The following is a 123,359-nucleotide window of genomic DNA, read 5'->3' on the forward strand; positions in this document are numbered from 1 at the left end:
GCAGAGAAAAATGGGAGAAACTCCCCAAATACAGGTGTGCCAAGCTTGAAGCGTCATATCCAAGAAGACTCGAGGCTGTAATTGCTGCCAAAGGTGCTTCAACAAAGTACTGAAAAAAGGGTCTGATACTTATGTAAATGTGATATTTCAGTGTTTTATTTTTAATACATTTGCTAAAATTCCTAAAAAGTTGATTTTGCTTTGTCATTATGGAGTATTGTGTGTAGATTGATGAGAGAAAAAAATGGTTTAATACATTTTAGAATAAGGCTGTAACGTAATAAAATGTGTGAAAATCAAGGAGTCTGAATACTTTCCGAATGCACTGTACTTCCATGGCATAAGGGAATGATGAGCGGATAAGAGGTGTGTAGCCCTTTTGAAATGTACAGCGAAAGAATTCAGAACATGGGCCGTTCTTACAGTATTCTCCATCTACACCAAGTCAGAACCGTAGGATAAATAAAAGAGTCATGTAAGCAGACAATAAAAGCTCTCAATGATTACATTTCTCTGAAACAGGCTATAGACTACATGTGCACCACCAAGTCAGAACAGTAGGCTAAGGTAAGAGGGGAAAGGGAACAAATGATTAGCACATGGGCTACTAACAGCTTACTACACAACATACACTTAGTATTACTTTCTTAGCTAATGTATACATATCTCCCTGGCATATTACATAATTTACGTAGCAGAATACAATATATTTTTGGACTCACCTTGTTGTGCTGTGCTCACTTGAATAGGAAGGTTGTGCGGCAGTCCTTTGTGCACAAACTTTGTCTTCAAAGTCTGACATTCTCAAGATTTATGGTGCTTTCAAGACAACTGGGAACTATGAAAAAACAAGGTCAAATCATGACGTCAGTGGTCTCCAAGTTTACGACTTGGAATTCTAAGCTGGATGACCGTTCAAAACGTATTTTCCCAGTTGTCTTGAGCAAACTGAAGTCAGAGATTTCGCAGTTCCGAATTTTCAGTTGTTTTGAACGCTGCAGAAGTCATCCTGGCTTGACAGCATGCCCAATGTATTAAACCTTTTCTGACCCAAGGCGTTGCATGGGAATGTTAATCCTTTTAAGCTTGGAAACTCAGTATTGGACCACACACCCACTCCACTGAATAGCAGGCTAGTGATTGCTTTGCCCCGCTTGCAGTTAGCCACTGATTCCTTCCAAACCACTCATTGCTGAATTTGCGATTTCCAACTTGTTGTGTAATGTTTATGTCCAACGGCCGATGAGCACTGATACATTTGATCTGTAATTTATGTAACATATGACAAGGATTGAAAAGGATTTGACAGTAGATTGTCAATTTGATTCATGTTAATGACTGCTTGTCTTGCTGGCTAGCTAAGAGTTTGAAAGTATGATGTTGACATGATCAGTCCAATCAAAGCTACGGTAGATGTAACATCATTTTATCTGTGGCCAATGACCTTGAGCCATCTTGTATGGGAATTTCTCATGTAAATCTATGGCAGCACCCAAGGAAGGTGAATTTTTGCCCTATCCCCATAAATGCAGTGTCCCCATGAGTGACAGAACACTGGCCTAATCACGGCACAACTAGAAAACATTACCAACCCTTACGCTCCGTATTTTCCACAGACTGCCCCACCACCACAGAAAGCACTGAGCTAGGCTGAAACACCTGCATTTCGGAGCTGCTTTACTCAAGAAAGCAAAAAAGAGACCATGTTTGTATTCAGCATTATTAACTACTTTTTTAAACATTGTTTGCAAACTGATATGTGAAATGTATGAATGCCAAAATAACATGCAAAACAGGCAACAACAACAACAACAACAAAAAACAGGCCCTGTCCTGAATGATGGGTTGCCACTGCTTGTATTTAATAAAAAGCAGATACACCGTATATAATGTATAAAAGATGGCTATTGGCTTATGTGTTATAAAAGTATATCTAACAACTTTTTACGCTATTGCAAATTAGTGTCTGTCATATGTGTTCTCCCAAATCCCCCGTTCCCTAATTAGGTCTACGTGTTAATTAGTATACTATTTCATACAATATACAGCAAAAATATCAACTGGCAGCAGTAGGCTTAATCTGTGTCAGTGTGTGTCTTTCTGTTTTTTTCCCTACCTCAACTGCACGGTCTTTTGCAGCAGCCGCTGATCTGTCACTGCTAAACCTAACATAATTTCTCAGCACAGAGACAGTCACAGCACTTGGACCAGCAGAATCTTTTGATACGGTAGACCATTCCATTCTTGTGGGCCGGCTAATGAGTATTGGTGTCTCTGAGGGGTCTTTGGCCTGAATTGCTAACAACCTCTCTCAAAGAGTGCAGTGTATAAAGTCAGAACATCTACTGTCTCAGCCACTGCCTGCACCAAGGAAGTACCCGAAGACTTGATCCTAGGCACCACACTCTTCTCAATTTACATCAACAACACAGCTCAGGCAATAGGAAGCTCTCTAATCCATTTATATGCAGTTGATACAGTCTTATACTCAGCTGGCCCCTCCCCAGATTTTGTGTTTAACGCTCTACAGCAAATCTTTCTTTGTGTCCAACAAGCTTTCTCTGCCCTTAACCTTGTTCTGAACACCTCCAAAACAAAGATCATATGGTTTGGTAAGAAGAATCCCCCTCTCCCCACAAGTGTGATTACTACCTCTGAGGGTTTAGAGCTTGAGGTAGTCACCTCATACAAGTACTTGGGAATGTGGCTAGATTCTCTCAGCATATATCAAAGCTGCAGGCTAAAGGTTAAATCTAGACTTGGTTTCCTCTATCTTAATCGCTCCTCTTTCACCCCAGCTGCCAAACTAACCCTGATTCAGATGACCATCCTACCCATATTAGATTACGGAGATGTAATTTATAGATCGGCAGGTAAAGATGCTCTCGAGGGCTAAATATTCTTTACCATTCTGCCATCAGATTTGCCACCAATGCTCCTTTTAGGACACATCACTGCACTCTACTCCTCTGCAAACTAGTCATACGTGGTCTTACGCCTCTCTTTATGTAGTGTTGTGGTGTCTCTCTTATCGTCATGTGTGTTTTGTCCTATTTTTATTTATTTATTTATCCCCCGTCCCCGCAGGGGGCCTTTTGGTAGGACATCATTGTAAATAAGAATTTGTTAACTGACTTGCCTAGTTAAATAATGATTAAATAAAAAAATATAAGAACTTTTAGAAAATAAAAAATGTCACATATTTAGCAGTGTCGGCCTCAAGAAAATGCACCACATTTCCGTGTTTCATGATCCATTATCTGAGCTGATGCGCGTTTGACTATGAATGTGAATTATTTGTGCATCCTCAGCTCAGCCAATCGGAAAACCGAGCCGGCACCATCTGATCAGGCAAATGTTCAATATATATATATTGTGACAGAGAAAACCAAGCAAATATAATTTTAAAAAATACCTTTTTGTTTTTTGTCAATCCGCCCATGCAGTAGCCTATATCCCCAGTATAGCCCCCATCTCCCCTAATCTAAATCAGATGCACTCATATATGCCCTGATTTTTACAGTCTATGGCTGCTACTCACAGAATGTTTCAGTGCAGGCAGAGGCAAGAGTGACTTTGAAATTGAACCCGAGGACTTCAGGAAAAACCTTAAAAACCGGTCACTAGGGGCAACTGTGAGCTCTATTACCATCAAGTAGGCTTGACTCTAGATCTGAAGGTTGTGTGTTTGATCCCACAGGCTGACACTTTATTTGTTTTACCCTATCCAAAACCTTAACCCATAACCTTTTAAATTTGATGGTTGGAGCAACTAAAAAAAAATGTTTGGAGAAATGGAATGATACTGAGCAGTAGTCAACCCACGGTGTCAAAAATACGTTGAAATTTCACATTTGGAGCAACCTCGAAATTTGACATACAAACTATTTTTCTTTTCATCGAGGCCCCAATAATCAACCAAATAATGATACATCTGCACAAAAACACATATTTGGACATTCCCACTTGGCTAAAGATGGACCAGCCCATCAGGCATTTGCCCAAAATTCCTGTTTCTGAGATCATACAAAAAAATAAGGAAAAACATAACACATAAAACTGTAGTTTCTGCTTTTAATGACAGTTGAAATGAAGACTCGCAGCAAATGTCTGCTGAAGACAAAGCACTGCCTTGTACTGCAACATCCTTGTTTTGATTCTGGCTGGTGGCTTCCAGTCATGCATATAATTGAATTGACAAAAGGCTAGCGGGACACTTAAGACATCTGCATACTAGGTTCGGTTTGCTCCTAGCCAAACTCAGCTAGGCGAAGTGAACGTCTGTGCCTCGCATACTCCCTTAAAAGACCTTCGCTTGAAAAATGAATGAGAAAGTAGCGGCAATATGGGCGCGTGGCATGTGGGCACGTTCTTATATGACGTTGAGTCGCAAACTAGCGCGAGTACGCGCTCTTTGAAAGGGGGGAGTAGTATAACGTAATGAAATAGGCAGGGAGCAGGTCTCGAGCCCTCTACCTTCTAGCCCGAAGTCCAGCGCGCTATCGACTGTGCGGCAAAAGCATGCTCAAGCGGCAGAGTCGATATCCGCTCTTGTAAACCCAGGGTCGTTACTACTCTTTGTCCCTCTTGAGGCGCCGTAGCCAGTGTACACATCCTCAAAATAATCGGAATGAATCTAAAATAAGGTGTTAGTGGCGCAATTTTATATCTAAGATGTTTGTTGTAGTATTTCTCAAGTGATTTTTGCATGAAAACGAGTTGTCTCACGCGGACTGACAACAAACACTTGATTGAAGAATCCCTACTGTTGACCAATGATGAAGACGCATAGACTTCAGTTACCGAATTTCAATTTACCTCAAGAAACTACAATTGTGTGCACGAACAGCCAAAAAACAACAACATTAAAGAAGACCAAAACGTCACAACATGTCGTCATAATATATACACAAACTATTTTGAACTGTTTCGGATGGGAAGCATGCAGACAACTTTACATTTCATAAGACATCCATCTTTTTACACATCATAACCTGTTTTATTGAAACATCCAAATCACAAAATAAATCCTTCAAGACAGGCCTTAGAATCATATTTCTAAAAAATTCCATATAATAAAATACTTAGCAAAGGATTGATATACAAAAACAAACCCCTAATCATGGTAGCTACTAGTGTGCATGGCTATATGTCATAGCAGATACACTTGGTCTATAAAGAGTCATTCATAAGTATGTGTCTCTCTGAAAATGGAAAACGTGGTATTCCAGCGCTTATTTCATATGGACTTAATAAAATCTTATGTAAAAGTAATACTGTTGAGAGTTTCCAAACAAAGATGTCCTTCTCTTAGAAAGACAACAATCTCTTTAAATGCCTAAAATTAGAATATAATAAAAAACTACAATCTAATTACAGTTTGATGTTTTCTCTTAATTTGTGGAAAATGCTTACAGTAATAGGTCTACTTCAAAACAAACAAACCTGCTCTGAAATAATGACACCTAAAATGTGGCCAACCATAACGTAATTGCAGCTGTCCTGCATTTCGTTGTTTTGTTCATTTTTAGTTTAAAACAGTGTGAGAGATGAATCACTTAAAAAAAACTAAATTATAATCAATAAAAACACCCTCCATCTATAACCCAAACTCAAAGGCTGGAAAAATGTATTATCAAATTTTATTCACTTTAAACCATTCTTCTATAAAAAATGTCCCTGATGCATCCACTTATTTCATCATTCTGAATAACATTACTTGTAATGTGATTTGTGCACCATTATTCATATACATTTTTGCTGTACTTTTGTTTTGCTTTTTGATATGTATTCTGGTCTTGTTTGGGCAAAAGGCACTGTAGCTTGTGTGAGGCAGGTCTGCAGTCTAGAATGAATGGACCAAGTATGGCACCGCTGTGGGGGTTATAGTAGTTGCAAACAAGATACATCACATACACTCAAACTCGTCTATACGCTGCTTGGTGTTGCCCGACCGAATCTGCCGGAGGGTCTTGTACTTGTCCCGTCCAGCTTTCACATTATCCGCATGGATGATGTCATTTGCGGTTTTCTTGGTCTCATCTCGAGCGATGGCCAACTCCGAGCTCAAAGCCTGGTAGAGGAAAGATAACATTACTGCCAAGTGTCACTACGGCTCACACAACAACACAGGCATACCAGGACATGTTTATAGGCCCCATTCTTGTAATCTCTACAATATCATAAAGAGTGATGCAACCCCTATAAACAGCTGTGTCTCTAGTCCTGGAGGTGTTTGATGTGGACAGCAGCCACAGTCGGTCACTCACCAGCAGGTGTTGCTGCACGCGCTCGTTCTTCTCGGCTTCGGTCATACGCTCCTCCTCGCTGCGGTCTTTGTAGGAGATGCCGCCCGTGAACTCGGCACTGGCCTGGTCGCTGGTCTCATCGTTCTCGTCATGCTCGTTCTCGGCCTGCATAGGCTCCTGTATGTGTGATGCCATGATTTTGCTGTTCAGCTCCTCTTTGGTCTTCTCCAGGTCCTCCTGCACCATGCACGCCTAAGGGGGGCAGCCACTAATGTTAATGACTCATGGTATGAACTGATTCAGGAGAAGGAATATCAATCAATAGGTTATGTGATAAAAACAAACATAGGGGTGAACTTCAGGTGAACTACAGTGTTAGCTAATGGTTTAGCCAAGTCCAGTATAATCTAATATATCAATAAAGGATTTTGTGTCACTACAGCACAGTATTAGCCAATCTTTCACCTGTCTGAATCTGTTCAAATAAAATCAAATGTTATTTGTCAAATACACTTGGTTTGCAGATGTGATTGCGAGTGTAGCGAAATGCTTGTGCTTCTATTCCGACAGTGCAGTAATATCTAACAGTATTATAACAATTCCACAACAACTGCCTAATACACACAATCTAAGTAAAGGGATGGAATAAGAATATATACATATAAATATAAGGATGAGCGATGACCGAACGGCATAGACAAGATGCAATAGATGGTATAAAATAGATATGTAAACATTATTAAAGTGACTAGTGATCCATTTATTAAAGTCACCAATGATTTCCAGTCTGTATGTAGGCAGCAGCCTCTCTGTGTTAGTGATGGCTGTTTAACAGTCTGATGGCCTTGAGATAGAAGCTGTTTTTCAGTCTCTCAGTACCAGCTTTGATGCACCTGTACTGACCTCACCTTCTGGATGGTAGTGGGGTGAACAGGCAGTGGCTCGGGTGGTTGTTGTTGTTGATTATCTTTTTAGCCTTCCTGTGACATCGGGTGCTGTGGGTGTTCTGGAGGGCAGGTAGTTTGCCCCCGGTGATGCGTTGCGTAGACCGCACCACCCTCTGGAGAGCCTTGCGTTTGTGGGTGGTGCAGTTGCCGTACCAGGCGGTGATACAGCCCGACAGGATGCTCTCAATTGTGCATCTGTAAAAGTTTGTGAGGGTTTTAGCTGACAAGCCAAATATCTCCTGAGGTTGAAGAGACGCTGTTGTGCCGCCTTCACCATACTGCCTGTGTGGGTGGACCATTTCAGTTTGTCCGTGATGTATATGCCGAGGAACTTAAAACTTTCCTCCTTCTCCACTGCTGTTCTGTCATTGTGGATAGTGGGGTGCTCCCTCTGCTGTTTCCTGAAGTCCACGATCATCTCCTTTGTTTTGTTGACGTTGAGTGAGAGGTTGTTTTCCTGACACCACACTCCAAGTGTGTGTCTCGTCGTTCTTGGTAATCAAGCTCACTACTGATGTGTTGTCAAACTTGATGATTGAGTTGGAGGCGTGTATGGCCACGCAGTCATGGGTGAACAGGGAGTACAGGAGGGGGCTGAGCACGCACCCTTGTGGGGCCCCAGTGTTGAGGATCAGCAAAGTGGAGATGTTGCCTACTACCTTCACCACCTGGGGGTGGCCCGTCAGGAAGTCCAGGACCCAATTGCACACGGCGAGGTTGAGACCCAGGGCCTCAAGCTTAATGATAAGCTTGGAGGGTACTATGGTGTTGAATAGAGGTCTACCGATTAATGGGAATGGTCGGTTAATTAGGGCAGATTTAAAGTTTTCATAACAATCAGAAATCGGTATTTTTGGGCGCCGATTTTATTTATTTATTATTATTTTCTACCTTTATTTAACTAGGCAAGTCGGTTAAGAACACGTTATTATTTTCAATGACGGCCTAGGAACGGTGGGTTAACTGCCTCGTTCAGGGGCTGAACGACAGATTTTCACCTTGTCGGCTCGGGGGAACCAATCTTGCAACCTTACAGTTAACTCGTCCAGCGCAATAACGACCTGCCTCTCTCTTGTTGCACTCCACAAGAAGACTGACTGCCTGTTACGCGAATGCAGTAAGCCAAGGTAAGTTGCTAGCTACCATTAAACTTATCTTATAAAGAACAATCAATCATAATCACTAGTTAACTACACATGGTTAATGATATTACTAGATATTATCTAGTGTGTCCTGCGTTGCATATAATCTAACTGAGCATACAATTATCTAAGTATCTGACTAAGCGGTGGTAGGCAGAAGCAGGCGCATATACATTCATTCAAACAGAACTTTCGTTGGTTTTGCCAGCAGCTCTTCGTTGTGCGTCAAGCATTGTGCTGTTTATGACTTCAAGCCTATTAACTCCCGAGATGAGGCTGGTGTAACCGAAGTGAAATGGCTAGCTAGTTAGCGCACGCTAATAGCTTTTCCAACTGGGGTGGTTGTTTCCCTTGTACTGCATGGGTAATGCTGATTCAATGGTGGCTGTTGTCGTTGTGTTGCTGGTTCGAGCCCAGGGAGGAGCGAGGAGAGGGACGGAAGCTATACTGTTAACCACTTGCTCCTACCTGACATGCAGGCGTCCCATCTAGACATCTGGAAATGCAAATGCGCTACGCTAAATGCTAATAGTTCTGGTTAAAACTCAAACGTTCATTAAAATACACATGCAGGGTATTGAATTAAAGCTACACTCGTTGTGAATCCAGGCAACAAGTCAGATTTTTAAAATGCTTTTCGGCGAAAGCATGGGAAGCTATTATCTGATAGCATGTAACACCCCAAAAGACCCGCAGGGGACGTAAACAAAATAATTAGCATAGTCGTCGCTACACAAACCGCACAAATAAAATATAAAACATTCATTACCTTTGACCATCTTCTTTGTTGGCACTCCTAGATGTCCCATAATCACTATTGAGTCTTTTTTTCGACTAAATCCATCCATATATAGCCTAGATATCGATCTATGAAGACTGTGTGATAAACAAAAAAAAATTGCGCCTTATAACGTAACGTCATTTTTTTAAATTAAAAAAGTCGACGATAAACTTTCACAAAACACTTCGAAATACTTTTGTAATGCAACTTTAGGTATTAGTGCACGTTAATAAGTGACCAAATTGATCACGAGGCTATGTATATTCTTTAGCTGTCCGTCTGGAAATAATGTCCGGGTAAATCTCAACCAAAATATCCGGTCGGAGACTTGAACAAATGGCTTGTCTCTTCTTCGTTTGACCAAGAAACAAAGCCTAGGCAAATGACAAGACTGTTGACATCGTGTGTAAGCTGTAGGTATTGCAACCTCGGCCCCATTTATTGTGGTTCGCCTTTATCAATGGGTTGAAGTGGCGGATGGATATATATTTCCATTTTCAGTGATCAGATTTTCCTGCACTTTTCGATGAAACGCACGTTCTGTTACAGTCACAGCCATGATTTAACTAGTTTTATAAACGTCTGAGTGTTTTCTATCCACACATACTAATCATATGCATATACTATATTCCTGGCATGAGCAGCAGGGCGCTGAAATGTTGCGCGATTTTTAACAGAATGTTCTAAAAAGTAGGGGGTAGGAGTAACATGTTAAACTGGCAATACTAAAGTGCCTATAAGAACATCCAATAGTCAAAGGTTAATGAAATACAAATGGTATAGAGAGAAATAGTCCTATAATTCCTATAATAACTACAACCTAAAACTTCTTACCTAGGAATATTGAAGACTCATGTTAAAAGGAACCACCAGCTTTCATATGTCCTCATGTTCTGAGCAAGGAACTGAAACGGTAGCTTTCTTACATAGCACATATTGCACTTTTACTTTCTTCTCTAACACTTTGTTTTTGCATTATTTAAACCAAATTGAACATGTTTCATTATTTACTTGAGGCTAAATTGATTTTATTGATGTATTATATTAAGTTAAAAATAAGTGTTTATTCAGTATTGTTGTAATTCTCATTATTACAAATATATATATTTTAATCGGACGATTTAAATCGGTATCGGCAATTTTGGTCCTCCAATAATCGGCATCGGCGCTGAAAAATCATAATCGGTCGACCTCTAGTGTTGAATGCTGAGCTGTAGTCAATGAACAACATTCTTACATAGGTATTCCTCTTGTTCAGATTGGATAGGGCAGCGTTATGTGATGATGGCGATTTCATCTCATGTGGACATATTGGGGCGGTATGCAAATTTTAGTGGGTCTGGGGTGGCAGGTAAGGTGGAGGTGATATGATCCTTGACTAGTCTCTCAAAGCACTTCATGATGACAGAAGTGAGTGCTACAGCGCGATAGTCATTTAGTTCAGTTACCTTTGCCTTCTTTGGTACAGAAACAATGGTGGTCATCTTGAAGCATATGGGGACAGCAGATTGGGATAGGGAGAGATTGAATATGTCCGTAAACACACCAGCCAGCTGGTCTGCACATGCTCTGAGGACACGGATAGGGATGCTGTCTGGGCCGGCAGTCTTGCTAGGTTTAGCACTTCTAAATGTCTTACTCACGTCGCCCATGGAGAAGGTGAACCCACAGTCCTTGGTAGTGGGCCGCATTGGTGGCACTGTATTATCCTCAAAGCTGGCAAAGGTGTTTAGTTTGTCTAGAAGCAAGACGTCAGTGTCCGTGACGTGGATGGTTTTCTTTTCGTAGTCCGTGACTGCCTGTAGACCCTGCCACATACGTCTCGTGTCTGAGCCGTTGAATTGCAACTCCACTTTGTCCCTATACTGACATTTCACTTGTTTGATTGCCTTTTGGAGGGAATAACTGCACTGTTTGCATTCAGCCATATTCCCGGTCATCTTTCCATGATTAAATGCGTTGGTTCGCGCTTTCAGATTTGCGAGAATGGTAGATTTTAATAGTCACTGTGGGTACAACATCTACAATGCTTTACCTTATAAACTCACTCACCGAATCAGTGTATAAATCAATATTATTCTCTGAGGCTGCCCGGCACATTTCCCAGTCTGTGTGGTCAAAACAATCTTGTAGCGTGGATCCCGATTGGTCAGGCCAGCATTGTCACGGGTACATCCTGTTTGAGTTTCTGCTTATAGGACAGGAGGAGCAAAATGGAGTTGGGGTCAGATTTGTCAAAGGGATGGCGGGGGAGGGCCTTGTATGCGCCGCGGAAGTTAAAGTAGCAGTGATCCAGTGTATTTCCCGCATGAGTGCGAGAATCAATATGCAGGTAGAATTTAGGTAGCCTTGTTCTTAAATTTGCTTTGTTAAAATCCCCAGATACAATAAATGCAGCCTCAGGATGATGGTTTAGAGTCCAGTGAAGTTCCTTGAGGGCCGTCGTGGTATCGGCTTGAGGGGGGATATACACAGCTGTGACAATAACCAACGATAACCATCTCTTGGGAGATAATATGGTCGGCATTTGATTGTGAGGAATTCTAGGTTAGGTGAACAAAAGGACTTGAGTTCATGTATGTTGTTATGATTACACCATGAGTCGTTAATCATGAAGCATACACCCCCGCCATTCTTCCCAGAGAGATATATCGAGAGAGAGACAACATATCGAGAGAGAGACATGTTTCCATGAAACAGAGTATGTTACAATATCTGATGTCTCTCTGGAAAGCAACCCTTGCCCTAATTTTGTCCATCTTGTTATCTAGAGACTGGACATTGGCGAGTAATATACTCGGAAGCGGTGGGTGGAGTGCACACCTCCGAAGTCTGACCAGGAGGCCACTCTGTTTACCTCTTCTGTGGCAATGTTGTTTTGGGTCAGCCTCTGGGATCACATCAAATGCCCTGGGTGGTGGTGCGAACAAAGGATCCGCTTCGGGATAGTCATATTCCTGGTCGTAATGTTGGTAAGTTGACGTCGCTTTGATATCAAATTGTTCTTCGCGGCTGTATGTAATAAAACTTAACATTTTCTGGGCTAACGATGTAAGAAATAATACATTAAAAAACAAAATACTGCTTAGTTTTGTAAGGACTAGAAGCGAGGCGACCCTCTCTGTTGGTGCCATCTTGCTGTTGCCCCCTGGCAGAAGAAATATGACGTCTACAAGATTCTACAGTCCTAATGGACCCAAAATATACATTTATTCCCTGGGTGACAGGTGCACCAATCAGTGACAGTCTAAGCTCATAAATCCATCGTATGAAAATGGGTTTGTTCTAGACAGTACAATCACAGGACATTTGGGACCTGCCATTTAGATTTGCTTTCTTTCAAATGATAAAATAGGGAAAAAAGCACAATGGGGTGAAAGATATCCTCCCAGGCAAACAGGATTTCCCTAACGTAAAGACAGAGAACCCTCCCCTTACAGCCAGGCCCACACCACAGCATGAGTCACCATGCCCACAGGGAGGAGAGGAGGGGCCCTTCCTATGGAGCAATGCCCTGCACCAGAGGGAGTCTAAGTATGGTATCTTAAAACAAACAGTGCCCAACTGCTATAACTTCAGAACAGGAAATCAGGGCTAAGCTTGAATGCTAGGCTATGGTTCATCCTAATTTTTTACTTTTTTCTAATGGATAAATTACTGTAACATTGACTATAGTTTAATGACACATGGGACTAAACCATTTGAGAAGGTGGGGGAGGTCAGAGTAAATGAAGAGAGCAGTAGCTGAGACCACACCTTTTGTTGCCACTGCGTTGCCTCATCCTCCTTTTTCTGCTTGGCGTCCTCCAGTAGGGAGATCTTTGAGGTCAGCTCAGCCAGTTCCGTGGCCTGTGGAAACAATTTTTCCATGAATTTGGATTTGAAAGTTTCAACAGATGTTTGCTTATTTTCCTTTCCAAACCATGTGAAGACTACCACAGTTAGAAAACTAGAAGTTAAACAATGATTTTCATACATTTCACAATTTCTAGAATAATAATATAAACTATCATGATAATACATGTTCCTATACAATTCAAATAATAATTGATGTGTTATATTCCAATGAATGAACTACAGTAATTCATAATCATCCCTTTACTCGGCTCATCACTCTGTAGCACAATGCTACGTGCTGACACTGCGTGTGTTGTTCATTAATGTGTGTGTAACTCACCAAGTGTTCCTGGTTCTTCATCTGGTTCTCAGACTGCTGGAGCAGGGCGGTCTTGGCCTCCTCAGCCATCCTGCGTTCCTTCTCCAGACGCTCCGCCTCCTCTTGAGCACGCTTCCTCTCCTGCTCCAACTCCAGGGCCCTCCGTGTCTGCTCCTCCAACTCTGCACAATGATGATAATAGACATAATTAATTATGTGTACTGTAGCTTGGGCTTCATTAATCTCTCATGCTAAATATGTTTTACCTCAACAAGACTAACTTGCATAAATAAAGGATAAATTAGGCCTTACAGTGCTTTACATTGTATGGAGTGAACATACAACTTGTGTATTTAGACAACAATCAATAAAAAGCTATGAACAACCACACCTATAAGACTCCCAGCTTTAAGAGTAAAGAAAATAGTTTGTTTATACTACAGAAATAGGGTGTTTCCAACCTTGCTGAGCTTTTTTTGTCTGTTCCTCAATCTGTTTCAGTCTCTCCATAAGCTCCTCCTTCTCCTTTTCAATCTTTTCCTTTTCTTTTTCAGCAAGTTCTCTCTTCTTCTTTTCGTTCTCCAGCAGTGCCCTGGTGGAGAGGCCATAGAGTAAACAGGGATATAGAAGGGAGGGAACATGGATAACTTCCTAACATTGTCACGCCTTCTTTATCAGACAATAGGCCAACGTAAACATTAGCTAAATAGATCTGTCATTGTTCTGATGGGTACTGAAGTTAGAGGGAATTTCTTAAGAAAAATCCACTCATAACAAAGACCCTCATGTGTGGCCAGTGGCCACCAGTTGACACCCACAACAGTGGGTGTCAGCTGGAAACTATCAATTGATGCACAAATGCCCTTCATGTTCAGCTTTATTTTTGAGCATTGCTGTTGGGCTTGTACAAGGATGACACAGAGGCAGGAGTAACCAAAGGTCTGATGTCTTGAAATAGACTCATGTTAGCAGTAGCTTGAGTGTGTGGTGATGGTGACACTGACCTCTCCATCTTCTTGTGGTTCTTCTCCTCTCTGGCCTGGGCCTTCATCTGCTGTACCTCGATGGTGTCTGGTTTGCGGCGACGCATATACAGCTCATGGTTGCCCATGCAAAGTGCCAGGATGCGCTTGTTGATACGCAGTCGTGGAGCATAGAATACAAAGTCCTAGAAGAGAAAGCATGTTTGACTATCCAACGTGGTCTCAGAGCATTTCGTATTATTTTCTACATAAATCTCAGACACTCCATTTAGTTTGAATTGTTACGTTTCGTATAGTATGTATTAAATTGTGGATGTCCATCATCCATTTTGTATAATATGTAATGAATTGCAATTCGTACAATATGTTACAAATTTCCAAAATGTACAATATGTTACAAATTTGCAAAATGTATATGTTAAGAATTCCAATTTGTTGTGACCAATGTTAGCTAGGTGGCTAACGCTAACATTAGCTAGCTCTAGGGATAGGAGTTAGGTTAAGGTTAGGGTAAGGGTTAGCTAAAAGGGTTAAGATTAGGGGAATGGTTAGCTAACATGCTAAGTAGCTAAAAGGTAGTAGCTAAGTAGCTAAAGTTGTCTTTGATGAGATTCAAACATGCAACCTTTGGGTTGCTAGACATTTGTTTTTGTCTCAAGTAACTTACGTAACCATACCAAATGTAACATACTAATTACAGTGTCCGAGATGTATATTTACTATGTTATGTCTGTGAGACAAGTCCATACCAGTAATCTTTCTAAAAATAATTATGGCAACAATAATGATTTTTTTGTACCTAGGAGATACTGTATAATACTGTATAACCTTATAAACTATGGATGAGTATAGAGAGGGTGGTTACATACGGGTGCTTTCTTGTCAATGGGTTTGATGACAAACTTCTTGTCGTTGAAGGAAATATTCCTGATTTCACTCCATGGGAATCCAATTTTAGGTGTCATCCTGTTGAGGCAAAAATAACATATAAACAGTGATATTTGCACTATTTTGCACGTAGTCATAATCAGAAAACAACCATTGTACCTAAGTTTGTACAGCATATGTTTAACATATTTCAGTCCCATACTTGTGAGTACCCCTGTGGTGTATATTTCGACATGAGTCACTCACTTATCATTTTGTTCGTAAATGTTGAGTCCCAGGGCGTCTACTCCTAACCACAACTCTGATCCTTTCTTGTTCTTGATGCTGAAGTAGTTGACACCGTACATCTCCAGGTCCTGGGCGATCTTCAGGTACTCCATCATTGAATCCTCTCTGTGGAAGTATTACAAATTACATTAAATCTATTTTTTTTTCAATGACTGGTACAATGTTCACAAGTATGTGGTACATTTTCACAACTGTAAGCACAAAAATCAAAACAGATGTTTCAAAAACTAAGTACATTTTCAATTGAAAAAACAAAGTCAAAGTAATTTGTTCACTGCACCAAATCACTCTTTCAATTTGCATACATATTCAACCTAGGCATCTGCTTTTCAAAATGTAATATTCACATTACTTTTGATATAATTTGCTTGTCATTTGTTAACAATACCTTTAACTATCACTTAATCAAACTGCTCAAAACTGATAACTACTGAACCAAAATTATGTAGTGCCTAGTTTACGTACATGTATATAGTTTAATAACTGCTGAACACTGTAAAAGAAATGTATCAATTTGACATCAATTTATGTTGGAAGGTAAAACCAAATCATATCTGTATGTGGCTGTAAATACTACATCATAATTCTCCATCAGCCAGTGTGTTTCAATAGGACAAAGTGGAATGAGTCACTGTATGTGCTACCATTTAGAATTATAGTGTAGTGTACAATGCTCTGCTGAAATAAATGCTTGTATATAGCAATATATTCCACTCATCTGAATTTCATTGATAAATCAATTAGACAGAAAGGCGATACTATATCAGTTGTCAAGTCATGTAGAGAAGGCAATCTTGTATAATGTTGCATGGGGCAGAAATGGCATTCAACACCATTCTACACCAACATACATCTTTAAAATCACTTATTTAAGTTTTTACAATCATAATAGGCTAGTTCATATATATAAAATTGAGCTTTCACATCAATACATGCGTTCATAATTACATTACATGGTTTACAGATTTAATAGTGTCCATGGAAGTTTCTGTAGGCCAGCTTCTTTTTAGTTTACATTTACATCATTTAGCAGATGCTCTTATCCAGAGCAACTTACAGGAGCAATTAGGGTTAAGTTCCTTGCTCAACGGGACATCGACAGATGTCGGCTCAGGGATTCAAACCAGCAACTTTACGGTTACTGGCCCAACGCTCTTGACCGCTAGGCTACCTGCCGCCCTAGTTCTGTTATGATTTGTTTAAAAATAGAGTTTGAGGGGACAAAAATTAGTTTTATAGTCAATGCATCTTGTCTTCCAAATCTTATTGTTCACAATGCATATTATTGTCCACCATCATTCTTTAGTATTGTCCTCTATATGAGTATCGAAGACACCTACATCAAAATCAAAACTTCATCAGATCCCATATTTCTTTAGTTCTGTAGCAGTTGCATAAAAAGTGTTCTAAACTCTCTTCATCAAGACAATTAGGCATAAGACAAAATGTACTTTTAGCAAAACAGCTCCACTTTACTACAGCACGCACTGGTAGACGTCGTACAGAAATCAACCATGCAGTATCTCTGTCAATTGTGTACTGAGTAGATTTTGAATGCACTCTTCACTTTCTGCGGGGATCAGGGTTTCGGTATGCAGCTTCACCATCATACATTTAATCAGATATCACTTTTAAAATAGTTTTGTTCGAGTCACTGTTCCAGAATCCTTAAGAGTCTATTGACGCACCCGTGTCACGGGACTTGTCTGAAGGTAAACGGTACCAGTTTTTACAAATGTATGGACGTACTGTGCCTTTGGAAAGTATTCAGACCCCTTGACTTTTTCAAAATGTTGTTACATTACAGTCTATTCTACAAAAAAAGTGTTTATCCTCATTAATCTACACACAATACTCCATAATGACAAAGCGAAAACAGGTTTTTAGAAATGTTTGCACATTTATATAAAAAACAAAACAGAAATACCTTATTTATATACAGTGAGAAGAAAAATAATGTGAACCCTTTGGAATGACCCGAATTTCTCCATAAATTGGTCATCAAATTTGATCTGAAGTTCATTTATTTTTAATTGAACCTTTATTTAACTAGGCAAGCCAGTTAAGAACAAATTCTTATTTACAAACCCGGACGATGCTGGGCCAATTGTGTGCCGCCCTATGGGACTCCCAATCACGACTGGATGTGATGCAGCCTGGATTCAGCACTGTTGCTACTCTCCCTAGGAGTGGCCGTTCTGCAAAGATGACTTCAAGAGCACAGCGCAGAATGCTCAAAGAGGTTAAGAAGAATCCTAGAGTGTTAGCTAAAGACTTACAGAAATCTCTGGAACATGCTAACATCTCTGTTGACGAGTCTACGATATGTAAAACACTAAACAAGAATGGTGTTCATGGGAGGACACCACGGAAAAGCCACTGCTGTCCCCAAAAAATATTGTTGCACGTCTGAAGTTTGCAGAAGTGCACCTGGATGTTCCACAGCGCTACTGGCAAAACATTCTGTGGACAGACGATACTACAGTTCAGTTATTTGGAAGAAACACACAACACTATGCGTGGATAAAAAATGTCACAACACACCAAAATCAAAACCTTATCCCAACTGTAAAGTATGGTGGAGGGAGCGGCATGGTGTGGGGCTGCGTTGCTGCCTCAAGGCCTGGACAACTTGCTATCATCGACGGAAAAATGAATTCAATAAAGACACGAACACATAATTGTTTGTGTGTTGTTAGTTTAAGCAGACTGTGTGTCTATTGTTGTGACCTAGATGAAGATCAGATCAAATCTTATTTACGCAGAAATCCAGGTATTTCCAAAGGTATTCAGACCCTTTGCTATAAGACTTGAAATTGAGCTCAGGTGCATCCTGTTTTCATTGATCATCCTTGAAATGTTTTTACAACTTGAATAGAGTCCAACTATGGTAAATTCAATTGATTGGAAATTATTTGGATAGGCACACACCTGTCTATATGAGGTATCACAGTTGACAGTGCATGTCAGAACAAAAACCAAGCCATGAGGTCAAAGGAATTATCCGTAGAGCTCTGAGACAGGATTGGGTCTAGGAACAGACCTGGGGAAGAACACAGTGGCATAGGTTTGGAACAACCAAGACTCTTCCTAAAGCTGGCCACCTGGCCAAACTGAGAAATCGGGGGAGAAGGGCCTTGGTCAGGGAGTTGACCAAGAACCCGATGGTCACTCTGACAGAGCTCAAGAGTTCCTCTGTGGAGATGGGAGAACCTTCCAGAAGGACAACCATCTCTGCAGCACTCCACCAATCAGGCCTTGATAGAAGAATGGCCAGACAGAAGCAACTCCTCAGTAAAAGGCACATGACAGCCCGCTTGGAGTTTGCCAAAAGACACCTGAAGGATTCTCAGACCATGAGAAACAAGATTATCTGGTCTGATGAAACCAATAATAAACTCTTTGGCCTGAATGCCAAGCGTCGCATCTGGAGGAAACCTGGCACCATCGCTACGGTGAAGCATGGTGGAGTCAGCATCATGCTGTGGGTATGTTTTTTCAGGGGCAGGGACTGGGAGACTGGGACTGGGACTAGGAGGCTTTGGGACACGATTCTGAATATAGTTGAGTGGCCCAGCCAGAGCCTGGACTTAAACCAGATCAATCATCTCTGGAGAGATGTGAAAATAGCTGTGCAACAACGCTCCCCATCCAACCTTAGAGCTTGAGAGGATCTGCCGTGAAGAATGTGAGAAACACCTAAATACAGGTGTGCCAAGCTTGTATCGTCATACCCAAAAAGACTCAAGGCTGTAATCATTGACAGAGTAAAGGGTCTGAATAGTTATGTAAATGTAATATTTCCGCAAAAAAAATGAAGAAAAAAAAAAATCACTAAAACAGTTTTTATTTTGTCATTATGGGGTATTGTGTGTAGATTGAGGGGGAAAAATACATTTTCATCAATTTTACAATCAGGCTGTAACCTAACAAAATGTGGAAAAAGTCAAGGGGTCTGAATAATTTCCGAGGGCATTGTATATAGATCCCTAGTAATTTCATTTCATATTTAATTTCTATATGGATGGGAGGTTTAGAAAGCTCATCAGCCATCCAAACTCCTGTTTTTACCATAGCCAACTACTTAACAATACCCCTAGTAGGATAATGAGACTGTATTTCTCATCATGCTCACAACATGCCATTGGATTAAAATGATAAAAATTCTGGTTTGCAAACAAATAAATGTGCATGTCAAGTTATGGTAAAATGCTCTCACGGTATTTCACAAAAGATTTACGAAAAACCTAGATTTTGCATGAATGACTCAGGGGTGAAAGATGTGCACAACTCCAATGAATACACAATCAAATGTTCTGAACATAGGGAGCATTACAAGTTTTATCAGTTTAGAGTAGTGATTGGACGATTGATACCAGAGTTCCGACGCTCCGATGCAGTTTTCAAAGCACTACTGATTGGACACAATGTAACGATGCTTGTATCAAAGTAACAATACCATGTGATGATGACGTTTGAAGCTTCGACCGTCACACTACTGATTTATTACTCGTTTTGAAGCATATAGCAATGACAGATAGTTTCAAAGTAACATTACCACACGATCCATGGTGTCTGAAGCTTCGGTTGATCACATGCTTTTTCAAAATGGGTGTTGCAAAATGCGAGATCCCACTGATTTCACCGGGGTGCTTTCTTTGATACAAAGTTGCTTTCAAACACCAACCTCTGCTGGACACCTTATTTACCAATTTACTTCATGTTTTTCAGTTTATAGCACCTAAACGGTAGCTCAGCAGGTAGGGATGAAGATTTGGAATAAGACACCAGCGTAGGCACAAGATTGAATCTTGGCTATAGTTTAATATTTTTTTTTTACTGTGAACCCATCTTCCCACTGGTGTTCAAATAATTTGTTTTATTTAGTGTAGCCTATGATCATCTTTTGTCTTCAGCATCCTAAATAATACCACGGATGCACAGTTTTAGAAAACATAGCGAACCTGGAGGCAAAAGGGTAAGTAGAATGTGGGATGCAAACCCCATATTCTAACTAAATTTAGTTTACCAACACTCACACCTATCCATTGCACCACAAAGTTCTGATCGATGCAATGGGAAAACAAGTCTAAATAAACATTTTGAAAAACGATAATTTATTCCTGTTCAGCAGATAATGATGTATGATGATGTATTAACACAATAATGTGTTAAAAGACCAGTGTAATAAAATGTAAAAATGGCACCACAATTTGGTGAAAGCCCCAAAAGGGTTTAGAAAGCCTTGGTTTCCCATCACTAGATTAGAGTTTTTAAAAGGTCCAATGCAGACATTTTTATCTCAATATCAAATGATTTCCGGGTAACAATTAAGTGCCTTACTGTGATTAATTTCAATTAAAATGGTAGAAAATAATTTACAAAATCTGGGAGTGGTCTAAGTGGGGAGGGAAAAACTGAAATCTAGCTGTTATTGGCAAAGAGATTTGAAACACTCTTTCTTCTTTCTGTTGGTCTATTAACTAATTTACCACCTGGTGATGACACCAGGCAGGAAAACAATTCCATCCCACCAAAACAGGCTGAAATTTCAGCCGGTCTTTTCAAACAGCTCTTACACTAAAAGGGCATTATCACAACCTCATAGTGTGGAAATATCCTGTACATATAACACAGGAATATTGCGTTATTGACTGCACTGGGCCTTCAAGAGTTTTTAAAATACGCCACTTACATCTAAAAAAATGCATCAAAGTAAGCACCGAAGGAACACAAGCAGTTAAGTAATTTGAAGACTAACAGCTAGGTAGCTGCCATAGTTGTTAATAGGAGTTGATGGTCAAGATGCTTCAAAACATCACAGCACATGCTTTCCCATAATCAAGCTCTCAGAATGCAAATCTATTCACTCTATGAGAGAAGCTTAAGCAATTTTCACCATGATGTGGTATGTCCTACTGTGCAGAGATACTCAACTTTTAATTGAAACCAATAGAGATGTTTCTCAGGCCAGGGACAACAGAGCTAGGAGGGGTGAGTAAGTAATGTGTGTGTGTGATTCAGTACCTGAGCATGCCCTTGTGTTCCTCATGCCACACCTGGATTCTCTCCTCCCACTGCTCCTTGTTGAGCTTGTGCTGGTCCAGGACCCTAAAAACACAAAGACAAAATTATATGACACCATATAAACATGAGAGTACGAAGGTGCAATCAAAAGGTGTTATGTAGACTCCAAAGATGGTGGAGGCCTCACCTCTGAGGCAGCAGTTTTTCACTGGACAGGTATCCTGGCAAGTGAATCTCCTTGTTGTAATCGGCGTACTTGGCCTGCACGGCGTAGGAGGCCAGCAGCACAGCCGTCTCCGGGGGGCAGTAGATGTCATCGTTGAGGATCCCTTCCTTTACCTGCAGGAAGAACAGCCTCTGGGTGGCCTCCTGGATCAGCTCCTCTGACACATCCTCAGGGAAGAACTTGGCCCGGAACTTGAACAGCAGTGGGCTCTCCTTCCTTACATCCTGGGCTGTCACCTAGTGTCAGGGGTCATAAAGATGAGTGGAGGCGCCAGGAGAAGTTTCTCTTTTACTTAAGGTGGCATGGAAGCCTTGTTCACTATATCCTTGTTTAAATGGAGGCGCTCACCTTCTTATTGAGCTTGAGCCAGGTCGAGAAACCTTTTGTATCCTGGTACTGCAGACCAAAGAACCACACCTCCCGCAGTCCGATTGTCTTCACAACCTTAGGGCAGACAATATTTTTTTAAATGTAACCCAACTCTTAACAGGGGTTAACTGTGTTAAATTGTTTGTAAAAAACAGTGTTACATGACATTCTTGTTTCAGGTCAGGTAATGGTGCATGATGGTTGAGTCATTCATTTAAAAGAATCTGAAGATTTAATCCTCTCAAGTCTTTCTATACAGTTATATGAAATTATACTGAGGAAATGAATACAGAAACATCTTAGCTTAGTCCTTAGACATTCAACTTATCTTTAAAATGAATACCGTTTTTTTTCAGATAAAATAACCCAGAATCAAATACCCATTTCAAAGCTAAACCTATTGACAATGCTAAAATAGTAAGCTAACTACTTTAATTTTTAAACACACTCATTCACAAAATTGGATATAAATGAATAAATGCTGGCCTGAGGGATAATGCAGTTGCCAGCCATTTCCTAAGAGTAATTGCTTGGACCTACGTGGTGAACAGCAGTTTAAGCTCAACATAACTCCTCATGTTCTACCCTAGACATTGGTCATCTTTTTTTGTTATATTAGTAGATAATCTCTCTCTCACACAAACACAAACAAAACAGGAGATTTGAATCCATTAGGCTAACTAGTGAAAGGCATCCATTGTATGTACTATCAAAACTAGATTGAAATAAGAATTGAGTCACACGTTAAACTTTGTGCTACAGCATTTCTGCCCCTTACAGCTCGCTGACTGATAGACCGAGTAAAAATACAGTGGAAACTCTTATCTAATGGCTGTGGAGGGAGTCATCTAGTCCTCTGCCCAGATTGTCCACTACACCAACTGCCACTTGCAGGGAGGGGTCTGTGGGCCGTCCTGACACAGATATGCCAGGACAGCAAAGTCCACACTTCATTTAAAAATCTATAATAATAAATATAATAGAAACAAAAACATCTATGTGATTATAATCATGAAGTGAAATAGGGATGACACAACAGCCATAATAACATTGGTGATGGATGCCTTGGGAGTGATTCAAGAGTCTGGCCTTTCTGCTAAAACAATACAGACATTATCTGAGGCCAGGCTGGCCTGCCATACAGCCATGACATATTTCTGTCTGAGAGAGCCACTGTAAAACTAGTGGGACCAAAACCTCTCCTCTCCTCACACAAACAGGCATGGCAGAAAAGTTTGAGACGGTTAGGGACTGATAACCACTCATGCATTAAATTCCTTGGAGAAAGGAAAGGGAAAGGGGGATACCTAGTCAGTTGTACAACTGAATGCCTTCAAGAAACATCTGCTGTGTTTACATTTGCTGTGTCAACAGCCTGGTAGGGGTGTTTCCCATTAAGAAGACAATGTTTATACACACCACCACTGCCTGCACATCACACCATCACTAAACCTCAGTCAAGGCAGTTTAGAATCATGATGTACAATATATATACTAAAGTATATGGACACCACTTCAAATTATTGGATTTGGCAATTTCAGCCACATCCGTTGCTGGAAGGTTTATAAAATTGAGCACAAAGCCATGCAATCTCCATAGACAACCATTGGCAGAAGAATGGCCTTACTGAAAAGCTTGGTGACTTTCAACGTGGCACCGTCATAGGATGCCACCTTTCCAACAGGTCACCAAGCAAAGTGAGAAGAATAAGAGCACCACACTGAAGCTGCCCAGCAATATATGTTGGGGTGGTGTTGTCATCATGTTTGACATTCTCCTGGAGGGGAAGGAGTCTCTCCAAGAAATGGCCGATATAGACAGCCCCATCAAGAGGATCTTCCTGGATTATGTATTTTGGGATAGAGTGGTAAGCAGCCTGAAACTCCTGAAACATATAGCAGTAGCCATTGCATGGATTGAGGGAGACAATGCCATCCTGTCTGATGTTCAGAATCTGCTTGCAGATGTAAGAGAAGAAATCCGTAGTGCCCTGCCCACTGTTGCTCCAAGCAGAGGAAACTGCAGTTCTGAAATACATCGAAAAGCGTGAAGACTTCTGCCTGAAGCCCATACACGCCACAGCGTACATGTTGGACCCCAAGTATGCTGGCAAGAGCATCCTGTCTGGTGCAGAAATCAACAAAGCCTATGGTGTCATCACTACGGTGTCTCGCCACCTTGACCTGGATGTCTGGAGAAGTACACTTCCAAGCAATGGCTTTGTGATGAAGATGCTTTTTTCCATCAACGTAACATTGCAAAAATCAGAAACTTTCTGTCCAAAAATGATGCAGAAAAATTAATCCATGCTTTTGTCACTTCTAGGTTAGACTACTGCAATGCTCTATTTTCCGGCTACCCGGATAAAGCACTAAATAAACTTCAGTTAGTGCTAAATACGGCTGCTAGAATCCTGACTAGAACCAAAAAATTTGATCATATTACTCCAGTGCTAGCCTCTCTACACTGGCTTCCTGTCAAAGCAAGGGCTGATTTCAAGGTTTTACTGCTAACCTACAAAGCATTACATGGGCTTGCTCCTACCTACCTCTCTGATTTGGTCCTGCCGTACATACCTACACGTACGCTACGGTCACAAGACGCAGGCCTCCTAATTGTCCCTAGAATTTCTAAGCAAACAGCTGGAGGCAGGGCTTTCTCCTATAGAGCTCCATTTTTATGGAACGGTCTGCCTACCCATGTCAGAGACGCAAACTCGGTCTCAACCTTTAAGTCTTTACTGAAGACTCATCTCTTCAGTGGGTCATATGATTGAGTGTAGTCTGGCCCAGGAGTGGGAAGGTGAACGGAAAGGCTCTGGAGCAACGAACCGCCCTTGCTGTCTCTGCCTGGCCGGTTCCCCTCTTTCCACTGGGATTCTCTGCCTCTAACCCTGTTACGGGGCTGAGTCACTGGCTTGCTGGGGCTCTCTCGTGCCGTCCCTGGGGGGGGGTGCGTCACCTGGGTGGGTTGATTCACTGTTGTGGTCGGCCTGTCTGGGTTCCCCCTTTGGGTTGTACCGTGTCGGAGATCTTTGTGGGCTATACTCGGCCTTGTCTCAGGATGGTAAGTTGGTGGTTGAAGATTTCCCTCTAGTGGTGTGGGGGCTGTGCTTTGGCAAAGTGGGTGGGGTTATATCCTTCCTGTTTGGCCCTGTCCGGGGTGTCCTCGGATGGGGCAACAGTGTCTCCTGACCCCTCCTGTCTCAGCCTCCAGTATTTATGCTGCAGTAGTTTATGTGTCGGGGCTAGGGTCAGTTTGTTTATCTGGAGTACTTCTCCTGTCCTATTCGGTGTCCTGTGTGAATCTAAGTGTGCGTTCTCTAATTCTCTCCTTCTCTCTTTCTTTCTCTCTCTCGGAGGACCTGAGCCCTAGGACCATGCCCCAGGACTACCTGACATGATGACTCCTTGCTGTCCCCAGTCCACCTGGCCATGCTGCTGCTCCAGTTTCAACTGGCCTGGGCCCTAGGACCATGTCCCAGGACTACCTGACATGAGGACTCCTTGCTGTCCCCAGTCCACCTGGCCATGCTCCTGCTCCAGTTTCAACTGTTCTGCCTTACTATTATTCAACCATGCTGGTCATTTATGAACATTTGAACATCTTGGCCACGTTCTGTTATAATCTCCACCCGGCACAGCCAGAAGAGGACTGGCCACCCCACATATGCTCTCTCTAATTCTCTCTTTCTTTCTCTCTCTCGGAGGACCTGAGCCCTAGGACCGTGCCCCAGGACTACCTGACATGATGGCTCCTTGCTGTCCCCAGTCCACCTGACTGTGCTGCTGCTCCAGTTTCAACTGTTCTGCCTTATTATTATTTGACCATGCTGGTCATTTATGAACATTTGAACATCTTGGTCATGTTCTGTTATAATCTCTACCCGGCACAGCCAGAAGAGGACTGGCCACCCCACATAGCCCGGTTCCTCTCTAGGTTTCTTCCTAGGTTTTGGCCTTTCTAGGGAGTTTTTCCTAGCCACCGTGCTTTTACACCTGCATTGTTTGCTGTGTGGGGTTTTAGGCTGGCTTTCTGTACAGCACTTTGAGATATCAGCTGATGTACGAAGGGCTATATAAATAAATTTGATTTGATTTTGATTTGATGATATGGCAGTCGTGCCAACATATCTCATCTGCCACCTGGTGGAGGCGTTTTTGTGGATCTGAGGCTCTTTCCCCTGTTGCCTCCATTCATCCTCCAAATCCCACCAACATCAGCTGCCTCAGAGCGCAACTGGTCCTTGTTTGGGAACAAAGCAGACAACAGGCTGACCAATACAAGGGCTGAAAAATTGAGGGCCATCCAGGCAAATTTGAGGCTTTTTGAGCCTGACAACGAGCCATCCTTAGCAAGGTTGGAAAGTGACATTGAACATGGGGCCTCAGAGTCTGGTGTTCAAGAGCTGGACATTGAAGAGGTCCACCTCTTGGGAGAAGACATGAGAGGAAGACAACTAAAGCTTTAGTTTCTAGACTATCATTTAACAGATTTTTTACAACGTTTTTGGGAGATACAATGGATCATTGGGGATCATTCAATATTCTCTTTCTTTTGTTGTTCAGTGAAATCATCCCACGTGAAGAGTCAACTCACTTTCAAGTTGAATTCTTTAGTTTTTTTTTATTTCTATTGGAAGGATTTCATAATTTGCCATTATGTCTACTTATGATAAGGTAAAAGGTTTATGTTTCTGTCTCCATATGATATGGTAAATATATCCAATGCAAAAAACATCTAAATTTAAATAGTATTGATATTCATTTGCATATATTCCCATATATTCCCGTTACTTCCCATATATTCCCATTAATTCCCACGGAAAGTTCCCACCTCTGAATATTCCCCAAAATGTGCAACCCTAGGCGTGACACTAATTCTCGTGGCTGAATGGAAGCAAGTCCCTGCAGCAATGTTCCAACATCTAGTGGAAAGCCTTCCCAAAAGAGTGGAGGCTGTTACAGCTGCAAAGGGTGTACTGTAATGTAAAATAAGAATTTGTTCTTAACTGACTTGCCAAGTTAAAGGTTAAATAAAAAATACAAATAAATAAAATAGGGGACCATATTAATGCCCATGATTTTGGAATGAGATGTTGGACGAGCAGGTGTCCACATACTTCTGGTCATGCAGTGTATTTCTAATGGTGTAATTTCAATGAGCGAGCACATGTTCACCAGGGGAAATTACTCCGCCCACTTGGAAAGCAAGTGCAAATGAAAAGTTAACAGGACAAAGCGTGCCTTTATTGTCTTGGAAATGGAGGTCCTTTGTGCTGCCAGTGGATTCTATGACTAACATTCTGTCTGCAGCTGAAGAGAGACAAGAGCCTACGCCATAGAGCACAGCTTGACTCAGTAAAAGGAACAGTGAGAGATCCTCTTAAAATAGACCCTCCACTCCAGTCCCACAACTGGGCTTCCATTCCCCTGCTTGCAATTTACACTGATTGGCAATGAATGAAAGCACAGCAAGAACATGTAATTTGCCTTGTTTCAGTAGAGCAAGCTATTTTCTTACCTGGTCAAAGAGTTGCTTTCCCGTTGTGTTGGCCTGGATGGCAAACTCCAACTCTGCATCCATTGTGGTAACTCGCACACTAATCTGTTGAGGAAACCAAAATAATTGAGTTAGTACGCTATGACTGACAACCAATTAATTCCGTCAAAATAAATGTTTTTTATTTATTATTTTTTTTACATGTGATGGTATAACTGATTTACAACAAATTTGCTTATAAATGTGATGCCTCCGATTGAGAATTTGAGATTGATGAGAATCAATCTACATTATAGAGACTGTTATAGAGTTCCTTACAGTAATTTATGCAAATACAAAAGTAATTTTTTGATTGATCAATGGGGAATGGGCCTTATAGGCATTAGCATGAACCATCATCTGCCTATGACCCCAGGCATTAGGCTTTTCACAGCAGGTCAGGAGTGGACCTACATGACAATACAGGGCCAGGAAAATAAGCACACTAACTTCACAAAAACTATTTTTGATTAAACATTTTGACAGAGTAACTTATAACATCTCTTGAAGATTTACAGTTATAGCAGGGTGGATACACATCGTTTCAGAATAAATGGTGTCCAAAATATCACAGTGGAACAGATTAATGAGCAGGCAGCTAATGCATCATAGTACATCAGTTAGGTTCCAAATACTACTTTGACGGCGGTAACCAAAAGCCATAATACAACCATAATACATAATACAGATATCCCTCTAGTGGTGTGGGGGCTGTGCTTTGGCAAAGTGGGTGGGGTTATATCCTGCCTGTTTTGCCCTGTCCGGGTGTATCGTCGGATGGGGCCACAGTGGCCCTGTTGGTCATCTATGAACATTTGAACATTTTGGCCATGTTCTGTTATAATCTCCACCCGGCACAGCCAGAAGAGGACTGGCCACCCCTCATAGCCTGGTTCCTCTCTAGGTTTCTTCCTAGGTTCTGGCCTTTCTAGGGAATTTTTTCTAGCCACCGTGCTTCTACACCTGCATTGCTTGCTGTTTGGGGTTTTAGGCTGGGTTTCTGTACAGCACTTTGAGATATCAGCTGATGTAAGAAGGGCTTTATAAATTGATTTGATTTGATACAACGATTTAGGCTGATATTCAACCACAACTTTTATCAAAGCCGTGTGAAACATTTTTGTCTTTAATTTGAGATACTTTTTGCATGTTCATACTATTCCATTAAATACTATTTGCATGTTAATTTACACTCCCTTACTCACTAGAGAGGCAATAACTAGACAATAACAATGTTTCAAAGGCATGGGAGAGAGGCGATTGCACTTGGGGACTAAAATTATTGATCAGCCTCAAACCCCCCCAAAATGTTATAATAATAATGTCAGGAAACCTACTGAGGGTGGTATTATCAGCATATATTAGAAAAAAAGAGGCACACTGACTCCACAGAAACCAAAGGGAAAATATGTCAGTCTTCTCTTAATGATGCATTAAAACTTGTCCACTAACAGAAATTTGATAACAGAACACTGAACATAATTTATTGGGAGAAGATTTTACACAGAAGATAAAACAATCTCTATATAGCTTCTATACTGGCACTGTGTCAAATGAAAGTTTAGCCACTGAGTATACCTCTCTGAATGAGTAGCTGCAGCAGAAAAACGTTCTTGGTTTTAGCGTACTAAGGGGACATGTTTTCCCCCAGCTCTCTTTCTCTACTAAGCTGCTCCACTACAGGAAGTAACCACATCCTCTGGTAGCTGTGCCTCGCAAGGCGAGGGAGAGCCACCCAACATGCAGCTCACTGAGACTGCATCCTGTAATTCATCACATTTCTGCTTGCCTGCCTGCCTCTCAGAGATCACTTGTGCTCAGTGATCACACCAGCACAATTTCTCTTTTAGATTTTTTAACACCCACACACACGTACATGCATGCAAAGAGGATAACTCTCTAGCTCACGGTTCTGCCCTCTTTCGACATTTACTGTAGGCTAATATGTGATTATGATATAACGTTGCTCTAATACCTGTGCAGTAACACAGTAATAATATGACATTTTTTGTAACAGCAAGCTCTACCATTTTTGTAATTACACAAGTGTTATAAGGAATAGTAGCCTATTTAAAGACTTGGTTTTTACCTCTCGAATGTTGAAACACATGATGAAAGACTATCTACAGATTCATATAAATGAGCAAAGTAACTGCTCATGTACAGAAAAACACTTGCATATACTAGCTTTGGGTTATTCAACACATATACTAGTATTGGGTTATCTTAATCATGATACCAAAACTGGAATTTTAAAAATGAACAAATTGATTGAAGAATGATTCATATAAAAGCAGGTATACAAAACCTGATGAGTTAGCCATCAAAGATACCTCAGTCCAGACAATTACAAATTAATTAATTACATTGGTTAAACACTTGTGTTGGTTAATAAATGATTCCATTTGTGTTATTTCATAGTTTTGATGTCTTCAATATTATTATATTGTAGAAAATAGTATGAATGAAGAAAAACCCTTGAATGAGTAGGTGTGTCCAAACTTTTGACTGGTACTGTAAGTATTTAGACCCTTTACTCAGTACTTTGTAGCACCTTTGACAGCGATTACAGCCTCGAGTCTTCTTGGGTATGACACTACAAACTTGGCACACATATATTTTTGGAGTTCCTCCCATTATTCTCTGCAGATCCTCTCAAGCTCTGTCAGGTTGGATGGGGAGTGTCGCAGCACAGCTATTTTCAGGTCTCTCCAGAGATTTTCGATCGGGTTCAAGTCCAGGCTTTGGATGGGCCACTCAAGTACATTCAGAGACTTGTCCCGAAGCCACTCCTGTCTTGCCACTCCTGTTGTCTTGGATGTGTGTTTAGGGTCATTGTCCTGTTGGAAGGTGAACCTTTGCCACAGTCGGAGGTCCTGAGCGCTCTGGAACAAGTTTTCATCAAGGATCTCTCTGTACTTTGCCCCGTTGATCTTCCCTTGATTCTGACTAGTCTCCCAGTCACTGCCACTGAAAAACATCCCCACAGCATGATGCTGCCACCACCATGCTTCACCGTAGGGATGGTGCCAGGTTCTCTCTAGATGTGACGCTTGGCATTCAGGCCAAAGAGTTCATTCTTGGTTTCATCAGACCAGAGAATATTGTTTCTCATGGTCTGAGAATCCTTTAGGTGCCTTTTGGCAAACTCAATTGAATTTACCACAGGTGGACTCCAATCAAGTTGTAGAAACATCTCAATGATGATCAATGGAAACAGGATGCACCGGATCTCAAATTCGAGTCTCATAGCATAAGACATTTTTTTATTTGTAATACATTATCAAAAATGTCTAAAAACCTGTTTTTGCTTTGACATTATGGGGTACTGTGTGTAAATGTACGATGAGTTTTTGGAATCCACTTTGGAATAAGGCTGTAACGTAACAAAAGGTGGAAAAAGTAAATGGGTCTGAATACTTTCCGAATGCACTGTACATCATGGCACAACACTCACAGCAGACTTATAGCCAGTATGCCCATAAAAGGAATGCAAAAAAAGTGTGTAAGCTGCCTGTCTTATGTCTCTTTTATGGTATACAAGCTTTCTCCTGCTGTGTACCCTAAGCGTATTTCCTATGCTGTGAGAGTGATTAATACAGCTATATTGACAAGGCTTCATGTTCTCTTTCCTCTCAAAAATGTAAATGCACAATCAGCCAGCCTGTATTTCAGTGTGTGTGTGTGGGGGGGGGGGACAGTATGCCTGAGCTGAGCCACAACAACATGCCTTATTTTCCAGTTGTGTGGCTGATTAGGGCTGCGTTCTTTCCCCTCTGTGTCAGCAGGCCCCGATTTGCTGGTCAGGCCACTTGTCACCCTGCCACTTCCTGTCATCACCGGCGGGCCGGTGGGATAGAGCAGGGAGCTGGAGAGGGTAAAGCTTTGGCTGGAATGAGGCCTGGCGGCGTCACACAGACAAGAGGGCTGTATAGTAGAGCTGTGACTAGGCCAAGGTCTGTAGGAGCAGGAATTAACTAGGACCCAGACACATTCAGCCATCTACAAGTGAATAGTACAAACCCTTGACATGGTTGGTTTTCAAACAAATACAACTCTACTTCAACAGTGCATATTTGAATTCCTTGTTTTCTTAAAATGTATGATTTAACAATATCTGGGACACATTTCTCATAAAGGTTTCACCTAACTTTGTAGGGGGAGAGATGAATAAAACAACTGTATTTCTGACAAAGTCAGAGCCCAGTTTTCTATGGAGTGGTTAGCCTGATGATGTTTCATAATTTCCTCTATCCATGTCTTGGCAACATGAACATAACATTTGCCAGTGAAATTAATTTTTAAGTGCATTTGCAGAGCACTGGGAAATATTTCACCATGATTAAGATACAAGGCTATTCCATGAGTGATAATTTATATTTGTAAACAAGTTAGGACCTAAAACTATCTATTACCAAAGCCATTTCTTTTACGGTATAAACTATGAACTGAGTCACACCACAAATGTGAGTTGAATCTAACTTCAGTGATTCTTTGAACTGTGTTAATTGCCCAACAACATCCAGTAAAACATTGATGAAAGTAGATTGCATTTAAGGCCTACATTGTGTCTCTGTCACTATGTTAAAAATGGATTTTGTATTAATGATATGATGAATCACCTAAATCATACACTATACTGTCTATTTTCCCAGCCAACTAGACAGACTGCTTAACATGACATAGCCTACTGATTAGACATCATTTCATTGTGTAGTTCAGGCCAACAGGTTCTTGGCTGCCAGTCATTGTTAAGAAGTGACTTTTCTGGGTAAAAATAGTTCATCTCTCACATGAAAAAGGAACTAAGAATGTGCAGTTCTGCCCGGTAAGGGTGGGTCTCGCATGGCCAGAGTTCAGAAAACTTCTCACACACTATTATTAGAACAGCAGCAAAACATCACTCATCGTAACAGGACCAAGGATACATGTTAATGTTTCCTTTTTGCCCTTCGGAACATTCAATGCCTTTTCTGTCTTGTAAAGGGAGTTTGATCATACTGAGCAGAAAACAAAGCTATAACAAACCTTAGCTATAGACTGTATTTCAGTAAAGTATGCACACTTTATGACAGCAAATTATTATAAACTGGGACACCAATCACCAGAAGAAAAAACTATATATATTTCCAACATTTCGGAATGCCTCCTCCTTTAACTGTCTCCTCGAGACATCTGTCTTTTTCAATTCGGCAAAGCCAAAAAGCCAAATATTTAATTGATATGATGATTGAAATACAAACAAATTAACTTCAAAGAAGATTTTAAAAATCCTAAATATGTGGAAATCAGGAACTGATGGATAATCCCTATACAATACTATGTGGTTAGATTCTTGGTAACATATACTTTTATCTGTTTGGGGGTGCATTTTAACCATTCACAAAGTAGCAGCTAACTCTAATTCCACGAAATTCTGAGATTTAGGTTAGCCTCAAACTATTACCTCTCTTCTCCATAGAGCAAACATGTTCTAAACTACCACTAAAGTCAATTTTACAGAATCAATACATGTTCCATTATGTAGATATTTTTCAGGTTGAATGTGTGAGTCTATTAGATTCAAGTTAGTTAAACTCACTGTACTATGACTTATCCTTTTTTCAAAACAGGTTCATGAATCACAGATAATGCCATCTCCTGTGTATTCAAACAACTTAAAAGCAACTACTCCAGCACATATTGATAAGGTCATTATCAGAATCATTATTGTTCACTTACTAAGAAATACTGGAGTGCTTTATGCTAACCGAGGGTGAGATCCTATGTAAAACATGAGGTTTGTTAGAAACAAAACTATATCTAAATCAACAAAAAAACACAAAACAAACAACAAAAGACAACTCACTGGTTGGATTTCTGCAGCCAGGGAGAGACGTTTCAGACCTGCCACACAGTTACTCTCCATTTACGGGCTAAAGCCCCCAAAGGTTTGCATAATTTCTGCCTTTCACACTCTACCGCCTGTGGCTTAGTTTATTACAAATTGTTAATCTCAACTCTGCTATGTGCATTTACAGAGCTGCTTAATCCCTTTCTTACATAGCACTGGTCTTTCCACTTCATTTGTTTCTGTTGTTTGTTGTTTATGAAAAACTAACACTTTTCAGCTAACACAATTATACTCAAGTCAATATAGTAGTTCACTTCATGGACAGTAAGAAGTAGAAATGGCTGTTGATTAGAATATCATATTTCTGAAGGAAAGCAAACTCATAGAATACCAACACATTTCTTAGTGATGTGTAGAGTTATAGAGTCTAAAGGTACATCAAAAGGAAAGTTAACCAGAGTGCAAGTAACTTTTTATTGATGAAAGGGTCTTGTGAATGTAATAAGATGTTTTATTTGATGTAAAATAGCATATTATAACATATGTACTATAACATTATCTGGGTAATCTGTTAACAAGACAGGAATCAATTTGGTTTCTGACATGGGGTGACCTGTAGAAGTGCTTAAAAACATCAAGGGTCATTCCACATCAAAAAGCACAAGAAAGAGGATTGACACCAACCATTTCAGATTGTGCTGAAATCGTTTCTGTAGTTAGAGACAAATAAGATTAGCATTTTATTAAAATATAATTTGATCTCTGAGAAATTAAGATAATTGATTTGAACCTAGGGATGCACGGTATATCAGTGAACATATCGGAATCGGCCGGTATTAGCTAAAAATGCCAACATCGGTATCGGCTGATGTCTAGTTTAACACCCCGATGTGCAAAACAGATGTCATGACGTGCTTACCTATATAACTTAGGTACATGACGTAATGACGCCACGTAAAATGTTGAGCTATACGTGCAACACAGCATTCCTAAACTAGCCCACAATGTCTGCTCTGTGGATCAAGCAGTCATTTGAAAGAGTAACAAAATTTCAGCGAGACAACTCAAAGGAGAAACCCATTAAAGCCAAGATATTGCCCTTGACAATCAACCTTTCTCTGTCGTGGGCGATGTTGGCTTTTGCCGACTGGTCGAGCACCGGTACACACTACCAAGTGCGCTATTTTTCAGATGTTGCCCTACCAGAGATACACAGTAATGGCATCACTGCTATTAGCTTCACGACATACACACTACGGAATGCCGTTTGGGTCTTTGTGTGTCAAAAAAGATACTGTAGCACTGTCAAAGCTGTACAAAAAAAAGTCAATAAACAAGCAAATACAGGCCACGATGTGTTTACAATACCCTGTTGGTAATAAAGAATAGTTTGTTCAACCGCAACTAGCTTGGTACCTAGCTAACACCAATACAAACAGCCTGAAAACAATGACCAGTGGAACCTGCAGTCATTTTCATTATTTTTAGCAACTATTTAGGAATCCTTCCTTGAGTAAGTATTAGCTAGGTTCCCACTTTTTGTTAGCCTATTGAAATTGAACTTCAGTTCATGAAAATAAATAGCTAGTCAGCAACTTAAGTCTGTTTCCCAAAGCTAACGTTATAAGCAGCCAGTTAGCTTCATCTGGCTAGTGAGGCTCGACTGCACCAGGTTATGTGTTGTGAAGCTAGCCACAATTAGGATTAGGCACAACAGTGGAATTTGCGGTTTGCCTTCCAAGTAAAAGTGTCATTGACAGTAATGCAAATTAATACAAATAGTAGAATTATGCCATACTTTTATTTTGAAGTCCACTATTGTGTCTAATCCTTATTGTGGCTAGCTTCACAGATGGGTCCCGACCACCATTAATCAAATAAGAACTGTCTTATAAACTAGGGTTATTTTAGATGATTTCACCTAGCTAAATAGTTAGCTAGATAACTATAGCCACTGTAACAGATGTTGCATTATTTGACATGTCAAATTGTGTTATTTTACGTGTATCTTTTTTGACATGCAATGACCCAAATGGCATTCCATAGAAATCCTGGTTGAGAATGAAACAACTGAACAAATGAACAATGAAACAGCACAGCAAGTAAGTGAAAGAAATAGGTTTTGATTATGTTTTACTGGTAATGGGGACAAACGGAAATGCCAACAAAATAACTTTTTGGTCAGTGTGGTGGGTGTGTGTAAACTTGATTTAACTAGGCAAGTCAGTTAAGAAGAAATTCTTACTTACAATGACGGCCCGGACAACGCTGGGCCAATTGTGCGCCGCACTATGGGACTCCCAATCACGGCCGGATGTGATACAACCTGGATTCAAACCAGGGACTATAGTGACGCGTCTTGCACTGAGATGCAGTGCCTTAGGCTGCTGTGTCCATGTGTGTGTGTTAACTTAAATGTAAATGTAAATGTAACTATTTAACTGTACTAGAATGCTTAAAAGGCTGCTAAAATTGTAAATATCGGTTATCGGCATCATTTTTTTGTCAAGGAAAATATTGGATATCGGCCAAAATTTAAACATCAGTGCACCTCTATTTGCACTCAAATTGTCCTTTTAATTTATAGGATTCTTAAGTAATCTTAAATAAATATAGTACCTAACATCTGATTCTCAACTATGAATAAGACTTGAAGAAGCCAATAAAATTACCAAAAACCCACAAAACACATGCCAAACCCACCACAACAACCAGTATACAGTATCAGTTCGCTATGTCTAACAAATAGTATACAGCTGCGGCTTGAAGGATTGGTCTTCATCTTATGTAATGTATTCCCTGTGAATCTGGTGATGGTTTCATGGAGGAACTAAAATGTTTTCATGGAGAACTGGCTTGACTTGTGAGGATGACTACACAATTTATTTGTATAATTAGCAAAAGCTATTTGTTTTCTACCCAAAGTCGCAAAGAAAATGTTGTGTTCCATTTAATAAACACAAAAGAGCAGCAACATTGATAAAATGATGTAGCGGTAGCAGGAACAGCGGCACCTAGTGGGCAAAAAACTGGTACTTTCACACTACTGCGAATACAATGGCTAATCTCTCTTAACAGGAGAGAGAAAGAAATCAAACAGATTCAAAGGAAATACATCACATAGGATGAAGTAGCAATACTCCAAGCTGCAGCTCCATACTACTTGTCAGACATAGAGACCTACTATACTGTATACTGGTTGTTGGGATAGGAGTGGGTGTGGGTGGTCCACTGGTGGACATTTTATTGTTTTCCTCGTGTTACTCAATAGCAGGAAGAAGTTTGATCCAAATCGGATGTTGGGTACTATAATTCTTAAATATTATGGGAATCCTATAAATTAACCCAATGAATCCCACGGTTGTGCGGGTGTGATTTAAGACGTTTAACCACTTTTAAACATTGTGTGTTTGAGCTACAGACTTATTGGTTGTACAATTGGATTTGTCTTTTTCTTCTGTATCCATTGGGGGCTGAGATAGAGAGGTGTTTGTGAGACAAGGGCTGATCCCGAAGGGGCCCGGGGCGGGGTCTTTTTTTACAAAAATGTCTGTTGAGTCTGAGCTAAAAACTATTACGCTATCTATGAAAAGCTGAGACTCTCACGAACACGCACGTGTAACATGTTTGCTCTATGACGCACACAAGCTACACAATAATTATTACAAGGTAAGAGGTTCTTCTACATAGAACACCATAGGAAATCTCAGGACAGTGTCATATTACTGTAATAAGCTCACATAGTTGCTGTCAAACTCCACACAGTTGTCACTGACTAGTTGGATATTCATTTCCCACTGAGCAAACAAGTTCTGTACTTACAGCATTCATATTAATGTCTTTTTATCAGGTTTTTGCTTTGGCAGACCATGACCCCAACTGCTCTATTATTATTATTATTATTATTATTATTATTATCTAATGTCAAATTGCTTTGCGTTCTACTAGTAACCCAATCTTATCTCAATCTCTTAATTCAAAGACTCAATCATGGACACTCTTACTGACAGTTGTGGCTGCTTTGCGTGATGTATTGTTGTCTCTACCTTCTTGCACTTTGTGCTGTTGTCTGTGCCTAACAATGTTTGTTCCCTGTTTTGTGCTGCTACCATGTTGTGCTGCTGCCATGTTGTGTTGTCATCTTAGGTCTCTCTTTATGTAGTGTTGTGTTGTCGCTTGTCATTATGTGTGTTTTGTCCCATATTTTAATTTTTATTTATTTGTATCTTTAATCCCAGCCCCCTTCCCTGCAGGAGGCCTTTCGCCTTTTGGTAGGCTGTCATTCTAAATAAAGAATTTGTTCTTAACTGACTTGCCTAGTTAAATAATGGTTAAATAAAATATACAAATATAAAAAACCTGGCTGTCCTAGAAAGAAAATGGTAAAACACTTAATTGTGAGGCTAAATATAAGGGCTGCAGATAAATGAAAAGCCTGGGTTTTGCTGGGGTATCGGGACTGATATGGTTAAAAGGGCCAATTCGGGGACCATAAACTACCTTAAAGTTATGGTAAATAATGCAATAAATAATGTTGCAGGAATGCCAATCTTATCTGTTTCTAACTACAGAAGCACTTTCAGAACAATCTGAGATGGTGGACGTCATGGTTTGCTGAAATTACATGGAACGACTCTCAAGTGCTGAGGATGATGGCTGAGGAACCATGCAGTTGCAGTTGTGCAGGGCGGAGAAGGGGGAGTCTGTGCTGTGAAACACCAAATAAGGCTTTCAGTGGCAGTCAAGAGACTGCAGGCCAGGAAATAGCTAAAAAGGAACTGACGTAATCTCAGAAACCTTGAGTCACTAGATTACAGTTCCTTGGGAAACTGTAACAATGCCAAAAGGAGCAAAGCCTACACTAATGGTAGGGGGACACATGAATGACTGGTGTGAAAAGACATGTTAATACAAATACAAAGATAAACAATTTATAAAACTATAATCTTCTCATGAGTTAAAAGTCTTAAAAGGTAAATGTCACAACACTGCACTTTATTTTACTGTCATTACCTGAGGCGCATTTGATCGCAGTGATTTTAAAAAAAAATCCTGATGTCTTACTTTTCTGTCTTGTGAATCATGTAGTAGGCCTATGCTATGATGCTACACAGAATGGCATATTCAATGTTCCTAATTTGATGTAAATAATTGGTTAAAGATAATGTATAAATTATATAAATTACAGATGCAGTGCAATATAACATCAATAGAACTGAGTCAGTGGATTCTACATTGAACTACATTTCCCTGGGCTGGGCTGTGTAGGAAAAACCTAATACACAGGCCTGGTAAACTTAACAAAGGTTTGCCATAGATCAAACTTTAAGTACTTTTAGATTATGTATAGACTACATTTTGATAGAGCAGATTGCATGTGACCTGACCTGCATCATTCAATAGCAATCCTATAGGACAGACTACCATAGGAGTTCACTGTTGAAGAGTGCATCTGTCAGGCTAGATGTTGTACTACTGGGTACCACAAAGAAAAACATCGTCAACGAATGGGAACCTCCGGTAAACCCACAGCAAACAAAACCCAAACTAATTGGCCACGTTGATATGAATAATAACGTACAAAATGTCTAACATAATTGTTTACGAACAGGGATAGAGTTGATATGAATACAACGAAGCGCCATTCAACTTCTTTTAAAGTTCATTCGGAAGCCAATCACGTTCCAGGAAGGGGGGGAAGTCGATAGCGCATAGTTTGACACAAAATAACGGTTAATAGAATTGACACAAACATAGGTCAACAAAAAATAACTTTGGGCAACATTATAAGCTATCAATTCATTGAAATCGTTAATTTAAAAAGTTTCGGAGAATCTGCAGGAAAAATATAGGTAACAGCGATATAGACAATAAACGTTTCATTCATTTGATGCGCGCGAAACCTTTTCGGACCTATAGCCCTAGGCTACTTTAGGATACAAAGTCAGACAAATTCAGTATCCTCATTTAGTTTATTGCGTCGAATAGATGCTTATGAAAGCATATAGTGTAGTCAATCCAAACATTTGACCTTGTATCATGGGCTAAATTATCTTTCTCGATTTAACAAGACCGGAATACATTTTGACCAGAGTGGCGTTTTAAATAACGTCTATGTATATGTGAACGTTGGAAATAAACTGTTCACAAACACAAAAAAAAAAATACTCACAGTCTTTGGCATTTTTGCAGTTCTCGTTCTTTAGTCACTGATGTCAGGAATTGGATGATGGCAACAATGGAGTCAACTAAAACGTGTGTCCATTAGATAAGGTGCTGAAATATCTGAAATAGCGTCAGTCACGTTCAGTTTATCTTTGATTTCAAACTTTTCCCACAACCTAAAGAAGGCTACTCGTATTTGACTATTTCTTTGTTTCGCCTCAAAGTCGTGGTCCAGAGCTTGATTTCCTGCTAATAGCACTGTGACTGAAAAACCACACCCAACGCAATGAAGACATACTAAAAGTAGTTTTCAGCAGACTCCGCCTGTATTCTCATGACCCGTTATGCCTTTGTAAAACTCCAGTTAAACGTAAAGTTTAACTATACTGAACAAAAATATAAGCGCAACTTGCAACAATTTCAACGATTTTACTGAGTTACAGTTCATATAAGGAAATCGGTCAATTGAAATAAATAAAGTATGGATTACGGATTAAATAAAGGTTCAATAAAATAACAAATACATAATAATATATGGATTTCACATAACTGGCAGTGGTGTAAAGTACTTACGTACTTATTTTTTACAACTTTTACTTTGCTACATTCCTAAATAAAATAATGTACTTTTTACTCCATACATTTCCCCTGACACATAAAAGTACTTGTTTCATTTGGAATGCTTAGCATTGCAGGAAAATGGTCTAATTCACACACTTCTCAAGAGAACATCCCTGGTCATCTACTGCCTCTGATCTGGCGGACTCACTAAACACACATGCTTTGTAAATTATGTCTGAGTGTTAGCTTGTGCCCCTGGCTATTCGTCAATGCAAAAAAGAAAATGGTGCCATCTGGTTTGCTTCATATCAAATCAAATCAACGTTTATTTGTCACATGCGCCGAATACAACAGGTGTAGTAGACCGTACAATGAAATGCTTACTTACAGGCTCTAACCAATGGTGCAAAAAAAAGGTATGTGTGTATGTGTGTGTGAGTGTGTAGGTTGGTAGGTAAAGAAATAAAACAACAGTAAAAGGACATTTGAAGAAAGAGTAGCAAGGCTATATACAGACACCTGTTAGTCAGGCTTATTGAGGTAGTATGTACATGTAGGTATCATTAAAGTGACTATGCATATATGATGAACAGAGAGTAGCAGCAGCGTAAAAGAGGGGTTGGGGGGGGGTCACACAATGCAAATAGTCCAGGTAGCCTGTTCAGGAGTCTTATGGCTTGTGGCTTTGTCCTAGACCTGGCACTCCGGAACCGCTTGCCATGCGGTAGTAGAGAGAACAGTCTACCACTGGGGTGGCTGGGGTCTTTGACAATTTTTAGGGCCTTCCTCTGACACGCCTGGTGTAGAGGTCCTGGATGGCAGGCAGCTTTGCCCCAATGATGTACTGGGCCGTACGCACTACCTTCTGAAGTGCCTTGCTGTCGGAGGCCAATCAATTGCCGTAACAGGCAGTGATGCAACCGATCAGGATGCTCTCGATGTTGCAGCTGTAGAACCTTTTGAGGACCTCAGGACCCATGCCAAATCTTTTTAGTTTCCTGAGGGGGAATAAGCTTTGTCGTGCCCTCTTCACAACTGTCTTGTTGTGTTTGTTGTTGATGTGTACACCAAGGAATTTGAAGCTCTCAACTTGTTCCACGACAGCCCCGTCGATGAGCATGGGGACGTGCGCGGTGCCCCTTTTCCTGTAGTCCACAATCATCTCCTTAATATTGGTTACGTTGAGGGATAGGTTGTTTTTCTGGCAGCACCCGGCCAGGTCTCTGACATCCTCCCTATAGGCTGTCTCGTCGATGGCGGTGAGCAGGCCTATAACTGTTGTGTCGTCAGCAAACTTAATGATGGTGTTGGAGTCATGCCTGGCCATGCATTGTGGGTGAACAGGGAGTACAGGAGGGGACTGAGCACGCACCCCTGGGGAGCTCCAGTGTTGAGGATCAGCGTGGCAGATGTGTTGCTACCTACCCTCACCACCTGGGGGCGGCCTGTCAGGAAGTCCAGGATCCAGTTGCAGAGGGAGGTGTTTAGTCCCAGGATCCTTAGCTTGGTGATGAGCTTTGAGGGTACTATGGTGTTGAATGCTGAGCTGTAGTCAATGAACAGCATTCTCACATAGGTGTTCCTTTTGTCCATGTGGGAAAGGGCAGTGTGGAGTGCAATAGAGATTGCATCATCTGTGGATCTGTTTGGGCGGTATGCAAATTGGAGTGGGTCTAGGGTTTTGAAATTATTTATACTTTTACTTTTGATACTTAAGTACATTTTATCAATTACATTTACTTTTGAAACTTAAGTATATCTAAAACCAAATACTTTTAGACTTACTCGAGTAGTATTTTACAGGGTGACTTTCACTTTTACTTGAGTCATTTTATAATAACATATGTTAACTTATACTAAAGTATGACAATTGGGTCCTTTTCCCCCCACTGATAACTAGGCAGGAGCACAGAAATACTCCTCAGCTGTCCGGGTAGCTGGTCTCAGATGATCGTGAAGGTGAAGAAGCCGGATGTGGAGGTCCTGGGCTGGCGTGGTTACACATGGTCGGTTGTGCGACCGATTGGACATACTGCCAAATTCTCTAAAACGATGTTTGAGGTGGCATATGGTAGAGAACTTGCGAAAGTATTTCTTTTAAATGGTGTTTAGTAGGCATTCCCTAATGGAAATATGTAAACGTAAATATATCTGGCCCGCCAGATAGCTAGTTCCTGCCGTCCGGCCGGCCAGACAACTAGTTCTGACCAGATAGCTAGGTCCGGCCGGCCGGCTGGCCAGGTAGCTAGGTCCTGCCGGCCGGAATGCCGGAAAGCTAGGTCCGGCTGGCCGGCTAGATAGCTAGGTCTGGCTAGGCAAGGGATACACATATTTGATCTTCAGATAATGTTATCCTGTTGCAAAATGACTATATTTTTAGATTCTAAGTGAATTGCTCTGTTAACTTGTTTCAATATTCAAATGTTACATTATGTCACATGACAGGTTGGCAGCTGTATTGTTTGCAATCATTGTTACAAATAATACTCACAACAATTTAGGGTGATTGCAGGGCCGGAGGCAGAATGAATCAGCTGAATGGGCATTTGATTTACATAGGGGGAATGTTTTTTTCACGGGGCCTCTTATTTGTACACTGCACAATAAAAAATAAAAATAAACTAAAACCGCCCCTTCAAGCTAATTCTAATAGTGTAATTAATACATGTGATATTTGCTAAAGCAAAAGTAACAATTTGGTTGTGTTTATGAAGGTCTTAGGTAACAGTAGAATACGATTATTTACGCAAATAACACAAAATCATTTTTATTAGTTTACGTTACTGTAAGATATGTAAAAATAAAAACACAAATTCAAGTGTTCAATACATTTTAGTGCCTTTGTTACAACTATCAAACAGAAAGCATGTGTTGAAACACCAACCACCAAGACGTATGGTCAGCAAGATGCTTGGTCAAATGTTGAAAACATCAGTAGCCTAAACATCATTACAGTATAAGCGCCAAGTGTGCTTGATTAACAGTGAAAATCATCACAAATGTAATAATGGCATTAGAATGAATATAAGTGTCAATATGACAAGACAGAAGTTATTGTCAGATTGTGTCTTCACGCAATGGTATCAGTTGGAGCATGTGCATGTTACAAACAACAAAATCTGGTGAGTGCATTGCTGATGTTGCATTTTTGCTTTATATGTAGGGCCTGCTCTCTCTTTTGAATAAAAGTGCGTGCTAAATGGCGTATATTATCCAGTGATGACATTTTGTGTTTATAATCCTGATAATCCAAACGTTGTCACAGTTTAATTTGTTGGTGTCACAGGCAGTGCGCCTCGGAGGTGTATTGTTTTTAATATAAAAAAAAAATGTAACCTTTATTTAACTAGGCAAGTCAATTAAGAAAAAGTATTATTTACAATGATGGCCTACCCCGGCCAAATCACGTCCGGATGTGATACAGCCTGGATAGGTTCAGGCTGAGGCTCAGAATCAGAAATATAATCATCAGAAATGATTATTAAGTATTCAGACCCCTTCCGTTTTCCACATTTTGTTACGTTACAGCCTTATTCGAAAATTGATTTTTTTTTTAAATGTATCATCAATCTACACACAATACCCCATAATGACAAAGCAAAAACAGATTTTCTGAATTTTTGCGAATATATTTAAAATCAAAAAACATACCTTATTTACATACTGTAAGTATTGAGACTTGACGGAAACCTGTTCCAGAGCGCTCAGGACCTCAGACTGGGGCAGAGGTTCACCTTCCAACAGGACAATGACCCTAAGTACACATCCAAGACAACGCAGGAGTGGCTTCGGGACAAGTCTCTGAATGTACTTGAGTGGCCCATCCAAAGCTGGACTTGAACCCGATCGAAAATCTCTGGAGAGACCTGAAAATAGCTGTGCTGCGACACTCCCCATCCAACCTGACAGAGCTTGAGAGGATCTGCAGAGAAAAATGGGAGAAACTCCACAAATACATGTGTTCCAAGCTTATAGCGTCATACCAAAGAAGACTCGAGGCTGTAATCGCTGCCAAAGGTATTCAGCAAAGTATTGAGTAAAGAGATTGAATACTTAAGTAGATATGATTTTTTTAAACCGGTTTTTCCTTTGTCGTTATGGGGTATTGTGTGTATATTTACGAGGGGGAAAAACTATTTAATCCATTTTAGAAGAAGGCTGTAATGCACTGTGCCTTCAGAAAGTATTCACACCATTTTAATTTTTCCACATTTTGTTGTGTTACAGCCTGTTTTTAAAATGTTGATTTTGTGTCACTGATCTACACACAATTCCCCATAATGTCAAAGTGGAATTTTTTAAATTAACAAACAATTCAAAGCTGAAATGGCTTCAGTCAATAAGTATTCAAATCCTTTGTTATGGCAAGCCTAAATAAATTCAGGAGTAAATATGTGCTTAACAAAGTTGCATGGACTCATTCCATGTTCAATAATAGTGGTTAACATGATTTTTGAATGACTACCCCATATCTGTACCCCACACATACACATATCTGTAAGGTCCCTCAATTGAATAGTGTATTTTAAGCACAGATTCAACCACAATGACAAGGAAGGTTTTTGATAGGACATTTCAAAAATAAATGCTGAATATCCCTTTGAGCATGGTGAAGTTATTAATTAGTCTTGGTATGGTGTATCAATACACCCAGTCACTAAAAAGGTACAGGCATCCTTCCTAACTCAGTTGTCGGAAAGAAAGGAAACTGCTAAGGGATTTCACCATGAGGTCAATGGGGATTTTAAAACAGTTACAGAGTTTAATAGTTGCGATATGATAACTGAGGATGAATCAACAACATTGTTGTTACTCCACAATACTAACCTAAATGACAGAGGGGAAAGGAAGCCTTTACAGAATGAAAATATTCCAAAACATGCATCCTGTTTGCAACAAGGCACTTGATTAATACTGCAAAAAAATGTGGCAAAGAAATGAACTTTTTGTTGTGAATACAAAGCGTTATGTTTGTGGCAAATCCAACACAACACATCACTGAGTACCACTTCATATTTTCAAGCATAGTGGTGGCTACATCATGTTATGGGTAGGCTTGTCATCAGTAAGGACTAGGGAGTTTTTTAGGATAAAAATCAACGGAATACAGCTATAAGCACAGGCAAAATCCTAGAGGAAAACCTGTTTGTCTGCTTTTCAACAGACACAAATTCACCTTTCAGCGGGATAATAACCTAAAACACAAGACCAAATCTACACTGCAGTTGCTTACCAAGAAGACATTGAATGTTCTAGTTACAGTTGACTTAAATCAGCTAGAAAATCTATGACAATTCAGGTGTGCAAAGCTCTTAGAGACTTATCCAAGAAGACACTGATATAATCACCATCAAAGGTGCTTCTACAGAGTATTGCTTCAATGGTGTGAATACTTTTGCAAATTAGATATTTAATTTTCAATACATTTGCTAACATTTTTGTATTTCTTTATTCCTTTCTTTTTATTTTGGGGATTTGTATTTTTTTAAATATATTTTTTTATTTAACTAGGCAAGTCAGTTAAGAACAAATTCTTATTTACAATGACGGACTACCCCAGCTAAACCCGGACGACGCTGGGCCAATTGTGCACCGCCCTATGGGACTCCCAATCACAGCCGGATGTGATTCAGCCTGGTATTACTGTACCGTAGGAGCTAAGAACTTAAGCATTTCACTACCCATGATAACATCTGCAAAATATGTGTACGTGACCAATATAATTTCATTCAATTATAACCACATCATAACACTTTTCCTATGATTTGTGAGACCTGTGCACTCAACTCAATATACAATATTAATAGAGGGTCAAGACGTTCTGTCTGTTCTCTAGTCGTCACATCATCTCCTCTACCCCATCTATACACAAGGGCCTCTCAAGAGAGACATTTTGTTATTACTGTGGAGTAATTTTATAGCATATGGTTGTTTACTCATCCCAGCCTTTCACTGTGATGCCATTAAGTTGTGTTGAGGGGTAGGGTGAGTGCAATAAACAGGTGGCATGTGTGTTTTTCGGTTGTGACGCAATAGGGCTCAAAGCAATCATAGACTATACTTCTCTTTTCAATTCTATGATCTATACATTCGGTCCCAGAACATGAATTGTGAGTTTGGTCATCATTGCTATGTTCTTTTGTTGTGTAGACGTTTGAAGGATTTCGAGAGGAAGACAAACCAAAGAGCGTATGGCCAGCACCCTCTGCAGACATGAGCTGGATCCTTGCCCAGATCAAGCACTTTGCTTGAGTCTGGGTCAGTTAACACATCCATTGGTATTGTAATGGTTATGTCAACTCGACAAACTGCATCAGAATGTATTTAACAAATAGTAATTGTATTGAAATGGAAAGCTCCAGGCCCTCATTGATCTTTTTCCCACATAGTGAAATACTAATATATGCATTGATGGAGGATGGAGTCATGGTTCCAACCATTGTACAGCTGGAGTCACTTGGTGTTGACCCCTCAGGTAAGACTGGGATTAGGTTGTTTTCCACCAATAAAGTTCTTAAAATAAATCTGTGTAAATTCTATGATTAATTTATTGATGAATGGATGTTGTAGTAATACTGGGGTCATGTCAAAAATAGTGTAAGCCATAAACACTTACCTTACTAAGAGAAGAATGCCTTAGTTTTTTAAGAAAATGCCTACCCCACTGCTCCCGGCCTTCCTCGAGTCGTCCTGCATTTCTGGATGCCCAGCTCTTTTATTCACCTCCTCCTGGAGAAACTGTTTGTGGAGCTGCAGCAGCTCTCTGAAAAAGTCCAGAAACACAGACCCTTCTATATTGCTGGGTGGATCTCTGAGGTCATCCTCTGCAACGCCAACTGTACAATCATGTTCTACCCCAATAATAAACTCCATTTAAAGATAAAACAGTACCAGATTTACCTGATAAAATTATGAATCAAAAAGCCAAAGGAATGCCAGACTGGAGGACAAGATCTTCATGAATCGTATCCAGCTGAGGTGGCAGCAACTCCTTGCAGCATGTCTGAACGCTCCGTGTGGCAATGCCTCACCTGCTCCAGCAGCAACTGACTTAATTATGTACACACATCACTTATTGTATTCTCTATTGCTCTGTACCAGCTTATGAAAAACATTTTCTGCCATTATGTTTTAAATTGACTTACTGTTTGAACTTTTGGTATCCTGGTGGACATGGAGCACCGGGTCTGACCCATGCAAGGCCCAGCCAGAAGATGGAGGACTTCCAAGAGTACCTGAGCCCATTTGTCCGGGCCGAGAGGGCCGAAGAACTCAGGGGTTCTCCCTGGCAACGTTGCACAGGTCAGTTCAGTTGTCATGCCAATTTGCAGAACATGAATGTGATCGGATATTCTGATTCCATGTTATTTCATTATATCTAAACAGGATTGTATTGATAAGCAATAATCGACTTACAATGCATTTTGTGTTCTCGCCTCTTTAGACAAAGTCCAGTGAAAGAACACTTGGGAAAGTCCCAGGCCAGTCGGAGGACTCTTCCTGCCTGATGGTGAATAACCTCTCTACTATGACAGTGTTTGACCATCAGGTGGAGATGGAGATTACCAGTCAGCACGATGCACATGCAGGCTAAGAAACAACAAAACAATATCAGTTATACTCTAAATCATTTGGCTTCCATAGAAATATAACTAGAAATATAGACAGGTTGGTTGTTTAACATCAAAAACCTTGCGTGCTCAACCATGGGGCAAAACAGATTATGTTGGCTCGCTTACATTGTTGACAACATGTTAGCTTTATTTCGTCTCCACTGTTTATTGAAAACATATACATTTGCACAATGACCACTTGTCTCTCAAATACATCGTTACGGTTGTTGGTTCGCTAGCTGGCAAATGTTAACATTGACATGAAGTCCCTCAAAACAAGACATGGTAATAATAAGATGAAACGAGTCACTTACGATTGCACACATTGCAGTTTTTTTTTAATCAATCTGGCCAGTCAAATCACAACCAGCCTACCTCTGCCCCATGGAAGCACGCACATTGTTTGTGACGTTTTCAGCCAACCCATCTATGAGTAAGCAATAGATCAACGCAAACATAAGGTTCCCCTCATCGCTTTTATGCCACTAATATGTATCAGAATGACAAATTCTTATGAATTATATTCAGTCAGAATACTTTTTTTTTAAATCCAGTGGCATATAAATCAAAGTTAATTTGTCATAAGCACAGGATACAGAGTAGTGTACACAGTACACTACTTTGCAGACATGAGCTGGATACTTGCAAGCTCTCCTCAGTGAATATACAATGGTGAGTATTTTCAGCAGCCATCCTGCACCCCTCTGCTGGCCCTTGGATGGGGGAGTGCTGTAGAATATCAAAATGCTGTTAAAAAAATGTGACATCTGAAATGCTTGACAAGATGAAATGCTTGATAGGGCCAACAAAATAACACCGTATAAACATAGTTTTGCTTTATTTGAGGAAACAAACACACTTGGTCATAGAGACTTACATTTTGTTTGAGCCAACAGACCCAAAGAGTTCAGTGTTTTTGTCTTTTTGTAATTGTTTTCTTACTTAAAACAATTTAAAAGCAATGCGTTTCATTCAACATAGAATAGAACAAACTACTGCAGCTCATAACACATGACCTAGTTGTCAACTCACTCTTATAACCCTTTTACATTGCAAAACCACAATACAAGACAGTTCAATTTAGCTTTAGGACACGAGACCTGAACTAATTCACAAATCTGACTTTGTAAGCGCATTTATCATTTATAGTAATAGCACACATCAATAATATTGTTTCTGAAGTAATTTGTAGTAAATCTCATAGTACCTGAGAATTGCTATTGTGGTGTATAAGATAATTTACAATGTCAGGTGAGCTGGTCTATTTAGAACATTGATTCAAGGTTAATCTACACATTGACAATTATTTGTAGCATTTCAACCCTCTATCTGCTGTGTTCAATTCAAACAATAAAATCAACCGCAAGCCTAGTTGCTGAGACCACCAATATGAAGATAAAGAGTGAAATCAGTCAAACATAGGCCTATGTTTTAAATTCAAATGTAATTACAAATGCTCAGGGCTAAAATAACATTTCTCATTTTAAACATATTACTAAAACCAATATAATCTCACATGCTTTAAAATACTTAAGGCTAGATCAAATGCCATTTGTGAGTGACAAATTTACCAAAGTAAACTATAAATCAATAAAGATATAATCTTGTTACCAAATAAAAGAGGGTTATTCATCAAATCCCTTTCCACACATTTTACCCTTGTCCAATCAGAGGTAATACAGATTACTTGTCTCAAATACTCACTTAATCATACTGACACACAGTCGCTTGACTTTATTGTGTCATTAGACTAAGAGTTGGATATATTATTATCTGGGTAAAATCCTTTTCTTTATAGAATTTAACAAATAACCCCCGAAGTTTCGTAACCCAAGCAATTGACTGGCATTTCAATCTATTCAGTTTTCTGTGAAGCTAATAAAATGTTTTTCATGTCTACAATGTCAATACATTTAAATACAGATGGTATCAATGCAGGAAAAGAGCAGAAAATATTTATTTTTTTATCAAGCTGCTTGGGTTACAACACAGCAAAAAACTTTAATGCAACAAGTTTAAAAGCACATTAAAACAGTACATTGAGTGGTAATTGTCATATACACAGAGAGAGAGAGAGAGAGAGAGAGAACACTATGCTTACAGCTACACACAGGGTATCTGTGCACTTCTATGTAGCACGTAAGTGTCCCTGTAAATAAACTACTATGCCCAGTAAGAAATAATACATACCAATGGGCTACTCCCAGTGACACATAGTGTCACAAACATTATGGCATTGTATTTTTTTCTTCTTAAATAAAACAGTTTTTTATAATATACATTTCATAAATATATTTTACAATCAAGAAATAGATACAATTTGTATCAACAAACAAATGTCATTTCTAGACATTTTAGGCTTTGTCGTTTGCGGCACTTCAAAAGGCGAGGGTGTGGGGGGGGCTTTCTGCTATCATCAAAAGTATGAAACATGCACATGCCATGTCAAAATAAACTAAATACTAATGTGCATTGGATATGGCCCAAGACCTTGATTTCAGATCATGATATTTTACTCACTGAGAAAAGAAACATGATTCCGTGACAGATTACATTATAACCAACAAACTTCACATTTCAGTAGTCTATTCCCACTTTTATGTCACTTAGTGTAAGTGTGGGGGGGGGGGGTCTTTATTACTTTACCATTATGAAGCCTTTCAAACTTGAGGGGAAATAGTGAGGGGAAAGGTAGGCACGCAAACTGTAAGCCAAATGCCAGAAACAACCCTGACGGCAGCCTCGCTTTCTGAGTGTTTCACAGGAAGAAACATTTAGGCAGTGTGTCACACCTTCTCATGAAGAGACAAGAGGCCCAACATGGCCTGCTCTTAGTTCATGAAAAAACAAACTCAACAAAGCCCAAAAAAATATTTTGGGCAAATAACATTCAGAGATGTTTTCATTTTCTTTACATGTGTTCATTTACATGGCTTGTCTCTCAGCATAAATAAGGAAATGGATGCTTTTCTTTAAAGCATTTTGCAGATGAGACTTCACCAGTTCCTTAGTAATTACAAATATAAGTCACGTTAAACACTGGATGTGCCATCAAGTCACATGCCAGGTCCCAAGGTGCAAGACAAGGATATATACATGCCCCAAAATGTTCCCAATCATTTCCATGTAACAGTTACATTAAGGTAACTAATCAACACAGCCAGCCATACAATACATCAACGGTTAAGTCTTACAACACTGATGTGATGTTACACTACTACCCAATCAATTGTCTGCATCAAAACTACGATCGCTTTATAATGACAAGGTTCATTCTCAAAATTTTTGGCATTATTTCAGCAGCTTTGAAATGTCTTTTAAATGGCTTTCATGTGTTTTATATGTGCACATATGTTTTAAGTATAATCTTTCCCAGTTGTAGTTTAGCTTGCTTATGTACGTGCATTCGCAAGCTCTACCAAAATAGTAGCTTTGTAAAGTGAGATTGAGAAAATATATATAATTCTAAATACTTAGTGCTTAACATTTAAAACGCAAAGGAGACTGAACTCAATTACATTAGGATATTAATTGAAACCCGTTAAACAATGACTGGAGCAGTGAGGTCATTCAGATATAAGGCCATTAAACGTGAAAGTTCATGCTCTGAGGTATGCTTGCACTCACTTCCCTCTGTCTTTTACCCCAAAATAATAATTGCACAATAAACAAAAAAGTCACGTAGTATTTACAGCAATGTCAGATATGCACAATATGATCTACGTATAGTGAAATAATTCTGCTCTGTATTAAAATGGACGACTTCGTTCAAATTCAATATCTTACCATCAGTCAAAGTTGGATGACAATCAAATAACTTACTTCAAATGTAGAGTACTAATACTATTCAGACAATTGTAGATCCAAAAATAAAATAAAAATACTCAATGGCAAGACCTCAGCTTCGTGACAATGACGGCAGCGAGTTGTTGTGGGTCCGTCAGATGAGGGTTTTTCTCCATGACAGAGTGCACCACGAAAGATGGGAAGATGTTGCAGAGGTTGCGGTATGTTTGGTACAGGTGCTCTGGGATGACATGGCGCTCCTGGTGCTCGACTTGAGGCGGGTTCTCCCACGGAGACCTCCAAATCTGCTCCATCTTGTCAGGCATGCTGCGGACCATCACCCGCTCACAACACGGCTGCATCAGGCTGTTACTCAGGGGGTACGAATGGTATCCATAGGACTCACTGCCGCAGGGCAGCGGGTCCCAGCTGGCATGCTGCTCGCGGCACAGTGGGGGTCTGCGCTGCCTCATGGGGTTACTCTCGTACAGCCTGGAGTCTGAGATGCTGTCCATACGTGTCATGCCCAGGGAGCGTCCCGGCTGCGAGGACTGTGACGGGAGGACATTCTGAGGTAAGGGGTAGTCCCCTGGGCAGCTGGACCGGGCCCCAACAACAGGGTGCTGGACATGCGGTGCCAGGTGGGATATGGACTGCTTTCTGCATGGACCTTGCTTGGGCTCCTCATGGCCATAGCTCTGCACCCGGGTCAGGGCCTCGTGGTGGAACCCCCCATGGGAGGAGGCCTGGAGTCTGCTCTGTGCTGGAGACTGCTGTCCCTTCATGCTCTCATCCAGGCTACTGTCCACTGAGCTCATGTATAATTCCCCATAAGAGGAAAAGGAGTCACTGTTAGAGTGGCTGAGGCAGGGCTCAGGGCAATGCTGGCTGGGATTTCTCAGATAAACCCCGTGCTCATGCTCCATGCTACAGAAGCTGTCCACGTTGTGCATGCTGCTCATGCTCATGTTAGAAAAATCACTAAGCATAGAGTAGTATCCGTGGTCCGTGCTCACAGAATCGTACTTAGGAAACTGTTCACTGTAAGTGACAGAAGCGCCATGGCTGTTGGTGACTAGGATGGGTGGATGTGGGTACTGTACACTAGACATGTGCTCCAGAGAGCTGTGGGTGAACTGGAGGGAGCCGGGTACTGGGCTGCTGGCTGATCGTGTGTTCAAGGCACCAGCCGCATGGCTCTTTGCAGGCTGCATGGTGGGCACGCTGAGGGCAGACACAAGGGAAGGCACAGAATTTGCCTCAGGCTTACGGACAGCGGACAGTCTCTCCTCTGGCTCGCAGGCAACTGAGCGGATGCTGGGGTCGGACTGGCGCTTCGGTGTCACTCGTTTAGCCTCAGAGCCACTCTCCCCCTTAGCTGTGGCGAGTCCAGTGCCACACTTGGCCAGGGCCCCCTCGCTCATTGTCTTCACAGCAGACAACTTGGCAAATGCCCTCAGTTCATCAGCCACTGACCGTTGGGGCTGGTTTGCACGCTCTGGATGGTAGTACTTGCACTTATGTCCATAAGTGCATTTTTTCCCTGTTTAAGGTGATATAAAAGAGAGCACAAATTAAACAATATATACATCAGCAGTTAAACCACAAAAATAGAATATAATTTATTTGTTGAGACAACCTACCATATGGACAGGGTTGCTTTTTGTGCTCTGGAACAACAGGACGCTTGCGGAGAAAATTCTCTAAACTTGGACCGTGTCTTCCCAAAGGGTCATCAGGTGGCATGAATCTAAAGCATAAAATGGGAATATACTTAGTTATTGTGTAGTTACAGTGCCTTGCGAAAGTATTCGGCCCCCTTGAACTTTTCAGGCTTCAAACAAAGTTTTAAAACTGTATTTTTTTGTGAAGAATCAACAACAAGTGGGACACAATCATGAAGTGGAACGACATTTATTGGATATTTCAAACTTTTTTAACAAATCAAAAACTGAAGAATTGGGTGTGCAAAATTATTCAGCCCCTTTACTTTCAGTGCAGCAAACTCTCTCCAGAAGTTCAGTGAGGATCTCTGAATGATCCAATGTTGACTAATGATGATAAATACAATCCACCTGTGTGTAATCAAGTCTCCGTATAAATGCACCTGCACTGTGATAGTCTCAGAGGTCCGTTAAAAGCACAGAGAGCATCATGAAGAACAAGGAACACACCAGGCAGGTCCGAGATACTGTTGTGAAGAAGTTTAAAGCTGGATTTGGATACAAAAAGATTTCCCAAGCTTTAAACATCCCAAGGAGCACTGTGCAAGCGATAATATTGAAATCGAAGGAGTATCAGACCACTGCAAATCTACCAAGACCTGGCCGTCCCTCTAAACTTTCAGCTCATACAAGGAGAAGACTGATCAGAGATGCAGCCAAGAGGCCCATGATCACTCTGGATGAACTGCAGAGATCTACAGCTGAGGTGGGAGACTCTGTCCATAGGACAACAATCAGTCGTATATTGCACAAATCTGGCCTTTATGGAAGCGTGGCAAGAAGAAAGCCATTTCTTAAAGATATCCATTTAAAGTTTTCCACAAGCCACCTGGGAGACACACCAAACATGTGGAAGAAGGTGCTCTAGTCAGATGAAAACAAAATTGAACTTTTTGGCAACAATGCAACACGTTATGTTTGGCGTAAAAGCAACACAGCTCATCACCCTGAACACAACATCCCCACTGTCAAACGTGGTGGTGGCAGCATCATGGTTTGGGCCTGCTTTTCTTCAGCAGGGACAGGGAAGATGGTTAAAATTGATGGGAAGATGGATGGAGCCAAATACAGGACCATTCTGGAAGAAAACCTGATGGAGTCTGCAAAAGACCTGAGACTGGGACGGAGATTGGTCTTCCAACAAGAGAATGATCCAAAACATAAAGCAAAATCTACAATGGAATGGTTCAAAATAAACATATCCAGGTGTTAGAATGGCCAAGTCAAAGTCCAGACCTGAATCCAATCGAGAATCTGTGGAAAGAACTGAAAACTGCTGTTCACAAATGCTCTCCATCCAACCTCACTGAGCTCAAGCTGTTTTGCAAGGAGGAATGGGAGAAAAATTCAGTCTCTCGATGTGCAAAACTGATAGAGACATACCCCAAGCGACTTACAGCTGTAATCGCAGCAAAAGGTGGCGCTACAAAGTATTAACTTAAGGGGGCTGAATAATTTTGCACGCCCAATTTTTCAGTTTTTGATTTGTTAAAAAAGTTTGAAATATCCAATAAATGTCATTCCACTTCATGATTGTGTCCCACTTGTTGTGGATTCTTCACAAAAAAATACAGTTTTATATCTTTATGTTTGAAGCCTGAAATGTGGCAAAAGGTCGCAAAGTTCAAAGGGGCCCGAATACTTTCGCAAGGCACTGTAATTACACTCATTGCCCAAGTAACTAAGGCCTTTGATGACTTACTTATCATTGACAAACGAGTACATCAGCAACCGCTCCTCTATGAACTTCTTCCACTCCGGCTTCTCATTCTGTAAGTCCCTGTAGTTGTCATTTGACACAATTATGCCATCAGAGTCACAGGCCAGTTTCACTATAAAGCGATCATCATAGCACACCACTCTCCTCCCTTGGACTCTTCTAGATGGGGTGAACACTAGGATCTTTTCTTTCTCCAGCTTCCGCAAAATGTCTTGGTCTGTGAAATGAAAGTTAAAACATCAGTCAAGAACAGCAGTGTACAAATTGTTATGCAGAACTCTGTAGGCCTATGTACCTGTGGTTTGCGTGATTACACATTGAGATTTTCATATACATTACATTTGTAAACAGACAAATTAATTGCAGTCCAACATAATCCAAACTCAAATAATTGTTAGATCATCTTAAATTATTTTAAATGGTAACAATAATTTCTCACTGTAGGTGCTTTTTTTGCACTGGAAAATTGAGCTCAATGTTCACACACGTCGATAAAACACACACACACACCCTCCCCCCCAAAACATAGACAACCTTTTTATAAAATATCTCGGGCATGTACGTCTAAATGTGGCTAATTGAAGTAGAGTTTTAGTACCTGTAATGGGGGCGTCAGGTCTCGACTGCTCTTTCCTCCAGGCAGGAACAAACACTGTGATGTCTTTGTGCCCTTTCTCCACAAACCAATCAACAGCCAATTGGATACCAAGGCAAGAGAAAACCTCTTTGTTTCCATGGCTACAAAACAAAACAACCACATAGTAAAAAAATCTGCTTGTAAAGGTAATTCAAGTACAGTCTTTCAAAAACAGATGGTTCAGAACACATTTTGCACAAGGTAAGGTACAAAATGAGACTTACCTCATTGCCACATTCGATCCATCAATGACAATAGGCCTGAGATTATCATAAGGATCCACGGAATCATCTTCAAGTGACACCTCCGGACTGACAGCCTCTTTGACACAGGGGCCTCCACGGGAGACCAACGTGCCTGTGTTACTGCTAGCTTGAACTTCCAGTTCACCTTTATTACCAAGCCTCACAAGCTCAGCCAGAATATCATTGATGAGAGCAGCAGCCCCTAACTTGTTCAGCACTGTCTCCACCTGTTCACCTGAGTATCCCAGCTTCAAGGCAAACTCCATCTTGGTTTGGTACACCTTGTCACTGGCCTGTTTGAGGACTGCGGTGGCCTTGGTGTCGTCAGGGCGGAGCTCTGGTAGAGTACTGCTCTGGGAGAAGCTAGGCCGGTCCAGGCATGGAGAGCGACAGAGCTGACGGTGAGGCTTGGTGGCACTGAAGAGCTCCGTCCTCTTACAGCTGCCGCTGTTCACTTGCAGCTGATGCTCTGACTCACTCTCGGAGCTGTTCCCCTCCTCCGACTCCCCACTGGGCTGCTGGGCCTCAGTCAGCTCAGAGGCCTCTTCCCTGCAAGGGTGTTTCTCCATTTTGATCTTCTCCACCATCGACCATGCCGTCATCACGTTCCTCTCGCCACCGGAGATGTCCACCACATGCTCCCTCACCTCCACCACAGCCTGAGAGTCATACTCGATGACTGGCTTCAGCACAACCAGCTGTTTGTGTTGAGCCAACGTTAGATGTTCTCTCTTTCGGTGAGCTGGCGAAGTTAAGGAAACGATGTAATCCTGGAAAAAAAACAAAGGGTGATTGTCGATAAAAACGCCAAACTGGCCAAATGTCATCGCTGCCAACAAGTAAAAAAAAATGCATGTCTAATAGGGCTGGGAATTGCCAGGGACCTCATAATATGATATTATCACTATACTTAGGTGCCGATGCGATACGTATTGCGATTCTATATGCATTGCGATTCCGTCCTGTGATTTGAATTTCAAAACATATTGCTCACTATATGTCTGCTGCAGAGATAAGAGAGAGCATTATAGTTTATCAGTCATGGAAATACGTGTTGAAAACATGATGGCTCACCATTTAAAAAGAAGGTCGAGACAAGATATAGAATGACAAATACAATAGTTTTGTCCCAGGTACAGCTGACTAGCGCTAGCTAACATTACCTAGCCAAAATGTGGAGTCAAAGTATCGAAACAATATTTACATTTACATTTAAGTCATTTAGCAGACGCTCTTATCCAGAGCGACTTACAAATTAATATTGTGATATGTAATCGCATTGATTTTTCCCCCATCACTAATGTCTAATGCATGTGTAAATGTTAAGAAAGAGCTGGGATGATAAAACGAAAAATTGACATCGCATTCCTCTTTACCAAAGCATATATTGCGCAGGTAGGTCATTTCCGGTGATTAGGCTACACAACGTTCCTGCAGATTTTGGGGTTCTAAAACCCTTATCTGGTGAACAGTAATGTCTATTATCCGGATTCTTGCAATGAAAGTATCTGCAAAGTAGGGCTACCTGTATTACTGCCAGCACTCACTCCCTCTCTCCACTGTGAGTTTAGGACTGAACAGAGACACAGGAGAAGTTGTAGAACTGTATACATGTATTAATGAGCATCATTACATGTCCTCCTTTTTGTAAAGACAGATTTAAATCAAGACACTATTTAGGAACTCGAGATAAAAATGTTTTTACAGGGCAGATACATTGGGCTCCCGAGTGGCACAGCGTTCTAAGGCATTGCATCTCAGTGCTAGAGGCATCACTACAGACACAGCCTGGATTTTGAACCAGGGTATCACAACCGGCCATGGTTGGGAGTACCATAGGACGGGGCACAATTGGCCCAGAGTCGTCCGGGTTTGGCCGGTGTAGGCCATCATTGTAAATAAGAATGTGTTCTTAACCGACTTGCCTAGTTGAATAAAAGGTTCAATTAAAAAATAAAAAAGGTGCAATATGCAGAAATCGCTCCACCATTTCTTGGTTGCTAAAATTCTAATATTTTGACTAATTTCATTTTGTGACAAAACAAGCAAGTACCACTGTGAAATATATTTTCAATAACCAAAAATATTGTATTTTCAACTGTTGGAAGCTGGTGTACAAAACCCAAAGTAAAAGATGCAAAAACTAAACTTAATGGAAGCATAGAAATAGCGCACATAAAACAGATCTACCACTTCTCAAACTCACTTTCAATGAGAATGACATGTGAGTTATAGATATATTGCTATGTGAATTTGGTCAGGTCGCCCCAAAAAGTTACATATATTGCAGCTTTAACCAATTTATTTTTCCAGGAGCGCTTTTCTTTTCAGAAGCCAGGGTAGACTACCTGAAACTCTGTGGTAGGGGGTTATTCTGGCCCTCGTGTCTCTATAAATTAATCCTCAAAGGAGGTCTGATGATGCAACCACAACTTGTGGTCGTCTGGTAGGACGCTCTGTGGGATAACATGTAGCTGAGACCTGTTTCTTCTCAGGCTGCCTGTTGGCATCGCGATGTTGTAGGATTTTAGAGTCTGCCGAGCTACTGACCATGCCAATGCTGGGGACGTTCTTGATACAGACTGGTTGGAACAAGGTTTGGTGGTTCATGCGCTCTCCGTCATCAGTTGAACCAGGCGGCTTGTTGTCCTTCATGTCCCTACCCTTCCTCTCAAAAGGACTTGAGGTCTGGCCACTCAGGTTTGAGTTGAGATGGGACTGGCAAAAGAGTTCTGATGTTGCGCCACATCAGCAGCTGAGCAGGGGATGCACCATGAGCCAGAGGGGTGGCATGGTACGCCATGATCTGACAGCTCATGACCCATTATGCCTACTACCAGTCTGCCTCTGATCATCGCCTCTTGTAGTATCCCCCCATACTGGCAGTGCTCTGCTAGTTTATGAACTGCAGTGATAAATGTCTCAGCTGACACACCTGGCTCGACGCCATGTGTTGAATCTAGCCCTCTCATAGATTGTGTTTGCACACAAAATTATTCTCAAAAGCATCTCTGACTTTCATGAAGATCTTTTTGTGTTCACTAGATAAGGCTAACGTTGAGAGAACCTTTTTTCAAGTGAACTTTTTCAGTTGCTAGCTTAGCTGTTATTGTCAGCTGCTCCCAGGGGAGAATGACTGCCCCCTCTCATTGACGCCATTGAAGTTCAAGGCTGGCCGTGTTACTGAAGGCATTTTTTGTAGAAAACAGTATCCCAGTTACAGTGAATAGAAAAATTGCATTATTTGTGGTCAATCTTCATGTCAAAACACATTTTTGAAGACAATCCTGGTACCAATAATTGCTTTAAATACACCAGATGTAGGTCCTTGAAACAATTATATTAAAAGTACACAGGGAAAACATTAAGGATAATTTAGTTGCAAATGGCAGTAACCCGGTCAGCCTTCAACTTGAGTTACTCAATGCGAGGGGGCAGCACTGAGCCAGCCTGCAACGTTACTTCCTGGAGTAGCTCAAACTGCGCACGTTAGGTCACCATGAGACGCCATCTTAACCAACTTAATTTGCACTATTGAGTCTTTCGCATATTTATATATGAATGGTACCACATGATCGATGGCTTTGTTAATTCATTCATACATACACACAGTACCAGTCAAACGTTTGGACACCTACTCATTCAAGGATTTATCTAGATTTTAAAAACCCTATTTTCTACATTGTAGAATAATAATGGAGACATCAAAACTATGAAACAACACATATGTAACCATGTACTAACCCCAATAAACTGTTAAGCAAGTAGCCACCCTTTGCCTTGATGACTGCTTTGCACACTCTTGGCATTCTCTCAACCAGCTTCATCTGGAATGCTTTTCCAACGGTCTTGAAGGAGTTCCCACATACGCTGAGCACTGTTGGCTGCTTTTCCTTCACTCTGTAGTCCAACTCATCCCAAAAATCTCAAATTCAGACTGAAGGACAGACGTCCACCAGTCTAATGGCCATTGCTTGTGTTTCTTGGCCCAAGCAAGTCTTCTTATTGGTGTCATTACATTACATTTAAGTCATTTAACAGACGCACGCTCTTATCCAGAGCGACTTACAAATTGGTGCATTCACCTTATGACATCCAGTAGAGCAGTCACTTTACAATAGTGCATGTAAATCTTAAAGGGGGGGGGTGAGAAGGATTACTTATCCTATCCTAGGTATTCCTTAAAGAGGTGGGGTTTCAGGTGTCTCCGGAAGGTGGTGATTGACTCCGCTGTCCTGGCGTCGTGAGGGAGTTTGTTCCACCATTGGGGGGCCAGAGCAGCGAACAGTTTTGACTGGGCTGAGCGGGAAGTGTACTTCCTCAGTGGTAGGAAGGCGAGCAGGCCAGAGGTGGATGAACGCAGTGCCCTTGTTTGGGTGTAGGGCCTGATCAGAGCCTGGAGGTACTGAGGTGCCGTTCCCCTCACAGCTCCGTAGTAGTGGTTTCTTTGCAGCAATTCAACCATGAAGGCCTGATTCACACAGTCTCCTCTGAACAGTTCCTGTTGAGATGTGTTTGTTAATTGAACTCTGAAGCATTTATTTGGGCTGCAATTTCTGAGACTGGTAACTCTAATGAATTTATCCTCTGTAGCAGAGGTAACCCTGTGGTGGTCCTCATGAGAGCCAGTTTAATCATAGCACATGATGGTTTTTGCAACGTACTTGAAGAAACTTGAAATGTTCTTAAAAATGTTTTGCATTGCCTGGCCAGGTCTCAAAGTAATGGACTGTCATTTCTCTTTGTTTGAGCGGTTCTTGACATAAAATTGACTTTTACCAAATAGGGCTATCTTCTGCATACCACAACTGATTGGCTCAAATGCATTAAGGAAAGAAATATCACAAATTAACTTTTAACAAGGCACACCTGTTAATTGAATCAAATCAAAAACTGTATTTGTCATATGTGCCAAATACAACAGATAGACCTTACAGTGAAATGCTTACTTACATCCCTTAACCAACAATGCAGTTTTAAGAAAAATATGTGTCAAGTAAAAAACAGACAAGTAAAAATGTTTAATTAACAAATAGTTAGAGAGCAGAAGTAAAATAACAGTAGCGAGGCTATATACTATATGCTTTTACACCTGCATTGTTTGCTGTTTGGGGTTTTAGGCTGGGTTTCTGTTCAGCACTTTGAGATATCAGCTGATGTACGAAGGGCTATATAAATCAATTTGATTTGATTTGATATACAGGGGGTACCGATACAGAGTCAATGTGCAGGGGCATAAGTTAGACGAGGTAATATGTACATGTACGTAGAATAAAGTGACTATGCATAGATAATAACCAGAGAATAGCAATGCAAACAGTCCATTTAATTAGCCGTTCAAGCTTGGAGGTAGAAACTGTTAAGAAGTTTTTTGGACCTAAACTTGGCGCTCCGGTACCGCTTGCTGTGCGGTAGCAGAAAGAACAGTCTATGACTAGGGTGGCTGGAGTCTTTGACAATTTTTAGGGCCTTCCTCTGACACTGCCTGGTATAGAGGTCCTTGATGGCAGGAAGCTTGGCCCCAGTGATGTACTGGGCCGTACGCCCTACCCTCTGTAGTGCCTTGCGGTCGGAGGCCGAGCAGTTGCCATACCAGGTAATAAATGCATTCCAGGTGACTACCTCATGAAGCTGGTTGAGAGAATGCCAAGAGTGTGCAAGGCAAAGGATGGTCACTTTGAAGAATCTCAAATATAATAACATATTGATTTGTTTAACACTTATGGTTATTACATGATTACATGTGTTATTTCATAGTTTATGTCTTCAATAGTATTCTACAATGTAGAAACTATTAAAAATAAAGAAAAACCTGAAAAAACCTGAATGACTAGATGTGTCCAAACTTTTGACTGGTACTGTACGTACATTGATGACGACTTCAAAATGCACATCAGAATGACAAGGGGCACCTTCCAAACCCTCTGCAAGGAAACAGCTACCTAAATAACCAACCAGGCAGTCTGTTTGCCATTCAATCTAGCAGACAAGCAGCTCATGATCGTGCTGTGGTTACTAGGAAATCAGGACTCATTCAGGTGAATATTGTTGTGCCATTTTAAAATAATCATGAATGTGGCAGAGGCTCCCGAGTGGCTCAGCTGTCTAAGGCACTGCATCTCAGTGCTAAAAGTGTCACTACAGACCCTGGTTCAATCCCAGGCTGTATCACAAGGCGCACAATTGGCCCAGTGTCGTCCAGGTTAGGGGAGGGTTTGGCCAGGGTAGGCAGTCATAAAATAAGAAAATAAAAGGTTCAATATAAAAAGGTACAGAACTTGACAAAGTTGTCAATCTACAGTACCACACCATTGATAAGTAACATCATAACTAGCTAATTCCATTCCAGCTAATCACTGTAGTCCATACACATGCACAGACCAACAACATACAATTAGACCGACAGTTGAAGTCAGAAGTTTACATACACCTTAGCCAAATATATTTAAACTCAGTTTTTCACAATTCCTGACATTTAATCCTAGTAAAAATTCTCTGTCATAGGTCAGTTAGGATCACCACTTTATTTTAAGAATGTTAAATGTCAGAATAATAATAGAGAGTATAATTTATTTCAGGCCTTGAAATACATCCACAGGTACACCTCCAATTGACTCAAATTATGTCAATTAGCCTATCAGAAGCTTCTAAAGCCATGACATCATTTTCTGGAATTTTCCAAGCTGTTTAAAGGCACAAACAACTTAGTGTATGTAACCTTCTGACCCACTGGAATTGTGATACAGTGAATTTTTAGTGAACTAATCTGTCTGTAAAAAAATTGTTGGAAAAATGACTTGTGTCATGCACAAAGTATATGTCCTAACTGACTTGCCAAAACTATAGTTTGTTAACAAGAAATGTGTGGAGTGGTTGAAAAACGAGTTTTAATGACTCCTAAGTGAATGTAAACTTCCGACTTCAACTGTAGATACTTCAAACACTTTAATAAAGTTGTCATAATGCTCAGACAACAGGTTAACAGGGCCAGACTGTCACTCAATCAAGCGATCTGCAATAAAACTCACCAGACATTCATCCTGCTAAATGGTCGATTGGTCTTGTTTACATTATATTGACATGACCTTTCAACTGTCATTAAAAGGCACATGGTAGCTCTGACGCCTTGTGGTGGTAATGATAAACTGCATGTTACTTCAGCATCATTTGGATTTGATCTCAAATCATGACTGATAGGCCTAGTTGGCAAGGATTGAATTGTTTCAGCGTTATGTTATTATAACAAGTTACATCATAATGTATATAATATCATAATATACATTATATTCCTTTGTGCAGGGGAATCGGCATCAGGTTTGATGTCTCTAAATCTACGGTCGAAGCCTGCTTCCAAAGGGTGATCGTTGCTGTATCTCATCTCTCAAGGGCCAGAGCACGAGAAGTCATCAGTGGCATCAAAGGCAGCTAAGTTCCCTGGAGTGATCTGAGCCATTGCGGAACACACATTGCCATCAAGGCCACCCTAGAATACAGAGACAAACTGCATGTCAACTGAAAGTCGTTCCATTCTATGCACCTCCAGGCTGTATGCGACGACAAAATGCTTTTCACCAGTGTATTTAGTGCCTACCCCAGCACAGTGCATGATGCAAGGGTCTACCGGAACTCAGAACTGCACCAGATGATTACCACCAACCCTCAGTCTGTTGCCCAATGCAACTCTAGATGAAATCTAAAGCCCCTGAACTCACCCTGAAAAGTATAAACTGAAATATAAATACTCAAATAAAATTGTCACATGCGCCAAATAAACAGTCAAATAGTTACTTACAAGCCCTTCACCAACAATGCAGTTAAGAAAAATAACTTTTAAAAAATGAAATAAAAGTAACAAAAAAATGCAATATCAGCAGTAAAATAACAATAGCGAGGCTATATAACGGGGGCACCGGTTAGTTGAGGTAATATGTACATGTAAGTAGAGTTATTAAAGTGACTTATGCATAGATAATAACAGAGAGTAGCAGCAGCGTAAAAGAGGGGGGGCAATGCAAATAGTCTGGGTGCGTCTTTCTTTTTCCCAACGCAGTTAAGCCAAAACCACGCCCCGTTATTCAGAGGTGCGTTCTACTACGCTCCAATTGGCTAGCTAGTGTTGTCTCACTCACAGGCGATCAGCACAGAGACAGTGACCTAACAAGGTAAGGATGGAAAGTGTAATTTAACAATTAGCTGCCTATCGTAATGCATCCCTATTATTATCATGTTTGGTAACATTTGAGTTTCAATGAGTTGTAAAAATGTCTCAGAACTCTTCTGGATCAGTGCAAGCTAATGCATGATGGTGCCTATGTTGTAATTGTATAAAATAAAAGATTGAAATATATATATATATATATTTTTTTTTTTTTAAGTAGGCAAGTCAGTTAAGAACAAATTCTTATTTACAATGACGGCCTAGGAACAGTGGGAACAGTGGGTTAACTGCCTTGTTTGTTCAGGGGCAGAACAACAGATTTTTACCTTGTCAGCTCGGGAATTCGATCTTGCAACCTTTCGGTTACTAGTCCAACACTCTAACCACTAAGCTACCTGCCTCACCATATAAAAATACGGCCTAAACTGGCCAAACCCTAACCAGGACAACGCTGGGCCAATTGTGTGCCGCCCTTTGGGACTCCCTATTACAGCCCGGGATCAAACCAGGGCCTGTTGTGACGCCTCTAGCACTGTGATGCAGTGCCTTAGACTGCTGCGCCACTCGAAAGCCCCTAAATAAAATAATGAATAGCTCAATCGTATCCATTGTAAATCGACAGAATGTAAAAGCTGAAATGCATTTGAGACTACATATGCATTTAAATACCTTCATTAAGTTGTATCCAAATATGCATACAGATCCAAGTGCTTTACATTTTTAAAAATGGACACAAAATGCATGTGCTACTGAAAGCAGTACTTCCCCAGGTCTTGCAGATAGTAGATAGCTACTTCCATTCCTGCTTCAAGAGGCTCAGCCCATGACATGGGTTGCCTAGCAACACAGCCCTGTCATCAGCTAACTGCTTTTTAGCAGTCACGACTAACAAAACAGAGCCCATCTTTCTCTAGGCAGCCTGGCAAACACGATTAACGTAGCGTGCCTAAAAATATGAGAATTACAATGTTAAACAGGGGTAATAAGTTGCACAAGAAACAAACAATTCAGTTCATAGCTACATCATTCCCCCAGTTTTGTACAGATTGCATCATCCTATTTTCAGATTTAACCTCCACATTGTGAATAGGCATTTGATAACCACTTAACAGGAAATTTCCATCTCTAGTAGTCTTTCTACTACGATTTAGTAATATAATGAGCCTTATGCAGCTAATGTCCTAATGAACATGTGCACAACAGCTTAAAGCCTTGGATAGCCTAAATAATACTTATTTAGATAGCCTACTTATTTCCCCACCTCTTATTATAGAAAGTGAGTCAGGACACTACACAAAACCTACGATAATGGAGTAGATCTGGCTTGAGAAAATTGAATGAATGAAACTACTGTACTTCATCCTGAGGACAAAGTAGTTTATTTCCATAAGAATAACTAGGCTATATATATTATATAAAAAGACAACATATTGGGAACATATTATATTACAAAAGTGGCAGATATTGTATAGGTGTCCTCACAAAGTCAACACAGACATTTATGTATTTGCAGGAAACCCGATAGCTACCTCACAACAATACTGATGTGTTGGAATTTCCTGGAACAAAATGACATAACTGTCGAGGAGCAGAGTAGCATGAAACAACAAAGAAGCCCCATCTTTTTTTTCTCCACCTCCACATCACAGGCTGAGACACAGCAAGGCCACTCAAGCACTGCACATGCACAGGCTTGTGCAGCCCTGTATCATAGCAACAAGTGGAGCATGTGCATTCAGAAGGACTAAGATGCTTGGCCAAGCTGAGGCCCCACAGCGAGGATGCAAAGTACAGATATGCTGCAGTAATGGAGGTACACACCTGAATATTGTTCTGAAGCACAAAACATTAACGGTTCAACACCATGAGTAGCTGGAAGTCCTGGAAGTCAAACCCCATAAAAGGTCAAATAAGGAGTATTTTGAAGTAGGTATTAGGTGTACAGAATTTGTTAAAGTGTTCATAGTGCAGATTACATTGACACCAACTATTAATAATATAATTAGATAGCTAGATAGTTAGCTACGGTAGTTAACGTTAGATTCGAATAGTTTATTTTGCATAAGCTATGTTTCAGCAACATTTCTGCAAAAGGTAGCTAGGCTAACGTTAACTCACAATCATAGTTTACCATACAACACAAATCTACCTAGTTAAACAGTACAAACGTTAATTCTTCCTTCTGGTTACATTGGCTAGTAGCTGAGACATGTAAAGACTAGCTCAGCCAGAAACATTATTTCAGTTATGTAAAAAAAATGTTTTATATACATTTAAAAACATACTCAAACACGTTAACTTAGCTAGCACTTGTTAGACCACAAAACAGTTAATATTGCGCCTCATGAAAATGACGTTAGCTAAGAATGTTGTTGGCAGTAACGTCAGTTAAATTACTAGCTAGTTACCTACTAGAAAACAATAACTAACGTTAACGTACATGTAAACATGAAGCTCTAGTCATACATTACCAAATCCACCACAAGCGAGATAAACGTTAGTTTAATATTAGCCTAGCGAAAATAGTAGGGAGCTAGCTAGTTAAGAGCAAACACTAGCCTGCAGTGAAAGCTAACTACACGAGTCCAGAGTAGATCAACTAACGTTAGCTAGCAGATTTATCTAGCTAACTAGTTGACCGCTTCTATGCGGCTAACGCGTTACCGGTAGCTAGCTAAAAAACACGAAGCAAACATTAACAGTAGCGTTACAGCAAAGTGATCTTACTTTTGCCTTGGTGCAGTCATCGTCCTTGCCCTCCGCGACACGAACTATTATGATATTGCTGGTGCTGACATTTGCGCTGTCGCAGCTTGACTCCGCGGATCCGTAGCTGACCCTCACCCGGAAAATACGCTCAATGTGCGGGATGGAGCGGTGAAGCAAAGGGCCTGCATTTGCGGGCACTGCCAGCTCCAAAACCATTTATTTATGGTAAATCAACGACCCACAAATATAATGCACTCAGCCGTCAAACGAATTTATTAACCTTAGCTATGATGTCTTGTTCAGAAAGTTCAAAATTGAGCTTGCTATTAAAGTCTATCTACGAACATTACAGCAAATAATAAACACAGCTAGCAAGCTACTATAGCTAAATATCATTCATCATCCCCTCCCTTCATCATTTTTTGTCTGCCTCCCACAGACTGTATCTTAGCAACAAGTCCTACACCAGGGCAGGCCAGTGAAACGGAAAAGAAAGAATGTGGTGCCGTTCCAGGTCGTCTTTTTACTATCCCGCTGTGCAGACGATCAGATTGAACAATGCCTCGAGAATGAATTGGTCATCACTACCGCCTCATATAGCCAGGTTACTTTGATCAACAGAGACAATTTCAACTGCATATTCAAGTTGGTTATTTATGTATTTATTTATTTTCAGCTAAATATTTATTTTTTATTTTTAAGTAAGCTATGAGTTGGCTGACTCATGTGTGGCATCAAAGTATATTGCAATAACTGAGTTTGGTGGGCATTGTATCTAAAGACTGCTCTCAGTTGAGATGTGCATGCTAAACTGAAATGTTTTTCCATGTCTCACATAACAGAAATAATGTGAACACTAAATACTACCCCCACCCATTATATAGGCTATAAGCCTACTGTATCACAACTACAGTCCTATGTAAAAAGTTTTTTAGTCTCAACAACACTAATGACTGTGCATCGTCTTAGTCCCCAGCTCTTATGCTATTTACTTATCCCTCACTTCCCCAAACTAATTTTCAAGAGACAAGGCCTACCAATATATTAGTAGGCTAAGAGACTTGCCTAGATAAATAAAGGTTACATTTTTAAAAATTAAAAATGTTTTCAAAATCCTCTGTGTGAAGAGATTGTCCTTCCCTCCCACTGTTTTTCCCCCACACACCAGCAAGGACACTATATTTAAAAAAACTTATAGGATAGTATACATCACAAAATCCTTCAACTCCAAATCTCCTGGCTATCCTGAAGATATAGCTTGTTTGCAGCCCAAAACATTGGAAGGCTATTGTTCTAGCATTCTACTATGGCATTCATTTTACAATGCCATGAGTCATTTTGTCAATATAGGCCTATGGGATGATTGTCACACTATGTATTAGTCACCTTTATTACGGTGGGATTTTAGACAGTTTGGAATCATTATTATAGGATCAGTTAGGACAAAATTGCTGAAAATAATTTTATTCACACATAAATATGCACTGAAATCAGTGGATAATAAACATGTTACCAAAATGTACTGTATGTACTCTCTCCATAGATAACTCTTAGTTCAACAAGTGGGTACTCACAAATGTTTGTTTGTTTTCCAAATACCATTTTAGTCCTGCTCGTTTCTGTGTCATGTGGCAAAAAAAAGTATCTATAGAGGTGTAATAGCATCATATCGTAACACCTGTGTACAACTGTTCTGTGTGCATTGGAGACTGAGGGATGGAATGGACCAGTTGGTGTCTGTACATGTAGCGGTTATCTAAGACTGTTGGACCATTAGCATTGTGTGCTCTGGAGGCATCAAATAGTTCACATATGGCTGATAGAATGGACCAGGTGGCTGCGTGAGGCACATAATGGTTAGATTGTGTACATTTTTTATTATTGAATTTAGGCAAATTAGCTGGCTAACTCGTTGAACCTGCTTTGTAGAATACCCCTCTCCATTCAGTGCAAACAAAAATTGTGAGGAGGAGTTTAGGGAGGATGTGTTTAATGCTACAATGTAGACTTTCTTTCTTTCAATCTGCGATTGTTACATCCATTTTGTTACTTTTAAATTAGTTATACGTACCCATTGATTCTTGAAGAATACAACTTATTAATGCTTCACGAGCTGAGTTCAACTGTCTTACATCATCAAAACACAAAATATAACCTTGTTTTACTCTGTTCTTGCATCCAGAGATGCAAGAGTGGTTACATTACATTTCTGAGAGTGGTTACATTTCTCCAGCTCCATCCCTCAACTGTTTGTCACGCCTTGGTCATTGTATTTTGTGTTTTTGTTATATGTTTGGGTAGGCCAGGGTGTGACATGGGTTTATATGTTGTGTTTCGTATTGGGGTTTGTATTATTTGGGATCGCGGCTGATTAGGGGTGTGGTAGAGGCTTGGCTGCCTGAGGCGATTCTCAATTAGAGTCAGGTGCTTATCGTTGTCTCTGATTGGGAACCGTATTTAGGCAGCCTGACTTTCGCTTTGTATTTCGTGGGTGTTTGTACCTGTCTCTGTGTTGTAGTCACCAGATAGGCTGTAATTAGTTTCACATTCCGTTCTGTTGTTTTTGTATTTAGTATTTCAGTTATTTCATGTACCGCGATTCAGTTCATTAAAGTCATGAGTAACCAACACGCTGCATTTCGGTCCGACTCTCTTCTTTCAACAGACGAACGCCGTTACACTGTTTACTAAAAATACTATATTATTCACTGTAGTGTTTTTGCAGAATTCACTTTAGTATTCACTGTAGTGTTTTTAAGGGCTAAAGTCAGCAAAAACACTACAATGAATAGGGTAATATTTACTGTAGTACTGTAATTCATTTTGTGTTTTTTGCGGATTGCAATATGCTTTGGTATTTACGGTAGTGCTGTTGGACTGTAGTATACTGTAGTGTTTTGTGGACTGTAGTATACTGTTGTATTTATGCAGAAAATACTATTTACCATAGTGTTTTAGTTGTATTATCTTTTACATACAAGTGGAGGCTTTCTACTTGAGGAAACCTACTGGGTAAATACTAAAATATCAAATTTTCATAGCCTATAGGTTGGTAGGACTGGGGTCTAAATGGATGGTTCAGAGCTTTTGCTCTTTTCTATAACCTGTAGGGAACAAAGTATATGGTCTATACTTGGCATTTAGGTTTCTCACTTATGGGTGGCACAAATTGGCATACAGGGAGGGGAATGGGCAGATAAAAACAATTTAGTGTTTTTGCGGACATTACTGTAGTATTTACTACATTGTTTTTCGCAGATAATACTGTAGTATTAGTATTTTACAGTATACTACAACATTTTATAGTAAGTACTACACATGATCAAGTGATACTACAGTGTGTAGTATAGTATACTACAGTTTACTACAGAATGCTATATTAAGTACTTGTCACGCCTTGGTCTTAGTATTTTGTGTTTTCTTTAATTATTTGTTCAGGCCAGGGTGTGACATGGGTTTATTGTGTTGTCGTATTGTTTTTTTTTGTAGGCATTGGGATTGTGGCTGATTAGGAGTGTGTCTAGCATAGGCTTGGCTGCCTGAGGCGGTTCTCAATCAGAGTCAGGTGATTCTCGTTGTCTCTGATTGGGAACCATATTTAGGTAGCCCGGGTTTCACTGTGTATTTTGTGGGTGATTGTTCCTGTCTCTGTGTAGTTGTTCACCAGACAAGCTGTATAGGTTTTCTCGTTCCCTTTGTTGTTTTTGTGTATTCTAAGTTATTTCATGTCTCGTTCACTTTTATTAAAGAACATGAGTAACCACCACGCTGCATTTTGGTCTGACTCTCTTTCGACAGACGAACGCCGTTACAGTACTGTAGTATATTTTCATGTGGGATGAGCTGAAGGAAAGTGACATTGTTTTGTGTATGCTTTCTATATCACCTAACTAACCTAATCAAATGTTGTTGCTGTATTGTAATAATAGTGTTTCAGAGAAATTTCTTCTTAATAGCAGTCAAGATACAATATATTTTCTATGCCCTTATAGGACCACTACTATGGAAATAAGAATGATTAGATGATGGGCTTGGAACCTCTAACCCTGGTAATTTGACAGTGATGTAATAATTTCTATGGTACTGTAGAAAGTTAATTCAAATTATGCTAACTGATTTGGCTCATGCAATGGAATGTATTTTTTAAAATGTAATTTGAGTTGATTCAACAAATCATAGCACAGATTGATGGTTACACTTCCTGCTTTTACTTCCTGCTTTGCTCTAATGGATACACTCGCAATGACCGCCAGTCCACCCATTATGCCATCATTCACTTAAATGGGGACACCTGTTATATTCATTCTTATTTCTATGATCACTACCCTCTATAAATAGATGTATCATACAGCAGGGAAAAATCATTCATATTCTATATGCCCCATCTGAGAAATCCATTGCAATGTTAAGGGACAAGTCAGCCTCAGTAAAAACAAGCTTGCAAATTAGCATCCAAAATCCTCAACTGGCTAGCAGTGTCAGTTGAATACTAATGTTTTGCAATTTAATCTCTTTGTGCTATACCAAATCTCTGCTACTAACATGATGACCAATGTTCCCTGTCATTTATTTTAGCACTGAGCAAATTCAGGTCCGCTGAGCGCAAGCTTGAACGTTGTGAGAATTCTGTGCAACTGCCAGCATGTGTTTACTGTGAACACTGAGGCTGTACCAGCTTTAAGTTACAGTTTTAACAGTGGCCATGTGGTCTACTGTGGCTATTTCATGATAATGTAGGCCTACCAGTGGCCTACCATCAAAAACAATGGAGAAAATGCATCCCATAACATTTTACCATGGAAATAGCTATTCTATCATTCAGCCTACAGTAGCAGCCAATGTGTAGTGTTCAACTTAGGCCTACATTCCATGAGACTTTTGAAACAAACGTGGAGGGCTTGACATTAACCTTTTTATCCACTTGTCCTTTAGACAAGGAGGTGACTGAAAATGTTATTGTATTGATGCAAGAAAACACTTTACAAAATAAAATACATTATTATTTCAATACCATTATTACATATAATCAGACATATTATGCTACCCTCTGCCTATTGGCTACTTAGCTTATTCAAGCCTGTCTCAAAATACAACACTGCCCAGTTAAGATTTTTAAAAAGCTCTTTACCTGACTTACTTTTCAAAGAAGCCTAGAAATGTACACATTTTGTGCTCTTGTAGGAAGCAATCATTCCCCTATTGCTGAATACAAATGATCTATAACTGGGCTAATAAATCACTAGCAGTCACTCCCCTGTTGCTGACTACAAATGATCTATAACTGGGCTAATAACTCAATAACTAGGATATGATCAAAATGTGCACACGTGGCTACATGCAGCTCTCGCTTTGATTTCAAAACAAGCATCTACTCATGACCGCTCATGCTGTAAACACAGTTCAGTTCAACGTAAATGGCACAGATCCATATATGGCAATGGTCTATTTGCATATAGGCCTACTTCAGCTTTGATTGTTTATGCCGCACTGGTCTCTGTAGAGTAGTGTGTGTCAATGCAATAGAATCCTAATCCGATGCATTCGTCCTACAACAAAATCTCTTGCATAGTTTGTTTTGTTTCAGTATATTGCATTGAAAATATTGTGTTGCTAATATATAATATTGTGTTGATTCGATCACAATTGCCACAGTAAAGGGAAACGTTGATAGTATTAACAGGAAACACTTTAGAACAAAATGCAAGCCGAGATCTACTGCTCAGATTTTTTAAAACATTACTTTAAAAAAACACAAGCCATGGCAAAATTAACCAATTAAAAACAGTACTGTAGCAATGAGGTTTGTGCAGTAAGCCATAGGCCCAATACACTATCACAGTATATTGGCTTTGCTTGAATTGACCTGCCAATGCATTGTTGTTCGGGCCATTTTTAAAAATTACATTTCAAAATTTGAGGTAGGCTATATGATCACACCGGTAATAGATCTGTTGTTGTATTACTTGTGAGGCACAGCTGAGTCAGCATACATTTAAATAATTTGCTTTTTATTGTTATTTTACTGGGCTGATGGTGCCTGCATCTCAGTGGTGTAAAGTACTTAAGTAAAAATACTTTAAAGTACTACTTATCAGGTTTCAGGTAAAACGCAAGCACAGACTGTGTTGTAGTAACAATGTTTATTGCAACAGGGGCAGGCCAATGAGAAGGTCAAGGCAGGCAGGGGTCGTTAATCCAGAGTAGTGGGGCCAAGTTACAGGACGGCAGGCAGGCCCAGGGTCAGGTCAGGCAGAGGTCGGTAATCCTGAGTAGGGGCAAAGTACGGCAGGCAGACGACGCAGGGTAAGGGCAGGCAGGTGGGCTCAGAGTCAGGACAGGCAAGGGTCAAAACCAAGAGGCTGCAAAAAAAGAGAGACAGTGGAAAAGCAGACGCTGAAACAAACCCATGGTTGATTTGAATAAACCAGATGAACTGGCAACAGACAAACAGTGACCACAGGTATAAGTACCCAGGGGATAATGGGGAAGATGGGTGACACCTGGAGGGGGGTGGAGACAAGCACAAGGACAGGTGAAAACAGATCAGGGCGTGACATACTAAGTAGTTTTTTGGGGTATCTGTACTTTACATTACTATTTATATTTTTGGCTACTTTTACTTCATAACTTTCCAAAATAAAATAATGTACTTTACTCCATACATTTTCCCTGACACCCAAAAGTACTTGTTACATTTTAACAGGAAAATGGTCCAATTCACACACTAATCAAGAGAACATCCCTCGTCATCCCTATTGCCTCTGATCTGGTGGACTCACTAAACACAAATGCTTAGTTTTTAAATTATGTCTGAGTGTTGGTGTAAGTCGCTCTGGATAAGAGCGTCTGCTAAATGACTTAAATGTAAATGGTGTGTCCCTGGCTATCCATCAATAAAAAAAACAAGAACATTTTGCCTTCTGGTTTGCTTAATATAAGGAAATTGAAATTATTTATACTTTTCCATTAAGTACATTTTAACAATTCCATTTACTTTTGATACTCAAGTATATTTAAAACCAAATACTTTTAGACTTTTACTTACTCAATTAGTATTTTACTGGGTGACTCACTTTTACTTGAGTCATTTTCTGTTAAGGTTTCTTTACTTTTAGGGAGAGAGCAGCAGACTGAGAGTCCGCCTCTCAACATCCCTCCACTCTCCCTTTCCTCCACTGACACTGACCAAAAAGGGACACAGTCTTCTAGCTGAAGGGGCGACTCGAGTCTCATCTAGTCTCGCAGCATTATTTTTGCCTCGTGCACAAATTCATGTTGTTATTCATATGGAAAGAGAAAGTGAAATATTCCTTGATATTAAAAAAGACCCAAGCCGCTAATACTAAGAACAGCTCAAGCCTACAGATACACTCTCCTACTCAATCAGTACTGCTGCACTGCTTGTTGTAAGCACTGAGTGGAAATAGGACGAATGCACATTTTATGTTTTATAAAAGTGTTGAATATATGCACATTTTATGGCTTATAAAAGTGTTGAATACAAAGTGTTGACAGTGCTGAGTAAGAATATAAACATGAACTCACTCATAAAAACAGCAACTATTTGCTGTATTCGTTGACAGTCTCTCTAGTCGTGGTTTTAAACGTTTTGAAAAATCACAGTATCAATTTTGCTGTAGCTGTATTCGTTGACAGTCTCTCTAGTCATGGTTTTAAACGTTTTTAAATATCACAGTATCAATTTTGCTGTAGCTTTCTCTTACGCCTGCTACATTACTGCAGACACGGTAATCTGAGCAATTCGATTGGCCAGCGGTAGACCTGTAGTGCACTTCATTTGCTCTCTGGGCCCGCCGGGAAGGCAGAGTTTATACCTTCGGACACAAGAAATGGTTCAAAATGACAACAGTTTGCCTTCCTGGAACACAGGGCAGTTGAATCAGGCACATCTACCCCCAACAGCCCAAAACGAATAAACCAAATAGGAACACAAGGCTTCATCGTTGGGTTTTTTACAGAAATGATTGGCGATCGACTAGCAATGCATTGGAGAACAACCGGTTGGTGACCACTGCTCTAGAAAGTTGAGTGAAGTTCAATCTCGTGTTTCTCTCTGTGGGCTGATATTTCTGCGTGGCAGTCCCAGTCATCGACTGGCACCAGATTGCTATAATATATGATGTGGTTAGCTGATACAGTAGCCTATCTAAAATACTATATCCAGGCGCTGTAAAATCTGGCATGCATCAGCAACGCCTGGACAGAGGAACATGCCCATTATAAATATCCATCTTGACATTCCAGAGCAATAGTAATGGTGTCTTTTTTTAGGGACTAATGGCGGCTAACTCCGCCATGGCTCGTTGGCCAAAGCCGATGGGGTAATTATTGGACTTTTTGTACTGTTTTGGATAAACGCCGAGAATAAGGTCGGTGGTAAACACAGGTTTAGGAGATATTATACATTTTGTTCTATGAGAGTATCTTAATCTGCAACATCACTAAACTTTGTGAATGTTTAAGCATTTAATCAAAACAAGCACACAAAGGCTTAATAATTCATTAAAGTACATTTAACTGACTGATATTATCTCATTATCTTTTATAAGCCAATCCCCTTTAGGATTGGCCAACTAACCATTTTATATATATAATATGAAAATGGTGGATCAATTTACTTCTACCAGATGCCTTTTCATTACGTTGTTGCGCTGAAGACCAATGCTCTATGTTTTTGCTCCTTGAAACCATTCAAAAAGTATACAAAACTACAAGCTACTTGATCCATCACTTGCAAAACATATTTTGCATCGTTTATTTGCTTACAGAAAACAAGGAGTTCTCATAGACCACCAGGGTAAAAAAAAAAAACATTTACATGTTGCTTATGAGTGAATTTCACAATACTTTTAGATTATAATTAGATTTTATGATTTGTATGAATGTCCTAATTAATATACTGTTTGTGTCATCATCGCAAATCAACTGTGTTTTACATTTTATTTTATTTTAAATAAACAAGTATAATGGCTCTTTGGCTAGCTTTGCTTCCAGCCTATGTCAATGAGCGTTAGCATTCAAACTACAACTGCTGCATCCAAAATAGGTATTTTGCAAAGATCACAACCAAATATAATCTGAGCAATTTTTCAAGCGATAATCAAAATAACATTGCAAGCGTATTACAACCCCAAAACGTGTTTGTTGTTCATAAATAATAACTACGTAAATATAGGCTATACATAACGGGTACAGATGGTGATGGCTTTCTTTCTGCATCCTAAAGTCCCGTGCTTCTGTGCGTGACGTAGTATGTGTCATGTACTGAAAAGGGGCTTATACAGTGAGTGATATTCTTTGAAAGCATTCATAACCTTTTCTAAACATAATGAATATATATTTTTAAACATCATCGAGATTGCAACAAAAGCATAAACAAGAGTAGTATGTTCTTATGATTTAATCAAGGGTTGTATTTCATATAATTGAAAGTACCAATTTTGCAGCTGTACAATAATATCTCACATCAGCACAACTTTGGTATTTTACCCTTGCTAACATCAGAGCTAACGGACAAAAATGGAACAGTGACGAGGGTGTGTTTGAAAAAGCCAATAAGCTGTCTCAGCAAATGCATGTAATTGATGTCCAGAAATGTTGTAAACATACACATGCTGTACAAAGGCACACTACTAAGTCATGCATGTGTCTGGTAGGCATTTCTGTCCTGTGCAAATGTTCCTACTGTAGCACAAATGACACATGGCAACATGAATTTGAAAACTGCTACACTGTCAAATTTGACTAGCTTTGTAACATTTCGCTTGAAACATGAAACTGCTAAAAGTTCCAAATATAGAGGAAGTTCCTTACAAATTAGGCGACCTTGAACGCACCAACATTTTATTGCTAGGCTGGCTTGCGCTAGGTAGGAAGGCAAAATTACAGAATGTGCAAAGTTTCTTCAGGAAATAGCAACCGAAAATGTAAAAAAAGTAGTTTTTAAAAAATGAATCTTGTTTAGACCAGCACCCATTTCTTGGCATTGGACGATGGAGCACATTTTAACGCCAAAGGTAGGTGGCCACTAGCTAACGTTAGCCAGTGATGCTAACTGGCAATAACTAACGTTAGTTAGCTAGCAACTACGCTAACATTACCTGACTTCGTTATCTAGCCTCTTACGTTTCATAGGATAGTTTTAAAACTGAATAATCTGCCAGCTCTCTGATTTAGCTACATAACACTGTTAAATTAGTCATGTTTGATTGTTAGCTAGCTAGCAACTATAGTTGTCATGAGACTGACCGTCACAACAAGCAACAGCAAATACGCTAGCTAGCTAACTAAAGTTACATTCCTGCATGTCAGCACACCTGTGTTGGAACCTCTAGGTCTCCAGGATTTCCTGGTGTTGGTTTTAGTAAGAGTGCTTGGAAATGATTTCTCAGCCATTCATTCACCTGTTGATATTTATTATTCAGAGAATGGCATGTGGTGACTCAATCTGTCCTAATGTCGTTTTTATGTGAAATACAGGTGGAAGAAGTGAAATTGTTGGATCGATACACTGCAAAGAAGCCAGCCATTGGCACTCTCTATCTAACAGCAACCCATCTAATCTTTGTGGAGACCTCCTGTAACACTCGCAAGGAAACCTGGGTATGACACTTGCTCAGAGAGCATGACAAGGGTTGAGCGCCAAAGGGGTGTAAATTGCCTGGTATGAAAGCAACCCATGGCCCTTTCCCATACTATGTACACCTTCACTGTTCACATATATGAAGGCACTGGATAGGATGTAGACTAAGTTGGTGTGTAAGCAACTACAGTGGGGCAAAAAAAAGTATTTGGTCAGCCACCAATTGTGCAAGTTCTCCCACTTAAAAAGATGAGAGGCCTGTAATTTTCATCATAGGTACACTTCAACTATGACAGACAAAATGAGAAGAAAAAGAAATTATGGTGGAAAATAAATATTTGGTCAATAACAAAAGTTTCTCAATACTTTGTTATATACCCTTTGTTGGCAATGACAGAGGTCAAACATTTTCTGTAAGTCTTCACAAGGTTTTCACACACTGTTGCTGGTATTTTGCCCCACTCCTCCATGTAGATCTCCTCTAGAGCAGTGATGCAGAGCAGGGACTGTTGCTGGGCAACACAGACTTTCAACTCCCTCCAAAGATTTTCTATGGGGTTGAGAACTGGAGACTGGCTAGGCCACGCCAGGACCTTCAAATGCTTCTTACGAAGCCACTCCTTCGTTGCCCGGGCGGTGTGTTTGGGATCATTGTCATGCTGAAAGACCCAGCCACGTTTCATCTTCAATGCCCTTGCTGATGGTAGGCTTTGTTACTTTGGTCCCAGCTTTCTGCAGGTCATTCACTAGGTCCCCCCCGTGTGGTTCTGGGATTTTTGCTCACCGTTCTTGTGAACCATTTTGACCCCACTGGGTGAGACCTTGCGTGGAGCCCCAGATCAAGGGAGATTATCCGTGGTCTTGTATGTCTTCCATTTCCTAATAATTGCTCCCACAGTTGATTTCTTCAAACCAAGCTGCTTACCTATTGCATATTTAGTCTTCCCAGCCTGGTGCAGGTCTACAATTTTGTTTCTGGTGTCCTTTGACAGCTCTTTGGTCTTGGCCATAGTGGAGTTTGGAGTGTGACTGTTTGAGGTTGTGGACAGGTGTCTTTTATACTGATAACAAGTTCAAACAGGTGCCATTAATACAGGTAACGAGTGGAGGACAGAGGAGCCTCTTAAAGAAGGTCTGTGAGAGCCAGAAATCTTGCTTGTTTGTAGGTGATCAAATACTTATTTTCCACCATAATTTGCAAATAAATTCATTCAAAATCCTACAATGTGATTTTCTGGATTTTTTTCTTTTCTCATTTTGTCTGTCATAGTTGAAGTGTACCTATGATGAAAATTACAGGACTCTCATCTTTTTAAGTGGGAGAACTTGCACAATTGGTGGCTGACTAAATACTTTTTTGCCCCACTGTATATGCCCCTTGTTAGCAGGGGTGGTGCCACAAATATTAGGCCTACACCTATCTGGGTTTCTGCCAATATTGAAGTGGTAGGGAACTTAAAAGCCAGGACTCAAGATTAATAGTTTTTGGTTTCACTCTCATCTTCACCAGATGTTACACCATCTCATAGCCACAGTAGAGAAACTCCCTCTTACAGCCATGGGATGCCCACTTCACATTTCCTGCAAGAATTTCCATGTGGCTCACTTTGTCATTTCCAGTGAGAGGGACTGCCAAAATGTTCATCAGTCCCTGGTCAGACTCTCCCAACCAGGTACTTACAGTAGCATTCCTTATCAACCCTCCTCCCTTTCGGGTAAAAACAAAATTATGATCCACTGTGAATATTTATACAATTCGTCCATACAGTAACATTGGACATTTTTTTATAGGGAAAGTGGAAGAGTTGTATGCTTTTCTTTACAACCCAAAACAAGATGAAGACGAGAGAAGAAATGGTTGGGGCTTTATTGACTCAGCCATGGATTTCAAAAGAATGGGATTGCCCAATGAGTTTTGGGAAATGACAGACCTCAACAAGAACTATGAGGTAAATTAAGCAATCATATGCCTTTCAGACTTTTTATTGAATTTGCTTTTTTGTCAAACAAATGCTGTCTCCCCCATGTAATTCTTTAGTTTTGCATTAGCTTCTCATCAAGCAAAGGCATTTGCAACTAATGCATGCACACGTTGTTCTGTTCCCTCTGGATTGCTTAGCTTTGCAGCACATATCACTCAGAACTGGGCATTCCTAAAACCGCAAGCAAGGGCACAGTCTTTGGGAGTGCCAAATTCAGGAGCAGGGGGCGCATTCCTACTCTCTCCTACTACCACAAGGAAAGTAATGTAAGTTCAGACTCTCCCTTATTTAATGCAAGGTTCAGTCTCATCTCTGCGCATGCTATACTTACTGTATCTGTTAACCCTCCTGTTGTGTTCGTTTAATGTTAATTAATTCTGTGTTCCCGGTCCAAAATGACCTTCCCATTATAGCTGATTATAAATCAATAATAATACATATATTATCACCTAATGTTGTTAAATCTTTTTATCAACTTAAGTTCTTGTGAACATTACACGTTTTGAACTTCTATTTGCTATTTATGGCCTGTAGGCCTCATTGACCTGAGCTCATACAACTAGTTTTTGAGTAAAAAAAAAAAAAGAAAAGCATAATGTACGGATTATTTTGACTACAAATACTCAGATGAAACATATTGTGCACTGGTGAGGACTCTCCTCACCAGTGTCATGATAAAATATATGGTCAAGAGCCTCACATACAGTATATCATTTGGTCATTGTGCTGCCACAGAATGAATCGTAAGCAAGGTCTCAAAAAAGCTTTATGTACCAGAGCTGCGAGAAAAGTTGTATATATTATTGCGACAATGTTGCAATTGTTTGTGAGAATGCCAACAGGTGTGGTTCTCGTTTGGGGGAAGATCATATTGGAGAAAGGTTCCCGTGGGGGTTGCCATGGAAGCCAAGAAGGGGAGTGAGGTGTTTGTATGTGTGTGCTCAAACACACATGCATGTGGGGGTCTGGGAGAGGAAGTGTGTCCATTTGATGAATGGGCATGTGCCTGAACTCAATTTTATACATTAATTGTAGTCTCACCCATTCATTTCTAAAGACTGGTCATTTTTGATCGGGAATACCACAGGTGTACAAAAGTTAAATAAAACACACAAAATGTCATGAAATTATCAAAATGTATTTTGTGTGTTCAAATGCCCTGTGTGGACAAAGTCATGGCACTTTATGACAATCAGCTTAAATTAACTACATTTTTCAGAGAGAACTTGTAAATCGGTCCAATTCAACCGGAACACAGCAGGAGGGTTAATGATTACAATGGCATTCCAAATGCACTTCATGGTGAAGCTGTTTTGGTTTCCCCCTCATCTACCAGGCTGCCATTTGCCGCTGTAGCCAGCCCCTGTCCGGGTTAAGTGCTCGGTGTGTAGAAGATGAGGAGATGCTACAGGCAATCAGCCGGGCTAATCCCAAAAGCACCTTCATGTATGTGGTGGATACCAGGCCTAAGGTAATAAATACACTTTCAGATAATTATATTGCTAATTTCCCCTGTATGTTTCAATTGCCCCATCCTAATCCAAACCATCCTGCTTTTTTCCACAGTTGAATGCAATGGCCAATAGAGCAGCAGGGAAGGGATACGAGAATGAGGACAACTACTCAAACATCTGCTTTCAGTTTGTGGGCATTGAGAATATCCATGTCATGAGGAACAGTCTGCAGAAGCTTCTGGAAGGTTACTGTCATTGCTCTCACATTAAAACGAGGAACCATAATCATTGGATGTAATGGGTTATACTTATTAATCATTTACTAAAGTGAAAAGTCATTTTGCAGCAAGGACTAAAGACCAGGCAAAGTTCATGCTCGACAAAGTCAAGTTTATAAGGTGCTTAGTTGTCATCTTCTGTTTTCAGTGTGTGCTATGAAGTCTCCAACAATGAGTGACTACTTGACGGGACTGGAGAATTCTGGTTGGCTGCGTCACATCAAGGCTGTGATGGATGCTGGAGTATTTCTGGCTAAGGTAATAGACATCCTGCCATGTAGCGATCTTCTTAGTTTAATATAAACATGGCAACACATTCTTATTTAGTACCTATAACCTTAGAAATGTATGAAAACAAATTCTTTTTTTTTGCTTTGTATCCATCTAGTTTTGTAAACTAGCGTGTATGATGTGGTTCTGAGCTATCCTTTGTCTCTGCTAAGGCTGTGGCTGAGGATAAGGCTAGTGTGCTTGTACACTGCTCAGATGGCTGGGATCGCACAGCTCAGGTGTGTTCTTTGGCAAGCATCCTCTTGGACCCCTTCTATCGTACCATCAAGGGACTCATGGTGAGAACAGAGTGGTTTGCTTGCATTATCTTGACACTGAGTATTTGTGTGATGGACAACACAGTCATTGTCGATAAAATATAATGATTTTAACACTATTTATTTAAACTCCCATTCTGTTTATTTCTTATTTTAGGTTTTGATAGAAAAAGAATGGATATCTATGGGGCATAAATTCACACAAAGGTATTAACATCTAATATATTTGGAACAAGGCCAATCATCTAACCATGTTGGTGTCTGCTAAATTACACAACTTTGTGACGAAAATAACTGAACTATCGGACAAGCTAAAACCCAGATAAGTCTTAACATAAGATTTTCATGGTGTACATAGGACATAAGAAGATAACAGATATAATATTGAGTTGCAGGTGTGGGCATGTGGATGGGGATCCCAAGGAGGTGTCCCCTGTATTCACCCAGTTCATTGAATGTCTTTGGAATCTCATGGAGCAGTACCCCTGTGGCTTTGAGTACAACGAGAAGTACCTTTTGGAAATCCACAACCATGTTTACTCCTGCCAGTTTGGAAATTTCATTGGCAACTGCCAAAGAGAGCGAGAGGAGATGCGGTGAGGAGTCCCTGAAATAAACTGCAGTGCCTATGCAGACATCTGATTTCCTTTTCTGTAGTAGTCATTTCCGATTTGGAGGTTTTAATCTGTTCGTGAACAATTTATCCTTTCGATCTTCAGACTTTATGAGAGGACCTTCTCAGTTTGGCCATTTCTCTGGGAGAACCGCCATCAGTACAGAAATCCTCTGCACAAATGTTCATTAGGGAGGGAGGTTCTGAGGCCAAGCACATTGCCGTTGAATTTCAAGTAAGTTCTCATTGGTTTCCTGAGATTTTCACTATGAGCAAATAAATATATTGTCAATGTACATGAGCAATATCTGTACAGAGTATTTTTTTCAAACATTTGAATTTGTGTTTAATTTGATAGAATACCAATTGCATTATTTATTTGACAGGTTTTGGTGTGGCATGTATAATCATTTTGACAAGGGCATGCAGCCAAAGCAGTCCATTCTGGATCACCTGTTAACCATAACACAGAAAAAGGCAGAGGGTGAGAAGAAAATGACAGATCTCCAGATAGTAAGTGGATATAGATTTTTCTAATGGCACATGTAAAAGCTTTCTTGGGTGGCTTGAATACATTTCTCCAATATTTTCATTCCTTTGTAGCAGTTGGCAGTCATGGATGGTGTTCTGGCAGATCAGGGCAGTCCAACAGGCACGCCACCTGAACAAACCTCTTTGTCTCCTGTATCGGTTAGCCACACAGCCGAAAATGCTAAACCACTCATGAATGGCGCTGCAGTGGAGGAGGCTGAAATAGAGTTGGTACCTACTGCAGGGAGCGAGAAGATGGAACCAGTAGCTATAGAAAATTGAGTTACTGCCACAAAGGGCACAGTTGTTTCCATGGAGATCAAAGATGTCAGAGGAGGGACAAAGTTCCTCTGAAATAACCACTGAAGCAGTTAAGCTTGTGGCCTGATTATCCAATCTGTTAGTTGACTGAGCAAATTACAGCCTTATTGATGAAACAAATTCTGATCCAATTCTTTAGCAGCAATAGAAGTTGAACATTTATTTAACAATTTATTTTACAACCTTTTTTGGGGGATAAATACAGTGGCTTGACTTATTCCACAGCTTGTTACGTTACAGCCTTATTAACAATTTTTACAAATGTATTACTATGTTATGTTATGTTTACTCAGTACTTTGAAATCGCTGCCAAAGGTGCTTCAACAGCCTTGAGCTACACGCTTGGTACACCTGTATTTGGGGAGTTTCTCCCATTATTCTCTGCAGATCATCTCAAGCTCTGTCAGGTTGGATGGGGAGCGTCGCTGCACAACTATTTTCAGGGCTCTCTAGAGATGTTCAATCAGGTTCAAGTCCGGGCTCTAGCAGGGCCACTCAAGGACATTCAGAGACTTGTCCCGAAGCCACTCCTGCATTGTCTTGGCTCTGCTTGGTTTCATCAGACCAGAGTATCTTGTTTCTCATGTTCTGAGATTCCTTTAGGTGCATTTTGGCAAACTCCAAGCGGCCTGTCATGTGCCTTTTACTGAGGAGTGGCTTCCGTCTGGCCACTCTACTGTAAAGGCCTAATTGGTTTGGCCGGGCGGCGAGCTCTAGGAAGATTCTTGGTTGTTCCAAACTTCTTCCGTTTAAGAATGATGGAGGACCTTCAATGCAGCAGATTTTTATTTTGTACCTTCCCCCAGATCTGTGCCTCGACACAATTCTGTCTCGGAGGTCTGCGGACAAATCTTTCAACCTCATGGCTTGGTCTTTGCTCTGAAATGCCCCGTCAACTATGGGACCTTTTTATATAGACAGGTGTGTTCCTTTGCAAATCATTTTCAGTCAATTGAATTTACCACAGGTGGTCTCCAAGTTGTAGAAACATCTCAAGGATGATCAATGAAAACAGGATGCACCTGAGCTCAATTTCGAGTCTCATAGCTGAATACTTATGTAAATAAGGTATTCATCTTTATTTTTTATTCATTTGCAAAAATATCTAGAATTCTGTTTTTTTTCTCGCTTTGTCATATTTAGTGTAGATTAGGGGGAATAAAAAAATAATTTTAGAATAAGACTGTAATGTAACAAAATGTGGAGAAAGTCAAGGGGTCTGAATACTTTTGGAATGCCATATATATATATATATATATAAGTACCAGTCAAAAGTTTGGACACACCTACTCATTCAAGGGTTTTTCTTATTTTTTTTATTTTCTACTTTGTAGAATAATAGTGAAGACAAACTAATAACACATATGGAATCAGATAGTAACCAATAGTGTTAAATAAATCAAAGTATATTTTTTATATGGGTGGGCAGGTAGCCTAGTGGTTAGAGCATTGGACTAGTAACCGAAAGGTTGCAAAATCAAATCCCCGAGCTGACAAAGTACAAATCTGTCGTTCTGCCCCTGAACAAGGCAGTTAATCCTCTGTTCCTGGGACGTCATTGAAAATAAGAATTTGTTCTTAACTGACTTGTCTAGTTAAATAAAGGTAAAATAAATATTTGAGATTCTTCAAAGTAGCTACCCTTTGCCTTGACAGCTTTGCATGGTCTTGGCATTCTCTCAACCAGCTTCATGAGCTTCACTTGGAATGCATTTCAATTAACAGGTGTGCCTTGTTAAAAGTTAATTTGTGGAATTTCTTTCCTTAATGCGTTTGAGCCGATCAGTTGTGTTCTGAGAAGCTAGGGTTGGTATACAGAAGATAGCCCTATTTGGTAAAATACCAAGTCCATATTATGCCAAGAACAGCTCAAACAAACAAAGAGAAATTAGTCCACAATTTTAAGGCATGAAGGTCAGTCAGTGCAGTTTCTTCAAGTGCAGTTGCAAAAACCAAGTGCTATGATGTAACTGGCTCTCATGAGTAGGACCGCCACAGGAAAGGAAGACCCAGAGTTAACTTCATTAGATTTAACTGCACCTCAGATTGCAGCCCAAATAAATGCTTCACAGAGTTCACTTAACAGACACATCTCAACATCAACTGTTCAGAGGAGACTGCTTGAATCAAGCCTTCATGGTCAAATTGCTGCAAAGAAACCACTACTAAAGGACACCAATAATAAGAAGAGACTTGCTTGGGCCAAGAAACACGAGCAATGGATATTAGACCGATGGAAATCTGTCCTTTGGTCTGATGAGTCCAAATTTGAGATCTTTTGTTCCAACCGCCGTGTCTTTGTGAGACGAAGAGTAGGTGAACGGATGATCTCTGCATGTGTGGTTCCCACCGTGAAGCATGGAGGAGGAGAAGTGGGGGTGCTTTTCTGGTGACACTGAATTATTTTAGAATTCAAGGCACATCACAGCATTCTGCAGCGATACACCATCCCATCTTGTTTGCCCTTAGTCCCACTCATTTGTTTTTCAACAGGACAATTACCCAACACACCTCCAGGTTATGTAAGGGCTATTTGACAAAGAAGCAGAGTGATGGAGTGCTGAATCAGATGACCTGGCCTCCACAATCACCTGACCTTAACCAAATTGAGATGTTTTGTGATGAGTTGGACCGCAGAGTAAAGGAATAGCAGCCAACAATACTCAGCATATGTGGGAACTCCTTCAAGACTGTTGGAAAAGCATTCCAGGTGAAGCTGGTTGAGAGAATGCCAAGAGTGTGCAAAGCTTTCATCAAGGCAAAGGGATCTCAAATATAAAATATATTTTGATTTGTTTAACACTTTTAGGTTACTACATGATTCCTACATGATGTGTTATTTCATAGTTTTGATGTCTTCACCATTGTTCTACAATGTAGAAAATAGTACAAATAAAGAAAAACCTTTGAATGACTAGGTATCCTCCTTGCTTGCACACGCTTTTTCAGTTCTGCCCACAAATGTTCAATATGATTGAGGTCAGGGCTTTGTGATGACCACTCCAATACCTTGACTATGTCCTTAAGCCATTTTGCCATAACTTTGAAAATATGTTAGGGGTCATTGTCCATTTGGAAGACCCATTTGCGACCAAGCTTTAACTTCCTGACTGATGTCTTGAGATGTTGCTTCAATATATCTCCATTTTCCTTCCTCATGATGCCATCTATTTTGTGAAGTGCACCAGTTCCTCCTGCAGCAAAGCACCCCCACAACATGATGCTGCCACTCCCATGCTTCACGGTTGGGATGGTGTTCTTTGGCTTGCAAGCCTACCCCTTTTTCTTCCAAACATAACGATGATCATTATGGTCAAACAGTTCTATTTTTGTTTCATCGGACCAGAGGACATTTCTCCAAAAAGTATGATCTTTGTTCCCATGTGCAGTTGCAATCCGTAGTTTGGCTTTTTAATGGCGGTTTTGGAGCAATGGCTTCTTCCTTGCTGAGCGCCCCTTCAGGTTATGCCGATTATAGGACTTGTTTTACTATGGATATAGATACTTTTGTACCTGTTTCCTCCAGCATCTTCACAAGTTCCTTTGCTGTTGTTCTGGGTATGATTTGCACTTTTTGTACCAAAGTACATTAATCTCTAGGAGACAGAACGCGTCTTCTTCCTTCCTTTTTCTGAGGTCTTGGTTGATTTCTTTTGATTCTCCCATGATGTCAAGCAATGAGGCACTGAGTTTGAAGGTAGGCCTTGAAATACATCCAATTGACTCAAATTAGATCAATTAGCCTATCAGAAGCTTCTAAAGCCATGACATCATTTGTTTGAAGTTTCCAAGCTGTTTAAAGGCACAGTCAACTTAGTGCATGTAAACTTCTGACCCACTGGAATTGTGATACAGTGAATTATAAGTGAAATTATCAGTCTGTAAACAATTGTTGGAAAAATTACTTGTGTCATGCACAAAGTAGATGTCCTACCTGACTTGCCAAAACTATAGTTTGTTAGCAAGAAAATTGTGGAGTGGTTAAAAACTAGTTTTAACCTAAGTGAATGTAAACTTCCGACTTCAACTGTATTTAGTATCCCATAGAAACCCACTCTATGGCATAATAAATGTTGAGGCTCTGTATGAATCAAGGATACTGAAATACTCCCCAACAAAGGGAATATGCTGTAAAAGTATAGACCTAAGTTTGGTTTAATTTTGCGATGTAATGATTGTTAACGGTGCAATATGCTAAAATTCAAATAGTTGTACCTTATATCAGTTTCACAAAATGATCAGTCATTGTGTAGAGAATCATTTCACCATCTATCCCGCTAGAAAAATATGTTTTCCATAACCAATTATATTGTATTTTCAGCTGTTTGAATCTAGTCTACCAAAACTAAAGTGAAAGACTCAAACAAAACTTAAGAACGGGGAGCATAGAAGTAGTGCACAGAACAGATATACCACTTCTTATACTTGCTTTTAATGAGAATGACAGATCTGTAACTCACTTTTCTATGTCACTTTGGTTGGGTTGCCCAAAAAGTTACATATTGCAGTTTAAATGAGAGAGATTCACTGAAAATAGTTGTTTTCTATGCATTTTATAATGCCCTTTTATTGTACTGCAAACATGCTGAATATGCTCTACATATGTCTTTGTTATTTGCAACAACATTTTAATGAATTGATATCTGCCTTTTCTTGTCACTTTCTTGAAATGCCATTTTGTAGAAAAGGACCAAATAAATGCAAAACTGTTTATGTAGAAAGAATAGCACAGCCTGAACAAATTGCAATGCATGGATCTTTTTCAAACATGTCAGAGTACAAAAGAGGCTGTACCAGAGATGAGGCATGTGTGAATTTAAAAGTAATGATCAAATGTGTTCTTTATATTTCTTTGCAGGTTTTTCTAGAATATTGAGGCCAGTAATATAAAGTGTTCTTTCTCATCTGTGATTTCAAGGTTGTGATAATGCATAGTTTGCGATCAACTCTTAACAAATTTATTTCCAACAAAATGATTGCACTTTTATTTGTTTGAGTTGCCAAACCACATTTTTAAGGCAATATAGTTTATCTGAATGGACTGTGTGTCATTGTAGCATGGAGCAAATTACATTGTTTACATTCTCCATAATCAAGTGCAACCTGTGAGATGAGGTGAGAAAGAAATACACCAGCCAGAGGGTCATTTCCATTATTTCAGGGGGCTTTGAATGTGAGAAGATCATTCTAGTGTATAAAGGGAATTTGCAAGCAGTTAATTTGATGTAATGGAAATGTGTAGGATGTCAAATGTAAAGGGAATTTAATATACTGCAATGTCACTGTGCAGGAAGAGCAATCAATTTTCAATCAAAAGTTGAGCAATGAACACCACGCTGATGGGAACAATATTTGTACAATTTAAGTTTCTGAATATTCTTAAATGTATACCCAAAATATGTGTGTGTGTGTGATGGTATTTGTTTTGAGCTAGAGAATCATGTGTTTGACTCCTAATTGAATTCCTTTGCTTAATGATGGGCATTTTGTCTTTTCTGTTGACCCTTTTGGAAGTGATCAGAATATAGTGACTTGCAAAAGTATTCATCCCCCTTGGTGTTTTTCCTATTTTGTTGGATTTACAACCTGTTATTTTTATTTGGATTTAATGTAATGGTGTTACACAAATTAGTCCAAATTGGTGAAATGAAATGAAAAAAATAACTTGTTTAAAAAAAAAATGAAAAAGTGGTGTGTGCATATGTATTCACCCCTTTGCTATGAAGCCCCTTAATAAGATTTGGTGCAACCAATTACTGTCAGAAGTCACATCATTTGTTAAAGTCCACCTGTGTGTTGTAGAGCATGAACCTTTGATGTTAGTTGAGAACGACAATGGTTCTTAGCGCTCTGGGAGGAGGACACAATGGAGTTTAATGTTTAATTTAATGTAATGGTGTTACACAAATTAGTCCAAATTGGTGAAATGAAATGAAAAAAATAACTTGTTTAAAAAAAAAATGAAAAAGTGGTGTGTGCATATGTATTCACCCCCTTTGCTATGAAGCCCCTTAATAAGATTTAGTGCAACCAATTACTGTCAGAAGTCACATCATTTGTTAAAGTCCACCTGTGTGCAATTAAGTGTCACATGGTCTGTCACGTGATCTCAGTGTATATATATATATACACCTGTTCTGAAAGGCCCCAGAGTCTGCAACACCTCTAAGCAAGCGGCACCACCAAGCAAGCGGCACCACCAAGCAAGCGGCACCACCAAGCAAGCGGCACCATGAAGACCAAGGAGCTCGCCAAACAGGTCAGGGACAAAGTTGTGGAGAAGTACAGATCAGGGTTGGCTTATAAAAGAAAATGACCCGACCCGACATGTTGAACATCCCATGGAGCACCATTAAATCCATTATTAAAAAATGGAAAGAATATGGCACCACAACAAACCTGCAGCACAAAGGGCAGCCCACCAAAATTCACGGACCAGGCAAGGAGGGCATTAATCAGAGAGGCAACAAAGAGACCAAACTTACCCCAATCTTCGCTGTGGAGCTTTGCAGCTCTTTCAGGGTTATCTGTTCATAGGACCACTTTAAGCCGTACACTCCACAGAGTTGGTCTTCACGGAAGAGTGGCCAGAAAAAAAGCCATTGCTTAAAGAAAAAAATAAGCAAACACGTTTGTTGTTCTCCAAAAGGCACGTGAGAGACTTCCCACACATATGGAAGAAAGCACTGATCAGATGAGACTTTAATTGAGCTTTTTGGCCATCAGGAACCACCTTTTATTACCCCAAGAATACCATCCCCACAGTGAAGCATGGTGGTGGCAGCATGTTATGGGGATGTTTTTCATTGGCAGGGACTGGGAAACTAGTCAAAATTGAGGGAATAATGGATGGTGCTAAATACAGGGAAATTCTTGAGGGGAAACTTGTTTGTCTTCCAGAGATTTGCGACTGGGATGGAGGTTCTCCTTCCAGCAGGACAATGACCCTAAGCATACTGCTAAAGCAACACTTGAGTGGTTTGAAATGTCTTGGAATGGCCTAGTCAAAGCCTAGACCTCAATCCAATTGAGAATCTGTGGTATGACTTAAAGATTGCTGTACACCAGCGGAACCCATCCAACTTGAAGGAGCTGGAGCAGTTTTGCCTTGAACAGGCAAAAATCCCAGTGGCTAGATGTACCAAGCTTATAGAGACATACCCCAAGGGACTTGCAGCTGTAATTGCTGCAAAAGGTGGCTCTACAAAGTATTGACTTTGGGAGGGTGAGTAGTTATGCATGCTCAAGTTTTCTGTATTTTTTTGTCTTGTTTGTTTCACAATTAAAAATATTTTGAATCTTCAAAGTGGTAGGCATGTTGTGTAAATCAAATGATACAAACCCCGCAAAATCCATTTTAATTCCAGGTTGTAAGGCAACAAAATAGGATAAATGCCAAGGGGGGTGAATACTTTTGCAAGCCACTGTAAATGTTTGATTCCTACAACTAAAATGGTTTGTAGTTGAGATACCAGTTTTAAATGGAATTGTACGTTTCCTGCCGAGTACGCAATATTGTCCAGGGATAATCAATATGCTATGGAGCTTTTGCCATGTTGATAATGTGTAGCCAGTTTAAGTATCCCATATCCCCTCAGTTTACACCATTTACAAATAGGCCTATTGAAAACAAAGTGTGGTGAAAATTAGTACAGTAGCCATCTTATATACTAGACAGGAGTAGAAGTAAATAGTCCATGAGCCAGCTGTGTTGGTCGGGCTCACCTGGGGTGACAACTTCTCTGTGATGTTCTTAAAGTCTTATGTCCCTAGAGTTGGAAAATGTGTGATAGCAGTGCAGCAATGGGTGATCTCTGTGTTTCTTTTGTCCCTCCATCCATTTAAAGGAATTCTCCTGTACTTTTTTTACACATTTAGCCAGTAGTTCTGAAAGTAAATCTCACAAGCCAAAAGTGGTCCCTGAAAATAGCTTACTACTTCTAGGGGTGTAACGGTTCACCCTACCTATGGTTCGGTACGTTTTGCGGTTTTGGGATCATGTTTCGGAACAGTGGAAAATTAAATGCCAACATTTATGGTAGTTAATTTTTGTGTATTTAAGAAAATACGAAGTGTTAGTATTCCTGATTCCATATATGATCATGAGTCATAATGCCTGATAAGAGCACAATCAGAAATACCAACACAGTATTTTCTTAAATGAAAACACAGTTACTCATCAACAACACTAAAATAAAGTGCAATATGTGTGTGAAATCAACATGTAAACATGGCTCACACATTGTTTATTTAACCGATATGAAACGGCTAGCTAGTTAGCGGTGGTGCGCGCTAATAGCGTTTCAATCGGTGACATCACTTGCTCTGGGACTTTGAAGTAGTTGTTCCCCTTGCTCCGCGGCTTTTGTGGAGTAATGGGTAACGATGCTTTGTGGGTGTCAGTTGTCTATGTGTGCAGAGGGTCCCTGGTTCGAGCCTGTGTCGGGGCGAGGGGATGGACAAAAGCTATACTGTTACATATAGGCCTATGCCAGAATGTTTTCTTGCAGAGAAAAATAAACTGAGTGTACAAAACATTTGTATTTATTAAGGATCCCCATGGCAGCAGCTATTCTTCCTGGGGTCCAGCAACATTAAGGCAGTTATATACAATAAAAAATATGACATGACATTACATTTCATAACACTTTTCACAACACGTTAGGTGTTCCCCCAGGCCACTACTCTACTACCACATATCTACAATACAAAATCCGTGTGTGTGTGTGTGTCTCTTCAGTCACCGCTGTTCCATAAAGGTGTATTTAAAAAAAAAAAAAATCTGATTCTATTGCTTCAGTTACCTGATGTGGAATAGAGTTCCATTATAATGCACTGCCTGATGTCGCAAGTATCTGTACACAATTTCCGGAATCTGAGCATTTCCCAGTTCTTCCATGGCCTGCATACTCACCAGAATTGTCACCCATTGAGCATGTTTGGGGTGCTCTGGACCGACACACCAATGTACAGCAACTTTGCACAGCCATTGAAAAGGCCACAATCAACAGCCTGATCAACTCCATACGAAATAAATGTGTTGCACTGCATGAGGCAAATGATGGTCACATCAGATACTGACTGGTTTTCTGATCCACTCCACTACTTTTTTGTTTTGTTAAGGTATCTATGACCAACAGACGCATATCTGTATTCCCAGTCATGTGAAATCCATAGATTAGGGCCTAATGAATTTATTTAGATTGACTGATTTCCTTATATGAACTGTAACTCAGTAAAATCTTTGAAATTGTTGCATTTTAATATTTTTATTCTGTATAAATCAACTGAGGTGAATAAAGCCATAGCAACCAATGTACTCTTCTCCAAATAGCTTTTTAGAGTTTTTAAATTGTATAGAAGCGCAGTAGATGAGCTTCAACGTTCTTAACATTTCCAAGAGGATAGCCCAAGGGTGTGTGATTCAACTGAGTGAGTATGCCTGAATAGAGACATCCAGAGAGGATGGGTAAGATAGCTAGAAACACAAGAAATCCTATGGTTATTAATTGTACTGCACTGATGGAACATAAATCCCAGAAAATAGATGCGGTAGTGGCAGCAGCAGATACATTTTTGGGTGTAGAAGATTTTAGTGCAGATGATCTACAGGGGCGTTAAGAGAATTGGTTCCATCCTCCCAGGCTGTTGGCCTGGACTAGGATCTGGTAGGGATAGTTTTTGTTTGGTATAGTGTTGATATGTGTAGGGTTAGATGGTGGTAGAGGTCTTCACGGGTCCACCAGACCCAAATTTCTGAGATCTGACCTGGGATCCGAGCAGGTCCAGGTCCTAAATTCTGACTTTTGTCTTGGATTTGGGTCGGATATAATTGCCACGGGTCTCAGGTATGTTCAATTAAAACTGATTTACCGACTGGACCAGTCCTTTTGTTCATTTAATGTATGAGGACTCATGAGAACTGTGTAAGCTTGTTATGTGTCACGCAATTGCAACTCAACAAAACATATAGCTTATGAACGAGTATAGTGAAAAGAAGCCGACGAGGAGAATGTCCTCCGGACAGGTTTTAATATTGTAGTGGACAAAGATGAGAAGAGTAGCGAGGCCAAATGGACTATGTGCAACTCTTTTCAGGTTTGTTCAATTTTCTGACTTAAAATAATGTATTTATGTATATTTATTAGGGGGGTTAGAATACATTTTTGCTGTATCGGTCTGCTAATAGAAGACAAATGCCCAGTGCACAATTTTTTTTTGAAGGGGGGGGTTATTCTTTTATGTTTTTATTCCTAATTTTTCAGGCGGTGCTGCATCACCCTCAGCACCCCTACTTCCTGCCGCTCTGCTGCCCAGGACACTGCCCTGAACTTTAGTTACTGTTGCTAGCTGACCACTCTGTACTCAATCATGCACTCTATATCATCTACTGCATCTTTATGTAATACATGTATCACTAGCCACTTTAAACTATGCCACTTTGTTTACATACTCATCTCATATGTATATACTGCCGCTCTGTACCATCACTCACTCATATATCTTTATGTACATATTCTTTATCCCTTTACACTTGTGTGTATAAGGTAGTAGTTTTGGAATTTTTAGCTAGATTACTCGTTGGTTATTACTGCATTGTCGGAACTAGAAGCACAAGCATTTCGCTACACTCGCATTAACATCTGCTAACCATGTTTATGTGACCAATAATTGATTTGATTTAGAAACTGTTGCCCTGTGTATATTACATAGTCATTGAACACTGGTCACTTTAATAATGTTTACATACTGTTTAACCCATTTCATATGCATATACTGTATTCTTGTCAAGGCCTATCCTTTATAACTACGGCGGTACGCATCTTTTTTTATACATATACTGCCCATAATGTCTATACACACCATCATATAGATAAATATATATATATATATTCCGGACTCTGACATTGTTCGTTCTTATATTTCTTAATTCCATTATTCTTTTTAAAGAGATTTGCATGTATTGTCAGGTATTACTGCACTGTTGGAGCTTGGAACATAAACATTTAGGTCCACCCGAAATAAAAATTTACTAAATATGTGTACGCGACGCGTCCAATAAAATTTGCTTTGATTTGAATGCGCGCGCTCACTGCTGTTTCCGCAACACGGCCCAGAAGTACATCGACTGTTGTTCATCTGTCAAGGTAACAAATGTTTGCCCGTTAGATAGTCATGTTACTGTTTGAAAATTGTCTCGTTTTGCAAGCATTGACAAAGACTATGAGTTTATCTGTGTTGTTGATTTGTCTCTAGCTAGCTAGATAACACAGCCGCATCGATTAGCATAGGCATGTATTAGTTAGCTAGCTAACTTAGCCAATTTAGCTAGCAAAGCTTGGTGATGAACGGTCTCTTCTTAAAATGTTATTTAAAATCTAATCTTATGCCTAACCTTAAATTAATTTTTAAAAAACATTTTTTGTTGTTTTTCATGAATTTTAACCGATGTAGACCATTTCGACTTTTTGGCTGTGGTAACTAGTGGACACAGTTCTGACTAGGTAGAAGACGGCTACAACCGGAAGTTACTTTTTCGTAGTAGGTTAGAAGAATTTACGCAGCAGGTTAGGATAATTAACGTAGCAGGAGGTTAGGAAAAGGGTTTGTGTTTGGCTTAAAATGATCTGTGCTCACAGAAATAATCGGATATGGATTGTTAGTCAGGAAGTCAACTAACTAACGTTAGCTTCTTCACCAGTTCGTGTTTATAGTTATTTGCTAGCAAACATACTAATCCTTAGTTATTGTCAAAGATGATTCCATATATTGTACATAACGTTAACTAGCTAGATTCCCTTTCGTGCAAATGTTTGCCAAATCATTCGTCCTAGAAAAATAGCTAGCTAGATAATGTTAGCTAACTATCAACAGCCTTTTAACAACAACAAAAATGGTACCAGTAGAACTAGTTGATGCTCATCATTTTGTATAATCAACCATGTGTGTATTATGGATATTATTGTTTTTATGATGGTATTTTTCTTCCTTATTTTAAAACAGATTTCTATGATCCAGTTTAAAGAAGTTCTAGAAGAAAAAGACAACGGTGAAGGTCAACTGCTCCATCAGGCAGTGTCCAACAATGATGACAGACTCCTTGATGAACTGCTCTCTCAAGAAAAGTACAGAAAGTTCATCAACTGTAGGAGCGGCTGGGGTATCCCAAGAACACCTTTACGAATGGCTGCATCTAAAGGTCATCTCAGGTGTCTGCAGGTTCTGCTGGCCCATGGAGCAGAGGTGGACTGTATAGATGTGAAGGCTCAGACCCCACTTTTCACAGCTGTCTGTGGGAAATACTTCAACTGTGTTTTAGCCCTCCTCAGGGCAGGGGCTAACCCCAATGGCAGCTTGTATAACAACTGCTCTCCGGTCCTGACTGCAGCCAGGGAAGGGGATGTTGAGATTTTGAAGCAACTTCTTAAACATGGTGCTGAGGTTAACTCCAGATCTAAAGTCTTGCTGTTTACTTCAAGTGCCAGTGTTTCTAGTGGTCCCCTCTATCTGTCTGCTGTGTATGGACACTTAGACTGCTTTAAAGTATTGCTTCTCTATGGGGCTGATCCAAATTACAACTGCACCGATGCAAAACTACTGAGTAAAATCAAGCAGCCTAAGACCGTGCTTGAAATGTGCCTCAGACATGGCTGTGGGGTGGAGTACATCCAACTTTTGATTGACTTTGGTGCAAATGTCTACCTCCCCACTCTCATCATAGAAAAGTCCACAAAGCAGAATGAGGCAGTGGAGCTGCTGCTGCAAGAAAGAGGTAATGCAGGAGTTATGCTGTTGATGACTTTGGTATTCTCCTATTGATTTCTGGTAATGTTTTTATTGACATTAAACAAGCATCTGTTTCTTAATTTATGTTTTAAATAAAATGGAATTGCTACTTGTCAATACAGTACTGAACTGCTTTGCTGACAGAGCAGCATTTGACTATTTGAATAGGCTATTGAATCTATGTATGTGTAATAACCAGTAAAAAAAAAAAACTCTTAACTCAAATTCAATTGTTATTTTTGCTAGGTTTTCCCAAGTCCCTTGTATCACAGTGCCGACTTGCCATCCGAGGATACCTCAGGACGATCAACAGAATCCAGTCCATTGACCATTTGGAAATGCCATCAAGCATGATAAACTTCTTGCAATACAAATCAGTCCCAACAATTGCTATGCATCTCTGAGAAAGCATATATTGTCCCTATGCTTTTGCTACATGAAACATAATGCTTACTTTTTTCAAAACATTTCATAGTGATGTTGAAATGGTACACATTTGTTGTCCTGCATTTGAGAATATTTGTGTAATGTTTATTCTCAATGTTTTCAATCAATTATGCAATCATGTTTTCATTTTCTTGTTTTATCCCTCTTCCGTAATATATGTGGGATTTCTTTTGTAATAGTGCAATGTCAGCGTAAAATAGAATGTACAGTAGAAATGACAACCATTAAAATGTCTTAAACTAATTTTGCATCAGAAAATATGTATTTTATTTTTAAACATTATGTGTGTACAGTATGTATGATAAAGTATTATATAATTATGTGCAAGGTGCTTTACACTTATATATAAATATCTGTGTACAAACTGTTCGGAACACCTTCCTAATATTGAGTTGCACCCCCTTTTGCCCTCAGAACAGCCTCAATTTGTTAGGGCATGGACTATACAAGGTGTCAAGCTTCCACAGGGATGTTGACTCCAATGCTTCCCACAGTTGGGTCAAGTTGACGGTGTCCTTTGGGTGGTGGACCATTCTTGATATACACAGGAAACTGTTGTTTGACAACCCTAGCAGCGCTGCAGTTCTTCACACTCAAACCAGTGCTCCTGGCATCTACTACCATACTCTGTTCAAAGGCACTTACACCTTTTGTCTTGACCCTTCACACTCTGAATGGCAGACATACACAATTGTATACATTTGGCAGACTCTTTTCTCCAGTGCGACTTACAGGAGCAATTAGGGATAAGTGCCTTGCTCAAGGGTACATCGACAGATTTTTCACCTAGTTAGCTTGGGGTTTCAAAACCGACTTTTCGGTTACTGGCCCAATGTGCTTAACCACTAGGCTACCTGCAGCCCTTAGGAACAATCCATGTCTCAATTGTCTCAGGCTAAAAATCCTTTAACCAGTCTCCTCCCCTTCATCTACACTGATTTGAAGTGAATTTAACAGGTGCCATCGGTAAGGGATCATAGCTGTAAAGATGGTGGAAGCGGATGATGAAGTGGATTCTGAATCTAATGGCCTAGAATCAAGGGGAATTGGAATATTGTCCAAAAGAAAGGAAAATGGAGCAAAGTAGAGTATAGTGAGAATGTCACTTCATATATTGTAGTAGTACTGTTTGTAAATGAGGAGCAGCTGATCGAATTACCAAGCTTGAATCCATTTAAGATATCCAAACTGGTGGAGAGAGTGGGTAGAGTTAAGGCTGTGAGGATCAAGAGGCTGGTTTTGATTTGTTTGTGTTTCTGAGGATCAGAAGAAACGTGTGTTGCGTCTCACCCAATTTGATAAGTTTGAAGTGTTGTGTGTGTCTCTTAGGAACAGGGCACCCCTCAAGGGGATTATGTCCGGTGTCTTGTGGGAAGTATATTTTGAACAGAAATATTCCTGGTGTGATTGATGTACGTCGGATGAATTGTGTGGTGAATAAAGAAAAAGTTAAACCTATATTTTCTTTTGTTTTTTGATATGGAGTCTCTCCCTACTCAAGTGCAGTTAGGGTATATTAACTACAGAGTTCAAGCATTTATCCCAAGACCAATGCAGTGTGATCATTTTAAAGTTTTTGGTCATGTGTCAAGTGTTTGCAGAAGGGAGAAGCCGAGATGTCCAAGTTGTGTAAAAGATCATATGTGTTATAAAAGTGATGAAAATGTGACATGGAATATTGTCACAAGCCGTACTCTAGAACCTGAGAAGGGAGATATGGGGAATGGATATAAGGATGAAATGGGAGTTTTGTCAATGTACATTTTATTTGGTTGGATTAAGTTAGTTTCCATTTCGGTTTTATTTTTTACCTTGTTTTGATTTCAACCCGTCCAGTTGGTGGCAGCAATACATGTTTTTGGTTTGTAGTCTGTCATAAAACCCACAGAAGAAGAAGGGATCATAGTGTTCACCTGGTCAGTCTGTAATGGAAAAAGCAGGTGTTCCTAATGTTTTGTGCACTCGGTGTGTGGGTGTATGTATGTATGCATGTATTATTGACTGAGGGTGTAACTGAAGCTATATAGAGCATGACATATTCCAGTACTAACAATTCAATTGAGCTATATTAGCCATGTAGTCTGACAATGTCAAAGGAAAGACATTGTCAGTCAGGAAACTATTTACTAAATGTTTTGTTGGCAAAATTATTCTAGATTGAGCATCCTCTTTGAATGAATTTGGGGGGTATAAATGGTCTTTAGCAATCTAGAACTACCGGTAAAAGATCAATCAGAGAGGAAGAGGCAAAGCCGCTCAATATGTACTCTAGAACCTCTTTGGACCCCAGGACACACCCACTCTCACTACAACTACCAGAATTCAATGCGTACATTAACAAGAGGCTCAAGACTGTTTGTGTTGCACGACTGAATAAAGTGATTCGGATTTATTCTTTGTTATTCTGGCGTGTAGAAGCCCAACAAGGTCGGTTCATTTATATATCCCCCCACCCCATAAACCCTTATTGGAAATATAGCAATTTTTCCCTTCAATGTAATGCTTGTAGACAATGCTTGTCTCATAGGCTAGTCAACGTGTATTTTCCAGCCATGCATTGCCATTGTTGCTAGCGAGCTAAGGGTGTAAAATTTTATTTAATTGAAGAAGCTAGCTAGCTAGCAAGCAAACTAGGTTAACACAACCAACTCCGTTTTCTAAATATTGCTAGCTAGGTCGATAACTTGCTTGCAGCTAGCCTAGGCAGCCGATAGTGCTACATCCTTTTAGATTTGCGGGCCAGGCACAAGGTAACGTTAGTTAGCTGCCACTGCTAGCGACACATTGCTTTGTGGTCCCAACCTGACGACTTCTTGGTAAACGTCACGCATCTCTGTTTTATCGTGTAGTGTATTGCATAAACAATTATTCTACATAATGATGTTGCTTCAAAAACAGGTGATTCATTGAAAGCTATCTCAAGCGAAAACAATTTAGAATATGTCCTGCTGTCCGTTTATTTCGCTGTTCCTGTTGCACGTATATCAATGGACAGCTTTACACTTTCTATGCAGATAGCATAACACTTGTTCTGAACGCTTTGCCAGGTAGATAATTACCTATACGTGTGTTATTTCATCTAATGTTAAGAAAACCACCATAAATAAGCCCAAAGTGAATAATGTAGGCCCATCACTGTATAGCACAGAATCTAATCCTTCAATGCCTAATCCTTTGTCCTACATTTCAGAAAAATGGAAGCAAATGGTTTTGGAAGATTGATTGCCAGCAGTCTTTGCACCTGATGGTGATACCATCATGCTCATATCTGTTCACTTCACCTTCCTGTAGATTGTTGCCATGGAGCACTGTGACGGAAATGAGCCAGCAAGTGATACAAAGCATTTGTCTGCTGGCTGTGAGCAGACGGCCATGGGTGACCAGGATTCACAGACTGAGGTGAAGCCTCCATCTGACATTTCTGATGCTGTACCCCTTGAGCATCAGCCATCAGGGAAACTGAGGAGGACTGCTTTAAGATTCTTTGGAGGACGCAAAAGCATCTGTGTTTTGCCAAACTTCTTTGGGGGAAGGAACAAAAATCTAAACAAGTGGTCCTCTAAGAAGGGAATCAGCAAGAGTAAAACTCATGATGGACTTAGCAAGGCAGACTGGGAGGACAGTCTGGAAATTGGATATGTCCCAGCAGGATATTTTGAGTACCACAGCCAGAAAGATACTGCTGGAAAGGCTTGTGGGGAATTTGGTCACCCTACTGGTGATCAGAAGTCATTCTCTCTTCCCCGGCAGAAAAAGGGTTTGCGAGAACTTTTTAACAGCATCAGGCGTCGTAGAAAGAATAGAAATTGTGATTTTGAAAAAAATGAAATGGTTATGAATTCTCATGTCTGCAACAAAGAGGTGCCTATTGCCCAGACTATCATTGACCAAAATGACATGGAGTGCCTGGGCAGTTTGTCTGAATCCAATGTACCTGTTTTGGCAAACGTTGACGATTGTTTGACAATTGCTCCTGAATGTATTAATGTTGATGTCATAGTGTCTGAGAAAGACCTGGTGAAACAAGGGAGTCTTGATTCTCTGATAGGGGAACTGAAGAAAGGTGAGGATATGGTAGAGACACCCCACATAAACACAGAACCAGATTATTTCCCGAAGACTAACCTAGAGTCTACTGTGAACGTCCAGCTGCCTACTGGCTCATCTCAGATGAGCTTGATGTTTGGTGATGTGGCCTCTCTAAAGAGTTTTGACTCGCTCACTGGCTGTGGTGACATAATAGCTGATCAAGACGATGACAGTATTGCAGATTCTCAGGGCACAGTCTCAGCGGAAAGGAGTCGAAATGCAGGAAAACGGAGTTCCTGTTATGTTACGTACCAGGGTGGAGGAGAAGAAATGGCCACCCCTGTTAAGGTGGACAGGAATTATCTCCACGACCTCTGGGAAAATGAGGTTGCAGAGGACGCTTGTTATACCCACAGCCACGAAGAAGACTTTCTAGAGCACAGTGAAAGTCCTAGGATGACACCTGAAGAGCCATCTAGCTCCTATACCATGGACATCAGCAGCAACAGCAATGGTGCTCTTGGAGTTACAGAGACCACCCTTACATCTTCGGATGTCATGACCCCACAGAGCGAAAATCAAGTGTCAGTTCCTAACAGCGATGAGGGTTACTATGACTCTACCACCCCAGGACAAGATGAAGACGGACGTGACAAAGTTGACAGGATCAGGACCGATAGACTACCAAGGGACAGTTATAGTGGCGATGCATTGTATGAGCTTTTTGAGCCTGATGACAGTCTTATCAGTCCACCTTTTGAAAAAACTAAGCTGCCCGTCTCTGATCCACTTGAGTGTTTAGATATGTCAGCTCGGTGTGGTGGTGAAGATGTAAATGCTGTGTTCGCTCCTGAAACGGGTCTAATTGAAGAGGACAGGCTAACTGGGAATAGGGAGAAAATGCTTGGCAACCCTAAATTGTCAGATGCTGTTTTTGGCACCTTTACCTCAACATGTCAATCACAAGAAATGGACTCTGAGCATAACAAGCCACAGTCCCCACGGTTAAGAGGAAAGCATGATCTATCTAAAACAAAGAATGACTTGGAGGATGACCAGACAGTTTGCTTCTCCCAAGCCCTAGTGGACTTCACAAAACAATCACATGTTTATAGTAATTCAACTGAAAGCATGGGAGGCTCTGAGTCAAACTCTCCCTTTGCCCATAACATGCAATCCCTCCCAGCCATTGTCACATTTGACGTTGTGGACATGGATAACGAGGGGGAATATGACCAGCAGATGGATATGGTAATGGAGGAGGAATACATCACGTCGCCTTATGAAGTGTTTGAAGAAAGCTACCTGCAAAAGGATGCGTTTGCTGAATGTGACTTACGTATGTTTGACCTCCTTGAACAGAGTCTCAGTAATACTTGGGGAATCGCCAGCCTGCCACGTCACCTTAGCCTTACACAAGTTAATCGGTCGAGTCCACTGGCTCCTCTGCTGAGTCCTTTGGCCTTAAATAGGAGGAGTAGATCCCTGGACACGGAGAGCTTGGAGTTAGAGATGACTGACATGTATTTAGGGAGTGGGGCAGCACTAGCGTCTTGCCCTAGAACTGAAAGGGACTCGAAGAGAGTGTCCTCGCTTCACCGCAAAAATAATGGATACATTTCCACTTCAGAAAACCGGGATAATAGACAGATCAATGGCAGATCATGGCAGCCAGAGACTGAGGGGACCGTAACGCACCCACGAGCAGATGGGAAAAGAACAGAGCAGACGTACAGTCTCTATCAAACTCAAAACAGACGAATGATATCATTCAGTCAGCCTGTCAGTCGAGTCACAAACTGTAAATCTCAACAGATGTCAGCTAGCAAAATGACTGACAGAGTATCCTGTAATTATATCTCTCAGATTACAGGACCGTTACATAGGCCATCTCATCTTCCTGTGCAATCAGAATCCTGTCGGCCCCATGCCCCCTATGGGAGATCAGTTAAGGCATTAGATGGTGGTGGTGAGACCCTTTTTTACACATCGACCGTTAGCTCTCATCCTTAAAATCAACATAATAACATGCCTCAACCTTGGTTGTGAGTCTGGCAGTTCTGTAAGCAGGGCTCTAAACTGTAAGCAGGGCTCTAAATTAACTTTTAAAATGTAGGAACACCAGAAATGTGATTTTTAAAATTGGTTAAGATACAGTATAGCCTAGCTACTTCTAAAGCACATGTTGTGCCCTAGAAACGAATATGAAACCCTGTAAACACTTTTTTTTTATTATAAAAAGCAAAAATGTTGACAAAATACCTCATTAAAATTAAGTCATTTATGGAATATTAGGTCTCTACATAATGTAAATTCACTAACATGTAATGTTGTACACCGTCTCTTTAAGAGCATCAAGTTTGTGATGACATGCAAGTGGTCATTCATTCATTGTTATGATCATGGATCTCCTGAAGAAGCTATCCCTTTTCCTTTCTGTGCCCCCAAATGTTTGGATACTGTTTTCGGGTTGTTAGCTAGCTAATGAGGTGTCAACCATGACTGAACAAGGTGTAAAACAAATGCAGTCCGCAAGTAATTTTAGAACGTCCCGCGACATGGTTTATGAATGTAAAATGCGGCCTCCCAACCTGTAACAAAAAACAACAACAAACGTTGCACTGATAATATGGGTTAGCTCTTTTGAACTGTTTGGGCTAGAATCAAGCAGTTTTTGCTGTATTAATGGTGCAAGCATGACGCTAACGAATCTGGACTCTGGGAAACGAGAAGCCTTATTACAAAAATTATACAAATAAAATGAAGTTATTTATTTTGTTGCACTGGTGCTCCCAAATTAAAACTCAAGGTTGAGGTCGCACAGCAAAATATTTAGTCGCAAATGTGCACTTTAAAGCCCTGCCTGTAAGGCCAGTGGACTATGAGCAGCAGGCAGACTTCACCATTAAAGGAAGAAAAACTGGATATGGTACACCCTGTTGAATGTAACAAACACACGGTGCCTTCAGAAAGTAATCAGACTCCTTGACTTTTTCCACATTTTAATACGCTACAGCCTTATTCTAAAATTGATTGAATCGTTTTTTTCCCCATTATCAATCTACACACAATACCCCATAATGACAAAGCAAAAACTTTTTTTAGACATTTTTACAAATTTATGAAAATAAATGGAAATATCACATTTATAAAAGTATTCAGACCCTTTACTCAGTACTTTGTTGAAGCACCTTTGGCAGCGATTATAGCCTCTAGTCTTGGGTATAAGGCTACAAGCTTGGCACACCTGTATCTGGGGAGTTTCTCCCATTCTGCTCTGCAGATGCTCTCAAGCTTTGTCAGGTTGGATGGGGAGCGTCGCTGCACAGCTCTTTTCATGTGTCTTCAGGGATGTTTGATCGGGTTCAAGTCCAGGCTATGGCTGGGCCACTCAAGGACATTCAGACGTGTCCCAAAGCCACTCCTGTGGTGTTTTGGCTGTGTACTTAGTCGTTGTCCTGTTGGAAGGTGTATGTTCGCCCCAGCCTGAGGTCCTGAGAATTCTGGATCAGGTTTTCATCAAGAATCTCTGTACTTTGCTCCTTTCATCTTTTCCTCGATCCTGACTAGTCTCCCAGTCCCTGTTCCTGAAGACATCCCCACAGCATGATGCTGCCACCACCATGCTTCACCGTTGAGTTGGTGTCCGGTTTCCTCCAGACGTGACGCTTGGCATTCACGCCAAAGAGTTCCATCTTAGTTTCATCAGACCAGAGAATCTTGTTTCTCATGGTCTGAGAGTCTTTAGGTGCTTTTTGGCAAACTCCAAGCGGGCTGTCATGTACCTTTTACTGAGGAGTGGTTTCTGTCTGGCCACTCTACCATAAAGGCCTGATTGGTGGAGTGCTGCAGAGATGGTTGTCCTTCTGGAAGGTTTTCCCATCCAAAGAGGAGCTCTGTCAGAGTGACCATCGGATTCTTGGTCACCTCTATGATCAAGGCCCTTCTCCCCCTATTGCTCAGTTTTGCCGGGAGGCCAGTTCTAGGAAGAGTTTTGGTGGTTTCAAACATCTTCCATTTAAGAATAATGAAGGCCACTGTGTTCTTGGGTACCTTCAATACTGCAGACATTTTTTTGCTACCTTTCCCCAGATCTGTGCCCGACACAATCCTGTCTTGGAGCTCTACGGACAATTCCTTCAACCTGGTTTTTGCTCTGACATACACTGTCAACTGGGACCTTTTAATATAGACAGGTGTGAATTTCAAAATCACATACAATCAATTGAATTTAGCAAAGGTGGACTACAATCGAGTTGTAGAAACATCTCAAGGATGATCAATGGAACAGGATGCACCTGAGCTTTATTTAGTCTCATTTACATGATTACTAATGTAAATAAGGTATTTAAAATAAAATAAACTGTTTTCGTTTTGTCATTATAGGATATTGTTTGTAGATTGAGTAAAACATTGAATTTAATCAATTGTAGAATAAGGCTGTAACGGAACAACGTGGAAAAATCAAGGGGTCTGAATACTTTCCTAAGCAAATTCCCAGAAATGTAATGAAACCTCTTCTACACTTAGTATTGAAATGTGGTATACATGTTATGTACCACCAAAGACACCATCTAGTATGTTTGCATAACTGAAAATAGAATGATTGTCTGTTACTGCAAGTATTTCATTCAGTAGAATAATCCTTATTTGTGTTGCTGTTCTATCATACTGTGTTGTCTTGTGAACAGTCATAATAGAGGCTCTCCCATGCAGTCTTTCATTAAAATGTTCAGGCCTGAGTATGCCTTGCATTTGTACAGCCCAGAGTTAGGCCACACACAACACGTATTACACATATTGGTAGGTACTGTGAATTGGTAATTACTGTAAACTACGTGGTCATTTTAAAATCAAATTACATTTGTCACATGCACAGAATACCTCTTGTGTATACTTTACTGTGAAAGGCTTCCTTAAGAGCCCTTCCCAACGATGCAGAGTTTAAAAATAAAATGTCACTGACTAAAGTTGTATCTAGCCCTTAAAGTATTTTTTATGACTTTCTTTACAGAAAGTTGTTGACTACAGTTTAGGACGGTGCTTGTAAACTCTTAGGATGGAATTATATTGTAATTTCGATGTAATTATAAGATGCCGCCTCGACATGCAGATTTGGATCGCAGGTCAATTAACCTTTTGAGATACCAAATGTATAGAGAACAGCATTGATAATGTCTTACATTTTTGTAAAGACAAATGGTCATCTACTAACTATTACAATATACTGTATGTGTTTTAGGCTACATTTTAGAATGTATTTCATCATGCATCAGTTAACCATTGTATTTTTTGTGGTTAGGGCATTTGTTAGCTGTTTTTCTTTTTGGGGGGGTTGACAGAAGTTGATGTGAAAGTAATTATTTGTTCAATAGGTTTGTATTCTGTAGTACCTCTGCAAGTATTGAAAAAAGTGAGGTTGAATTTGTATTCACAACCAATCCATCTGCTGAGAACAGATATACAGCAACAGTCAAAAGTTTGGACACCTACTTATTCAATGGTTTTTCTTTATTTTTACTATTTTCTACATTGTAGAATGATAGTGAAGACATCAAAACTACAAAATAACACATATGGAATCATGTGTAACCAAAAAAAGTGTTAATCAAATCAAAATATATTTTACATTATTCAAAGTAGCCACCCTTTGCCTTGATGACAGCTTCGCACACTCTTTGCATTCTCTCAACCAGCTTCACCTGGAATGCTTTTCCGACGGTCTTGAAGAAGTTCCCACATATGCTGAGCACTGCTTTTCCTTCCCTCTGCTGTCCAACTCATCCCAAACTGTTTCAATAGAGTTGAGGTCAGTTGATTGTGGAGGCCATGTCATCTGATGCAGCACTCCATCACTCTCCATCTTGGTCAAATAGCCCTTACACAACCTAGAGGTGTGTAAGGTCATTGTCCTGTTGAAAAACAAATGATAGTCCCACTAAGCGCAAACCAGATGGGATGGCGTATCGCTACAGAATTCTGTTGTAGCCATGCTGGGCCTTGAATTCTAAATAAATCACAGTGTCACCAGCAAAGCACCATCACACCACCTCCATGCTTTACAGTGGGAACTATACATGCGGAGATCATCTGTTCACCTACTCTGCGTCTCACAGACACGGAGGTTGGAACCAAAAATTGCACATTTGGACTCATCAGACCAAAGGACAGATTTCCACCGGTCTAATGTCCATTGCGTGTGTTTCTTCTTATTGGTGTCCTTTAGTAGTGGTTTCTTTGCAGAAATTTCGAACATGCATTGATATTGAGATGTGTCTGTTACTTGAACTCTGTGAAGCATTTATTTTGGCTGCAATTTTTGAGGCTGTTAACTAATGAAATTATCTTCTGCAGCAGAGGTAACTCTGGGTCTTCCTTTCCTGTGGCGGTCCTCATGAGAGCCAGTTTCATCATAGCGCCTGATGGATTTTGCGAATGCACTTGAAGAAACTTTAAAAGTTATTGAAATGTTCTGGATTGACTGACCTTCATGTCTTAAAGTAATGATGGATTGTAATTTATCTTTGCTTATTTGAGCTGTACTTGCCATAATATAGACTTGTTCTTTTACCAAATAGGGCTATCTTCTGTATACCACCCCTACCTTATCAGAACACAACTGATAGGCTCAAATGCATTAAGAAGGAAGGAAATTCCACAAATCAACTTTTAACAAGGCGCAGCTGTTAATTGAAATACATTCCAGGTGACTACCTCATGAAGATGGTTGAGAGAATGCCAAGAGTGTGTAAAGCTGTCATCAAGGCAAAGGGTGGCTACTTGGAAGAATCATATTTTGATTTGTTGAACTTTTTTTGGTTACTACATGATTCCAAATGTGTTATTTTATAGTTTTGATGTCTTCACTATTATTCTACAATGTAGAAAATAGTCCAAATAAAGAAAAAACTCTTGAATGAGTAGGTGTGTCCAAAGTTTTGATTGGTACTGGATACTGAAAAATATAAATGCAACATGTAAAGGGTTGATCCCATGTTTCATGAGGTGAAATAAAAGATCCCAGAAATTTTCTATACACACGAAAAGCTTATTTCTCTCATTTTGAGCACTAATTTGTTTACGTCCCTGTTAGTGATCAGTTCTCCTTTGCCAAGATAATCCATCCACCTGACAAGTGTGGCATATCAAGAAGCTGATTAAACAGTATGATCATTACACAGATGCAACTTGTGCTGGGGACAATCAAATGTGCAGTTTTGTCACACCTTTTCAATGCCACAGATGTCTGCCGTTTTGAGGGAGTGTTCAATTAGCATGCTGACTGGAGGAATGTCCACCAGAGCTTTTTCCAGAGAATTTAGTGTTCTTTTCTCTAAATCAAGCCGCCACCAACGTCATTTTAGAGAATTTTGCAGTACGTCCAACCGGCCTCACAATCGCAGACCATGTGTAACCACTGCAGCCCAGGACCTCCACATCATCTGAGACTAGCCACCCGACAGCTGATGAAACTGGGTTTGCACAACTGAAGAATTTCTGCACAAACTGTCAGAAACCGCCTCAGGGAAGCTCATCTGCGTTCTCGTCGTCCTCACCAGGGTCTTGACCTGACTGCAGTTTGACGTTGTAAATGACTTCAGTGGCTAAATGCTCACCTTCAATGGTCACTGGCACGCTGGAGGAGTGTGCTCTTCACGGATTAATCCAGTTTCAACACTACCGGGTAGATGACAGACAGTGTGTATGACGTTGTGTGGGCGAGCAGTTTGCTGATGTCAGCGTTGTGAACAGAGTACCTCATGGTGGATGTGGGGTTATGGAATGGGCAGGCATAAGCGACGGTCAACAAACACAATTGCATTTTATCGATGACAATTTGAATGCACAGAGATACTGTGACGAGATCTTGAGGCCCATTGTCGTGCCATTCATCCGCCATCATCACCTCATGTTTCAGCACGATAATGCACGGCCCCATGTGGCAAGGATCTGTACACAATTCCTGGAAGCTGAAAATGTTCCAGTTCTTCCATGGCCTGCATACTCATCAGACGTGCCCCATTGAGCACGTTTGAGATGCTCTGGGTCGACGTGTACGACCACAATTCCCAGTTCCCACCAATATCCAACAACTTCACACAGCCATTGAAGGGGAGTGGGACAACATTACACAGGCCACAATCAACAGCTATCAACTGGTCACACGAGATACGGACTGGTTTTCTGATCCACGCCCCTACCTTTTTTTTTAAAGGTATCTGTGACCAACAGATACCTTAGTTTCTGTAGTCCCAGTCATGTGAAACTCATAAATTAGGGCCTCATTTATTTCAATTGACTGATTTCTATGAACTGTAACTCAGTAAAATCTTTGAAATTGTTACATGTTGCATTTATATTTTTGTTCAGTGGAGATAGATTCTAATTAGAGAATCTGTCTGGCAAAGTCTGTGAAAATGCATTTTATGTTTATGTCAATATGCTGCTTGGCATTTTGGGATATTTCCCCGGCACCATTTTTTCTAGCACTGTGAAGAATAGAATGCTGCCTTGCACTTAAATCATCTATACATTTGTTTTGTTTGTAGATAAAGATTTTAAAAAACAATGGGATAATTGGGAGACTTTTTATATTATTTCTGGTCTGTTTTATAGATTCCTCATAAATGTTCCTTGTTTCTGGAATTATATTACTATTGTAAAACCTTTCCCATATTTTACACTCAGTGGTCACATCTGTAGTTTGTTTAACTCAGTTTTTCTATAATAAGGAATATAAATGTATATTGGTGACAATATACTTGTCACATACATTTTTAGGAGACACTCTGAGCAAATCAAACCCACAGCCCTGCTGTTGCAAGTGCCGTGCTCTACCAACTGAGCCACACGGGACCATATACATATCAAAGTGGTGTCAAAGTTCATATACATTAAATAAAATAATAAAAACAGAAAATTCTGTCATGTTGTTATGCCTACATGTACTGTATACTGAACTAAAATATAAATGCAATCAAAGATTTTACTGAGTTACAGTTCATATGAGGAAATCAGTCAATTGAAATAAATTCATTAGGCCCTAATCTATGGATTTCACATGACTGGGAATATTGATGGGTCTCACAATGGGCCTCAGGATCTCATGGTATTTCTGTGCTTTCAAATTGCATCAATAAAAAGCAATTGTGTTCGTTGTCCGTATAATAACCCCACCGCCACCATGGGGCACTCTGTTCACAACATTGACATCCGCAAACCACTCGCCCACACGACGCCATACGTGGGACATCCATCTTAAATGTAACAAGGCACTAAAGTAACCGTGTGTTTGCGGTTGTGAGCCGGTTGGACGTACTGCCAAATTCAACTCCCGCACCAATGTGTCGGTGGAAACACCGTGCACCTGGCAACCTTGGTTAGTGCGCACTGCGCCCGGCCCGCCACAGGAGTTGCTGGTGCGCGATGAGACAAGGACATCCCTACCGGCCAAGCCCTGACGTCGCTAGGCCAATTGTGTGTCATCCCACGGACCTCCCGGTCGTGGCGCTGCAATATAGCGCCCTTAACCACTGCGCCACCCGGGAGGCCCCACGTATTGCATTTCAAGCACAGATTCAACTACAAAGACCAGGGAGATTTTTTAAAACTTTCATAAAGAAGGGCAGTGATTGGTAAATGGGTAACAATAACCAAATCAGACATTGAATATCTCTTTAAGCATGATCAAGTTAATTATGCTGTGGATTATGCATTAAACCTCCCAGACACATCAGTCATCTTTCTGAACTGAGCTGCAGGACAGGAATGAAACTACTCAGGGATGTTACAATGAATTCACTGGTGATTTTAAAACAGCTTAAGTACATTCGCTGTGATGGGAGAAAACTGAGGATGGATCAACTACATTCTAGTAACTCCACAATAATGACCTAAATGATAATGGGGAAAGAAATATACAAAACATCCATCTTAAATGTAACAAGGCACTAAAGTAATACACGTTTGGCATAAATGCAATGCCTTATGAGTAACTGCCTCTTTATTTTCAAGCATGGTGGTGGTTTGCATCATGGTATGATTATGCTTGACATTGGCAAATAGTGGCAAGTTTTTCAGGATAAAAAGAAATGGGGTGAAGCTAAGCACAGGCATAATCTTATAGGAAAACCTGCTTCAGTCTGCTTTACACTAGACTGGGAGAAGAATTCACCTTTTGTCAGGACAATAACCTACAAGGCTAAATCTACACTGGAGTTGCTTACCAAGAACACAGTGAATGTGGCAAAGTTACAGTTTTGACTTAAAACTGCATGAAAATCTATGGCAAGTCTTGAAAATTGCTGTCTGACTATGATCCCCAATGTCTTGACAGAGCTTGAAGAATTTTGAACTAATACCACAGTAGATGATCTAATGTCAATGACGAAAGCAACAAAATGAAAGTGTGGCATTTACTGTTATTTTTTTATCAATTAGTTTGGTGAACAGCAGGGTTGAGGTCAATTCCATTTAAATTCAGGAAGTACACTGAAATTCAAATCCTCTTCAATGCTTCTCTATGAGGAAAATGTCGAATTGGAATTTTGTTTGCTTTCTGAATTGACTGGAATTGAAATGGAATTGACGCCAACCCTGTTGAACAGTCATGCATAGAGAGAAGGTTGCACATTGTGTATGTTCCCTCATGTAGGCCTATAGCAGTGGAGGCTGCTGAGGGGAGGACAGCTCATAATAATTTCTGGAATTTAGTATAATGGTTGGAATGGAGTGAATGGAATGTTATCAAGCAGAAGAAAACCATATGTTTAATTCCATTCCATTCACTCCATTCCCGCCATTATTATAAGCCTTCCTCCCTTCAGCAGCCACCACCCCCTGTAGTATCTACATTATATGGATTGCCTATGTTCTCCTAGCCTCGCAAGCCAGTCTAATCTCATGAGTTTACACAGATGTTCAAATACATTCTCTATTTATTTATTTTATTTTTTAGAACAAGAGACACTACTGAACAAATAACTTTACAATTGTAAATGAGACAACAATCCAGCAGCATACAATCCTGGACTATTTCATGGTATTTTTGGGTTGGAGATGGCCACTGCTGAAATAGAAGAGCATCAAGGTCAGTTTGCAGTCTCATCTGTTGTAAGCAAGCCTCCAAATTCCTCCCCATTTGCTGTACAACCATGTAGGCTATTGTGCTCAATGGATTTACAGTGGCACGTGGTAGCAAAGTGAGACGGAGGAGCAGATTTAATAATATGGCATAACGAGGATTGTTTGAAGCATACTTCACGAATAGTATGTCAGAGTGGTTGTTGACAAAACACCTGGAGCTACAAGATAAGGCATCAAATCTGTTGCCACTGGAAAAATGCTCAGAAATTCATCAAGTGAAATGTCACACCCTGACCACAATTTAGTAGGGTATGTCATAAAGCTTGAGTATGATTACATTACAGGTATTCATCTGAGCATATTTATCTGAAACTGTCTTTTGTGTCCAGACCATGAGAGCAGAGCTATTTTCCTGAGTTCTGTAATTCCTTGTGTTACCTGAACTGTAAACACATTAAAATGAGGGGAAATGCTACTCTTAAGGTTGCCTGGCCATCACCCAAGACCTTTTGTGGCCAACTACTGTGCTCAACCTCGCAGTCTCCAGAGGAGTTGGGACACAGCAAACAGGAACTATTCTTGTTGTTCTCCGGATTTAGATAAGTGTGTATAGGCCTATGTGGATATCAAATCAAATGTTATTTGTCACATGCTCTGAGTACAACAGGTGTAGGTAGACCTTACAGTGAAATGCTTACTGACAAGCCCTTAACCAACAATGTAATTTTAAGAAAAATAAGTGTTAATTAAAAAATAAAAGTAACAAATAATTAAACAGCAGCAGTAAAATAACAATAGCAAGGCTATATACAGGGGGTACTGGTGCAGAGTCAATGTGCCAGTTAGTTGAGGTAATATGTACATGTAGGTGGAGTTAAAGTGACTATGCATAGATAATAAACAGAGAGTAGCAGCAGCGGAAAAGAGGGGTCTGGGTAGCCCTTTGATAAGATGTTCACGAGTCTTATGGCTTGAGGGTAAAAGCTGTTAAGGAGCCTTTTGGACCTAGACTTGGCGCTTCAGTACTGCTTGCCATGCGGTAGCAGAGAGAACAGTCTTTGACTATGGTGGCTGGAGTTTTTTTTACAATTGTCAGGGCCTTCCTCTGACACTGCCTGGTATAGAGGTCCTGGATGGGAGGAAGTTTGGCCCCAGTGATGTACTGGGCCGTACTCACTACCATCTGTAGTGCCTTGTGGTGAGAGACCTAGCAGTTGCCATACCAGGCGGTGATGAAACCAGTCAGGATGCTCTCGATGGTGCAGCTGTAGAACCTTCTGAGGATCTGAGGACCCATGCCAAGTCTCCTGAGGGGGAATAGCCTTTGTCGTGCCCTCTTCATGACTGTCTTAGTGTGTTTGGACCATGATAGTTTGTTGGTGATGTGGACATTAAGGAACTTGAAGCTCTCAACCTGCTCCACTACAGCCCCGTCGATGAGAATGCGGCCTTGTGAATGTTGACCTTTTTAAAGATCTCACATCGGCTACGGAGAGTGTGATCACACAGCCGTCCGGAACAGCTGAGGCTCTCGTGCATGTTTTAGTGTTACTTGCCTCGAAGCGAGCATAGAAGTAATTTAGCTCGTCTGGTAGGCTCATGTCACTGGGCAGCTCGCAGCTGTGCTTACCTTTGTAGTCTGTAATAGTTTGCAAGCCCTGCCACATCCTACGAGTGTCGGAGCCGGTATAGTACGATTCAATCTTAGTCCTGTATTGACGCTTTTGCGTGCTTGAGGTTCGCCGGAGGGCATAGTGGGATTTCTTATAAGCTTCCGGGTTAGAGTCCAGCTCCTTGAAAGTGGCAGCTCTACCTTTTAGCTCAGTGAGGATATTGCCTGTAATCCATGGCTTCTGGTTGGGGTATGTACGTATGATAACTGTTGGGATGATGTCATCAATGCACTTATTGATGAAGCCAGTGACTGATGTGGTGTACTCCTTAATGCTATTGGAGGAATCCCGGAACATATTCCAGTCTGTGCTAGAAAAACAGTCATGTAGCTTAGCATTTGCTTCATTTGACCACTTTCTTATTGACCGAGTCACTGGTGTGCTTCCTGCTTTAGTTTTTGCTTGTTAGCAGGAAACAGGAGGATAGAATTATGGTCAGATTTGCCAAATGGAGGGAAAACTCTCCAAATGGAGAGCTTTGTACACGTCTCTGTGTGTGGAGTAAAAGTGTCCTAGAGTTTTCCCCTGGTTGCACATTTAACATGCTGGTAGAAATGAGGTAAAATGGATTTAAGTTTCCCTGCATTTACTTCCCTGGCCACTAGGAGCTTCGCCTCTGGATGAGCGTGTTCCTGTTTGCTTATGGCCGTATACAGCTCATTGAGTGCGGTCTTAGTGCCAGCATCGGTTTGTGGTGGTAAATAGACAGCTACAAAGAAAATAGATGAAAACTCTATAGGTAAATAGTGTGGTCTGCAGATTATTATGAGGTACTCTACCTCAGGCGGGGGAAACCTCAAGACTTCCTTAGATTCCGTGCACCAGCTGTTGTTTACAAATATACATAGACCGCCACCCCTTGTCACCAGAGGCCGCTGTTCTATCCTGCCGAAAAAGCGTAAAACCCACCAGCTGTATGTTATTCATGACGTCATTCAGCCACGACTTGGTGAAAATAAGATATTACAGTTTTTAATATCCCGCTGGTAGGATATACGTGATCGTAGTCCGCCTATTTTTATTTTCCATTGATTGTACGTTGGCTAATAGGACTGATGGTAAACAGAGATTACCTGCTCGGGCGTCAGATCCTTACAAGGCACCCAGATCTTCGTCCCCGATATATCCGTCTCTTTCTCCTGCGAATGACGGGGAAGAGGGCCTTGTCAGGTGTCTGAAGTAAATCCTTCCCGTCCGTCTTGTTAAAGAAAATGTATTCCTCCTGTTCGGGATGAGTAATCACTGTGCTGATATCTAGAACCTCTTTTCGGTCATAAGATACGAAGGCAGAAACATTATGTACAAAACAAGTTACAAATAACGCAAAAAAACACACAATAGCACAATTGGTTAGGGGATCATAAAACGGCAGCCATCTCCTCCAGCGCCATTACTTATACACTGAGTATACATTAAGAACACCTTCTCTTTCTTTGACATAGAATGACCAGGTGAATCCAGGTGAAAGCTATGATCCCTTATTGATGTCTCTTGTTAAATCCACTTCAATCAGTGTAGTGGGGCGGCAGAGTAGCCTAGTGGTTAGAGTGTTGGACTAGTACCCGGAAGGTTGCAAGTTCAAACCCCCGAGCTGACAAGGTTCAAACCTGTCATTCTGCCCCTGAACAGGCAGTTAACCCACTGTTCCTAGGCCCTCATTGAAAATAAGAATTTGTTCTTAACTGACTTGCCTAGTTAAATAAAGGTAAATAAAAGATAGAGTGGAGGAGACAGGACAATGGAGACATGTATTTTGTATGTGTGCCATTCAGAGTGTGAATAGTTAGGACAAAAGATTTAAGTACCTTTGGACGGGGTATGGTATTAAGTGGCAGGCGCACCGGTTTGTGTCAAGAACTGCAACGCTGCTGGGTTTTTAACACTCAACAGTTTTAAAGATTTAATGTCACATGCACAAGTACAGTGAAATGCCTTTCTTGCAAGCTCTAACCCCAACAATGCCATAATCAATAACAATGCAAGACTAATAATAACAAGGAAAATCTAAAACACACTAAATATCAAAATAAGAAATAGAAAGAACCTAATAAAGTAAGTAAGCATACTATATACAGGGTTAGTTCCAATACCATATTTACAATGTACATGGATACTGGAGTGATAGAGGTAGATACTGTAAGGTGACTAAGGGATAAGGTGACTAGGCATCAGGATATATGATTATTTTATGTGAGTGGATGTGTGAGGAGTCAGTATAAATTTACGTGCATATTATGTGTGTGTGAGCAAATTATGGAGTGAGTGTTTGTATTTGTGTTGGAGTATCAGTGTGCGTAGTAACAAAAGTGCAAAAATAAGAATAAAATACAAAGTTCAACTCAGTCTGTGTAGCCATTTTGTTAGCTATTTCATCGCTATTTAGCAGTCTTATGGCATGGGGATGGAAGCGGTTCAGGAGCCTGTTGGTGTCCCGTGTATATCAAGAATGGTCCACCACCCAAAGGACATCCAGCCAACTTGACACAACTGTAGGAAGCATTAGAGTTCACATGGGCCAGCATCCCTGTGGAAAACTTTCGACACCTTGTAGAGTCCATGCCCCGATGAATTGAGGCTGTTCTGAGCACAAAAGGGTTTAATGTTTGATATACAGTGCCTTGCAAAAGTATTCATCCCCTTTGGCATATTTTCCTATTTTGATGCATTACAACCTGTAATTTAAATGTATTTTTATTTGGATATCATGTAATGGCCTTACACACAATTGTCCAAATCGGTGAAGTGAAATTTTAAAATTGAGTAAGTCAACAGAAAAGTGGTGTGTGCATATGTGTACACCCCCTTTGCTATGAAGCCCCTAAATAAGATCTGGTGCAACCAATTACCTTCAAAAGTCACATAATTAGTTAAATAAAGTCCACCTGTGTGCAATCTAAGTGTCACATAATCTGTCACATGATTTCAGTATATATACACCTGTTCTGAATGGCCCCAGAGTCTGCAACATCACTAAGCAAGGTGCACAACCAAGCAAGCGGCACCATGAAGACCAAGGAGGTCTCCAAACAGGTCAGGGACAAAGTTGTGGAGAAGAACAGATCAGAGTTGGGTTATAAAAAATATCTGAAACTTTGAACATCCCACAGAGTACCATTAAATCCATTATTAAAAAATGGAAAGAATATGGCACCACAACAAACCTGTCAAGAGAGTGCCGCTCACCAAAACTCCGACCAGGCAAGGAGGGCATTAATCAGAGAGGCAACAAAGAGACCAAATATAACCCTGAAGGATCTGCAAATCTCCACAGCGGAGATTGGAGTATGTGTCCATAGGACCACTTTAAGCTGTAAACTCCACAGAAATGGGCTTTACGGAAGAGTGGCCAGAAGAAAGCAATTATTAAAGAAAAAATAAGCAAACACATTCGGTGTTCGCCAAAAGGCATGTGGGAGACTCCCCAAACATATGGAAGAAGGTACTCTGGTCAGATGACACAAAAGTTAGCTTTTTGGCCATCAAGGATAATGCCATGTCTGGCGCAAACCCAACACCTCTCAACACCTCTCATCACCCCGAGACCAACATCCATGTTTTTCATCGACAGGGACTGGGAAACTGGTCAGAATTCAAGGAATGATTGAAGGAGCTGAATACAGGGAAATTCTTGAGGGAAACGTGTTTGTCTTCCAGAGATTTGAGACTGGGACAGAGTATCACCTTCCAGCAGGACAATGACCTAAGCATACTGCTAAAGCAACACTCGAGTGGTTTAGCTAGCCAGCGATTTTCTAGGTTAGCTAGCCAGCTATTGTCGTTCTTTTAACGCAACGTAACGTAATCAACACTGCTAGCTAGCCAGCTAGCCCCCGAATAGCAGCACTGTAGAAACTATTACACTCAACGGAACGACTTGATTAGTGTAGTGTCAACAACGCAGCCACTGCCAGCTAGCCTACTTCAGCAGTACTGTATCATTTGAATCATTTTAGTCAATAAGATTCTTGCTACGCAAGCTTAACTTTCTGAACATTCGAGACGTGTTGTCCATTTGTCATTCCAATCTCCTTTGCATTAGCGTAGCCTCTTCTGTAGCCTGTCAACTATGTGTCTGTCTATCCCTGTTCTCTCCTCTCTGCACAGACCATACAAACGTTCCACACCGCGTGGCCGCGGCCACCCTAATCTGGTGGTCTCAGCGCGCACGACCCACGTGGATTTCCAGGTCTCCGGTAGCCTCTGGAACTGCCGATCTGCGGCCAACAAGGCAGAGTTCATCTCAGCCTATGCCTCCCTCCAGTCCCTCGACCTCTTGGCACTGACGGAAACATGGATCACCACAGATAACACTGCCACTCCTACTGCTCTCTCTTCGTCCGCCCACGTGTTCTCGCACACCCCGAGAGCTTCTGGTCAGTGGGGTGGTGGCACCGGGATCCTCATCTCTCCCAAGTGGTCATTCTCTCTTTCTCCCCTTACCCATCTGTCTATCGCCTCCTTTGAATTCCATGCTGTCACAGTTACCAGCCCTTTCAAGCTTAACATCCTTATCATTTATCACCCTCCAGGTTCCCTCGGAGAGTTCATCAATGAGCTTGATGCCTTGATAAGCTCCTTTCCTGAGGACGGCTCACCTCTCACAGTTCTGGGCGACTTTAACCTCCCCACGTCTACCTTTGACTCATTCCTCTCTGCCTCCTTCTTTCCACTCCTCTCCTCTTTTGACCTCACCCTCTCACCTTCCCCCTACTCACAAGGCAGGCAATACGCTCGACCTCATCTTTACTAGATGCTGTTCTTCCACTAACCTCATTGCAACTCCCCTCCAAGTCTCCGACCACTACCTCGTATCCTTTTCCCTCTCGCTCTCATCCAACACTTCCCACACTGCCCCTACTCGGATGGTATCGCGCCGTCCCAACCTTCGCTCTCTCTCCCCCGCTACTCTCTCCTCTTCCATCCTATCATCTCTTCCCTCTGCTCAAACCTTCTCCAACCTATCTCCTGATTCTGCCTCCTCAACCCTCCTCTCCTCCCTTTCTGCATCCTTTGACTCTCTATGCCCCCTATCCTCCAGGCCGGCTCGGTCCTCCCCTCCCGCTCCGTGGCTCGACGACTCATTGCGAGCTCACAGAACAGGGCTCCGGGCAGCCGAGCGGAAATGGAAGAAAACTCACCTCCCTGCGGACCTGGCATCCTTTCACTCCCTCCTCTCTACATTTTCCTCTTCTGTGTCTGCTGCTAAAGCCACTTTCTACCACTCTAAATTCCAAGCATCTGCCTCTAACCCTAGGAAGCTCTTTACCACCTTCTCCTCCCTCCTGAATCCTCCTCCCCCCCCTCCTCCCTCTCTGCAGATGACTTCGTCAACCATTTTGAAAAGAAGGTCGACGACATCCGATCCTCGTTTGCTAAGTCAAACGACACCGCCGGTTCTGCTCACACTGCCCTACCCTGTGCTCTGACCTCTCTCCCCTCTCTCTCCAGATGAAATCTCGCGTCTTGTGACGGCCGGCCGCCCAACAACCTGCCCGCTTGACCCTATCCCCTCCTCTCTTCTCCAGACCATTTCCGGAGACCTTCTCCCTTACCTCACCTCGCTCATCAACTCATCCCTGACCGCTGGCTACGTCCCTTCCGTCTTCAAGAGAGCGAGAGTTGCACCCCTTCTGAAAAAACCTACACTCGATCCCTCCGATGTCAACAGCTACAGACCAGTATCCCTTCTTTCTTTTCTCTCCAAAACTCTTGAACGTGCCGTCCTTGGCCAGCTCTCCCGCTATCTCTCTCAGAATGACCTTCTTGATCCAAATCAGTCAGGTTTCAAGACTAGTCATTCAACTGAGACTGCTCTTCTCTGTATCACGGAGGCGCTCCGCACCGCTAAAGCTAACTCTCTCTCCTCTGCTCTCATCCTTCTAGACCTATCGGCTGCCTTCGATACTGTGAACCATCAGATCCTCCTCTCCACCCTCTCCGAGTTGGGCATCTCCGGCGCGGCCCACGCTTGGATTGCGTCCTACCTGACAGGTCGCTCCTACCAGGTGGCGTGGCGAGAATCTGTCTCCTCACCACGCGCTCTCACCACTGGTGTCCCCAGGGCTCTGTTCTAGGCCCTCTCCTGTTCTCGCTATACACCAAGTCACTTGGCTCTGTCATAACCTCACATGGTCTCTCCTATCATTGCTATGCAGACGACACACAATTAATCTTCTCCTTTCCCCCTTCTGATGACCAGGTGGCGAATCGCATCTCTGCATGTCTGGCAGACATATCAGTGTGGATGACGGATCACCAACTCAAGCTGAACCTCGGCAAGACGGAGCTGCTCTTCCTCCCGGGGAAGGACTGCCCGTTCCATGATCTCGCCATCACGGTTGACAACTCCATTGTGTCCTCCTCCCAGAGCGCTAAGAACCTTGGCGTGATCCTGGACAACACCCTGTCGTTCTCAACTAACATCAAGGCGGTGGCCCGTTCCTGTAGGTTCATGCTCTACAACATCCGCAGAGTACGACCCTGCCTCACACAGGAAGCGGCGCAGGTCCTAATCCAGGCACTTGTCATCTCCCGTCTGGATTACTGCAACTCGCTGTTGGCTGGGCTCCCTGCCTGTGCCATTAAACCCCTACAACTCATCCAGAATGCCGCAGCCCGTCTGGTGTTCAACCTTCCCAAGTTCTCTCACGTCACCCCGCTCCTCCGCTCTCTCCACTGGCTTCCAGTTGAAGCTCGCATCCGCTACAAGACCATGGTGCTTGCCTACGGAGCTGTGAGGGGAACGGCACCTCAGCTCTGATCAGGCCCTACACCCAAACAAGGGCACTGCGTTCATCCACCTCTGGCCTGCTCGCCTCCCTACCACTGAGGAAGTACAGTTCCCGCTCAGCCCAGTCAAAACTGTTCACTGCTCTGGCCCCCCAATGGTAGAACAAACTCCCTCACGACGCCAGGACAGCGGAGTCAATCACCACCTTCCGGAGACACCTGAAACCCGACCTCTTTAAGGAATACCTAGGATAGGATAAGTAATCCTTCTCACCCCCCCCCTTTAAGATTTAGATGCACTATTGTAAAGTGACTGTTCCACTGGATGTCATAAGGTGAATGCACCAATTAGTAAGTCGCTCTGGATAAGAGCGTCTGCTAAATGACTTAAATGTAAATGTTAAGGATAAATATTTAAATGTCTTGGAATGGCCTAGTCAAAGCCCAGACCTCAATCCAATTGAGAATCTGTGGTATGACTTAAAGATTGCTGTACACCAGTGGAACCCATCCAACTTGAAGGAGCTGGAGCAGTTTTGCTTTGAAAAATGGGCAAAAATCCCAGTGGCTAGATGTGCCAAGCTTATAGAGACATACCCCAAGAGACTTGCAGTTGTAATTGCTGCAAAAGTTGGCTCTACAAAGTATTGACTTTGGGGGGTGGGGTGGGGAGGGGGGTGAATAGTTAGTTGGTTATTACTGCATTGTCGGAACTAGAAGCACAAGCATTTCGCTACACTCGCATTAACATCTGCTAACCATGTGTATGTGACAAATAAAATTAGATTTGATTTTAGTTATGCACGCTCAAGTTTTCAGTGTTCTTGTCTTATTTCTTGTTTGTTTCACAGTAAAAATAATTTTGCATCTTCAAAGTGGTAGGCATGTTGTGTAAATCAAATGATACCCACCCCACAAAAATATATTTTAATTCCAGGTTGTAAGGCAACAAAACAGGAAAAATGCCAAGAGGGGTGAATACTTTCAAAGCCACTGTACTCAGTGTATATAGAGAAACTGAAAGCTCTATGATTTTAATTTAAAAGAACACATTTGAACATTAACAAGTGAACAAAATAAAAATGTGACTTGGACTGTGAGACTATTTGAAGTGTAGATGGGCCAAGGCTGGGTCATTTCAGCGCAATGGATCCACTACAAAGGCTGTGGTAGCATAGCAGCATGAAATAATATATTGCCAGCACTACGGACGGCTATATCTGTACTCTAATAGAGGACGAGTAAAGGTCCAAACAAATATATATTGTTTCTCTTTGCTAATATGGACTTGATATTTTACCAAATAGGGCTATCTTCTGTATACCACCCCTACCTTGTCACAACACAACTGATTGGCTCAAATGCATTAAGAAGGAAATAAATTATTTTAATAAACTTTTAATAAAGCACACATGTTAATTGAAGTGCATTCCAGGTGATTACCTCATGAAGCTAGTTGAGAGAATGCCAAGAGTGTGCAAAGCTGTCATCAAGGTAAAGGGTGGCTACTTTGAAGAATCTCAAATATAAAATATATTTTAATTTGATAAACACTTTTTGGTTACTACATGATTCCATAAGTGTTATTTCATAGTTTTGATGTCTTCACTATTATTCTACAATGTAGAAATAATTGTAAAAATAAAGAAAAACCCTTGGATGAGTAGGTGTGTCCAAACTTTTGACTGGTACTGTATATTAATACATTTTTATTATTCAGGGGGTGCTGCAGCACCCTCAGCACCTCTACTTCCTGTGTCTATGTGTAGTAGAGGCATGTAGATTTTCCACTGCAGTGGTTTAGTCCCACTGTAATGCAGCAGTCTCCCTGGTCTAATATTTCACTGGACTTCTACAGTACCTCTCCACTCCATCCCCCTACCCAGACCTCTTCTTTCTGTTACACAGTATTTCGTGAAAGCTTATTCTAAAAGCATATTCTACCATTGTGGGATAGTAAAAATAGCAAGTTCTCACTAATTATGTTTGTTTCATTTTTAAAAATATGAACAAAAATGTTACATATGTGCAGTCATTGTCACTGGGCCTCAGTGGAGTGAATGTATCTGGTTCCAGATAATGAACTTCTACCATTTGAAAGGTACAGGCACATACAGTGGAGCAAAAAAAGTATTTAGTCAGCCACCAATTGTGAAAGTTCTCCCACTTAAAAAGATGAGAGAGGCCTGTAATTTTCATCATAGATATACATATACTATGACAGACAAAATGACAAAAAAAAAAAAAATCCAGAAAATCACATTGTAGGATTTTGAATGAATTTATTTGCAAATTATGGTGGAAAATAAGTATTTGGTCACCTACAAACAAGCAAGATTTCTTGCTCTCACAGACCTGTAACTTCTTTAAGAGGCTCCTCTGTCCTCCACTCGTTACCTGTATTAATGGCACCTGTTTGAACTTGGTATCAGTATAAAAGACACCTGTCCACAACCTCAAACAGTCACACTCTAAACTCCACTATGGCCAAGACCAAAGAGCTGTCAAAGGACACCAGAAACAAAACTGTAGACCTGCACCAGGCTGGGAAGACTGAATCTGCAATAGGTAAGCAGCTTGGTTTGACGAAATCAACTGTGGGAGCAATTATTATGATTAAATCCTGCAGTGCCAGATGTGTCCCCCTGCTTAAGCCAGTACATGTTCAGGCCCATCTGAAGTTTGCTAGAGATCATTTGGATGATCCAGAAGAAGATTGGGAGAATGTCATATGGTCAGATGAAACCAAAATATAACTTTTTGGTAAAAACTCAACTCGTCGTGTTTGTAGGACAAAGAATGCTGAGTTGTATCCAAAGAACACCATACCTACTGTGAAGCATGGGGGTGGAAACATCATGCGTTGGGGCTGTTCTTTTGTGAAGGACCAAGACGACTGATCTGTGTAAAGGAAAGAATGAATGGGGCCATGTATCGTGAGATTTTGAGTGAAAACCTCCTTCCATCAGCAAGGGCATTGAGATGAAACGTGGCTGGGTCTTTAAGCATGGCAATGATCCCAAACACACCGCCCGGGCAACGAAGGAGTGGCTTCGTAAGAAGCATTTCAAGGTCCTGGCGTGGCCTAGCCAGTCTCCAGTTCTCAACCCCATAGAAAATCTTTGGAGGGAATTGAAAGTCTGTGTTGCCCAGCAACAGCCCCAAAACATCACTGCTCTAGAGGAGATCTGTATGGAGGAATGGGCCAAAATACCAGCAACAATGTGTGAAAACCTTGTGAAGACTTACAGATAACGTTTGACCTCTGTCATTGCCAACAAAGGGTATATAACAAAGTATTGAGATACATTTTTGTTATTGACCAAATACTTATTTTCCACCATAATTTGCAAATAAATTCATTAAAAATCCTACAATGTGATTTAAAAAAAAATCTCATTTTGTCTGTCATAGTTGAAGTGTACCTATGATGAAAATTACAGGCCTCATCTTTTTAAGTGGGAGAACTTGCACAATTGGTGGCTGACTAAATAATGTTTTGTCCCACTGTAGTCGTCCGAGTGCAGTGGAG

The 123,359-nt window shown here is 40.7% G+C and overlaps 5 protein-coding genes across 9 annotated transcripts; 3 read left to right on the plus strand and 2 right to left on the minus strand.

Annotated features, from left to right (window-relative positions):
- Positions 1-4,794: 4,794 nt before the first annotated feature.
- On the minus strand, positions 4,795-39,883 carry LOC124008895 (moesin-like). 2 transcript variants are annotated; one of them, XM_046320494.1, is made up of 13 exons: positions 39,603-39,883; positions 27,580-27,663; positions 22,035-22,130; positions 21,648-21,922; positions 21,461-21,544; positions 15,392-15,538; positions 15,127-15,223; positions 14,279-14,442; positions 13,736-13,866; positions 13,296-13,456; positions 12,875-12,967; positions 6,270-6,500; positions 4,795-6,073 (listed from the first exon to the last, which is right to left on the minus strand). In XM_046320494.1, exons 1-13 carry the CDS (start codon positions 39,612-39,614, stop codon positions 5,909-5,911), a joined length of 1,740 nt encoding a protein of 579 aa, XP_046176450.1. In that variant the 5' UTR covers positions 39,615-39,883; the 3' UTR covers positions 4,795-5,908. The 2 variants fall into 2 exon arrangements, with proteins under 2 accessions (XP_046176450.1, XP_046176455.1); XM_046320499.1 differs by lacking the exons at positions 21,648-21,922; positions 22,035-22,130; positions 39,603-39,883 and having other exon boundaries at positions 27,580-27,638.
- Positions 39,884-49,708: 9,825 nt separating this feature from the next.
- On the minus strand, positions 49,709-67,307 carry LOC124008910 (probable ribonuclease ZC3H12B). The gene is made up of 6 exons (XM_046320511.1): positions 66,767-67,307; positions 55,861-56,651; positions 55,598-55,737; positions 54,982-55,216; positions 53,199-53,305; positions 49,709-53,098 (listed from the first exon to the last, which is right to left on the minus strand). Exons 1-6 carry the CDS (start codon positions 66,962-66,964, stop codon positions 51,654-51,656), a joined length of 2,916 nt encoding a protein of 971 aa, XP_046176467.1. The 5' UTR covers positions 66,965-67,307; the 3' UTR covers positions 49,709-51,653.
- A 7,719-nt stretch (positions 67,308-75,026) lies between these two features.
- On the plus strand, positions 75,027-83,413 carry mtmr8 (myotubularin related protein 8). 3 transcript variants are annotated; one of them, XM_046296792.1, is made up of 14 exons: positions 75,027-75,138; positions 77,249-77,371; positions 78,862-79,024; positions 79,143-79,300; positions 79,471-79,599; positions 80,670-80,804; positions 80,900-81,032; positions 81,214-81,323; positions 81,509-81,634; positions 81,771-81,820; positions 82,009-82,209; positions 82,333-82,461; positions 82,613-82,739; positions 82,830-83,413. In XM_046296792.1, exons 3-14 carry the CDS (start codon positions 78,862-78,864, stop codon positions 83,037-83,039), a joined length of 1,671 nt encoding a protein of 556 aa, XP_046152748.1. In that variant the 5' UTR covers positions 75,027-75,138; positions 77,249-77,371; the 3' UTR covers positions 83,040-83,413. The 3 variants fall into 3 exon arrangements, with proteins under 3 accessions (XP_046152748.1, XP_046152736.1, XP_046152742.1); XM_046296780.1 differs by lacking the exon at positions 75,027-75,138 and adding an exon at positions 76,595-76,785; XM_046296786.1 differs by lacking the exon at positions 75,027-75,138 and adding an exon at positions 76,595-76,785 and having other exon boundaries at positions 82,833-83,413.
- A 10,731-nt stretch (positions 83,414-94,144) lies between these two features.
- On the plus strand, positions 94,145-97,769 carry asb12a (ankyrin repeat and SOCS box-containing 12a). Its single transcript, XM_046296800.1, has 3 exons — positions 94,145-94,225; positions 95,082-95,850; positions 96,111-97,769. The coding sequence occupies exons 2-3, from the start codon at positions 95,088-95,090 to the stop codon at positions 96,266-96,268; spliced, it is 921 nt and encodes a 306-aa protein (XP_046152756.1). The 5' UTR covers positions 94,145-94,225; positions 95,082-95,087; the 3' UTR covers positions 96,269-97,769.
- An 871-nt stretch (positions 97,770-98,640) lies between these two features.
- Positions 98,641-103,423, plus strand: LOC123994275 (APC membrane recruitment protein 1-like). Of its 2 annotated transcripts, none has more exons than XM_046296802.1 (2): positions 98,641-98,738; positions 99,502-103,423. In XM_046296802.1, exon 2 carries the CDS (start codon positions 99,612-99,614, stop codon positions 102,351-102,353), a length of 2,742 nt encoding a protein of 913 aa, XP_046152758.1. In that variant the 5' UTR covers positions 98,641-98,738; positions 99,502-99,611; the 3' UTR covers positions 102,354-103,423. The 2 variants fall into 2 exon arrangements, with proteins under 2 accessions (XP_046152758.1, XP_046152759.1); XM_046296803.1 differs by having other exon boundaries at positions 98,645-98,738; positions 99,603-103,423.
- Positions 103,424-123,359: the final 19,936 nt, after the last annotated feature.

The sequence above is a fragment of the Oncorhynchus gorbuscha genome, linkage group LG02 (genome assembly GCF_021184085.1).
Source record: "Oncorhynchus gorbuscha isolate QuinsamMale2020 ecotype Even-year linkage group LG02, OgorEven_v1.0, whole genome shotgun sequence".
NCBI classification, from domain to species: Eukaryota; Metazoa; Chordata; class Actinopteri; order Salmoniformes; family Salmonidae; genus Oncorhynchus; species Oncorhynchus gorbuscha.

Coding starts and splice junctions, on each gene's coding strand:
- LOC124008910 (XM_046320511.1), bottom strand. CDS start 66,964: ATGGTTTTGGAGCTGGCAGTGCCCGCAAATGCAGGCCCTTTGCTTCAC. Junction 55,217..55,597: donor ACCTGACGCCCCCATTACAG/GTACTAAAACTC, acceptor TTCATTTCACAG/ACCAAGACATTTTGCGGAAG. Junction 53,099..53,198: donor AAAGCAACCCTGTCCATATG/GTAGGTTGTCTC, acceptor CACCTTAAACAG/GGAAAAAATGCACTTATGGA.
- asb12a (XM_046296800.1), top strand. CDS start 95,088: ATGATCCAGTTTAAAGAAGTTCTAGAAGAAAAAGACAACGGTGAAGGT. Junction 95,851..96,110: donor GCTGCTGCTGCAAGAAAGAG/GTAATGCAGGAG, acceptor TATTTTTGCTAG/GTTTTCCCAAGTCCCTTGTA.
- LOC123994275 (XM_046296802.1), top strand. CDS start 99,612: ATGGAGCACTGTGACGGAAATGAGCCAGCAAGTGATACAAAGCATTTG.
- mtmr8 (XM_046296780.1), top strand. CDS start 76,762: ATGGAGCACATTTTAACGCCAAAG. Junction 81,033..81,213: donor TCTGCAGAAGCTTCTGGAAG/GTTACTGTCATT, acceptor TTCTGTTTTCAG/TGTGTGCTATGAAGTCTCCA. Junction 81,821..82,008: donor GGGCATAAATTCACACAAAG/GTATTAACATCT, acceptor ATTGAGTTGCAG/GTGTGGGCATGTGGATGGGG.
- LOC124008895 (XM_046320494.1), bottom strand. Junction 15,224..15,391: donor ATTTACGAACAAAATGATAA/GTGAGTGACTCA, acceptor TTGCCTCAACAG/GATGACACCTAAAATTGGAT. Junction 14,443..15,126: donor CCATTGACAAGAAAGCACCC/GTATGTAACCAC, acceptor TTTCTCTTCTAG/GACTTTGTATTCTATGCTCC.